Source organism: Grus americana, chromosome 2 (assembly GCF_028858705.1).
Source record: "Grus americana isolate bGruAme1 chromosome 2, bGruAme1.mat, whole genome shotgun sequence".
Lineage (NCBI taxonomy): Eukaryota > Metazoa > Chordata > Aves > Gruiformes > Gruidae > Grus > Grus americana.
In genome coordinates, this window is record NC_072853.1 from 157,932,539 (window position 1) to 158,076,717 (window position 144,179).

Consider the following 144,179-nt stretch of genomic DNA (forward strand, 5'->3'; position numbering starts at 1 on the left):
GAGGGGGGGGAAGGTTGAAGCCGGGAGTGAAGTTGAGCCCGGGAAGATGGGAGGGGTGGGGGAAAGTGTTTTAAGAGTTGATTTTATTTTCTCATTCCTCTACTCTGTTTTGCCTAGTAATAAATTAGATGAATTCCCTCTCTAAGTTTGGTCTGTTTTGCTCATGCTGATAATTAGTGAGTGATCTCTCCCTGTCCTTATCTCGACCTGCAAGCATTTCGTTATGCCTTTTCTCCCCTGCCTTACTGAAGAGGGGAGTGATAGAGCGGCTCTGGTGGGCACCTGGCCCCCAGCCAGGCTCAACCCACCACAGAAGTGAAAGGTCTAAGTATTTTATAAATAGTATTGATGGGGTTTTGCATCCAAGAAAGATCATGATGTTACATATATTAGGTCTTTACGTTCACTAATGCATGTGATTAGACTCAAATATCTGCTTGTAACGGAAACTTACTGGAGAGCTGGGAAAGTGTGTTTGTTTGTCTGGATGTACAACAGTTTAAATAATTCAAGGACAGAGGAAAATGTAGTTACTTGAATAATAGATAAATCAGCAGACTGTGAGGAAGAGATCTAAAATAAAACTAGTTATCTGAAAACCCCTGTTCAGTGAGTGACAGGGGAGATAGTTTTGATGACTCAGAGGTTGTCTATCTTCAGAAACGAAGTGAAATAGCTGTCTCAGAAAATAGTGGCCATTTGAGGATTGACAATGAAACAATTATTCTGGCTATTTCACCACATTTTCAAATGCAAACAGGTCTTGACTGCTGATGTATTTATGAGTTTCGCTGCTGGTGTTTATTTTAAGTTGATGTTTGCAAAAGTTGGATGACTTAAATGATTAATAGTAGAGTCCGAGATTAGTAACTACAGCCATCCCAAATGTTTCTGTGTAGTCCATTTACCTTATTAGCACTGTGCTTTCCACAGTTGAGGTGTCGGCATGGGAAACTAGACAGAAAAAATATTCTTGTTATAAAGAAGGTAAAAGAAAATAATTACCTTTTTCTGTCATAGACATTACTAGCAGAAGGCTAATCATGCATGTTAACACAGCTGAATAAAGTTGCCACTATATATCAACCTACTTGATAATAGAGAAGGATTTTGTGTACTCTTCAGTGCTAGATACGAGCCTACAGCGCTGGGCTGTCTGTTATGCTGCTACTTAGTGTGGTTGATATTAAGGGAAATACTGGGAAACGTAGGTCTGAACGTCAGAAAATTGGGAGTGAAGGATTTTTGGATTCTCTGTCCAATAAAACTAAGTCCCAGTTCTTAGAGCTTTTATCCTAATTCTACTAGGAAAGATGCAAAATTCGACTCATCTGCAAAAAAGCTTCCTCTGAGAGGTAAAAGCCCAAAGTGTTTGGGTTGTGAAGGCTGGAAAATTTGGTCGTGTATTTTCATGAGCACCTCCAAACCCCCGTTCCCCCCTCACAGCAATTAGTACGATGATATATAAGTTATTTTCTACTTTAGAGAAGCAGTCCAAATTATTCTCTCTTCTAGGGGTATCTTGCATAACTCATTATTCTTGATAGAATTTTGTAGATATATTTACACAAACTTTAAACAGGTAACCCAATACTGATTCCTGTGGGACATCACCAGCCAATTTCTCTGTCCTTAATGAATTATTTATAATTTTCCATTGTCAGTAGCTCACAAGCCAGCTTTTGATTGGACTAATTGTATTGTTGTCTAAGCCAAATTGATTTAATTTTCTCCCTAGACTATCGTATGTTTCCTTATCAAATGCCTGTCTAAAATCCAAGTATATCCATGGCACTCCCTCACTTTGGTTTTCTGCCTAAAAACTATCAAGCTTGCCTGGGCAGCTTTATTTTTAGTATTTCCATGTAGTTTTGTTTCCATGACAACAGTCCCATCTATGGACTAGATAGTGACAGCCTGTCATCTGTCACACCAGGACTACAAGGGCTCTGGGACACCTCGTGACATTTCTGAGCCTCACCCAGATGTTCATCCAGACCATGAGAGTGGGCTCAAGAACTGCTCTCCCCAAAGTCCTCTGAAAGAGAAGGGCCAAGAATAAACAAATAGCAGTGTTGGCTATGGCCCACGCTCCACCTATCAAGCCTAAATAGACAGTAAATGGTTCCACTGAAACAGGCACAAGAAGACATTCTCACCAAACACGGGGAAAGCAGTGAGAGAATTAGGACTGGGAGTATCAGACGCACAATGTACCCACCTGGCACATACCACCCAGCACATTGCTGCTGTCAGGAGCCAAGGGATCCCATGGGGATAGGACGCAACCCATAGCAAGGCAAGTTGTGCTATTTCTGCTGCAATCCAAAGCAACGTCACCATGCGGTGTTTGCTTCAAAATGATCTGAAACTACCTGAAACACAGGATGCATGATGAGGCTGGATGACAGGACAAGGGGTAATGGCCTTAAGCTGAAGGAGGATACATATAGATTAGGTATAAGGAAGAAATTCTTCTCTATGAGGGTGGTGACGCACTGGAACAAGTTGCCCAGAGAAGCTGTGGATGCCCCATCCCTGGAAGTGTTCAAGGCCAGGCTGGATGGGGCTTTGGGCAACCTGGTCTAGTGGAGGGTGTCCCTGCCCATGGCGGAGGGGGTTGGAACTAGATGGTCTTTAAGGTCCCTTCCAACCCAAACCATTCTATGATTCTATGATTCTTACCATGGATTAGGGAAATATGCTTTTCTCTTGAGCACAGGCCTGTAGTGCCCAACTCTAGCCATATGAGCATGTACAATTACATTTTAGTGCTTTTTAAAAAGTTGTTGAGGCCTTGAAGGAATTTTAGATGCAATGTTGAATTTAATTTGAGTATTCACAGTCATATGCCACGTGGTATGCAATAAGGCCAGCTCTACTAGTGTAGTAGACAAAGTAGCTTTCCTGTTCACTGAAAGGACAAATCATAAGAGGAAAAAAAGTTTGGGCCCGGTACAGTCTCTTAAACATTTAGTGGCAACAGCAGTGTAAAGTGGAGAAGGAAAAAGTCCCAGGAGGGCAAAAGCAGTGAGATCAGTGTTTTTTAACCCAAAGTGAAGCAGAAACCTACTCCTGTGTCTTCTGGCACGCATACGTGTCTTGACATTCAGTGGCTTTCAAGTCCTCTCTGACCAGCTGTCATCTAGGTGTTTTACATAAGAACAGTTTCAGTGGGACCGAATCAAATATATCAGTGTTTATGGTACACATCTGCAAGGTGGGAGATGTTGGTTCAAGTCTCTATTCCAGCCCAGTGAAGGGAGACAGCTAGCTCAGGTTTCCAGTTTCTAGACAGAGTATCTGTCCCACTGTGCCAGCCTCATCATCAGGTGACTGACTGTATTCCGAGAACGAAAGGACTGAACAGATACAAATGGTTAATTGCAGGAGACAGATGCTGGCTGTGAACCCCAAAGTAGCTGTGATGCTTCACACTGTTGGGGAACAGCACAGATCAACTGTTGCACAGAGGAGCTTTATCTGTGCATTGTATAGGGGATCCGAAATTTTGAATTCCCCTGTAATCAGGGTCCTCCCAAGATTAATTCTCTGTCCTTTGTCATAGCTGAATAATGGATCAACAAGTAACATCAGTTTTGTTACCTCCATGCTGTATCTCATCATACACTTCCGTACGGCTGTTTATACAACTCTACTTCATCATCCTTATGTGTTAGAAGACAATGTTTGTACTAGAAGAGATACTTTCTCAGATATGTCCAAGCAGTAATACTGAGCATTCTTACATGACTACCAGTAGGTTTCTTTGGCTGGACTACTGGTTTCTGCTGGCTTCCAGTCAATGGGAGGGTCTGCTCTCTTGACATTTCATCTATTTCATTACTTTGTTCCAAGGCTGTAATATTTGAACATTAAAGGCAAAGGTGAATCACATTAAATTTCTTATCTTCCACAGAGACACTTGAGATACATCAGACTTTTATGCAAATGAAATATTTGATGTGCAGTATAGTCTAGCAAGAGTTAACTTATATATGTTTACAAGAATTATTTCCTCTGAAGAGTAATCAGGTACGCTCTCATAAATCTCCTCTAACTCAGCTTCACAACAAATCTGTTGTGTCCAAGTTGTGTCCTTTTATCTGTACTTGCTGCTATTAGCTCTGCTATGACTTCTACCTTTTTATTATGTTTTTTCAGACCACTAGTTAGAAGCCATGGGTCAGACACATTTATATACAAAACCACCACATGTGGGATGGATAATGGCAATGAAATTACCATGAAAATCATTTAGTCTGAAAGAGTGAAATTACATCTATTGTGCTCCCAAGGAGACAATACATGAAGTGCTAAGGGAAGGGGTATAATCAGATACTTTGATTAAGCTTATCAAGAGAAACACAAAAAGCTGCTATTATGATTACCCATTCCCACAGTCATTGGCAATTTTCATATTTAAGTTTTCAAACAAACAAACCAACCAACCAAAACAGCATCACCCCAATTCCTCCTCTAAATTATGAGAACAAGTAGTACCAGTTTAGGTCAAAGATAATGTTTGTTTCCAATACTCGTAGTGTTAGATAGCAAAATTTTGGCTGTTAATTTTGGCTTAGACTAAGCATCCAAAATCTCTGTGGCTTTACTGAACTTCTTCAATCTTTAACGTAGATCTGGAAAGACTGAAAGAAAAGGAAGGTATTAATGGTTTCCTTTTTTTCAGACCTGCAATTCTGTCTCTCTATTGTCAAATTCAGAATGTATCTATGTCAAATAGATTTACCTAACTCTTTGGCTATCCATACCTTTTTCTTTTTTGTTTTGATGTGAAAGACCTTCTTATTCTCCAAAGTGGCACTGAGTTACTTCAAAAACAAAACCTATTTTTCCTGAAAACTATTTTCTCCCAAGAAGTATGAAGCTCTGTTGTCTCTTTGGCCCATTAAATCTCTTTCTGGATGAAAGCTCAGGAATTAAGTCAAGACATACTTTTGTGTCCTCTACCTTTTTTCAACATGTCCAGAGAATGAGTGCAGCTTTATGGTCCCCGTGAAAGTAGCAGCACTCATTTCTGGAGCACAGCAGGCTCTCTTCGGAATATTGTGGGACATAGGAAACCTCTGCTTTGCACAGAAAAATCAAATTTACCTTGGAATTCAAAAGTTGGAGCTAAGCAGCCACGACCAAAGGGGGAGTTGCACGCTGAATTCTTTAGTTTTAAGACTTACCGGACCGGTATTGCATTTCCCTTCTAAATTCTACTTTGGTGTCTGACTACTAAATAAACATCTATGTAATTTGTCTGAAAATCCAGCCTTAAAATTCCCCCTAGTTTGGAAAAGTCAAGTCCCCAGGTAAGCTGTCTTGAAGATAAAGTGAGAAAGCACAAACTTCCTCATAACTGCTAATGTTGTATTTTAATGCTATTTTTGTATAGCTCAGAAAAAGTGAACTTTTCTGCTTCTGTGTTACATAGAATAAACCCACTTGCTAGTTTATTGCAGGTCCAATTCTAACCTAGTCTGTAATTAGCATTTTTAAATTATTTTATTTCTCCTATGTATAATACCCAGCTGATCTCAGTAAAGTTGTTTTCCATGTAATTCAAACAAAATGTAGTCCCCCTTGTTGTGCCTTTTAGAAGAACGAACCTATCTGAGCAACAGTAAGGTGTAATTACATTGAACAGGTTGATTACAGAGAGACTGTCAGTCCACAGCTGTCTGTTTTGTGAGACCTCTTATTGCTGGGAGCCTACAACCAAATTTACATGTTTAAAATGTTGGGTAAGGACCAGATGAAATGTCAGCAATCATGGGCTCGTCCTTCCTTTGCAGGTCCTTCCACTTTACAACTGGAAAAGTCACATTAGCCATATATAGATAACTTTCTTACATACATTATGCTAAAACTATGGCCTGCTTGGCTCAAATGTTTGATGCAATATAGTAATTTGGCTTAATATAGAACTAATCAAGGCTCCGTCCTGACGTGACCCAAGAAAATAGCTATCTTCTAACAATCAGCTCCACTGGCAGTAGACAATTATGCTTTCTCTCTTTGCAAAAATGTGTATTTATAGTGTAGTAGATAACTGCACTGGATATATTCTTGGAAGCCAAGATAAAGTCCTTACTTTTCTACACAAATAATCTGGTTTTGAAATGCATTCCGATATAAAAATGGTGTTAATAAGTATGCTGCAGTAACCTCCAGTGGCAATACCATTGCAATTTATAAAGTAGGAGTTTAAAGGCCTACATCTTAATTTTTGTCATTTTCAAAAGGTCCATTCTGACCTCAAAGTGTTACTTGACTAAGATAACAACCTATCCTAGAGTTTTGCTGAGTCTTCAGAAACTGATGAAAATTTTCATCTGAACTGAGACAGCCTTCTCAACTCATGCAACTGGTTTGTCTGTCCATTCCCTATAAACAGATAATCTCCTGCAAATGCAGTTCATCATCTAGACTGGAAACTGAAGTGTCCATAGGGTCTGTAGTTGTTCATCTCACCTGCCAGGAGATCAAAAGAACTGAAATGTTTGCTGCCTGAGAGTTTTATTCCTTCTGAGACTTCTGTAAAGAATAAACTCTTACAAAATCTCCTTGCTGGCAGAAAAAAATGTTTAACCTATGAAGGTATTTTTCATACTGTATTACAATGCTGTGACATTCAAGAGCTAACTATGGCCATATATGCTACTAAGCTCTCATTCATATGAACAATACAGTATTCAAAATTATAAAATAATTGAAAATAACATGGTTATGGCAATGCCTTTGTTTTTCTTTCTGACAGTATGTGCTGGTTTTAGCTGGGATAGAGTTAATTTTCTTTATAGTAGCTAGTATGGGGCTGTGGTTTGGATTTGTGCTGCAACCAGTGTTGATGACCCAGGGATGTTTTCGTTCCTGCTGAGCAGTGCTCACACAGAGCCAAGGCCTTTTCTGCTTCTCACCTCACTCCACCAGCCAGTGGCTGGGGGTGCACAAGGAGTTGGGAGGGGACACAGCCGGGACAGCTGACCCCAGCTGACCAAAGGGATATCCCATACCATATGATGTCATGCTCAGCATATAAAGCTGGGGGAAGAAGGAGGAAGGGGGGGATGTTCAGAGTGATGGCGTTTGTCTTCCCAAGTCACCATTACGTGTGATGGAGCCCTGCTGTCCTGGGGATGGCTGAACACCTGCCTGCCATGGGAAGTGGTAAATTAATTCTTTATTTTGCTTTGCTTGTGCGTGCGGCTTTTGCTTTACCTATTAAACTGTCTTTATCTCAACACACGAGTTTTCTCACTTTTACTCTTCCGATTCTCTCCCCCATCCCACCGTGGCGGGAGTGAGCAAGCGGCTGCGTGGGGCTGAGCTGCCGGCTGGGGTTAAACCACCACACAGTGGTACTATTCTTTGCTTAAAAGCTTTACTTTCTTATGCAGGAGGGAATTTCTCCAGGGAAAATCACACACATTAGTTAGAGGGAAGGAAAAATTTGTACTCATAAATTTTAATGTGTAATTTATTTGCTTGTTTCTGTGGATTAGTCTGAAGAAAAATGTGAAGGGCAAAAGCCAGCATGGCTTGATTAATGGTCCAAAAGGCCTTTCAGGGATTAGGAATCTGGACAAATTGTATAAAAGCATCTAGAGTTTTAAGAAGTCCCTTCCAAATGTTTTAACTTAAAACAACACCTTTCTAAATTGCATAATAATAATTCTTACCATATGGTGAACATAACTGTTTTTAAAAGGCCTCATTCCAATCTCACTTGCTCTGGTTTAACACTCTATTCAATACATGGCGGTATTTTCTTTTCATGTACAGCAGTAGATGAAGTACAAATTGGTCACTAGATATGAGAAACAAAACCATGTGCTACTATAGTTCATATCAACAATACAGTACTAAAAAAAAGTTATAAAATAGTTGAAACGAACATGGTTATGGTAATGGCACCTCTGCTGTCTACCTCTGCTTATAACAATTAGCTAGGTCCCTAAGAGGTCACTAGCTAGAAGGAAAGTAAAATGTACATCTAAATTAAAATCAAAGATTTTAGTTATAGAATTGGCAGCACTGGTTACTCCTACCATATAGAGATTAAAATTGATATTGCAGGCATAAGCACAACTGCATAGAGTGAGAATATGCAGCGAGGCTCTATTGGAAACAAACCTCGGATACCTGGTACGCCTAACCAGACATGCCACCTCTTACCAGCTCATAGTATTGTGATATGAGGACCTCCTGATTACAAAAATTATGGTTTTTCCCGTTATATTTAAAAAAATGCTATAGATAAATAAACATGCACTGTCAAGGACATTGTGACAGAATAATTAATTTAAAGAAATATTTGCTGACTGACTGTGTCTCATTCCATTCCTGTAATAGTATCTAAATCTGAATCTAACTGTGGGGAGCTTTCTTTAGGTTAGAAAACAAATTAACAAAGAAATAAATAAAAAGAAAGAAAAGAAACTGAACTAAACAAAAAATCTAGGCAAGAACTTTTCCTGTTTTCACATAAACTTCAACCCCACCTTATTTAGATAAGTCTACAGCAAAAAGGTTAATAAGAAACTTCAGACCCAGTGGCTGGGAAAACAACTCGGAATAAATGTACAAATATAGCATGAGTTTCCAAACTAGAATGATGCATAGATGACTGAATTGTTTCTGGCACAGGAGCTCATGAATTATATTTCCTCATGAAGAAATCCATGAAGTAATTTGGAATTCTCCCAACAGAGCTATCAGGTACCATATATGTATTGGAAAAAACTTACATGAATAACTGGATATACCACGATGCTAATCCTCAGAACCAAAGATTACAAACTATAAGTGATAAGAAAGCAGATGAAACATAAGAAAACAAACCTCTGAAAAATAACAGAGAAAGTTGACCGCAATGGACTAAGAGTAGTGCTGTTTACAGCAGCATTTTCAAACTGAAGTAAAGATTTCACATGCAGCAAGGCTTGACTCATCGCAGGGCATCAATACTGAGATCTTGAAGCTCTTTTTATATGAGAGTATCATAAATTCTGGAAAAAATACAGTTTCCAGAGAAGCAATCCTTCAGAAAGGGTAAAGGACAAAATACAGAGCTCTGTCAACAAAAGGAAATCAGCCAAAATAAACTTTTTCAAAAAACATTTTCAAAAATGCCAACAAGCCCACAACTCTTCCATGTGAAGCAAAATCAATAAAAATCACATCAATAAAAGCAGTACAGAAAAATTCAAGAGAATTTACATGAATAGTAAGGAAATTGATACAAATGTTGAAAGGATGGTAGTAAATCACAGGGCCTACTACATCCATCTATAATACTCTTAAGTTACAAGGGCTAAATAAATTATGAAGCTCAACCTAAGAAAAGTTCAACAATGGAATTAATAAGCCAAATATGCTAAAAAAGCATCTTAAAGAGAATAAAGACAAAGCTTAGCAAGGTAGATCTTAACCTGTCTTCAACCACATTTTCAGCCATAGAAGACTATATCAAAGATGCATCAAACAACAACAAATACTTAAAATATGCACTTAAGAAAGTATTTGATAGCCTCCTTCTTGGAATACTATATTAGTGAAAAGAAAATAAATTTGATATGATGGTTTTATATCAGGGTATAGCTTGCACTGAGGAAGTGCAATGACCGACAACAGCATTGATGTCAGAGAGGTTCTCTCAACATGGTGTTTGGCACTGAATTTATAACTTTTTACGATGGGGTTAGGCAGATAAAGTAAGAACAGAGTGATCCGACAGCACGACATTACTTAGATTTTGCTAATGATACAGCTCTTACATAAGACAATCAGCTAACAGGCAAGCAAAACAGAACACTGTAAAAAAAGATAGGCTAATAAGCAGTCATAAAAACGATACAGAGCACCAAATATTTTTTTATTTTGGCATTGTATTAGAGGGCAATTAGCACTAGGAAATTTGCTGTCATGTAGATCTGGGAAATAATCAGATGGAAACTATTATGAATTGGGAAATCAGTTGTATCATTCATTAAATCAAATGAAATATGGTCACTGCAAATTTAGAAACTCAAGACCAAACTGATCTCGGTTTCAAATACAATCTGCAAATTCACATCTGGATGTCTCCATAATTTTAAAAGCAAGTGCTTTGGAAAAATAGTAAATATTGAGCACAGATTAATTTATAACAAATTCATAGGTTTATCCTTAAATTCAATAATTCCAGTATGTGCTAAGAATGAAGCTATGGGGCGTATCACTGCCTGACAGGAAAACGTGGAAAAGGGCCAATGAAAATAACTTGCGGTGCAACAAGGTTCAGGGAAACTTAGAGAACATAAATGGGATGAAGAAATGGGAATAGAAAAGGTTTTTTTCCCTACCTCTTGTTTGACTGCATGGGAGAATCCAGATTCAGACAAAACCCAAACTGTTGACTATTTTGACACTCAGATCTCCGCACTGTTATTGTTACCTTTCATACCTTGGGGAAGACTCATTTTTGAAAGAAGCTGTTACCTCTCACAAGATCCCTCATTACAGCTCCAAAGTTATTGCTGATTTTCAAGAATGCAGATTCCTTTCACTTTTATAACTGAGAAATATTGACCTTGGGTATTTTGAACCTGCATTTATAAAGCTGATGATGCTGATGGAATGAATCATACATGCTTGCATTTCCATTTCATTCATATGTCTTTTGAATTGGGTCTTTTTTACACATCATATCCTGAATTTAGACCTTGGAAAATTGAATTGCTAGTTGAATTATAGTGCTAAGTGGCACTTTGGAATGCCTATTGAAAGTTCTTAGTTTTTTCTATTCGCCATATGCAGTACTAATTTTTGAAAGATATTAGGGTTAGATTATCCTTCTGAAGAACTATTTTTGGAAACGAAGAACTCATCCTCCCTCCTCTCTCCCTGCGTGCAGCCCAGAAGAGTTGTTTTCTCTGGTGAAACGATAGATGCCGAGCACGTGAGGGTCTGAGCCCCGCAGTGACGCTCAGCTGGTGGACGGGATCAGTCAGGGAACGCAGACCAGTTCATTGCAGAATTGGCCTTGCAGGTAACCTGCCAGGCAGGGTAATTTCTAGGCGCAGGTGAGGCAAGCAGTTCTCTAAAGCCAGTGTGGGCCCACAACTTCTTGCTGTTGTCTTTGAGCCCTCAGAAGCTACAGTCATTGCTCTCACAGGAAACCACTGGGTACATGGCAGAAGGAAGGGGTGCTGGTAAGCCCTTCTCCTTCCACCAGAAGGAGAGCCAATGCTCCCACCTTCTCTTGCTGGCATGGAGCTCTTTGTGGCTGTTCTTTAGCTCGCCCCTGATCTCTGGCTTGGATTTTATCATGCTTCCTTCCTTTTTTTTTTTTTTTTTTGGGGTGTGTGTGTGTGTGCAGGAATGGACAGGTCAGAGTTCTGATTCCTCAGTCTTGGAGCAGGAAAATGAAAATGAAATGGTGCCTACCCTGCTGAGAGGCCCTGAGCTGGCCCTGTGGACTGAGAGTATGTCCGTGCATGTAACGCAGATGAGCCAAGACCTGGCTTTGGTCAGTATGGGCCAGCCATACTAAATGCCTGCTGGAGTATGCCCTCCTAAAATGATTTCCAGCGTGGAAGAAGCTTATGTCCAGCCAGGTGAGTGAAGCATGTCCAGCTTAAGAAAGTCTATACCAGCACGCTGCTATATGATGAAATAATTGTATTGCATTTCTCACAAAGTAGATTAGCACAAGCCTGCTTTTAATTATGTCGGAGTAAGGCCACAGCCTCTTCTGAAGGCACTCAAGCGTTATGCCTGTATAAGACCTGGACCTACAGCTGGAGTTGAATCACTTGAGCATGCTGACTAGAAAGCCAGAGAGCTGGTTACTACTTTCTTTTGGGACTTTCTGTCTCTACATTACTGCTGCCAGCCGTAAGTGCATCAGTTCTTCCTTTGCTAATAAAGAAAGTAGTCCAGTGTTTCACTTACTACTGGAAAAGTCTATGGAATATCTATAAATATATATACCCTGCTCCAGTGCTAAGTCCCTTCTGAATGTGATCAGTCTTGAAAGATGTGGAAATTCCCAGTGCTTTTCGACCATAAATCGTTCAGGATGCGTCCTTTTTTTCACTTTGTGCTATATGGCTTGAATATGAAAGGATTATTTTCTTCATTCTGCCTTTTTCCAATCTGGAAAGACATGATATGTGTTTGTTCGTTTATTTATTTATTTATTTATTTGAGTGAAAATTCATTTTCCCATTCTTGATATTACCACATTTGTTTTATGATTGAGGTCATCGTAAAGGGCATCTTTGAAATGTTTTTATTTCTTCCTAATAGCTTTTTTGATTTTTTTCTTCCCCCTGTGAAAATACTGCTTTTTAGTTGAGTGAATTCTGTTATTTCTATTGTCTTTTCCATTAGGCTGCCTTAAAGTGAAGTGAGGGAGAAGGAATTGGAAAGAAACAGCAGTTCAGCCAGCAAAAAATTTTCAGCAGCATCACTGAGCTATCATGACTGTATATACCATATTTCTATTGTAATCTGTTTATAATTTCCTTATCAGCCTGTGTGGTTCTCTGACGATTGTGGCCTTAAAGGGTACGATCTGGGTCAGGTATGGTCCTCAGAGATAAACAAGTCAATCTCTTTCCCTCAGCTGCAACCTGTTCATTCTGTTTGTTCGTGTATTAATTCAGATATTATAGATTAGAAGATGGAGAAAGGAGATAGCTTGCTTCAGAGAAATTACTTTTAAGGGCAGATCTTAAGTTATAATTCCAGGAATAAAACCACTTTTTTTTTTTTTTTTTTTTACTTTAGAACAGGTATTCTAGATGTGTATGAGGGAATTAAAATAAGGTCTTATATTTCTTATATTTTAAATGAGCTTAACCAATACTAGAATATCTCATCCAAAACTTTGTTACATGCTCCACAACTGAAGGTTCACAGAAGATCAGAAACAAATTTGTGTTCATGCTGCTTTGCAATATCAAGTCATGTAGCTTTGGGCCATTTCTAATGTCCACCATACGAAGCTTCCTTTTTAGCAAAACATCTGCAAAAGGATTTTGTCATACAAATTAACATCCTAGGCTTTCTGAAAACAAAAAGCTTTTTTCTTAATTTTTTTTTTTTAAAATAGCATCTAAATCAAATCCAGACAAAAGAAAGTATGTGTATGTAATAGATTATTTGCACAATATTTTTATGCATAGACTTTAGTGCACAGGACAAAGGAATCGTGAAGACATTTGGAACCATCTACTCAGCTAGGGAAATCAGTGAGATCCCAGTCAACAAAGCACACCATGCTGGTGGGATGTCATGAGTTGATATAGGATCTCCTTGTGCAGTTCTCTGGAGGAAGTGGACCATAATAAGTATGTGATGAAGTTCAGGGTAGTTCTCACATCCAAGCGAAGAACAAATATTCAGGACAAAAAAAAATAAATCAGTGTAACAAGTACCTGCTTCCTAAATTGCTGGGTAGATACACTTTATACATATTCTCATATCAATCTTCTGTTTTGGTGGGAAGACTAGCCCATCTCCTGTGTAATATGATTTTGAGAATAATAGGTGAGACTAAACAATAACAAAAGAAACAGGGAAGTAAATATTTTCAGATGTGCCAGCTCTGGAGCCAGTGTGGAGCATTTGTTGTGATGAATTGGTTACACAGGCACAAAAAAAGCAACTAAACAAGCTAAAGTTAGTAATAGAAGTGACTGGTTTTTTTTTCCTTATATTAAATTATTTTTGTTACAAAAATTGAGTTCTGAGATCTGAAATTTTCTGAATCTCTCCCCCTCTCTCCCCTCCTCCCCCCCACCCCCGAAAAAGTAGGCTAAATCTTTGTCATCAGAAGTTCTATGTGATTTTGATATCGGTCAGAATACTACCTAGAATGACGTGGTATTCACCATTTAAAATGCAGGCATGACATCCAAGCACCCTCCACCTCAGTGATGGGACAAAGGCACCTCCAGAAGAGAACAGACATCCCAGACAGTTGGGATGAATCGCTTCTTCCCAAGTGCCTCTTTCTATAATTTGCTGGTAGAAGGTGACCAGTAGTTTCACTCAAATACGGTCCTCTTAGGTGAAGTGAATCCCATCTAAGATTAATAAATTTAGAGAAATACTGGAGGGGAAAAAAACCCCCCCAAACCAGATGTTCTGCAATACAGAGCATTCGTGTGCCTTCCCACAAGTAAAATTACGCTTTGGGTTATAAATGTGCCTATAAATATCAGGTAGCTATGGGAATTTTTAAAGATTGTATGTCACTGGAAGAATAAATAGAGACTGGCTGCCAGTGCTAGCAGGATGGTAATCCTTCTCTCAACAAAAACTTGTAAGCTGCTATTCACACGTGAAACATTGTACAGGACAACATTTAAGAATCAAATATAATAGAAACTGAATTAAAGTGATATGCTTACCACACTGGGTAGATTTCAGTAGTGAACAAAAAGCGGAGGCCACCAGACCCTGGGAATTCCTGAATGTTCTGTAATAAAGTTTATTTTCACCACAGAGCAAATTATTGCAACCTTAAAACGAAATTTAATTTTTATCTCAGTCTCAAATGACCAGTGTGCAGAAAGCAGGTGATCAGGTAATACTATATACTTTTATTTGCTCAAATTATATACCTGGAAAAAGTAACAAACTTTGGGGTTCAAGATGGCTTCATCAACGACACCAAGACGGGGGCGGGGGGGGGGGAAAGGGCAATTGTAGTAAGATTAAATTAAGCACACTTATGTTTCACTTGTTTTGATACGGTTTAACCATCTTGGAACTCTTGCCTTTTTTGCTAACAAGAAACCTTTTCCCTAAACTTGTTTGCTTTCCCACCTGTATTAACTTGTCTCATTGAAGACTACTGCATCTGCTTCCAAACCTTGTCTTTGGTATCTTCAGTACACTTAGGGCAAAAGGAAGGCAAAGTTATTTGAGCTACAAATTGCACCGAAGCAGCTCTGTAACCACAGGGGTGACGTGTGTGGTCTGGCCCTGCCTGCCAGGAGTGTGTATGTATTAAAAGATATAGGTTGATAAGATAGAGCCATATAAGATATTTTACATCAAAAGATATAGATAAAAGGTATTTATAGCAACACTTAAACTTATATGTTATGTTACTATTCTGGAGCCATGGTGAACCTTGCATCCCATTTAATCAATCTGTAATCAATACTTTGTTACTACAAGACTGAGAAAATATCATCAGATGTTAAGGAATCCCCTCCACAATTACTTATTGATATTGTTATCACTGTCCTTTGTCCAAAGTGACTTAGAAGTCCTTATGCCAAGTGATGTTACCTCTTTCCTTACCAGAAAACTGTATTTTTGCAGAGGAAAGCAAAGACAAATAGCATTTTCCCTCCCCTTCCTTTGGGAGCATGAAGCTTATCAAGGGATCAGAGGAAATATTAAAAGCAGACTATTGTGCCAGCATTTGCTGTGTGTTATTGATAGCTAAATGTGGGGAACAGGAATAACCTATAAATTCAGAAAAAAACCCACTGCTTTGACATTCTACTCTCTCAAGCCATATATTCAAGAGGATTGCTTCTCTCCAAGAAAGATTACATTTTTTCCATTCATATTTCCTGATTGCTAAGAGTTGCTCATGTGAGGGCTCTAGTGAGACATCTCAGCCCCTGAGGGCAAGCTCTCATCAGTGAGATGATTTCTTTTTTCCCTCCCTCTGATCTATGACATGGAAGTGCCATACCAAGTATATGGCTCTAAATTTTCAGTTTCACAAAATCAGTCTGCATACCTGCAGCCAAGAATCATGGTATCAGCAGCATGAATACACCAGCGACTTCTGGCATCCAATATTTAAGTTTTGCAGAGTAAGAGTGTAGTCTTCGCTGACAGCTTAATAAAAGAAAAAAATATATGCCAAATGTAAAACTCAAGTTGTTTTGGAGCAAAGTATATTTTTTTTACAGAGTGAATTGCCCTATCAAATTCATAAGCAACTTCAAAATCTACCAAATAAATTCTCTTCAGGCACAAACGAAGAATGAACAGCAGCAAAAAAAAAAACCAAAAAAAACCCTGCCCCTAAAAAGCCTGGGAAAACAAAGGTCCCTGATGTTACCTTAAATATAGTGAATACTAATAGGAACCTGCTACAATAAGCTGCCTATATAATCCGGTCAATCACATCAATGATTTGTGCAAATGGCAAATGGTGTTTGATGAATGGACAATTTAGGCTCCATTTTCTTGAGTGAGTCAAGCAGGAGCTGATCCTCAGTTGACATTCACTTGGATTCTGCCACTCTCTTGCCAATATATGATCCCACAGAACCATGAATGTCAGTACGCTAATGACTTTTACTGTAAAGACTTTACAGTAAAGAAGACTAGTTATATTTCTAGATAGTTACGGTCTACAGTTTGAACAGATGTTATTGGTGATCTTTTTTTAGCTTACAGATTGGGGCTTTTGGAGAGGTCTACTTTCAAATGTCTGCACAAATTAATTTGTGTACTAGCACCAGAGTCTGCAATGAACAATACTAGTTTGTGCATTATGAGATCACATAGATGATTGGAGAAATTTTGTTTCGCTCTTGCCCTCTTTAATTCTTTATCCTAGAAATGAGTTCACTGTTTTCTCCATGGTCTTCTGTGCCACAATTGCTTCTGAGCCTGCCATTCCTGTCTGCAGGAATTCCCCTAACACGCAGCTGGGCCATGGTCATGTAGTGTTGCAAAAAAAAAAAAAAAAGCATATCCATTTCAGCCAGAAAGGAGTGGGATAAGTGCAGCCAAAGATCTAAAGCTAGAGTGTTCTTTTTTCGATCACAAATTATTAAACTGAGCTCTTCAGCGCAACAAGTAGGAGGATGTCAGACTTCACCTGTTTTTCAAAATCCTTGAGTTGGGGATGAGTTTCCTTCCCAGCCTTTCGCTAGTTGTACACCCGTAGTGACTATAGATGTGACTGCTATCCTGAGCTCTGCAGACTCTGCCTATGTCAGGCTTCATTACAGTTTAAACCAATTTCTAATCAGAGTACAACTGATGTATTTAAATGTGAATCACGACATTTGGGCAGAACAAGCATGGAAATCAGTTCATTTACATTTTCCAGGCTACGCAAAAGTCAGTAGACAAGAACACTATTTGTGTAGAGATTCTTGAATTAAATGAATGTGTTAGTCAGCATGTTCCTTAACATGGCATTCAAAAAGTTACTTCTTAGACTGTCTTCCAGCTGTTGTATAATATTCTGATTTCATTTATAATATGTACAGTCACACAAATTCTGTTGACGTCAGTTGTAGTTCACTCCTTATAATTAGTGCATAATACTCTTCTCATGTTTAACACAGGGAAGTGGAGGAACTATTAATTTTTCTAAAATAATTAAGTTGTCATCAAAATATAATGAAGATAAGAAAATTAAACAAACTCTCTAATGAGTCTAAATGAAATTTAAACTGAAAAAAATAGACAACTATCTACATCTGGGTTTTTTCCCAAAAGTAAATAACCTTATTTAAAAAAAAAGACAATTCAGCTGGTGCATTGACAAGTGTGTACATCTGTCACATTAAGAGCAACCCCCAAAAACTTAAATAAATGAATAATTAAGGATATCATAAATCTTATGCCACCCACATAATTATGTCACTTTAGTAATATATCACTGCATAAAACAATAGACTTGGAATGGATTCCTCTGGTGCAGAGTAACAGTGCTGACATCCAGCTTAAAGCTACCTTTGTCCTTCATCAAACCTTCTCCTGAGCCCAAAAATCCATGAAATTCACATTGAAATCAATGGAAAAACTCTCACTAATGCTAAAAAGCCTCAAAATAGTGCAGATCTCTTCATAGATGAAAGACAGGATCTAGCCTATTATTCATGCCTATTCTAAGCTTGAAGTAGTAATTTTAATGTCTCGATTAAAAACAAAACAAAAATCTAGTGTGTTAGATTGCTATTACAGTAAAAAATGAAATTAAGCCTGGAAAAAAGAAGGTATGAAGGTAGTTAATGAATTAATTCTCAAGACCCAGATCGGAAACTGTACGATCAATGCATCCCTTATCGTGCAAAAGCTTCCACTGGTCATTCATGCAAACCTTTTGCAAAACTGCTTTGATAAAACCGGGCTTTAGGAAGAAATTTAAGTGCTCATGACAAGACTAAACCACAGACACTTCTTTTTATTCAAGGCTACTGGAGGACTGAAGAATTTCTATTTTGCAGAAGAGAATGTGAAAAAGTTTTCTTCAGAATATATTTCTTCTTCCTCCAATTTTTTTTTTTTTTAAAAGACTACTTTTCATTGTTGCAGAAGACCAAATTTCTGTCTTTTGGTATGACCACAGGGATGGTTACATCTTGCAGATAACATGTCTGAGAGCTGCCAAACCTTGTAAGGACAGAAAACGCAATGACTAGAAGAATTATTTGTTTGACTGACTTTGAAGAACTCAATGATCCGTGAGGAGGCAGAAACAAAAGACTCATTTGCAAGGTACAGCCTTGGGTATGTGGGGCTCTTCTGTGCACTTAGTTTCAGGCCCAGTTAGCCCGGCATATACAGCTGAGAAATTGCAGCCTATTTTCCAACTTCTAAACAGGGGAAGACTTGGGACCTGACCCAAATCTCAGTGAAGTCAATGGGCATCTTTCCACAGACTCCAATGGACTTTGAACCGGGCTCTTTGTTCTGAACACTGCTAGTAAGCAAAGCTGTGAGAAAGTATGAGGAGTGGTTGCTCTACTGAGCCTCTTTAGGAAAAAAACTCGTCTGTGAGATGTGGCTATGCACATGTGAGTCTGTGGGTGTGTATACAATTTATATACAAACAGGAAAAAAACATTTTCATAAGCAAACTGCTTTCCTTACATGACTCCCTCCTGTCCCAGCTATTTTTGACTGAAAGTACTATAAACAGAGCAGGACAGATATTTGTATCATTCAGACAAGGATTTCTCTTGGGTCAGTGTAAGAGCAAACAGAATTAAGTCTCCTCTTGAGTGAGGCACGGGATATGTCTTGGTCTCTTCATACGCACATGTAACCTAAGCTTTCCATGACCCCCTTTTTTTTGTTGTCATCTTTTCACAACTACTTGACATCACCCACACTGGCCTTATATTCCCTCCCCACCTCCAAAAGGCTGGTGGCTCCTTGCCATTCCTCCCTTCTACACTACTGCACCCAAATCCCGCCTATCCTTTGGAAAATCCTGCCTGTATCCTGAACAAACTGTCTCTGTTTCTCCAAGGCAATTCCTAATGACTCAGAAGGAGAAAGTAAAAAAAAAAAAGTAAAAAAAAAAAAAAAGTAAAAAAAAAAAAGTAAAAAAAAAAAAGCCAATGGGATTTTTCCATTAATTCTCAATGAATTTCCATTGAACCTGCCCATCTCTCCCTTCCAGACTCCAACTCACTCTCCTTCTATCTGCAATGAAGATCTTTGCAAATGCAGATTTAACCTATTTACTCTTTCTTTCACTGTCAGGCTCCCTTGATTCTCATACAGTCTAATTAATTTTTGCTCAACATATTCATACGATGCAAAGGGACGGTTTGAGGACTTTGCATCAACTTAGCTCAGGAAATCATTTTACTGTGCCATAAACAAAAAACCCCCAACATTATCCACACGGGTGCTCTGTAAAGAGAGCAGATCCCCAAATCTGCTGCTGAAGAAAACAGTTCTAACCTCCTTGTGTTTGTCTTGCAGAGCTAGTTGGTAGCTTCAGTGTTAGCTGCAAATACGGAAGTTCTGAGTTGTAACCTAAAAGACGCTTTTGCTTCAGCCTGAGTTTTGGCTGTAGGAAATTGTGCAGTGCACTCCACCAAGTATCTTGTAATTCATCCTGAAATCCCCCAAATCCATCAGCTTCACTGCTGTTTCCCATTCTGTCCTTTTGTTGCAGAGCTACAGACTGTGCCCCTACTGTTAATAGTCCAGTTCTTCCTAATCACTTGTAGATATGTGATTGAAGGTGATGGGTATGACTACAATGCAGGCTGCTCCTCCATAAGATAAATCAGTCTTTGTTAATGTCTTCCATACCAGAGTTAATTCAGTTGAGGGTACCACAACGCTATTAAGTAGGCAGCAACACCTCCTGCTCAAAACTTTTTCGTTTTGCTCATTTTTGTATAGGATTCAGGGATTTGGGTTGATTGTCAGGTTGGGGGGAGTGCTGGACTCTCCTTATAATCACGTCATTGCTGCAAATTTCTGTAATGTAAGTTCTGCTTGTTCTCTAAGGGCATGTCAGATCAGATCTTGACAGATTTTTTGATTTCAAGATCTTTCTTGACAAAATTATCTGAAAGAAACCTGGATCCAGCTAAAGTCAATGGTAGTTTTGCCACTCAATTTACTGAGATCAGTGGTGCACCTTGAGGACTGTAGATATCTTACAACCCTGTTGGATCTGTTCCTTGTTAAATCTGATCAGAAATTTAGCCATACTGGATCCTCTCCAGTATCAATTCCGTTTTAGCTTCCAAGCAAGGCATGAAATACAAAAATGAGCAGCACTCTTCTCACCTTCTGGACAGCCATCTGTCTGAAAAGCCACTATGCAGAAGCTTGAAAAATGTCTTTTTTTTTTTCTTTTTTTTTTCTTTTTTTTTTTTTTTCTTTCCCCACAGGTAGCTTTGCTTACAGCCTGAAAAGCAAGTTTCATTTGTTGAGTGGAACCACAATATTGAGACTTTCCACAGTGACTTCCCCTGTTTTGGGGCAAGACTTTTGTTACACTAAGGCTGAAAAGAATATTCAACACTCTAAACCTTAGGCATGCAGCAGGTGCCTAAATCAGGAGCCCAAATCCAATGTGTCATCTCTGATGGCTCTAGAAGAGGGTGCAATGCGCATAAGTTAGGCACCGACCTCTCCTCACTGTCTGTAAAATCTACTATGTTCAGAGAGAACGGTAAAATTTACTTCCATACAGGCAACCCAAACAAGAAATAAATCTTGATCTCCTAACAGTGATATTAAATACAGATTGTGATCAGTAAATCATTAACTGTTGAAAAAGGTCAGGCCTGAGAACCACCCAAAAGTCTGAATAGTTCTCAAAGCTATTCAAATCCCTTTTATCTGCTAAATTGGGTTGGACAGTCTTGTGAGAACTGTTTTTTTATGAGTTTTTTTAGTTCTTTCTGGTTCTGGATAAGCTGTAAATAGCCTGAGAAAAGGCTTTCTCATAGTATTTTGGCTATTCCCATTCTAGTCCCAAGAGACCTGGGGCAGTGTTAAAACAAAGATGGAAAATAATTTTTAAGATTGCCTAAAAGCTTGAACTTGAAAGAGAGGTGCATGATAAGAGAGTTGAGGAGAGAGAAGTAAGGTAGATGATGAGGCCAGTTTTTGATCTGAGATGACTCCCCTAATAGAAGAAGTTAGGATGACAGTTGACAAGACCATAAAAAAGCAAGAACAGCTCTACCCAGACCAAAGATTTGTGTAGCCTGGTATCGGATCGGCAGCAGATGCCAAGTTAAAAGTACGAGAACGGGACAAGTGCATATTCATACCTCCCTGGGGCTGCTCCCAGTGGCTTGTGTTTTATGGCTTTCTTGAGCCGGTGACAGCATCCCAGCGCCGAGCACTGCTTATTCAGGAGACAGGATATGGAGCCCCCTCCCACAGGATGCAGGGAGACTGTAGTTCCTGCACATCTTTATACCTCCAAATTCACCCCCCACCTACCAACAGCTTTCTTCAGGAGGCACAAACCACCCCCATTCTCTGAGCTGATCTTTCCCTCTACAGCAGATGGTTCACAGGGTGTGAGCATCTTACCAACAAAGAATATTGGGAGAAGATTTGTCTTATTTATACCAGCCTAGAAAGCAACTCAAAACCACTGTGGGAAATGAGGGAGGGGTAGAGGGAAAGATGGGAGATGTACCTCCCTCCTGTTGACTGCTACTGTCAACAACAGCTAATTTCTCCCTGTATTCCAGTCCTGGCTTGTGCGAACAAAAGCAGAAGGAGAGCTCTGTCTCCCAGGAGACAGGCATCAACACAGAGGGAGGAAGCTATGGCAATCAGGAGGCAGAATTACCTGTCAGGAAAGTATTCAGTCAGGCACACATGCGTGTGTTTCCTGTGAACACACTGGTCCCATAACATCCATCAGCACAGCTCACCCCAGCCCTACAGCCATCGCTCACTGCTCCCTGGGAGTGGAAGTGCCAGCCTGAGGACAGCAGAGCATCCCTGCCTGGGGCTGTGGGAGACATGGGAAGTGGAAAATTGCATGGAGCATTGTGCTAACAGCAAATCCCGATGTCATAAGAAGCAATTACAGTCTTTTAAATCAGGATTAAGCTTCATGAGGCAGAGAAGAAGGGAGGAGAGTGGCTGATCTTAATCCAAAGTTTTTATTACTGAAACCTGTTTATTACTGTGTAATATATCTGCATATTATAGCAGATTATATTACTACTAAAAGATAAATCGCGAAAAGTCCTGTCAGTAAAAAGAAGGAACATTTAACTCACTTGTGCTACAAGTGTACTTTCTATCCCAGTATGTCAGGGGGCCCCTTGTAGAGAACGGGGTGGGAAAGGACTCCCTTAGCTGCACGAAGTGTTAAAGTGGATGAAGGAGAGTATCTAGCCATAAGAGGTACGACCGCTATCCTTGCATAGATGACTCAAGAAGGTAAGGCTAGAAGTATTAAGAAACTGAATAAACCCCATGGCATTTATAAAATCCATCTCAGCAACACAGCTGGGTGTAGGAATATTCTCCTTACAGACAAATTGTCCTTCCTTTAATGGCTAGGCAGCTGGCCAGCAGGGATTACTAACCTCATTAATATCTCATGTTTAGTTCTGGCTTATAAATAGAGCTGCAATTATGCATGTACATGGTCTATACAACTAAGTGTTCTTATCACTGTTTCCCTCCTGTCCCCTTCTGCAGTCTCTCCATTTATTTTGTTTATTGTGTCTGAATTTAGACTGTTAGCTTTACAGATCAGAAACATTTGTTTGTACAGTTAGCGTGATGAGATGGTCTTGTTCTGATGGGGGCTGTTGTAATACAAATATAATACAAATGCTGCTAATTTGTTAATGTTGTTAATCTGTATGACAAAACCCTTTTGCAGATATTTTCCTAACAAAGGACTAAGCACTCTGGTGAGCAGTACCTGGATTAGAGCACTGGAGACTCAGGCCAGAAGCTACAGCGTACGCTCACCTTTTCCTCCTACCTTCCTTAGATGATTTACACTGCAATCTCAGCTGTCCTTGTGACTGTCTCTCATTTCCTTGTGATCTTGGACTACAGGCAATTCCTGTTCCTGAAACCAGCTCTCTTTATGATTATTTCCCCTGCTGTTGTCTGTTGGGGAACACAACAACAATATAAATGCTTACTGTGAACATAATACTTTTTTTGGTAGATGTCCCATAATTTAACAATCATTTGGGGAAAAATAATGCAGAAAGTTATGTTTTTTCCTTCTTTAATATGAAAAATGTAAATTAAATGTTTTCAGCTGTCCATCAACAAAATGTTTCATTTGAATATCAGGCATCGCCCTCAACTGTGAAGCAATGAAAAGATGAGAGTGACTTTAACCTCTGTAAAACTGGGGATAGGTCATTGCACTTGGTTAAAGCCCTTAGGTCGACTTTGCTCTTTTTAAAAGGTCCCCACATTCCCCACCATGTTCTTGTCCTGCTCTGTATTAAGTATAAAATACCAATATGGTCACTGAGACAAAGAGTGACTTTATAGGACAGCTGTTGCCTCTTCCTGTGTGTAGTTGTGCTTCAGTGATTAGTAGATTAGTAGATTTCTGTGATTAGTATTTTAGAGTTAGTGCTGGACTATCAACAAGGGAGTGACATCCTTGGAAAGTGGGAGTGGTGGATGCAGATCTCTTAAGGAGAAAGGGGAATTTGATGCATCTTTGCCATTCCTTGCGTAAAAGCCCGACTGCTGTATCAAAGGATACAATCTCTTCCAGCATTTTGTGAATCCAACTAGTGACTTCTCTTTCACTGTTTTGATCAGGTTAGCTCTAAAATAAATAGAAAATAAGTTATTAATAACTTTTTATAATATGCAATAAGTGTATAATAATTTTCATTAACAACTTTTCTCTGAATTCAATCTGCAATTACAAGTGGTTTGGGGTTGTTCAAAAGCATATTTTCTAGTTAATAAATGGCTCATGGAAAAAAACATCCAATGATAACATTAGCTACAGACGAACATAATTCTCACTTAACTAAGATGTTTTCAGACTGTTGTTGGACTCTTCATGAGTTCATGTTGCAGATGAAACATGATGATGACTGTGCTGCAGAAAAGTAGTTAAACAAACATCTTGTAGCTGTGAATTTACACAGGAGAGTAAAGCTCAGCTTCATTGACTTCTTTTATAGTATCACAGTGCAACCCTGAGATTTTGCAGAAGTTTCTTGAAATAGTCCACATTAATACTTCAGAGCATCCGAACATGTTTTTTACTCTATACAAAATGCCAGTCAAGACATAGTATGCAACTAATGAAACACCAACCAATAACATCTAGCAGTCAGCAAGACAGCAAATCAGTTATTTTCTTTATTTGCTTTTTTTTTTTTTTAAAGAAAGATTACTATAGCCTGAAGCTGTGAAAATGAGTCCTGCAACAAAACCTTCCCATATTACTTCAGGATATCTATTTAATCCCCCTTTTGCCAGCTTGTCTTCTTTCCACACCTCTTCTTTTGATTTCAGATAGGCTGTGTGAGCAAAATTTTAGGGCCAGCTAACAGATGTTTTCATATAAACCTTCACTTAGGGAAAAAAACCAAAACACATTGGCTGTGTCCATACAAATAGCTTGGCCCATTCTTGAACTCCAGAAAGTGCTTTAAAATGATTTGCAGTCTTTTACAGAAGTCATCAGTTCACTCAAAACTTGAATCCACCACTTGAGGTCTGCTTTTTGGTATTACTGGGCCAATGATGAAGACTGAAGTCTTGGCTTGCCATCTGGACATAAAAAGCAGTCTAGATGCTGGCTTTCATGGGAAGAATCCACTTCTCATTGACACTGTGTACACATAGTCCTGCTCCTCTCCATCCTCCTCCTCTTCCATTCCTGACTGGACTCTCACCCCAGGACTCAGGACTGGGACACGTAGTGAGAGAAAGTGCTTCAAGTCCTGGTGGTTTGCACCTGGAGCTGGAGAAAGTGCTGCTCCATCGTGCTTATAAATAGCACCATTTCTTATTTATTGCATCTCTGTTCTGCCACAACACTGCAGACACATTTTTTTTCTTCTGTATATATTTATAAATATTCCATCAGCTTAAAATAAATAATCAAAACTATCCATCAGGCATACATATGTACTCGGGGTTAATGTAGAGGTGGAAAGGCTAAAGGAAGGGGATTACTAACTGCAGAATACCGTTGGCCAGACTGTTAGTCTTATAGTGAGTGCTGAGTTAGAAATGTATGGTTCCTCCATAAGAATGTGCCTCCAGTCAGTCATTTAAGGCCATGGTTTTGTAGGTTTAACTATAGCTTAAAAAGAATTTTTACTTCCTCAAAGTAAATTTAACAAGAAATTTGTAGGAATTAGCACAACAACCTTTATGGAAAGATTCCATGGAATTTAATTACAATTTAAAAAATAGGAGGGGGGGTTATGTGAATTAAATAGGTTTATAAAACAAATTTTAAATTATAGAATTTGAAATGAATAAAATAATTGTGCATAATTTCAAGCTTTTGCAAAATTAATTAGATAATCGTATCTCTAGAGTTCTCTGGGAAGTTTTAAATAAATTTAGAAAGATTATTATTCTCTGTTGATAAAGGACAGAACTATTCAGTACGGATGTTTTTACTGACAAAAAATGTTGTCTGTTTGGCAACCTCACTGAGTTCATTGACACTGCACAGATTTGATGACAACGGTTTGAGACCCAGAAATATCAGCTAGAGATTAAACCAGAACAGAGCGAAACCAAAGGAGAGCTCTCTGTGCAATACCCTTGAAACAGTAAAATGCCTGCCTTCTGGAAGGCTTCAGTGATGTTGGTTTTCCAGATTCAATACAGAAAACCTTATTTTACTCCTATATAGAGCTGCCATCTAATCTGGGTTCACCACTGCAGTCTTCGGAAGGCATTGAGCATGTTTAATCATTCATGGAATAAATTTATGCATAATTGTAAAGCTCTTAACATCTAGAGTGCAATTGTTTTTGTTGTTTCATTTAATTCTTCCTCAAAAAGGTACTTACCGTTTCCAGTTCTCTGTAACTCAACTTCAAATGAAACAAGAGTACATAGAAAGTAGATAAAACTCACTCGATATTGTTTTGTAACACTCTAGGAAACCGTTCTAGCGCTTTGTGTCATACTCATCCATAATTACTATTTAATAAAAAGTACAAATACACTGCAATTGAACTGGTTTGCTTCCTAAAATTCCATCAGTGTCATGATGATAAGGCTAAAGTAGCGTTACTAAACATTTTCTCTGTATAGCTATTCTGGCAGAAATTAATGTAGTTGGAGTTCATTAATGTTGACTAGCATTTTCCATTTAAGACTCTGTTTGAGGTTGCCTACAGAATCCCAGAATGGTAGGGGTTGGAAGGCACCTCTGGAGATCATCTAGTCCAACCCCCCTGCTAAAGCAGGATCACCTAGAGCAGGTTGCACAGGATCGCGTCCAGGCAGGTTTTGAATCTCTCCAGAGAAGGAGACTCCACAACCTCTCTGGGCAGCCTGTTCCAGTGCTTGGTCACCCTCAGAGTGAAGAAGTTTTTCCTCATGTTCAGATGGAACTTCCTGTGTTCCAGTTTGTGCCCGTTGCCCCTTGTCCTGTCACTGGGCACCACTGAGAAGAGTCTGGCCCCTTCCTCTAGACATCCACCCTTTAGATATTTCTAAGCATTGATAAAATCCCCTCTCAGTCTTCTACAGACTAAACAGACCCAGCTCTCTCAGCCTTTCTTCATAAGAGAGATGCTCCAGTCCCCTCATCATCCTTGTAGCCCTACAATGTTTTCAGAACAGAACAGGAGTAGAACAGAACAGGAGTAGAATAGAACAGAACAGAACAGAACAGGACTAATTTCAGTTGGAAGGGACCTATAATGATCATCTAGTCCAGCTGCCTGACCACTTCAGGGCTGACCACAAGCTAAAGCACGTTGTTAAGGGCATTGTCCAAATGCCTCTGAAACCCTGACAGGCATGGCGGGGGCAGTGTGTGGGCATGTTGCTTCTAACAGTTGCACATTAAAACAATCATTCCACTGAGAAATTAGGAGACCTCTGTGGTTTGGAGGATTGTCCTGGCTTTATTCCTAAGTAAAACTTCCAAAATTTGGGTATGTTGCAAAGTTCTGAAAAATCATTCAGCAACAGAAATGTGCTAGTATTTAATAGCTAGGTAACTCTCCTGAGATTTTATTTGTACTCAGTACGCTGCAATCCACGCCTGCACAGTTTGAGCTGTTCTTTCTGTGCAATTGCTCTTTTGTCTTGATGGTGCCAAAAACATTAAGAAGGTTTCACTGTTCTTTCAATATACTTATTGTATGGAACAAAAAGTAATGGCATGGGAGAGAGGGGGAGACAGAGTCTGCATGAAGCACAGAAGAAGGAAACAGAAGAAACAGGGAAAAAAATTCAGGGCATAATATAAAAACAATGCATAGTTAGCAAACCCTGGAATCCTGAACACATGCCACAAGAGCATGCTGAAATCCGTAAGAAACAATCCAGTGATATCAAGAGGATATCTACCTGTAGGATATATACTGATAGTATTTTACTGTTTTCACACATTGAAATGACATCCAAAATTAACTTAAGTAATGTAATGGTTGAAACCAGAGCCATGTAAGCTGAATGATGAGGACAATCAAGAGTTTGTGTGTTTGCAACAACCTGGTGGGCAAGGGTGCCAGCAGTGAAAAGGCTGCTGCACGCTGGAGGTGTGGGTGTGCTGTAGTGTGCTTGGTATTTTCCTATTTGATAGTGGGTTGCCTTGTCTTCTTCTACACGGTTCAGTTTCATGGGAGGAAACAAGCCATTGTTTTGGGCTGAAGACCGAACTACAAGGAAAGGGAGGCTTGAGCCAGGACTTCGTGGTTGTGTTTTGTTGCCTTAGGTAACAGAGGAAAGTGGCTTCCTGATAGCAGCGAAGCATCAATTAATATTTAAAGACGGTTAGGAGGGTTTCTTTTCTACAGTCACCGGCGACTGAGGAGATCAGAAGTATTCTGTCCCAGCTAGTGTTTATCTCCCAGATACACCCCCCACATACATAATAACCCATGGAAGGTTGCCTGACTGCTGTCACCAAGGGACCATGCGAGGTGCTCACGTGTTTTGTTGGCTTTAGCCAGGCATGGAGGCTTCCTGCAGGAGGTGGCATCCAGTCCCTAGAAGATGACATACATGGGTCATGTTGGTAGGCTTGGCCTGAAGGCCTGGGATGTCAGAGGAGTTGTCCCCATGGTGTCCTTCAAAAGAGCTGAGGCCATGAAGGAAAAGGCTTGTCACCCTCTTGCTAGTAGTCTGTAGGGGCAGGCAGGCCCTTGGAGGTACAGTGGAGATAAGTAGCATCACCGAGGCTGAACTTCAGTCTGGCTTCCCTCTCTCTGCTACAGAAGTCTGGCTGAACCTGTGAAGGGCGGGAGGCTGCGCCTGCTATGCCAGGCTGCATGGCAGGTCGCAGGGTGTGCAGTGTGGAGATGAGAGGGGCAAGTGCTGGAAAGCCCCTGCTGAGGATGGCAGAAAGGTTGTGGGACAGACGTCTTTCTGCGAGCATCTGTCTGGTGTTCAATGTTGATTTCACTGTCTGAAGGACTCTCACCAAAATTTGTTAAAATTGCGGTTTGTAGGTTGCTAGAAATTACTGTAGGAAGTCCTAAGCAATTAGGCTCCAGACGTTTTGGCTTGCAACACAAAATTAGGTAGTTAGCTTTTGACCTTCATCTCTAGGTCCCTACAAAGGGCTAATAATAACGTAGCACCTCAGCTGGGTGCTGTGAAAATTAATCCATTACATTTGTGAAACATCCAAATACTCTGAAACTGAGCACATCAGAACAGCCATTGAGAAAACTGACAAATCTCTGTTCTGTGGAGGGTTTGGATAGCATGAATTAAGTAAGATCTCTAAGGTCACATACTGAATAAAAATAAAAGGAAATATTATATATCCATGCACTGAATGAAGCAGAGATACTGGGGGAAAAATATGATCATGTAATGAAGGTCTGAATTGTAATGCACATGCCAGAAGGCCAAAAGAAAGTTACAGGCAACCTTAAGTCTTCTCTTCTGAAACTTTTGAATGCTTGGCTTTGTGGCTTTGGTGCATCATTTGTTTTGATCTATCTTCCTGCCTCCTCTCCCCGCCTCGTGCCCACTCGTGGGGTACATCAGCAGGCACGGCCACAGGCTGGCTCCAGGCTCTCTGCCAGGCAGCCCCGCGGGCAGGAGACAAAGCACGCTTCGTGCACAGTCACTTCAGGGACTACTGCTTCTGAGCAGCAAAACCACAGCCCCACTACCCAGCCTCTACCCTCAGTATTAACAGATGTATCTAGAGAATGTCCACTTGCTGTGCGATCGTGGAGAAATCACTTCATTTCTTTTTGCCCGCAGCTCTTGAAAATACGTGTCTGAACAGTGCCCAACAGCATGGAGCCCAGGGCAAGGGCTATCACAGGAGGTTTCTAGGTGCTACAGCAACACACAATTTGCTGTTAACTTCAGAGCTCTGCTGAACCTTTCTGCAAATGTTTGGCAGCATTTGCAAACCACTAGTAATGCTTCCTAAATGTTTAAGGCTTCTGTGTCACAGCAAATGAAGCACCACACACCAAAAAAGCTGATGAGAGCTCAGCAGTTCTGAAAATCTGGGTGTTCATTTTCAACACATGAAGTAGGAGGCTGCCTGGAATAGTCAACAGGCTAGAGTGAGCAGATTTTTAATTCTACTTCATGCTAGGTCCTTGCTCAGGGCTTCAGAGAGGTGTCTCTCTTAAGATAGAAATAGTCTGGATAGTTACCTGGTGTGCCAAAACTCTTTAAAAATTGTTTGGGCAATATGAATGATTTTCACAGCTGTTACCGTGCTCATTGCTAGTGTTATCTCTGAGATCCAGATTTAGTTCCTTCCTCTGCTATATCTCTCGCATCTCTGGAAGTGCCCTAATTAGCAACTCTCAGCTATTGTATGGCCTGGGAATTCTTCGTCCCCGTAGTGAAGCTCTACTGCTTCACATAAAGCAAGGATTCAGGGAGTGAGAGACAAAGTCCCTAAATGACAGTCTGCCATGGCAGGCTGACAGCTGGGGGGAAGGAGTCCCGCGTTTCAGCCACTGCCCTGAGCACTGCTCATGCATCTGAGCTGAGAGCTGTTTAGGTAAAATACATAAGCGGTGTTCAGGCAAAATGGATAAGCAGCATTTTTGGACTCAGGACTGTCTTTCAAAAATGCTAAGCTGCTGAATAAAAGGGGCAGCTTCCACCTGTGCTTTAAAAGAAAGAGCAGTCGAAATTGATTCATTTACTGGTTTGGGTTTTGTTGGGTTTTTTTGTTTTTTTTTCAGTTCCCAAACACAGGGATGACAGATGAAGATATGTCTAATTCATGAATCTGGAATGGCCTTTGGGACAATCCCTCTACAAGCTACTTAACTCTGTTAAGACCTCAGATGCTATGGGACATTTGCGGAAGCAAAGCAGCAGGGAAGCTCATAATCAAGAATGCAGAATCTGTGAGGTTTTGACCCCTCCAACAGTAAGCAATGGCAGAATCAGAGTTTTGGGGATGACACTTTTGTACCTACCCTCTATTTTCTGCACAATGGCTTTTCCTTTTTATCATTATTTTACTACTTTATTCGTTGTTTTATCTGTTTGTGTCTCAGTCTCTCATCTATGCAACCAGGGGGATGGGACTACCTGAGCTCTGAAAGCAAAGGCTATACAGATTTTGAGTCATTATCGTTGTCATTAGGATCGTACAGCTAAGGTAGATGCTTAAAATAAAGCTAAAGGTGAAGATGTGCATTCTTACAGCAGTATAAGTCAATTCTCTAACTTAAAAAGGTGATACCTAGAAAAATATTTTTGGTTAATTCCATTTTTTTCTTTGTTTAGAGTGGACTTTTATATGCAGTATATGTATACTGAAGACAGAGATTTTTACATTCAAGTACAAACTCCCCAAACCCATGCCACCTTAGGTACTATGGAAAGATAGATACTAAGTTGCCAGAAATTTTATGAAAATAGTTGAATCAAAAAGGGAAGAATTCCATCAGTCTATAAATCCCCACATAGGAGAAGAATGCAGTAGTAGTTCAGGCCTTGCTACAAAGAAGAGAATTAATGGAAGACAGAAATGTTAGAAATGTTCTAACCATGAGAAAAATGTCAGTGGGAACTTTGCCTTATTAGGCACTGATGAACGCACTCCTCCCTCAAGATTTTTCTTCCATGTGAGTTCCCTGCACTAGTGTTCTCACTTAAAGATAAACACAAATCCTTAAAAATCTGTTCTCTTCCATTGGTCCTGCAATAACTCTTTTTGTGGTTGATTCTATTTAGATTTTAAAATTCTAGGAGCCTATATTTTTCTCTAGAATGTAAGTTTTGTAGTTTGGAAAATCTGGTTGCTGGTTTCAGTAGCAAGTTTTTAAGCAATCTAATCAATTACATTCAATGCTTATGGGAAAACCTCAGCTCTTCCCGTGTGATTTGCTCTGCTAGATAACACAAGCTAAAAGTTTCCTCTTTCTATAGTATATGGGGTTTAATGGGGTTGCAACCAAAAAAAAAAAAAAAGTTATATCCCTTTTATTCTAATATGGGCAGACTCTAAAGTCTGTCTGGAAAGATTAGTAGAATATGACATATCCTAAATCAGAAGTGACATCCCAAAACCAAAGGCAGTGAAACTGGAGCTATTCAGCATAGAAGGGATTTTCTCTCGTGCTAATGAAAATGTTCCGGGTTTTCACGGCTCTTTATTATTCGTTACTTACTTCAGGAACTGAACTAACCCTTTTAAAAAATATTCGGCATTCATCACATTTGAAAAAAGATATTAACAGATTACAACAAACATTTTTATTTTCTCAAAATAATGATCCAACAAAAGAAGACAAGAATTGATATTTACGTTTTTTTACGTTACAGGAGAAGAAAAATCCAAACCAAACAAAATGCCCAATCAATCTTCTACTCAAATCTCCATTTTTTACAAACGGCAGGTAGCAGATACATATCAGCAGTGTGATCACAAAAGCCTCACAGGCTTAGGAAACCAGATACATTTTTTTACATATTACCTTTAAGAAAGGACTTCAAATTTGCAGCCAAGTATCTCCAGTAAACCCCTTAATTTTAAATCTTAGTATGGGACTCCGTAAGAGATGAGTAGTTTTCTTACTGAAAAGGCTGAGACCTCAGATGATACATGGTTACAGGCTATTACTGAACAAATGTTTCCCTCCATATTCAGCAAAAGTATTATAAAGAAATGTGTATATGACTGTGAGTCTAAAAGGAAATTTCAGGGTAATACTCTAGAAATTGGAACTATGAAAACAATTTTTATTACTATTTTGAGGTCAGCTGATGTGAAACTGAAATAACCTTAATCAAAATTATGTTGACACAGTATTTCTACAAGTTTATACCATCTTTTTCATCTAGTTATTTTAATACAGCTTGTTTTCATATCTTTATGCATTTTGGGGCAGGAAGTGGTGGAAGGTATTTTACTAGCTGGGGTGGGAAGCGGAAGACATCTTACGTACCAAGCTCATTCACATGTGCGCCTATTCATATGCAATGAAGTTAAGAAATAAAAGGCAGTAAATGAGAGATACTACAATCTCATTTTGGAAACTGCTAAAAGAAAATTTACTTTTTGTTTAATTAGCTATTGGAATATACACAAAAGAGAGAAGCACTGCATATTTGCTGCCCTGCTGGTTTGTTTGGGAACGTGGTAACTATATTGGTTCAGGCCTTCCTCAGTATTTTGAGCAGATGCCTCAATTTAATCTCAAGGAAATTTTAAGAAGAGAATCTCTTCATTTTCCAGGAGACTAAATGCTGCCTTCAGGCTCAGGAGAGTGGAATTCAGCCCCTGGCCCATGGACTGACCTCAGGAAAGCCACATCATCTCTCTGAGAAACTTCAGGTTCACTGCTTGTTTGTGCTGGCTGGGGTCTTGTGAATGCCATGCACAGAGGTACAACATCAACATGAGAAATGACAGGCGCTCCCTGGCAGAACAAACTTTTTCTGAGCGATGGGCTAAAGCCCCATTAGGTAAAGAAGAACTCTGCTGCCCTGCACACTGATTGGATACTCTTAATTGCAAGGCTCTGGAGCAAAATGATAATTTTTCCTCTCAGTGGACTCTACCCAAGGGAGGTCCAAGCGATGAAGTGCCTGCCAGAGACCCTGAGCTCCAGTGCACATGCTAGAGCGACAGAGAAGTCTTAGGTCACGAATCTCTCTTCAGTGTTTTCTAGAGGTTCATTTGGGCTGTCCCCCCTCAGTGCTGGCTGCTGCAGTTCTTCTGAGATGTGACAATTCCCCACATTGACTTCATAGGCACCAGGGGGAGACTGTTATTCCTTCATAATACTCCTGATTAATGGATAGGGACAGGAAAAAACAATGCACAAGCATCTGAGAAACCACCAGAGAGATGTTTGTAAGTGGGGACAGAGAGAACTAATGCGGCAGGCACGGTTTGACTCAGGATGAGTAGGAACGACTAGAAGAAGAAAGAGCTTTACAGAGCTCTGGAAGTGAATTTGATGTAATAGAAATTGCTTTGGAGGTATTTAGAAATAACAATGACTTGATCAAAACTTTTGGCATGGCAGAAGTCCATGCATAGGTATACAGACTGGGGAGAGGCCAAGAAGAAAACCAAACAGCTAAAGAGAAGGATCAGAGACCAAAGTAAAAAAGAAAAATTCTCCTAGGACTGCTATCTTCTACACTGGCAGGCACTCCCTGCAGAGTGTTCAGTGTATTCAGTACCAATTTGGAGGCACTTCTTAAACTTATGAGACATATTGCACTTAGAAGCACAAAAGAGAACCTGGACTTTGTCACTTTATCGTCACACTTATTTTTAGACAAATAAACTGTTCTAAAGGGGTGCTTTTTTTTATATGAATTAAATAGTCGGAGCACTGTGAGCAAATTGCTAAAATGAAAATTTCACAATACTCATTCTGTCATAACTTGATTTGAAGTAGCTGAGTGCAGATCAAGTAGAAAGGCATGAAAGCCACCCAGTGGTTAATATTTGGTCCCATAATTGAGCATCGGCACCAAAGCCTTCAAAGAGAGTATCTGGGCTATTTCACTTCATCTGGAATGAGGAATTGGAAACAAAGACCTGTGGAAGCATTCAGGAATGTATTTAATTTTCTCTGACCTGATACCCAATTATATGTTTTAAAATCTGGGGGATAAATTCTCTGTCTTCTGTTTGTGGATGGAACTGGTTTATAGCTGTTTATCTGATTTGTTTATAATTCAGTAGGAAGGATTTGGAAATTAGATTTATCTTTCACAGAAAGTTATTATGGAGGAATGAAGCAGTTTGGAACAGAAATAATAAACAAGGATATGTATTCATCTTAGCAATACTGACCTTGCAGGAATTAATTTATATTTCTCTTTCTGGGTAATTCCAGTGAAAACTTTACTAAATAATACACAGCTTGTTACTGAAATACATTTTATAAGTATAAATATTTGGAGTTAACTAAACAGTTTGAGCATTTGTATTGGGACCCAATCCAGCTTTGTGGTGTTAAGGCTGCTTAGGCTTTACCTAGCAGCACGTTTTTAGTATGGGATCCTAAACTCATAGCCAAAGTCTAGAAACACACTGACAGATGCTTTTGGAAATCACAGTCTTCCAGGAACATGAACAGGAGCCGGAAACTATTCTCATCTGGGAAGTCTGCAAGTACCAGGACTGAGCCCAGAATTTTCTGAAATACATTTTTCTTTTGTCAGCTAGCAATTAGTGTTGGGGCTTATAGAACTGTTGCCTTTTAAAACTTTCCTTTTAGCCATTCTTAGGCCAATATTTTTTAAACTTAGCCTCTGCCAGATTTTTCTTGATTTAAAAAAAGAAAATTAACTGTGAGACAGATCTGGATAGTCTTTAGAAATAACACAATCAAAGTCAGCCATGCTGTCATAATGAAGATTAAATAAATGACCATTAAACAACATCCTATCATGTATCTTAAGATGGCCCTGACATACAAACACTGTATGTCAGGAATTAGCTACATACTACAGGAATTAGCTACATACTGCAGGAATTAGCGCCATATCCATATATGCCTAATGAGATTCAAGGAAGTAAACAGTTCTTTCTGTGTGCACAGTGTTTTTTCCAAAGCACCCCATACCTACTTTGCTGCAGTAGCCGTACCAGCTCAAACTTGTGAGCAATGTTAAAGTCTGTGAGGAAGCATCCCACATTCCCTTACAAATATGGAAACAATTCTTTCTATCAAGTTATTTATCGATCATTGTAGAAAACTACATGTTCCCAAATAACTAATCGGTGTTACTACATCGGTTACTTCCCATTTATTGGTAAGAGCAACAAGAAGCTTTCTGAGGATGATGTTCACAGGCTATTCCAAATCACTGATGACATTCATATGAGGATAGCTCCCCTTCAGGAGACAATGTCTGTGGATATGTATATATACATACAAAATATGCATATATGTATGTATATGTATGTATACACACGAAAGCTCTTGAGCCAGAGGCTTTCCAGTCCTAACAGTACCTGAAAAGACGTTCCTCCTTTGTGTGCTCTATATTTGAGCTGGGAGGAAACCTGTTTCTCCTAAGTGTGTTTTTGCCTGTAGCGTTACACCTCAGAATATCATTCTTTTCTTCCTCATGTACATTTATTATTCTTTCCCTCTGTCCCTTTGCAAAACTTTGGTTTTCCTTTAGAGAGGTATATTGTCTTTTCCTTTACATACTGACTACTTTTTGTTCCATCACTTTGTAATGTTCAGCTTGTGTAAGGGATTGTGTTAAATGGATATTCCTTGCATTTGTTTGGCTTAGCAAAACATGATATACCACAGGAATATCTATATTTATTTATAATATTTATGCTGCCAAGAGCTAATAAAGAGCATCTTGGAAGATCTTTCAGTTCTACCTCTGACACAGGCAAACCATGCTGCAGACAGTAACTGATTGCTAATGAAAATTTTGGTTTGGAAATAGTGAAATACTGTTGCAAGTCTTTGGAGCTCCTGTTGTGAATATTATTTTAAACTTCAAAGATGAGGGGACTCCTAGACTGAATGAAGCATGTTGTACCTGATCAATTTATGGAATAAGTGGTGTAAGAATCAATTTATTTGCCAAATAAAATATCAATCTAAATGGATCTTTCTGTGCTTGCTAGTTTGGGAACACAGTGTACCACGGACTTAGCTAATACATATTGCTAGTTGCTGTTTCTGCCCTTTAATAAAACCTTTTGAGGTTGATATGATTTCAGCTTTCCATTTCCTTACAATTAAGTGGACACCACAAAGTCCTTAAGCAAACTTAAAACGGCAAGTATATTCTCATAAAAAATTAGTAATAATCTCGCCTGCCAGCAATAAGTGTGTACTTTAAACTAGTAAACAATGTGTTTACTACTGTGTATACACTTACACAAAGTGTATGCAAATCCAAAGAGCAAATTAAAACTATAACTAACGTGGAAGAAAAAAGGACCTAAAAGGCAGAGTTTTGATGCTGCCTGCCCTTCTCCTGTTCTTTGTTTCTTTATCTTTCAGTTTCTTCTCTCACATTTTGGGTAGAGCTATAGAAGAGTTCAATAAACAGGGATTATTTGCCTCATTTGTTCATCTCCCACAGAATTGCTTCTAATCCCAGATCCTGCACAGCTGCAGGTTACTGAGGATGATTCTGGAGAAGAAATTTCCTCTCTTCCTGTTAACTACTTGCAGAACAACCAGCATAGGTACATTTGCTTATTGAAACTAACACCATCAGAACTTCCATACTAATCCAATATCTTGTCATGACAGCAATAAACAGCAAATACGTAGAGAATAGTGTAAAAACAGGACAAAGACAGTTGGTCTTTCATAAATATTCTCCCAGAATCCCGTGATTTGCATTTGAAGTGTTTCCTAAGCTAGCAATAATATCTTTGTATTTATCCCTCTGTGGGTTTTTCTTCCATCAATTTGTTCAATGTCTAACTTGTACAAGCTTTTAGGAACCCTAGCATCCTCTGGAAAGCTCTATGCATTGTCTGTGCATTGTGTAAAAAGAGTAGCTTGGTAGTTTAATGTCATGTCCTAACTAGTCTTTCATTAATCTTTCATTTTTCATCGTCATGCAATCCAAACATGTCCTCTGGAACACCATTTAAAAATTTGTATCATATTAACTCACTGCCAATCTTCAGCACCAAAGATTTAAGTGAGAAATTGCACGCTATTCTTAGCAGCTCAGTTCTTTTACTCGGGAATTCTTTTAGGATCCTTTGGGAATATTGTCAGACCTGGCAGTTACTGTTCTTTTCACCTGTTTGTTCCGTAACTTCTACCAAAAGACTAGAGACTGATTTTCCTGAAATATCACTTATAAGCAAGGCTCTGCCAAGGTGAGCCCTCTAGACTCCTTCACTATGATCACAGATGCAAAGACTCCACCTTGTTTTTCTTCTATGGCTTACGTTTTTTAAAATGTTGATGTACCTTGATCTTCTATTGGCTGTACTGACGCTCCAGCAGACTTGCTGCTTCTGATGTGTTTGAGAAAGACTTTACGATCAGTATTGATGCCGTTTGGAAGCTCATCTCCTGTCCTACTCTGCTTTTTCACATGTAATATGTGGATTTCTATGATTTTTCTGGTTTTCCTCATTTGGGCACATTTTCAGCTTTTGAAAAGTTCGTTCTTTCTTCTGATAACCTCCCCTACCCTTCTGTTAAGCCATGCTGGACTTCTTTTAGTTTTTCTAAAATGAGATGCACTTGCCCTGAATTCCTATATGGTGTCTTTGAATAGCCTCCTTGGTGCTTGCCAGAGTTTTACCCTTTGACTATCCCTTTTATTGAGCTTCCTCCTCTGTATGTGATTCTCCTTTTTGAAAATAAGAGGAGTGGCATTCTTGTTTATGTATCTCCTGCCACAATCAAAAATTAAACTAGTATCTAGGCCTTACCCAGAGACATTAATTACCCTTTATCCCAAGAGGCTCAGAGGCATCATACTCCACAGAAAGTGACAGACTGTTGAGTACCCTCCTATAGACCTTTCTATACTTCATCATTCCATGAAGATCTATTGCATTTCATCATTCTATGAACAACCATCTATTTCTTCAACTTTGTGCTACCTCTTTGAATTTGATTCTTCCCTTATGCATCTTTTCTGCAGTGTCATGTCTGCATCTTTCTTCCCATCAGCATTAACATAATCAATGCACTCAGCCCTTGGCAGAATGGCAAGTCCTTCATACTTCAGAGCAGCTACAAGAAAACAGAAAAACATACCATTCATTTTCAGAAACACATAATTCTTTCCAGAAATAACAGAAAGGCTCTTAGTTTCAAATTCAGTCAGGTAAGTGACCTATATAAGCAATGAAGTAGTAATGAAGTTGCTGTGGCTACTGTGGTCAAAATCATAGCCGATGGATATTTGGAAATCCAAATATTGACGAAACATTGCACACCTCAGGTAAGCTAGTATCATGGCATGACAGGTGGGAGTTGGCAAATGACCTCAAGAAGCTGATGAGGAAAAAAAGAGTGAAATTTCTACCATATGCTATATAGTGTCCAGCTAGCAAAAGGTGGATTGACAGCAGTGCAGAAAGGCCAGATGACAAAACAATTAACATTGAGAACACGAGTAGATGACACTTTGAATCTGAGCCCTGTAATTCATCATCATACTACAACCAAAATTCAAATCAGCCGCATAGGGTGATGACTAGCAGTTAAGGGACAGAACTGCAGCAAAGACTTACAGGATGTGTGAGTTGAGGGCTGCTTCAGATATAGAGAAGTAAATGAGTAACATCAACAAGTAAGTTTAGTATTGCATGAAAGCTGGTGTTAGCATTTGATCTTACAGTCTTTCATGTCTTCCTGTGCCACTATGGACTGAGATACTTCTAGTGAGTAGGCGCAGTTAGTTCAAGCATAATGTAATTTAGAGCTCATTTACTTTAGAGCAGTCCATGCAATCAAAGCTCTGTGATGAAAGCTGTTTTTCAAATAAAAACCATCAACATTAAAGGTTTGTTACCAATTGGCATACGCAAATGCGTTAAGAAAAAGGAGGAAAAAGTGGAATGACTAGAACGGGAAAGCATGCACTGTGTGCTCTTGCTATGTGCTATTTGGACAGACCTTCAACATTTCAATCCAGGCTTAAAAAAAAAAAGAAAAAAGTAAACCTTAAAATCTCTACAGACAATTGCTCGTAATCATCTTCTAGGACATTCTGAGCTTGTTCCTTTGGTTTTGGTTCTTGTCTTGTTTTAACTGCTTTGTGCCCTGTGTCATCGCTAACAACTGTGGGAGGAATATGTAAAATACCATCAAATTTGGAAAAACAGTACATTACATCCACTCCAGTCATTTTGCTCCAATGTAAATCACTACATAAGGTGCAAAGCAATAAAAACTGAGCACCATTGTATTTCTATAGCCTGACCTTAATATTAAATCCTATGACTGGTGAGTCAGTTTCTGTCTGGCATTTTGACATTTGCCTCTCACTAATCATTCTGCACAATTCCATTTAAAACAGTATATATTAAAGCAGGGAAATTGCATCTCTTAGGATTAATTTCTAAGTTTCCAACCCAAAATAGCATTGTGACTGGGGAAAAGTTGAACAGGCATTTCAGTCTGGGAGATGTGGCTAGCTAATTGCTGGCATATCATTAGTGCATATCATTCCTCAACGTATGAGGTGTCCCACACTATATAGCTGCTATAAGATACTTAAAAAAGGAGGAGACTGTGCCATCATTTCTCTGATGATCATAAGCCCAGCCACCTATGGGCTTGCCTCAAAAAGAGCAGTGTGATTTATAGGAATTTTAGGTTTGAGCAGTATTTACATGGTTTCACAGCCAAGTGCTTGATTGTGCTCCCAGCTGAAGCCAATGGGACTGTTGTCATTGATCTCAAGGTGAACAGGGTTGGGCTACAAATGCAAGATTAAGGCTAACAAGGCAATACTAAGTTTCTCCTGAGGGTTCGATGATTCCAGTCTGAGCTTGTTTTGTCAACATGTATTTCTTTTACCCTCCTGTTACAAGAAAATTCTTCATACAAACTTCAGTAATCCATTCCTGGTTAGATTGTCATTCGGATCACATTACACTGGACGATTAGGCTTCACTTACTACCTTATGCTGTTGAATTTTTCCCTTAATGGAGACAGCAATTTTAGAATGTTTAAAAGTTTGATTAAAGATGAAGTTTCTCCTTTCATTTCTCCTGGGTAGACTTGAGCTAAGTAATAGAAATCCAGCCCCATATTGATAACTACACTGAAATCTCATCTCTCTCCTTTCTAAAATTCTTACTTTATGTATATCCCATTAGGCTGATGGTTATTCAAAGTTTTTGACAGAATGATGTTCTGAATTTCTAAAGTATGCCGAGCTTCAGTCTTCTTCCTGAAGTGTCAAAAAACCCAAACCATCATGTAAACAATATTCTATCCTAAAGACACAAAAACTTAGCCATCAAAACAACCTCAAGCTGTAACTTACTCTGACTAAAAATGCACTATATATTTACTTGGCTCTATCCCAAGATTTAAAATCATGCAAAATTAGCACTCAATCTTTTGACAATATTAATGCAATTGCTCCCCCTCTCCCCTTACCAAGACTAGGAGTGGCCTGGATTTTTCATTTCTTTTTTAATCATCCTTTAGTGCAAGTCTTAATGCTTCATTTTCCCCTGTTTCTGGAGAAGAGGCCAGTACAGAGTTCCTGACACAAATACTCCCAGATCACCAAAAACTGAAGATCCAGATCCAGCTTTTGTAAATAGGCCTAAAATGTGCTTTGTTAACAAGAAAAGGTTTCACTGAACAAAAAATCTTCAGAAAGTAGAGCCTCGTAGAGACTTTTTTTTTCCCTCTAGCAAAATTTATGTTTTGAAAACCCCCAAATGGAGAAATTTATCCAAAAGCTAAATATTTGTATTTCTGCCAAAAATAGTCATATTTTTGATGGAAAATAGAATTTTTCCATAAAGGTGGGCATTTTGTATAAAAAACTACTTTCTATGTATAAAAAGACAAAAAGTCCAGCAACTAGTTTTCTGTGGAACAGTGATTTTGATGGAGAAGTTTGGAGAGGGACTATTTACCATAAAGTAGGATAGGGGTTTGGAAAAGACCTCGAGAAAAGCCTGGTCTACTCTTCATGCACAGAGCCACAGAACAAAATTCTTTTCACTGGCTGATCAAGTTCTATTTGAAAAGCAATCTCTTTCTTTGCTCTGCTAAAATATTTGTCCAGAACGGCCACCTGGATATCAATCTATGCATTTACTCTCACCTAGGTCAATCCACCTCTTTTTCTGCCAAATTTCCTTTAATCTACATAGTTCCTTTCCTGGCGACTTATTTCATCTCAGTTTATATTTTAGCAGGCTATTGAACCAAGCATTCTCTAAAAACCTCAGGTCTTCATTTATTTGCTGTGCACCTGCTGAATTCATCTCTCTCGACTGCAAATTGCTAAATTTATATACAACACTCCAGATAAGATCTGACCAATCCTTTGCGTGTTACCTAGCCTCATTACTTTTATAACTCTACAGCAAGTGTCTCTCCCATATGTCCTAAGATCACATGTATTTTTCACAGCCATGTCACATTAATACTCATATTTGCCACACACTGACTTGTACACACAGGACTTTCTGCTATTGCCCCTCAGCTTATGGTGTAAACACTTATTTCTTGTTCTTTAGCACATGACCTTCCGTTTTGCTTTATTAAATTTCCAACTTTTTTCTAGTACTTCATTTCCAGTCCTGTAAGATATCCAGCTACTGCTTACTACTGACAACAGCTTTAATCCTTAGCAAATTTTGTTTTGTCAAAAATGAAAATCATTACAGAAAATAATAAAACAGGACCCTAGTCTGATGTCTGAGCAACTTCATTGTTATTTCCTTTTATCCTCCTATTTATACATCAGCATTATTTGTCAGGTTCACTTAACCACATTTTGGCCAAATAAATTTTTCATTAAGCTCCATCATCTCACTTTTAACTAGCAATTTCTATGGCACTGTATCAAATGCTTCACTGACAGCTATCTAGAATAAATCTAATGTCTTCTTTGTGCAGAAAATATGCTTTAGTAAACAAAAGTATTGGATTTAGCAGTACTGACTCCTCTTGATAAGTACTTTTATTCTATTTTTCATTTGTCTTTCCTTCTGCACTTACTCTTCTCTACTTTTCTAAAGCTTTGCCTGCCACTCTTATCTGTTCATTTTTTCTGCAGTTTTTGAGTTTTGCCTCTGGAGTTTTGTGGCAAAATCTACCCTTTATGTTAAATTGCACCAAAAAAAATCATTATAATAACTAACCATTACGAAACCCCTAAAACTAATGGGGACAATTTTCCTCTCATTGTATCAATAAAAAAATACTTCAAATTTTCAGAATAAAAAGATTTAATTTCTTCATGTCCAGTAAAAGACTCAAAAATCACTAACCAAACCTGGTGCTTTGTAGCAAACCAGAGCTAAAATGATACTACCCAAGTATTTTCCATTATGCCAGATATCCAAATTATTTTATATTTAATCTATACATTTAAAAGATCAGATTCTACTTCATCGGCACATATGAATGTAACAGAATACCTATTATTTTAATACATTCAATAAGTATTAATGAAAGGACTTGCCTATAATGCAAATATGAAAAATAGAATACCCTGGCCAAGAAATTGGAATGGTTCATAATATTGAAGGGACTTCTCTCACTCTTTTGAAATTACAAGACCTGGGAGTCTTAGAAATTTGAGGGAAAGAGGACAAAATTGCATACTTTACACTAAGTATTATGGACTACCCTCTGTGTCTTTGGTGAACAATGTCCCTGTGCCATACCCTAGCAGAAGACTTCACAGTTACAGACATCTCCTTAAACAAATAATTTAAAAGTTTGTGACTCCTGAGCTTAACATACTAAAAAGTCTCTTTGTTTTCATAGAATTTCTTGGTGTTTCTAATCTGCAGAAACATATTTTTGAGTAGCCAAGTTACCTGAGCGTTATAGAATGACCACTCTGAAGAGTTCTTCACATCACCGTGTTGTTGGTTAGGAATATGTGCTGTTTGGATGCATTTGGTATGCTGATGTTGGTAAACTGCCATTTTGCAGGCCACTGCAAAAAGCAGTTTGTGGAGCAGTTCGAGCATCATCACTGTAAGATACAATCTCAGCTACAGCCTGAAGCTACGCTTCATGCCTAGAGACAGCAGGGCACTGTTAAGGATGTTGAAATGGAAGAGAAAGAAAAAGCTGAGGTGACACTTAAGGACAGCCTTTCCTTAGAAAACTCTCCCTCTGCATGGTATTGCTTCTCTGTCTAAGAAACAACCATAGGGTTCGAGAGATTATGTAGACATGATGACCAGTAACGACAGCAAAAGTTCAAAATAACTAGGAGGGCTTTCTGAACACCTGCTGGAGCTGCAGATAAAATACATTGACGAGTTTCTATTGTTGACTCAGAGAATCTGCATTTCACCTTCCCATCTTACTGCAGCTGCTACCACATTTGGTGCAGGAGGGTCAACTGTTGGACAGTAACAACACTGTGCTGCCTCTCAAAGGATGGTGCTATAGCTGTATGTTCCCTGGTGCCTGCCCAAGATCTGAATTCCCATTGTCCCTAGCACAACACATATCGTTTGCCCTACTCCGGCCCAGCCCCTTCTTTGTTGTGTTTCCGTCTGATCATTGATGGAGGCTCAGTAAGATCATCTATGTTAATAGCTACTGATGCTAAAATTTTGAGGAACTTTAATCTTCTCCAATATAAAAGGTCCAAACAGCACATACATTAAAGTCAGAACTCCTTTTTCTTGGAAGCCCTCTCTAATGTCTGTTTCCATGGCTGATGAAATCTCCCCTTAAGTATTTGGACTGCAGAAAAAAACAAAAGCCTAACAAAATGCAGGATGACAGTAGAGTGCCTTTGGGAGATTGAGGAATATCTGATGAAGACCTTGTGTCTTTGCTAAGTGTGAAGTCTTAGGAAGAGCATCCCTTTTGCAGTGAGACTTAGTACAGCGTGCCAGATAACATGAAAGCAAAAAATCTTCCTGTGGTTTAGAAAGCAGGACTCAAACCATGTGAAATAGCTTGAGCAGCTACTGGAAGAGGCACATTGTCCAAAATAGCTTGTACACATGCTTTGAGGGAAATTCTTCTAAGTTTTTCATGCAGTTCAGGTATTTCTGGCAACTGTGTGTTATGCATTCTGTAAACAATAATTGTTAGATGATCGAACAAAAGAAAAATCTCCTTTTAAACAATGAAAGCAATGGTTTTTTAGTCTTTCTACATGACAAGAACATGATTTGTGGATAGAATACAAATTGTCAAAACATCTTGAACTCACAAACAATTTAAATAAGGATTCAGCTCAAAGGGGATTGATGTCATTGCTTCAGTATGGAAAACTGTCAGCTGCTTGTCCATGGGCCTGACCAAAATCACATCAGCTACTTATTGCCAACACTGTGTATTAGAGGACTCTGAAGAGACAGATGGCCAGGCAGAAGGTACTTCTTACTTAGAACCCTACCAGCATGTACATTTCTGACCTGGTTGTGGCTGGGATAGAGTTAATTTTCTTCCTAGCAGCAGGTACAGTGTTGTGTTTTGGATTCAGGATGAGAATAATGATAACATACTGATGTTTTAGTTGTTGCTAAGCAGCGCTTACACTACATCAAGGACTTTTCAGTTTCTTATACTGCCCTGCCAGCGAGGATGCTGGGGGTGCACAAGGAGTTGGGATGGGACACAGCTGGGACAGCTGACCCAAACTGGCCACAGGGATATTGCATACCGTATGATGTCATGCTCAGCATATAAACTAGGGGGAAAGCTGGCCGGGGGGGCCGCTGCTTGGGAACTGGCTGTGCATCAGTCAGCGGGTGGTGAGCAATTGTGTTGTGCATCACTTGTTTTGTATATTATTACTACTATTATTATTACTTATTATTATTACTAATACTATTATCCCTTCCTTTTTTATCCTATTAAACTGTCTTTATCTCAATTTCTTCCCAATTCTCTCCCCTATCCCACTGGGGAGGCGGAGTGAGCGAACGGCTGCGTGGTGTTTAGCTGCCTGAGGGGTTAAACCACATTTTCCTTGGTAGGCAGACTTTTCCAACAAAAATTCGAGCAAACCTTTTGGCTCCTGCATGTGCTGTGGCAGTAGAGAGCTTGCAGTACCTTGGCACTGCTTGCCACTAGGTCTATCACCTGCCGCTGAACTTTTCCATTTCCACTTTTACTGCCCTCTCTGTAACACTCAGGCTCTGCTGATTCAAAATAATATCTACTTCAACCAAACTGCATTTACTTTTCCACCACCTCTATTTTGGAGAGAGGATGAATTTCCCTCCTTGTCTGGACTCCATCCTTTTCCTCTGTGTCCATGCAGTCCTTCTACACCTCATGTACACCTCCACAAAATCTCTCTGTTCTTTCCTTTGAATTTGACAGGCACTCTTGGAAATGGCATCAAGTCTCACTGACTGTCTACATTTCTATGACTCCTTGGTTCCTTCATAATCCTATCCGTTCTTGGCTGCATAAGAGGATCAGTCTCACTCATATACATCTCTATATATCAACAGCTCTTTTAGTTCCATTTTTCTTTTTTTCCTCTCTACAGCTGCTACAACAGGGCACTGAACTGTGCCCACGCTTAAGCAAAAAGAACTTGAACCACGTTTTCTGAGCTTCATCCATCAATAATCTGTATTCTTTTCAGGTTAAAAAAAAAATCACTTAGCTATATCTAAACAAAAATATTGGTATTTGAGACATCTCTTTCATCTGTTGTCTCCTTCATGTCAAAGAGTCATTGGGAATAGTGACAGAAGAAGTGGTTGGGAAGTAACTTATTATTTTTCTTTTCACCTTAAAATTCTGATTTGTTGAAAACAAAACATCATAAAAATCTGACTCTGGCCAATCTTCTGATAGAACAGATGCAAGTTTCAAAACTTCTTTGCTAGTTCTGGGACATGCAGACTGCCTGCTACCCAAGATACCAGTTTCTGTCATTCCACAGAAGGAATAATGATGACAGTTCCCAAGACTGTTTCTACACAGAATGTTAACACCAATTTGTTAATTGGTTTTCCAGGCTACTCCGCTTCAACAGCCTAATGAATCATTTGCTCGAAGAATCAAACACTGGGTTTTGGTGTCTGGCAACTCTTGTGTCCTCAGCTGCTGGGGCAGTCGAGCTGGTGGACAGTCTGCCTGACAGCTCCTCTACGCAAAGACTGCTGTTGGGCTTACTGCTGAAGTACCTGAAGAGCCTTGACATGGACAAATTTCACTCATTAGAGTGACTGGATTTAAAGACTGCTTTCTTAGCAGGATGCCAGTCATCATAAAGTGCAAGAAATAACTTCGAAAAGAGAGATAAGACAGAAGTGATTTTTCCAAAGCCTTGCAATAATGAGAAGACATTGGATTCCTGTAAAATATAAGATTAGAGATATAGTTTTGAGATTGTTATTTTGGAAAGACTGACAGCTCTTAAGAAATTGCTAAGAGTACCCCCAGACTGCATGTGTCAATAACCAAGAGCCCAAAGAGGAACCCTGGACATTGGTCTTGGGAATCAGGGGAGTTGCACTCTGCAATTCTCCATTTCCAAGAGGTCTGGCATGAGAGTCTGCCTGGGATTCTCACAGCTAGCAGCGTAACCAGGTTCTTCTCCAACCCAGTTGTTCTAGAAGTAGGTGCAATTTTGCGTTTCAGTCCACCTGTCACATACAGATCAAAGTCAATCCAAAGGGGTACTATTTTCTGTTACAATTAAAATATTTTCATTACTTGATCATATCCCATCCTACAAGAAGTTTTGCTTTCTACATTAATGTTTCTCTCCACTCTCAACATGCAGGTTATAACACTGCTCATTACGGTTTGTGGTATTTCTTTTTAATGATAATCGGGTATTTCTTCTCAATGTATTAAAAGAATTTTTTGCAAATGCATTAAAAAATATGAAAATTCTCTTCAGATTTTTCCTAGAAATGTCCCTGGTTTTGCTTATAGCTAGTTATTTTGGGTGGCTTAAGGCTATTTAGGAGAGTCTTATGTTGCCCACTCAGTTCCTTTTAATATATAGTGCTTAAATTACAGCACAGTGTAAAGATGACTCTAATTTATTCTCATTCTCAGCTAAAAGCCAGCATATAAGCTCTGCTTTTTCTATAACAAAAAGCATGGGCTAACATGAATCTCACATAATTATATATTTTACATGCCTTGTGAGGCTTGCCTGGTGTAAACTGCCAGGCAATAATAAGCAGTTGCCTTAAACTGTTGGTCCTCTATTGAGACCTAGAAAAAAACGCACTTTGGGGGGGGAGAAAGATTTTGCAATACAGTTGCTGATCTGCCCAGTGATGAGACTGACCCTGCCAGGGTTCGCTTCACTTACCCCACATCTGTCTGGCTTAGGGTGACCGTGCCCGATCACCTTAATGGTTTCAAGGGCAAAAGGGATCCCAGTGCTGCTAGCACTGGCGCCTCGGTACGCTGTTGGGGATGGGCACCCAGCCCCCCTGATGTGTCTGCATGAGAAGAGGAGGCTTCTCTGGCACCTCGGGGCAGGCAGAAAGGGGTAAATGCCGCCTGTAACCCGGCAGTGGCCCGGGATGGCGGGGGAGCACCTGCGGGGCGCCGGGATGGGCGGGGGGCGTCCTGGCTGAGCAGAACGACTCGCACCTCTTATGGGGGGAGCAACCGCGGCAGGGAGAGGGAGGAGGAGAAAAGGAAGCTGAGGAGAGGGGCTGAGGAGAAGCGGGAGGGAAGCGAGCGGGGTCTAGAGGAGGAGCTGAGCGCAGAGAGGCGGCGGCGGGCAGGGACTCAGTCGGGCCAGGAGCTGACGGCCGCCGGAGCGGTGGGCAGGCAAGCGGGAGGCAGCCGGGGGCAGGTGCGGGAGCCGCCTACAGCCGCAGGGCGGCGGCCGCCCGCGGGGCGGGGGGCTCGGCTCGGCGCCCCAGCAGCGCGGCGGCGGCGGCCCCCGGGCCCTATGGTGCCGCGGCGGGACGCGGCTCCTGCTCGCCGCCTTCGACAGGGGCCCGCGGAGCGGCGCGGGGCAGCGGAGCCCGCCGGCCCCGGCTCTCGGCTGGCATGAGGAACCTGCCGATCCTCCTCCTCTCCCTCTGCTGGAGCCTGGGGCGGGTAAGTCACCCCCCGCTCACCCCTGGCCCCGGCCGCGCCGCCGGGAGAAGGGTAAAACTCGCCCCTCCAGACGGCGGACCGGGTGACCCCTACGGCTCTTCCCGTCGCCCCCGTCGCTTAGGTGCCTGTGCGGAATCCGCCGGGCCGGCCGTTCCCCCACAGCTTCCCCCGTTCCCCGGAGCGGGGGGCTAAGCGGTAGCCACAGCCGCAGCAGGTGCGGAGACTTCGGCCCCGCCGCACTCACTTCGGGAGACGAGTGGCTCCCGCCGCTCGCGCTTACCGGGTGTTCCCGGGCGGGGATCTCGCAGGGGAGGGGGTCCTGCCCTCACCGGGACCCCCAGCCTGTCTCCCCTCCGGGGGCCGGCTCCCTGGCCGCACAGGCAGCGCCGGGCCGGAGGCGCAGGCGGCGGGGGGCACCGCCCCGCACCCCCTAGCGCTCCTCAGGGGCCCGGACGGCTCCGCCCCGGCGAGGCAGCGCGGGCCGGGCCCGATCCCCATCCCCGGCGGAGCGGCGCTGGGAGGGCCGGCGCCGAGTCACTTGTTCCCCGCTGTTTCGGCTTTCCCCGGCAGCCGGTGGCCACCACTAGTTTCCGAAGAGTTTTCACACAGCGTTGCCCTGGCGCGGTCTGGAGGGTCGCTGGCAATCATCACGTGGGGAAAAAATACTGCATGAATAATTTCTCTTTAATACATGCAACTGGATAACAGCGTACAAAGCACTCAGAATGTTAAAGTCTTCAAATTTAGGGCGTCTGCTTTTAATATCTTTATATTTTTAAGCGTTTCTTCAGCTGTTTGTAGAAGTCTGTAACGTTGCTGGAAACATGATTTACAAAAAATAAACAAAACCAGCCCTCTAAATCTTTCAATTTTTTGTTACTGTAAATTCAAAATAACAGATCATTTCCACCAAAAGTCGGGATACCATGCTGAAGGTAAATGTAAGCTATTTGTCAGAAGAAATGCTTTTCCAGTCAAATTGCTGTTCTGGATGCCTTAAAAATTGTTCAGCCAGTAAAGACGCAGAGAGACTCCTCAGCTGGGTTTCCAGCTAACTGTGTACCTTTACAGTGCGCAACACGGCGCACACGGTTCTGTGCTCAGTGCTTATAAAGGATAACCTACACTTGGTAAAGCAGGTGGAAAGATGGATGAGCATCAGCCCTGAAAGGTGGTGAGTGCCCTCAAAATCCATTTTGGGGTTCTTGATGTGTTTTGAGATGTGGTCAGTGCCATGTAGTCTTGAGCCCTAAATCTCTGTAGCTTGGTGAAGTACATCTGAATTAAACTGTTGTATGCATTAGAACAAAGTATATTACAGTTTGGCGTGCGTCCCAGGTTTGAAAAGTAATGTGTTACTTTTGGGTACTGAGAAATTTACGTTCTCAAAGTAACCTTCACTATTAGATCACTGATACAGGGAAACTTTCAGTTCTTTTGTAAGTATGAGAGAGAAGACACTTATTCGGCAGGTTTCTTAATTGCAGTAGATGCTTTGATTTACCCCTCATTTAGTTAACATTGCCATTTGCTGAAACCTGCCTTTCCAAGATCTACTCTCAGTTACCAAATGTTTGCGATTGGAAAAAAAATAAAATTCAAAATCTGTTATGTGAAAGGAAAATGCAATTAAAAAGATTATGTATACATGGGACTTTATTTTACATGGGAGCTATCTGGAAAGCAGATAATACATAACAAAACACCAATATTTTCAGTATAATGCAGAATTTTCTATTATAAGTGCTAGAAATTCTAATTTATGTTAAGGATCTGTACAAATTCACTTTAAAAAGAAAAAAAAATCTGCCCTGAAAACATATAATTTCAGTAGTCAATATAGAGAAAAGATGGGGAAAAGGAAGTAAGGTTCTGTTGTAGATGTTGAAATGAGGCATTTGGAGAAGAGGCAGATTTTTGTGAGTTTTCATAACAGCTCCTGCTCTTATGCTTATGGCTATTACGCTGTATTTTTAAAAGCTCCGCAAGTGGCTTGCCCAAAAGGAGACTGCAGAATAACCAGGTTCTCAGTCCTAACTCTGGGTCCTAGGTTCTGGGTACATGATCACAGCTTAATTAATTAAGTATTGCCATTTAAATGAAATATTGTCTCATGAATCAGAGATTATTACCAGATTCTGTTATTAAATGTCTTCTAAAAAAAGAGAGAGAAAAGAGAGAGAAACTTGGAGAGAGACTACCTTTTTCTTGGTAACTACAAGCGCGAGGATGACTGAAGTACTGCATATTCACGTTTTGTTTCATTATGATGTTATTTCATTTGAGCAAATCTCACTGTCCTTCAGCTCCAGCGACGTTTCCTAGTTTCCCATTTGTCACCTATTACAGTCATTTCTCCCACGCAGTCTCTTATGGACTCTGCATGTTCTTCTATTAGGCTCTGTCTGCCTCTGTGAATCCAACTGACTTCAGTACAACTTCCCAGTGTCTTGTTTCCCTCCCCGATACTACTACCTACATCCCTGTCTCTTCCCATGGACATAAATAAGCCTTTCTGAAAACCAGGGAACTGAGGGCAGGGCTATAAATGAGTGAAGGCAACAGCGCTTTCATTTTTAAAGGAATGGGGTTTTCTTCCTGTGTGGCACTTGCTTGTGTCAAATAGTCATACTCTGGGGCCTTCAGGAGACAAAATATACGTGGGGAAAAGGGAAGAAAAGCAAAAGTTACCATGTCAAAGAGAATACAGTTTGATAGATTTTCATGTTCTGTGATTCATATTAAACTTTCAGCTTCATAACTTACTACAAAAGCAAAAAAAGCAAATGTGTTTACTTTGCTGTTTCAGTTTAACTCAGTTTTTTTCTGGAGGAAACAATATTGATGAATGCAGTAGAAAGTTAAGTATTTTCTTGTAAATGACAATTTGCCTTGAAATGTTACAGGAAGGAGCCAGTGAATGCTCTAGTGCATTATTTTAACATTTTGTTTTGAAAAGTCAATGTGTGAGAAGCTAAAATAGGCAACAACTGTGTCTGTGAAATGATTAGCACATACTTGGGCACAACCAGTGCCAGTTAAAATCATGCATTTCATTATTGGTAGTTGCATCCTTCATAAAACATTTTAATTTGTGTCTCAAGACCCTGGCCTGTTTATTAATTTGACACAGGTGAATGGTGTCCATCCAGAATGCAGATTTCAGCTGGAGATTCACAAGGAGGAAACAAGATGCATGGAACTTCTAAAGAATGCAAAGCCGGTGGACTACAAAGGTAAGAAAAGATAAGATGTAATGTAGAGACGACTGGAACATTCAGGATTTTCTCCCTTTATCTTCTTTGCTGTTGCAGTTGCTGTATTTGTCTGTACTGTGCTTATAATTGTACGTATTTTAGAATTATGTAGATTTTGCATTAAAGGTGCAGCTGCAGCAAGCATGTTGTGAGAGGTGTGCCAGGTGCTAGGCACACATTGGGTGAGATGCTAGATGGGATCAAATGCAATCTCATGTTTTAAGCTGTTGTTGCTAGTATTTTCTGACTGGCGGAGAAGCTGCAGGCTGGTGATGACAGGACCAGCAGAAAGAACAAGTTGGAGGAAAAGTTGAAAGTCTTGGATCCAAGCATCTCTCTCCTGCTGTGGCTGAAAGTCAGGTACTAGTGGCAGGAATGATCTCTGGGTTTCCCAGGCAGAAGATGTTTCAGACAGAAGATCAGATTAACACACAGAGTACTACAGTGTCATGCAAAGGAAAAACTGGGCAGTAGTGTTACATTCAAAACCAAATTCTCTCTGTTAATTTATTGGTTTTATTTTCTCTCTACATAGAAAGATAAATATATAGATACAGATAGGGCTAATTGTAATTTAATAGAAGAAAGAAAGAAGAGGAGATGTAGTTTATTATTTTTTTAATTTTAGATTTTACTAGATTTCCTTGCTTGAAAAATGTTTTCATGTGAATAGAACATAAGATTATGAAAAAAATGACATTTTTCTTGTAAGCTGGAGCAGCTGATAAAACCATTTGTTCAGCAAGCAAAATACAAAGGTGACAGATAAATCCAGCCAGCCAAATGAAAAGCAAATCTGTAACATTAAAGTAGCTAGGGCAGAACTTGGTTAAAAGTTTGGGGCTTTTTAGGAAAGTTGGAAGTGTGTATTTATTAATTATTTTTTTTTTATGACAAAGGTAGTAAAGTTTTATGATTAGTTATCTTTTGTAAACCGTATGCCAGAACTTGTGAGCAGAAAGCAGTCTCTACGCATCTACTGGTGAAAAGGTAAAAGTACTTCTTGTAGTGCTTCGTTTGCATACGTTACCTGCCCAGCACTCCTCTGGAAACATGTAAAATATTGAAGGGAAGGGTGGGCTTTCAGTGAGATTTAGGAAAAGGGGAAAGAAAATTTAGATGTAAAAGTAACTGAAAGTTTTTCAGTTCAAAATACAATTTTGGTTTTTACGAAGTAATGCCACATCTAAAACTAATCATTAAGTTTATGTTAAATGATCTTTAAGTGGCTGGAAGTATTTAATTTCAAGTTAGTTGTACAAAGCCGTAAGCCTCATCAGTGTCTTGCCTTTTGATATGGTAGCCCAGCTATGTATCATCTCAGAATAACTGGGCTCCTTGGAATACTACAGCTCTTGCCGTGCAGTTGTTTTCCTTCGGCTGAACTAGGTGATACATAGTGTATTTGTTTTTTCATATTCAGTCTTTTTTGAATGCACCGTGAAGATGATTATGATACCGCAGGGACCTGCCATCTGCAGTGCCCTGTGAGCGTAAACATGAGCCTCAATGCATGATGCTTTTTCCACCTCTCTTCTTGATTTGAACATGTAACTCCCTCAGTACATACTCTAATATCCATTTGTATACAATAAAATAATTAAAAGGATCATCAACAGTTTGTATTTCACTATAATTTTTTCCTTTTGATTAATCCAGATCAGTAATTAGAAAAATTATAACAGTGCATAATTTACATGGATATCTCTTCCAAGCAAAATCTTACTGGAATAACTGATCTACATTTAGATTTTTTTATTTATATGAGTGGTGAAGAGATGGATGTTACATAAATAACACTAGTGTGAAGCCAGATGGAGAAATAATTACTAGCACAGCTTAATGAATTAAATCTTGAATTAATAAATTCAGTATTAGCTATTATACAGTTTTGAAAGTCAAGCTCTCTTCAAGATCCACTTTTGTGATCCAGATGCTGGGCTGCTTCAAGGGTATCCTTGTGATACACCCCAGTTTTATTTTGGGTTCTCTAGGGGAAGAAAGAAGTTTTCAGTCAATGTTTTCTTCACAGCCTTTTCTCACTGGAAGAGGGATGCCTCTTGAAGGCAAACTGCTGTCTAAGAACTTCATGTCTTGCAAGGAGACAGTATGTCTGATGGTGTTGATTCAGCCCTGCAGGTAGTGATAAAACAGCAGTGGAAGGATTTATATATTTAATTGAGTGCCCGGCTGAAACTAAGGGAATATTCAATTTTTAGGAGACTGGAATAAAGCCCCTGTGGTAATGAACCCTTAAAAACTATATGTTTAATGTTATAGGAGAATTTATGCTGTGCTTCATGTTATAGACACCTTTACCAAGAACCTGTTCAGAAGAGCCTATGTTAAATATATGTGTTTGCATTTCCGAAAATATCCATTCTCTATGTGTCCTTATTTTCCTAATAAACTCTCTGTAATCATACAAAGATGTAAGGAGTATTTTGAACAGACATGCAGATTGTCACACTGATACTTTGATTGCCGATAAAGAAGAATTACTAATGAGAATTGGCAAGCTGGAACTAGTCCAAGTCCTAGTTCCGCACCTATAACTTGTAGTACACTTCAAACATAATTCATTACAATAAAATCTCAAAACCTATTTCACTTTTTCCTGAATGGGAAAGATGGTTATACAGCCCTTGTCATGCTTTTCTAACTTTAGTATGTGCTACCTGCCTCACAAAAGCTATAATGAAAGCTAGGGGAAGGTCCTGTCTGAATTTGGAAATAAAGGTTCACTGGGATTTTCCACGGGAGTCTTGGGCATCAATTATCGAAATCAGTGGGAATTTTTTCATTAACTTCTTGGGCACTTGAGAAGCCTTCACACCTCTGTGTAACATGCTCCACAATTTGGCTGGCATGCACAGCTCCTGAATTTTGGAGGATCCAAATTTTATGGGACAGGCAGTTTCTCCTTTGGCCTAGATGGCAATTGTGTATGGAATACCTTATCAAATACTTCCCAGCTCCCAGTTAGGGAGGCATAAAGGAAAGATTTAAAGGTGGTTGTGGGTTTTTTCCTTTTTTTTACATAATAAAATGATGTTATAGTCATCTTACCTGAGCTGCCTCATAACATGGGCTGAAGAATTTCACTGAGTAATTTTTGTAGTGCACCTAAATCTTTGACTATGAAATCTATGAAGGACTTGCTTACTCCATGGCTTAATAAAGCAATAGTGTGATTTGCAAGGAAACAGTGTATAAATACAATGCTAATGATATCTTAAAACCACAGCACCCAATTTGTCTAAATTCTGCTCATTTGCCAACATCAAACTGTTAGACATCTGGACCTCCTGCTTTGCACCCTTTGGGGGATTTTCAGGCATTAGCACATACTCTTCCATTAGTAGGAGCATTACACTCCATTTAGGGAAGAAAGTCACTCTCCAAAGATCTATGGCAGTGCCTTCCTCTCTGTAGTGCCTTCCAGCTAATCTAGTTGTTTATTTTATGAAGACTGCATTAGCTTCCATCCACATTTGTTCTCTTCTTTCCTCCTATAATTTGAGACCCGAGGTATGGATGCACCTTAGCTGGAAGCCTAGGAGAGGATTTATTTTTTTTTGCACTCTTATTTTTGGAGGACAGATTAATACCATTCTAAATAGCTCATAATAGCTACAGGTTTTGAGGTCCATACCAGAAAACACTAATTTATCTTTTACCTACTACCCATGGCTTGTCTTCTTAAAAAAATAGAAAGCTCCCAATAGTAGTCATTGAAAATACATAAAAAAATAGCCAACCGCAAATTTCTGTCTTTTTTTGGTATTTAGGATTTTACCTTATAAAGTAATTGATTCATTTCCATTCACCTTTAAATGAAAAGGGAAATCTTATGGTCAAAAATGTTAAAACTCAGTCAGTAGACTGTATAACAGGGTTCTACAACCAGAAGTCTGGGGTTTTGGGGTTTTTTGTGTGCATGTTTGTTTTTGACTGAGTGGCTGCACAGTTAAATGAGCCTTTTTGGCTCTTGCTTTCCAAAATGTGTTTTTGTGAGACTCATATGCCAGACAACATTTTTAATTTTAGATATGGCATCTTAACTTTGAGGAAAGGATGTAGATGGAAAGAGAAATGACTTTGGAAAGAATTTCATAAACCTTTCAAAGAGAGCCTTCATAATGCAGCTAGCAAAGGGAAATGAAAACAGACAGGACTACCAAAATGATACTCTCACTTGTTCATAAATTTAAAGAAAGAGGGACCAATGTCACTATGTAATCTAATCTTGCAAATTATACTGCCAGTAGAATTTCACTCGGTGATTCCAGCTCATGATCTTGTGGATGAAACAACACATCTTTCTGAAAGCTCTTCAGAACGGTGGGATGAATATTCAAATGTTGGACCCATGGCAAGTTGTCCAAAAGTTAGTGTATCCAACTAACCTCTGCTGTTAAGGTCATTTCTTCATTAAGAAAGGTGCCTATTTTGTGTTCCAAACCCACCCACCCACCTACACACACACATTTCTCTGTATCGTGCAGAAGAAGAACTGACTGTGAGCATAACTAAGCCAACCTGACAATCACTCTCTCCTCCGCATCAGTAAATATGAGACTTACATGAAGCCAGATGAGGCCTTTCTTTTGCTATGTGAAAAGAAATCTTCTCAAGATTCTCCCTTTCTTAATCCTCCCAATCTCTTCAAGGTCTTCCATCAGTTTTTGTTTGGTTTTCTGCAGCTATTTTCTCTGCAGAATGAGTCAGTAGTTCAGACTGCACTGTTGCTTAGAGTTACCCACGATAGCATTAAAGGTAGAATTAAATGAGATAGTGGGATCATGGAACTTCCTTTCATGCAGCACCAGTAGCTCTTGGCAGGACAACTTTAAGTTTCTTGAATCTCTGTGCTGCTGCTTTTTTAGCTGCAGTACAGACATGCTGCTACTTTTTGGTTCACACGTTTTTTTGTGAGGAGAGCTGAAATGGCTGCTATGAATGTTTGTCTGTTTTGGCTTCCATTAATTGAAGTGTCATCGTTAATGACACCACATAAAACTGATCATCATTATGGTGTTGACAATGTCTGGGGTTTGTGGAAGCTATACTTAATTATTTGAGGGCAGAAGAGAGGCAGAGCTGGCTCATCTTTTGGCGGTAGGTGAGAAAGAACCTTGAGTGAAAGGAGTTGCCTACTAAAAAATAACCAACAGGAAGTAAGCAGTGAAGACCAAGAAAATGTCCTGATTAACCAAATTCAGAAATCTCACTAAGGGTGGCAATAACAAACTGTTTTGGAAAGAAGAGAGGCAACGTGGCCACAGATACATTCTACAATTTTGAAAGTCTGAAATTTCTACACACACCCCCTCCCAAATGTAAATAGAAATTCAGAAGTAGACATTAATAAATGGCATTTGGAGCCCTGAAAAAGGAAAGTGCATAGCAATAAGTGAATTTATTGTGTTTTTTAGAAGATTCTGAAAGAAATACTGCCCCACATAGTTTTGTGCTTGAGTCCTGATAAAGACAGCTGTGGCCATGGCAGTGTACTCTCCATGACATCCAAAGTTCAAATACCACAAGGAAGCAATCCTGAATACCAAAGCAGTAAAAAAAAAGCTCCAACTAATACAACAAATAGCAAATGGTCCCAATACTTTACAAAGACTTTAATTTTGCGGTAGGGTTTATATGAACAGGAGGCTGATATTTAATGATATTTTTTGAAGAATGTACAGCAGGTCTAAATTGGGGCAACACAAGGATGAAGGTATCACTTACAGCTTTGGCTGTACATCCATGAATGTCTTTCCAGTGTAATAGAAAATAGTGTTCTTATGGTAAGATTAGAGTGCTGTCCAGTCATACGAAAATAAATGCTGTTGTCTCCAAAGAACATTTTGAGAAATTAGAAAGCAGGATTTACTTGGTAAAAAATTTGGATGGAAATGTGTTTTCTTTTTCAGAGGCGTTTTTTTCCAAAGTTTTTAGCTGGCAACTTCCATATTTCCTTACCGTACCCTAAAAATATGTAAATTACATTAAAAACTAAAATTTACATATATATTTTTGATTCTCTGATGGGAAATCTTCAGAAAGGAAATAAGGCATTTCTGCTGAAACGTTTCATTTAGTGAGAAGCCAGTAATGCCCTAGAAATCTCAGTAGCAGTGTTTTTGGCATTCCTGGTAATAGGACTGGATTTTGAAAACCTATAAACTGCAAACATTTTAGGTGAATATGAGATACACTCTATTGGTTTTGTCATTCTGTTTGATTAGTTAAATCTGATGTATAGTGTAGACTTTCAAAATTCTACTTGCTGTGCTTGAGTAGTTTTTGTTGACCAGCAATTAAAAAAGTTTACATTCGCATTTCCTCAGTATTTCTGAGTCATCAGAGCTTGTATGCACTCTGTACAATTTCGTAACAGTGCTTTAGTTCAACATAGGCATATTGGAGCTGATTCTTGACCGTCCTGCAGCCACCGTTTTTGTTTTCACAGGATGGCAGGCCGGCAGCTCCTTGTGGAGGAGGGTTGGGAGTCCCTGGGCAGGTAGGGCCGGGCAGGCAGAGCCCATCCCACCCTCTGGTAAGGCAGCCGGTGAGGGGCAGCCCCAGCCTGGGGCCTCAGGCACCTCCCTGGGGTAGGGAGAGCTGAGGACATTAACCTGAGGGTGGGGAGTGAGGATCCGGCCTGGTGCGGGCAGCCAGGGTCGGGCACAGCCCTGGGATGGCCGGGCAGGGCCATAGTGGCAGGCAGGGTCCAGGCAGAGGCAGGCGCAGGCACTGCTGCGAGGAAGCTGAAGTCAGGTGCACCCACAACATCGCTGGAGGCTTAGAGGGCACCCTGGGCAGGGGCGTGAGGCTCATCAGGGCCGTGAAAGCCTGTTGGTGCACTTGGGGCCTCGACAGAAGTAGATGGCAAATAACTCTAGCAAAGCAGCTTGGAGCAGCAATATTTTTGCTACTATCTTCCTATTACTGCTTTAAGCAGTTCTGCTGTGTGTTTGCTTTGCTCGCTATTTCTCTAGCACCTCATTTTCCTTTCTTTCTTACTGTGTGAACATGCAGAAAGTATTTCAATCCGCATATGTTCATCAGTTCTCATGCAGCCTAAACATGCTGGGGCGTTCAGACCTACAGTCTAGAAAGCATTGCCCGTAAGAGGTGAGATTGCTTCTGCGTTGTCAAGTTAACTACAAAAATCAAAAAGTTTCCCTGTTCAAAAAATAAACCCTGGACTAGCTGACAACTTTCTGTCTGATTTTCAAAGCACTTTCTCTTTGTTTCATGTATCTTGCATGCCTAGACAGTTCAAAAAAATGCTAAACTTCCCTTTGAATTGGCAATTTTTTAAATCCAAATGCAAAGTGCCACCTAGTGGTTAATATATGGATAAAATGTATATATATAAACAAAACTTTCCAGTACAAACTCAGTGTTACACATTTTTATAGATGAGCAAGCACATGCAGGTAAGCCAACTTGTTGTTCAGAGACTGGATCTCAGATAGCAGGATGAGGAATGTGGTGGCAATACTTACATAAGCTGAAAAAATGAGAAACAAAATGTAGTTTATAGTCTGTTACATTTCCTTACATTATAAAGTGTCTGCAAATGCATCACAAGTATTAAAGACCAAACATTCAAATAAAGTGAGTGATCTCATTGAAACTAAGAATAGCATCTGTGGTATCATCTGGAGGAACAGGACGAGAGAGCAGTAGAGGAGTGACACCGTGGCCACACTTTTCAGCGAGTCATTGAGCAAAGGTTTTCTGGGAAGATTGATTGTTTCCTTGCATATGCTGTGAGTGACACACCAGAGAAATAAATGATGGAAATGAAGACATTGACAAGAGATTGTTTTATGTAGGATGCAGGGGATTTCTTCTCGACACCACAGAAATAGAGATGAAGAACCTATTGTTTTTCTTTGCTGGCTTTATTGATAGGTAAAGAAGGAGGTAAAGAGTATGGTAGTAGAGATACACAGGAGAAGTTGGGGAACTAAGACAGGTCAAGAGCTGGACTGTTTTTATATGCGTACATATCCAGATGAAAGGACAAAAACAGTCAAGGCTTGAGAATTTATTGAATCTGGAGGCAGATACTAAATCAATGAATGAACATAAAAGGATATAAATGTACATTAAAATACTTTTGGGTAATTAATTTTTTTTAAAAAAAATTGATAAAGAAAATTGCAGACATGAAAATAAGCATTGGAGCAATTTAAGTTTTATTTAAAATGTGAGATATTTTCTATAGAATTATTGGTAGAATTGTTACTAGAACTAAAACTTTATACCTTATTTAAAGCTACAAATAAATATGTTTTGTATCTTAATTGATTGATATCCTTTGGACATAGTAGGAAACAGGCATATATATGCAGGAGATGGGTAAAACTTCCACAGAATAAGAGTGTACATAATGATTTTATCAAATGCGGCAGTGATGGATGACAGTCCAGAAGTCATAACACTGAATGAATTAATGGCTGGATAGAGAGTAGTAGAGAGTGAGTAGGGAGTAGAATATCAGGCTTGATCAAGCTAGATATTCTGTGTGTAGAAAGAGACACATTTAACATAGCGTTTATCACACCTTCATTGTCCAACAGTGTAGGCATTTACAGCACTGCAGGCTGCTCTGTAGTCACTGGGGAGAAACAGGCAATTGTTGGGAGCAATTAATCTGGCCTGTTTTCATGTGTTTTAGGATGAAGTGAGTCATGCTCTGTCACACTCTGACAATATTGCATATGTCATCGTTGTTGTAAAAGGATACTGTGGTGGGTAACGAGCAATATCCACTTGAAGACCTGTGAAACTCACCAAGGTCTCCATCTGCCACGCAAACCCAACACAGTGCCATATCTTGAATTTCCAACATCAGTGGGAAATTAAATGCTAGTTTCAGTTGTGCACAATTAAGCTCATGCAGTACAATAGAAATATGTTGTTGGAAGAGACAAATTGATGCAAATGTAGTAAGAATGGAGTTGTTAATTGTATCCCATCTCTGCCTAAGGGTGTGTTTTGCTAAAAGAAAAAGATATATGACTGCAATATTGTCAAAAATCTGTAGTAATAAGAGGAGGGGGAAATGAGGAAAGGTGTGAGTTGAAAGCCCAGAAAAATGTATATTGTTTAACAGTTGTACTTCTAACAGGCCCTCGCAGCGTACCAGTAACACCATTATTTCAGCATTCAGCACAATTTTCAGAAGCACACTGTAGTCATTCAGTGACTATAAATGCCTCCAGGACACTTCAGCAGTTTTCTCAGATTTCCTGTACCATAATAAATAAGGCTGTAAATATACAGAGATTGAGGCTTAATGTTTTCTTGGAATTCTGATGATGGCCACTCAAGTTTCATTCTCATGATTGTTGATGCATCTGAATGTAGTCTAGATGTAGGAAATAAATACATCTTTTGTGTTGTTTCATTATTTGATTAAAGGAGTCTGAAAAAAGTATTATTCTCTCCTGTGCTGTAGATGCCTGTAAGGTCCTAAAATGCGGAGGAAAAACGGAGGTAAAAAATATATTCTTCACAAACCATTAGTGACTGGTGATGTTTCGAATGTCAAAAACTTGTATACTGATTTCCTTCATGAAAGCTAGCTTCGAGATCCAATACAAATTACGTTGATTAATTTTGGTGGGAACAGGACTTGGACTTCTGTTTTTCTGTATAATATTTGATGTAAGTGGAGCTTGAATAAGAGTTTTGTGGGGTTTTGTGGAAAAGGTACTAATGGTGCTCTGAATTCCATGCTGTTCAGCTGCTGTTCTAGCAAAACCTTATCCTAGTCCATATAGCTGTGTAGCAAAAATTTATAAAAGCCTCTGAACTGTTTGCAGATTGTTGTGGCAAATCCACCATTTTACAGAGAGTATACTGAACAAAAGGGAAAATTTGTGAAAGCCATCAGCTTTTATGGGTGTGCATGAACACTGCCATGGCTCATCTCAGCTCTCACTTGTTAGTGGAAATGAGGATGAACTAAAAAGGTCTGAAGTCGCTCAAGATGCTAATTTTTCTTGTGCACTCCAGGGCTTGTTTATCCTGGCGCAGGCAGTACATCCATCAAAGCCAAAAGAGTTGCATTTTGTCACTTTAGTTCTCAGTGCTGGCAGATGAAGAAAATAGTTTCTTTGTCTTTCTTGTGTGTCACATTGTTGATGTTGTTTCTGGCTTAAAATCAGTTGGGAAGGAAGCATGACTTGAATTGGCTGAAGTAAATATTCTTTTATTTCGCATAAGCCCTGGTCTTGCATCATAGAGATGTAGGACTTGAATTTAATCCAGTACTGCAACTCAGGAAGCATCAAAGCATGTTTAAGTTCTATTGACTTCAAAGGGTAAGAAGATGACTTCTCAGATGTAAACCTCTTAAATTATATACACATGGCCAGGTCAATATCACCTCAGAAATACAATTACTAATGCTAAAAGCCACAAGTGCCGGCGGGAGTAGAAGATGGTCAGGTAAAACAGAACATGACCTAATTCTTAATGAAATGTATGAACCAACTGTAGGGGCACATACACCAGAAAGGACAAACTCTGCATGATCATCAGGAAAAAAGGAATAATTATGGAGTTCAAACAGTATTACATTCTGAGTCAGTTGCTAAAAACACTCATTCCAGAGGTAAGGACCAGAAACCTGAAAAGAGTGAATTGTCAATGGGAACAGGAACTTCTCAGCCAACTGTGGAATACAAATAAAAAGAATGCCACTCTCACAGTTCCTCATCCTAAGTAAATCTCCCTTACCCTAAGGTAAGGCTAAAAGAAGTAATCAGATATATTCGTGTAGGAGTCAAAGTTACTAAAGGAACCAGAACAGTTAGTCCTCTTCAGGTAACCGGAGAACTTGACAGGCTGAGATTAGTCACGCAGTATTAAGCAAAAAGGGTGGAATCGATTAAAGACAGGTACCTAGAGTCTAGATTCTGCAACCGAATTAGCAACTTCAGGCTCTCTTGGGAAGAAATAAGTATTTTTTAGGATGAAATTCTTCTGACCCATTTTAAGTGTTTGCTTTAGAAATATGTTAATTTAAACATGAGTCAGCAGTGCACCCTTACGGAGATGCAGTTTAACCATATACTGTGCTACGTTAGCAAACTGGTAGATTAAGAGAAGCAATTGTCTGTCTCTATTTGTCTCTGGTGAGACTGCATCTCAGCAGAGTACTGTGTCCAGTTTTGGGCTCCCGTGTACAGGAGAGGCATTAATCAGCTCAGCAGAGCTGAGCATGGAGATGGCACTAGAATATGCAGCATATAACGGTTGACTGAAAGCTGGGTTTGATCACCTTGGAGAAAAGTGATCTGATTGCTGTCTTCATCTACCTAATGGCCTTACAGAGAAGATGAAGCCAGATTCTTCTCAGATGTGAACAGGGTAAAAAAACCCAACAAACAGACAACAGGAAGTAATGGAAGCATCCTGCAGCAAGGGAAATCCTAATTAGATGCATGGCAAAATTCTTCATGGAGGAAGTTGTGTGTGTGCAGGTTGCCCAGAGAGCTTGTGATAGATTGGAGATCTCTGGAGATTTTTGGTGCTTGACTGGAAAAGTCATTGAAGTGAGTATGAGTGAGTGTGTGAGGTAATGAACAAGAATACATTTGTTTTACACCTCTTCGGTGGTTGATACAGTGTACAAAGCAGTGGAGAATAAGGCATTGCATGTTATCTACCCACACAGATAAACTTTGTGAAGTGTTCCCATTAGTAATCTCTTATTTTTGGCATTGTCTTTCTGAATATAGAACAGATGATGCATTTAGAGCTGTATAATCCTACGAGGAGTGAAGAAAGACCTAGTCCTCATGAGCAAGTGACGACTCTGGAGAATAGCATTTCCTTGGGAAACTGTACAAAGATGACTCTACGGAATTGGTGACCAACTGCAGAATTTAGCCCATAAATCTCCTCTCATTTTTTCATTTCCAAACCCTATTCTTGGTATGGCACAGAGGCTGCCTCCCAACTATCACGCTTAGATGTCTTCCAAAGGAAAGCAAGGCCCATGGGAATGCTATGCCACTGGCTCTCCTTCAAGCTGCAGCTAGGGCATACCCCCAAGGGTGAATCCAACTGCTGGTTCTGTAACACACTCTTGGGTTCCCTAGTTTACATGTACTTTGAAAGTAATTTAGACTTAAAGGCTGATGATGTTTTCTACCTGGACTTTCATAAAGCCTTTGACATCGTTTCCCATAGCATTCTCCTGGAGAAACTGGCTGCTCATGGCTTGGATGGGCTTACGCTTCGCTGGGAAAAAAAGCTGGCTGGCTGGCCAAGCCTGAAGGGTTGTGGTGAATGGAGTGCAATCCGGTTGGCAGCTGGTCACAAGTGGTGTTCCCCAGGGCTCAGTACTGGGGCCAGTTCTCTTTAATATCTTCATCAGTGATCTGGATGAGGGGATCGAGTGCACTCTCAGTAAGTTTGCAGACAACACCAAGTTGGGCAGGAGTGTTGATCTGCTTGAGGGTAGGAAGTTTCTGCAGACGGATTTGGACAGGCTGGATTGATGGGCCAACACCAACTGTATGAGGTTCAACAAGGCTCAGTGCCAGGTCCTGTACTTGGGTCACAACAACCCCAGGCAATGCTACAGGCTTGGGGAAGAGTGGCTGGAAAGCTGCCTGGCAGAAAAGGACCTAGGGGTGTTGGTCGATATCCGGCTGAATATGAGCCAGCAGTGTGCCCAGGTGGCCAAGGCGGCCAACACCATCCTGGCTTGTATCAGAAATAGTGTGGGCAGCAGGAGCAGGGAAGTGATTGTTCCCCTGCACTTGGCACTGGTGAGGCTGCACCTCAAGTACTGTGTTCAGTTTGGGGCCTCTCACTACAAGAGACATTGAGGTGCTGGAGCATGTCCAAAGAAGAGGAACAAAGCTGGTGAAGGGGCTAGAGCACAAGTCTGATGAGGAGCAGCTGAGGGAACTGGGGTTGGTTAACCTGGAGAAAAGGAGGCTGAGGGGAGACCTTATCGCTCTCTACAACTACCTGAAAGGAGGTTGTAGCCAGGTGGGTGTTGGTCTCTCCTCCCAAGTCACAAGCAATAGGACAAGAGGAAACGGCCTCAAGTTCTGCCAGAGGAGGTTTAGATTCGATATTAGGAAAAAATTTTTCACCGAAAGGATTGTCAATCATTGGAACAGGCTGCCCAGGGAAGTGGTTGATTCGCCATCCCTGGAGGTATTTAAAAGAGGTGTACATGTGGTGCTTAGAGACATAATTTAGTGGTGGACTTGGCAGTGCTAGGTTAACAGTTGGACTTGATGATCTGAAAGGTCTTTTCCAATCTAAACGATTCTGTGATTCTGTGAACTTTGAAAGTAGGATGCTAGACACTTTATGTGAACACCAGCTGTCCAAGTTTAATTGCACTAAGATGGTTTAACACAAATACTTTTAAATGTTCCTTTTCCAGCTTCATTTAACTCAGGGGGCTTGATTTTGGGCATGACCTCACTAGCACAGAGTAAATGAATAGTGAATTGCTAATACTATAAATATTCTGAAGAATAGTATAATATATGGATGTGAGTAGCTCCTAATCCAAGTTTCACATTCTCTACTGAAGAGAACAAACTTTCCCTTATACTTTCTATAATCTTATGGAGATAATACTGGTAGGATAAAGTTTTGTTTCTCTCTTTAGCATTAATTACAAATCGAAATTGTTGATTGTCACTTGCCTTATTTGAAGACATAAATGCCCAGAATTTTGCACATGGTCTTTTTTTTTTTGGAGAGAACTTGAACTGAGATAATACAAATAACATTTCCTTACTTCTTTGTACTCATAATTCTTCATAAGGCTTACACTCAGAAGCCTTCCTAACTCTTGACTTAGAAGGCATGCATTATAAGTAGTCACCTTTAAACAAATAGAGCATACTTGATCCAAGTGCCTGTAGTGGGCTATAGGAAGATTTATGCTCATCCACAAGATACTGCCTTTGAGCCACATTTATAGAGACATCAGCATGGGCAAAACCATAACAAGTAGTTACTAACTACTAGTCACAACTTGTTACTAGTACTACTATAAAACATGCCTATAACATTTTATGACAGCCCTTCCTGAAATAAATATACAGAAGCATTCTTTGTTCAAATCTCTGTTATTTAGTTGAGGAGAGATGATTTTGTTAGTCCATGCCTGTTGTTCCAAAAATTCTTCAGTCATGGTGCACTCCCATTGTATTTGTGATGCTGAGTCCAATGAACTACTTCTACTTTTTTAACATTTTCTTACCTTTATTTAGCATGATCCCATCAAAATGACATAGTTTTAATGAGACATTTTGCAAACAAGGTACTAACTGACCGAAAAGTAAACTGGTTAATCAACAGACTCTTATGATTCCCTTAACATTTTAATACAAAATACCATCTTTGCAACTTTCTTGAAAGAGTCTAATCTTTCTTGAACTATTCATCCAAAGCTTCCACCAAGTCTTTTTAAGGTAAATACAGTAGGGTGATTTGGACCAGACTGAGTTTTCAAGTCTGTTACTGCTGGTTTTGTTTCAGGATGTGTTGGAGTTTGGGATAACATCACCTGTTGGCGTCCTGCGAAGATTGGAGAGACTGTCACTGTCCCTTGTCCAAAAGTATTTAGCCTTTATTCTGGCAAATCAGGTATTTAATTTTAAGGTGTATTTTTGCTGGCTTCTCTTTGGTATTTTATAATATGCTAAAAATGGGGGAGGTTTGCAGTATAAAGTTTTTATTTTCTTTTTAAAGAGTTAAAATAATAGATTCTTAACAGAGCTGTTCATGATACATCATGAAAAGACTGAATAATTGTCTTTGTGGTCCATTTGCTGTTTGTTGAGTCAGATACTAAATAGATATTCTGATACAGTGACACTCATCAAGGCTGAAGACAGTGCTTGCTCTATTTGACCTATTTATGTTAATTGTTAAGGCAGCTGAGCCTGACTGACATCTTTAACAGTTGCTAGCAGGTCACATGCAAGTTGTTCCTTCTGTGCTTAGGAGGGGAGCTCTGCCTTGCCTTCATGAGAATAATGAACCAACATTAACATGTAATACCTAAAAATTATCACTAATGCAATTTAAGGTAATTATTATGAAACCTTTTATTCTGCTTTTTAATGGAACTTGAAAAGAGCTCATCAGTGTCTCAGAGCGCTGAAACATTTAACTGTTTTAAGTCTACTGTCTTCTGTGTCATCTTGTCAATATATCATCATACTGTGGTTTAATTTTGCACTTTGGCTTGTTAGTGGGGTTTTAAAAATGGGTGATGCACACATAGCATTTCACATATGTATCTCAAAATGCAGCAGGAAAAATCTTATGCCCATTGCTCAGGTGAGAAACCTTTGTCATGAAGAGCTAGTGAAAGATGCAAAACTTAGCACAGTGATGTAATTCTGCTTTTGAGGTCTCTATGGAGAGCTTTTTAACAATACTGCTTTTAACATAGAGGCTAACTTGAGGTATGACTAAAATACCTTTATTCTCAAAACTGTTGATAACGTCTGTTTGAGTAAAAAATAGATAACTAAAACAATCTACAGATAAGCAAAGGTTTTCATTCCTGGAGCTGATGAATCTTCATTAGTTTATCATGGATAGTCTAAACAGTTTATAAAGGGGAAAGTATGTGTAATCTTCACTAAATCTTGTGAAATCTATAAAAGTATTCAAATGACTCAAATGAAGACGTTAAGGTGTTGTCATGAGACAAGGCAAACTAATAAATACAAAAAATTCAAAATCTGAATTAAATCACACTGCTTCTGTCTATTTTCCAGAAGCTAGAGCATGTACACTTTCTCTGGAGTTTAGATGTTTGATATTTAACAACTGTTAACATCTTGTATTACAATAACATTTTAATTTTCCTATAAAGCAACTTCAATAACTATTTAAGTCTGAAACCATCACAATGTGTTACAACTCTATCTTGCTTGGGCATGGTGTCATCAAGACTGAAAGATCACTTCCTTTCTGTAGTTTGCTATAATTTTCCCATGTACAGCTTTTTTCATAGCTACCTGTTTACTTCTTGCTTGTGGAACTAACAGGGTAGTTTTTTAGCGGATTTTTTTAAATTTTGGCTTTCTATAATTTCAGAGAAGGAAGACAGCAAACATCTTGCATGGTTGATTCTATTAAGATCTAAGTATCTCAGCACCTTTATAATTTGATTATGCTCAGGAATATATAACTTATTTAATTCATACACAGTGCATTTCAAATTCACTTGATTCTTAGGGCAGGAAATTATAAAAATATATTTAAATAAAAAATCTAACTCCTTCTGTTTAGCCAGATTTGTGAGATGTATGTTTTAGATTTTTCAGGGTTTAAGAGGAATTACAATTCTACAAGATGATCTAGACTACCTTACTTTTTATGGAAGTATTCCAAATCATAAGTAGACTTTTAAATACCATCAATTCCTTAAAGGATTTCTTAATTTAAATTGTGAATTAAAAAAAGTAGTTGTCTTCTCATCTTTACAACTTCTGGAGAACTGGCTCTTAATTTCTTCTGCGATGGTCAAGGTTATAGTTTAAGCGTGCCACATAATTAATTCTTTATTGAATATTAGTAACTTTATATTAAATGACTTTTTACTGTAAAAGCAATAATTATATTATCAATCATATTATCCTATAATGTTTTTTCTCTGCTGTACATGACAACGTAAGTATATGAGTATTGGAAAGTTAATTCTGTGAATTTTTTATTCAAATGTATGTGTCAAATTATGAGGTTTTAAATGAGGTTGCCATCTGAAATATTTAATTGTGTGGAACGATGGTGTAGAAATAAACAGTGTCTTCCATAGAACATTGCCTAACTGTCTTTAAGTTAGAAGGCCTTACAGTACTTACAGTAGAAAATACTTCAGCATCTTGAGTACATAGAGTGTTCTTGCAAAACTGGCTTTGACGTAATTTGTGGTTCTGTTAACACATTCCTCTGCTCTGCCTAGTCAGAGAATCTTGATGTACTTTTAAAGTGAAGACTCTTCAGAGTGTATAAATAGGTTACATTTTCTTTAAAAAATGCCATGTCTATGCCAAGTGGCAGAAGTGGTCCTGTTGTTTGAGTAGACACTGTGGTTTGAGGTCAAGGTCGTGTTATAAGCTAGAAAGATTTGGTTGTTGGTTGATCAACCATTTGTAGGGTATTTACAACGTTCCAGTGAAGACTTTATACAAAGAAGAAATTCCAGTAACCAATCAGCAAGATAAAAATCACAAAAGCTTTAGCTTGGAGTGTGTATAAACACGTTTGGTTATTCTTGGCCAAAGTTGATCTGTGACGCTTAAATTTGTTATTGTGTAGTAAAAACCAGACATTTTAAGTCAGTTAAAGACCAGTGGTAAACTCCAAACCAAAGCAGTATGTTATTATAGATTTCAAGTATCATGGATATAAAACTCACTGTAACAAACATGAGGGGAACTTGCCTATTATTTAACATCATAAGTTACAATAATTTTAATGACTATTCTTTATTGTGATATCACACTCTTCAATTTTCTCCTATGGAAGCTGTTCCATACTGTATGAACATTGGTTCATATTAATCGGCGTAAGGAGCAGAATCATGGGTTGCCCCCATCTCATCTGTGTGACTTCATCTGGGAAAAGAGTCAACTTCTTCTCTCACTTTCATCCAAAAAATCCTTTCTGAAATTAACAGGTGTTCAAAATTCCTTTCCAACTATACTTGCACATCTCCCATACGTTCCTTGGACTACATTGTTTCAGTGATTGGTTCAGAGAGTGAGATTCAGCATGCGTATTTATTGCCTTGTTCTTCAACCTGTAACATAATTTGGCCTTTAAAGTGCATCACCAATCCTACGAACATTTGCTGTAGCAGCAATTCATCACATAAGAGCTTTTATAACTCTTCAGTAGATCGCTTGGTATTACCTTCTCAGAAAAGCTTAAATAGGAGGTTAGAGCAACTCTCACTTAAGTTACTTTTCTATCATATTACTTTACCTACAAATTACCCCCTTAATAGCGTGAACTGAAAGACTCCCTCAGAATACTTTAGATAAAATAGCAAAATATTTCAGGCTTTTGCATATATAACAGAAATAGCTGTTATACCAAAGCAGAAGCCTCATCTAGCTTGGAATTACTTTTGTTTTTCTTTCATGCAAAGGCAACGCAGAGCAAAAGTAAAAGCCAAAGTAATATGAATGAAGAGCACGTGAAAGGAAATGGCTGGGTTGCTTTAACAGGAGTGCTAGGAAATATAGCATGTTAACCCATGTTGCCCAAGGCAGGGGGGTTGGAACTAGATGATCTTTGAGGTCCCTTCCAACCCAAACCATTCTATGATTCTATTCTATGATTTAACAGAGGATGACACAGTTAGGTTGTCCAAAGATTCATTGATGATGAGAGTTTTGTATCTTTCTGATTTCAATCTCAAATTTTTCTTTACAGGAAATATTAGCAAAAATTGTACAAGTAATGGATGGTCAGATATTTTTCCTGACATCTTAAGTACGTGTGGATACAATGACTATGAGGATGATTATAAGGTAGGAAAAAGACTTTTTCTATTCATTTAGATGTCAGTGTTCAATACAGTTATCAGACATATTCCGCTTCTAAATAGTTCCCATTTTACTCTATCAGACTTAATGGAAATCTGTAGTAATTTTTGGTAGCATTTATTGCCATATGTTTGGATGTAAATGCAATATAAGATAAGATCAGAAATGTGGAATTCAGTAACTGTTTGAAACTCAAGGCTATAAACACTTGGTAGTTGCAGTAATGCATCTGTATTTCTAATATTGCAGTATTACTGGGCTTATGCGCAATATGTTTTTCATTGTATATTTCTAGAAGTTTCTATTATAACAAATCCTAATACTGTAATAATCTGTTAATAATACATGCACTACTTGATTGCTGGTATGTGTTTAAGTTATAAGTAAAATAAAACGAATTTAGGTCATTGGAATTATTGCAAATTTATATCTGACTTTAAATTGCCTTGGCAGTTAGAAGTGGTTCAAAAAGCTATCAAGGTATCTTAAATACAGTATAAATGGGAAAACAAATTTGTTCACTTTGCAGAACCTATTTCTTGTTCTTTTTGTTGAGGGAAGTACTTTTTCCATCACGTATTTTACCTATTTTCTATCTGTTATTCTGCTGAGACTAACAGTGCAAGATTTTGTTTACAAGGAGGAGCTCATAGTGTCAGTAAAACTCTTGTTATCAAGAACAGATGAAGTCCTCTCATGAATTAAGATACTTGGCTGGTTGGGTTTTTCTGGATTTTAGTATGTGTGGAATAGATCTAGCAGACCTGTTCTGTCTGGCTTGCAGAGAAGTTCTGGCATGCTAGCTAAGACATGCAGTTCTTGCTATCTCTTTCTGTATTTAAAAGCCCAGCCATTACTGTAGTTGAAAACAGATAATAAAGAAAACGGATGGAGTATGGTGTTTTCTGAAGTTTTCTGATGATACATTTTAAAACACTGGTATCTGACAATTTGGGGACACACACACATTACTGCTACAAAACCCGTTTTAAAACAGTCATTCAAAACCAGTCATTCAACCCAGACATTGTCATGTGGAGTGAAAATGGGTCAAGACTTAAAAATTCAAATGAACAAAAGATAGCATTTCAAGTAGTGAGAAATACTTAATTAGCGGATGAACTACTATAATAGAAAAGCAGTTCTTGGTTGACATGTTCATTAATACTTTGAAGGAGAAAAATGAAATGCAAGTTCAATATATTTGCAGAAATGAACCTAGAGAAACTGGAAATAGGAAACAGTAGCAACATTTACAAAAGCCTGGAAAAGAGCAAATAATAAATCAGTGAGGATAAAAATCAGAAGAGAGATGTGGAAGGCAGGTAGTGAAAAAATGATTAACAAAAGTACAATAGATAGATAGAATATCGTAGATATCTAACATAGATAGTATCCAGAATACATACATAGAGGGATTCCAGAGAGGGAAAGGGAAATGCAAGCACTGACTGCATTTCAAGCAACATGACCCGAGGGCCCTGTGCTTTTCTCTCAAGTACCAGTGTCATTGCTCAGGAAATATTCTTTGCCTGAAGATCATAAACTGGTTATTTCAGTGGGGCAAGACAATAATTCTTTTCTAACCTTCAAGTTGACAAGTCAAAAAGTGGATATAATGGTGCTGGCTTGTCAGAAGTTAAGCTGTTCCTGTGCAAATATAATATATTTTGTAGTGAAAGAAAGGACAAAAATTACCAGAATAAAATCTGAAAATAGGAGACAGGAAAGCGTATGTTTAAATCCATCTCTTCGTGTGAAACAGTATAAAAATGCAAGTATCATGCAGCTGTGAGATTTCAGGAGACATTTAAGGTTCTGCATCAGCCAACAGAAAGAAGATGTTTTCATAAATTCTGATCTTAGCGCACAGTGGTAGCACCTCAAAACAAAAAATATTTACACAATGTAAATCAGTATAGTTCATTTTTATTTGACCTAGAATTTCAACAAAAAGGACTAAAAATGAAATCCTAAGTATTTGGATGCAAAATATTTTGGACACAAAAATATCATGCAACAATATGCTTTGCGGGTGATCTGTGAGGTTGCTCTCAAAGATACAGAAACTAAAGAGATCGTATTTTAGGGAAGGTGGCAAAATACTTTTCTTATGGTAAGTCTTAAATTTTCTTCTTTCCTTTTATATTTTTGTTGAAGTCATGGCAGCACAATGGGAGAACGAATAGCTTGATTTGACCATGCTAGAAACACAGGTCGAGGTGTGTTAACCCAATCCAAGCCTCACTGTAATCTTTCCTTTCATGTGGACATATTTTGAGATCTTCTGTCTAGACTAAACAAGCTAGAGATGCGTCCTAGCTGTCCTCAGAGGGTATTAAACTCTCTGTCAATATTATTAATATATGGCAAGATGCCTGGTGAATGTAAAGGACTGAAATGTGTCCACTGACTTAAAATAATGGCTGGGTCAGTTAATACAGTGTCGTCTAATCTTAGTGTGAATTGGCCCGAGGTTTATTAAATCAGGCAAAACACCAGTATATGCAAGTTACAGGCTATGTGATTTGAATGCATAGAGTCATACAAAGACAAATTCATGGAAAGATCCTCAGGGCTGTTAAATGTGGTGATAGTGTTGCAGCTTGTGCATAAATAGAAGCATCATCTATGGAAGATGATTTCCCCTGTTTGGCCAGTTTCCTGAAGCACTCACTCATAGGCTGCTGTCAGAGATAGCATCCTGGGCGTGCTACCCACTACCCAATACAGATAACTCGAGACAAGTGGAGTCAAGGCAGTGAGGTCAGGACTGACACAAACACTGCCTTTAATGTCTGTAGCTACCTTCAGAAAACAGATGCATTACTTCTGTCTGTGAAGTGGATCATTGCACTGGACTAATGGATTGTTTGTATTGAGTCTACGTTGAATCCTTCCCTCTCAATAAAATGTCATGCAGGGCAGCCATGTACCAATGCTTTGTCTGTGTGCCTGTAAGTCATGCTGTATTTATTTACATTACATTCTGCATTTTTCATTACTTAATGATGCTACTATTATTAAGAGATACTTAAGGCAATACTGGTCTCATCTTTTTGGGGTGATGTTTAGGCTAAGGTGAATTGAAAGAGAAACATGTCAGAAAAGAGATATTAATTACTTGCATAAAGATTATTAAATACCATGAGGAATACTGATTTTACTCCATATATTTTCAGTAAATTCTGTTTTGCTCTGCACCATTTAAAAAAGTGTAGAAGTGCCTGATAAGAAAAAAGTAAATAGTCTGCAACATGTAATCCATCTCTTTATCTCAGCCTATATTTATTCTAAGTACTACAAGATTTTAGAAATGGCTACTGTGTTGTTGAAGTTCATTTTGCAAAAGGAAAGAACTAGGGTTCTTTATTCCACATCTATTTGCATTTGCTTGTTTCAGTGTTTCTAAAGCACTGAACTCATTTGCTAGGCCCAGTTCTGATTTTACAGTGTTTATACAGTTTTAAGATTTTCTGATATGTTCTCCTAGTATGAATATTTGACTATTATGGAATGTACTCTGACACGTGTCATAAAAATATAAGACCATGAATTTTAATATGCTTGTAAGTAATCATATCTGTGAATACTAGATTGTTTTACATACAATATTACAGGAATATACTAGCCCACAGAATAAACGAAATAGAGTCACTTGGGATGATAATAATCGTAAATACTTTAGTAGTGATCAGTTATATTTTTGATTAAATGAATAAACAGGTGTGAGGTTTTCTTTTACATTAAGAGTGACATCTGGTCAATAGTAAAACTCCTTTGGACGAACAATCAAGCCCTCAAGTTTCTTCAGAGTGTTTTGTCCTTCAGCACTGAATTACCCTCTCACCCCTAGAGGTCCTTCCAAAGCAAGGCTGAGGTTGAAAGATCCACTGGGTAACTTTGCCTAGGAAGCTTCTGTGCTATGTCTATTCTGTAAATAAACGGAAGACTTCTGTCTCCTGAACTTAGTAAAAATAGCATGAAACTAACTTTAGAGGAAACATTAGCAGAAAAAGGTGTCTGTTCTAAGAAAACAAAACACAAGTGCGTAAGAATAGATTTTACAAAAAAAGTGCATTGAAGGTAACACTAATTACAAGAACTTGTACTAATCCAATTTATTTTTATAAGTGTGCTTTTCTGTACTATTTTAAAACCTGTTAACATTAGGTAGCCACAAAAAAAGAGGAATCGTCTTAGGATTCCAACTCTGTAGTCTAGAAAGCAGTTTCAGATTCTCTAAATGTTTCCATAAAATCGTTCTGAAAATCATAAGGCACTGATTTTTTGCTGTGTCTAACTACCTATTGAGTTTAGTTTACTGACTGTAATTTGAGTATTTTCCTCAAAAGTTTAAAAGTAAATTGATGGATTTCAGTTTTGGAATCAGCATTGCTCAGATAATGATGTGAATACTTTGCAGAGGCCAGCTGTTCTTACTACTGTTGCAAAAGTACTATTTTTTTAGATATGCAGAAAATTTCATGGCATTTCAATTTCACGATGGCATTTCAATTTCAGATGCATGACTCAAATCAGTTCATGCTTTGCATACAGTTACAAAATCTAAATGGGTTGTGATATTTATTCTGTGTTAAAAACTTTTAAAAATGTAATTTAGTTTTAAATTCTGTTTTGGTCAATCCATACATTCTTTGCACTTATTTTACTCCTGCTAATCTTGCAGATTTTTTATTAAGTTCAGAGGTTAAAGCTAAAGTTTAATTGAGAACTGGCTAATTATGGTTCACACAGAATAGTAAAGAAGAAATAAGATATGGCCATCTTGCATAAAAGACATAGATTTTTATGTGCTATGAGTTTTGGTATTGCTTTGCCTGTTTCTTTTGCAGCAATGCAATATAAAGAGTTTGTTTCTAAATGGTACTATGTAAGATAGAGAGTAGTGACAAGTATTTGATAGCTATAACTAAGTCCATATTAATCTAAAGTAATTTTCCTGGTTTTCAACTACCACAACACAATGCAGAATTTAATTCTTTGTCTTTATGGGGGGTAGTGTGTATATTTAATAAACATTGAATTTCAGAACACCATTTGCCAATTTTTTGTTGAGTCACTAGCAGTTATAGAGGTCTTACAGGCAAATTAAGACACTTCTGCTTACACTCATGCAGGAAATTTAAGTAGCAGCATGATTGCATCCTCTTTGATGCTGAGTCTGATAAAGTGCTTCATGCTAATCATTTAAAATTTTTGCTCGTTTTTGAAAATCATAACACCTGAATTTAAATAATTATGATTTTTGATATAATGGATTCAAAATGTAGTAATGTTTACTTAGCTTCACAATAGTTTGAGAAGCAGGGTTAATTTTTGATCAGTAGAAAATTTTATAACATTTACAATTTCTACCCATTATAATACTAGACCAGTAAAATGGTCTGAAAGAAGGAAATGTGCTCATTACCCACAATTTCAAGTGTAGAACAGAGAATAATTAAAAATCTGTGTCATATGAGAAAATAATTTCAATTGTGTAATTATTTTTTATTTGCTTGTACATAGCTTGAACAAAATGACCATGGTCAGTATTAAGGTAATGTCAAAGTACTCTTGGCTGATTAGCTTCAATCCTGACGTATACCTCCATGTAGCTATTTCATGTTCGTCCAGTTGGCAGATGAATGGCCAGCAGATAGATTCAGTCCTGCTGACACTGACAGCTATTGTGCTGGACTCAAAGTACACAGGATTCTTGTTTTGATTTTAGTCAGACTATTTGTTGTAGGGGTCATGCATGTGTACAGAATGCCAGAAACATTATTTTAAATCATGTGTTTTTTCTGGAGGAAGACAACCTCTTCTCCCTAGTGGGTAAAAGTGATGGAAGTCATTTTACATCCAGGCTGCCTGACAGTTACTGTCAAGCTCAGAGTACGTAGCTAGAGGCTAAATTGGAGGTGCAGTTAGATCAGTGTGGCTGGACAACTGATGCTTTATTAGAAAGTTCATGCAGGGTTTCACCTTTTTTTCCTTCATTTAAGAATTCTGAAATCAGATACAAGTAAGATGAGTCGCATTTCAAAAGATACAGTCAATGGAGTTTTTCTGAAATCAAATCTAGACAGATTTTTCAAGATGGTACGGAATGATCATAGAATCATGGACTCATAGAATCATAGGATGGTTTGGGTTGGAAGGTACCTTAAACATCATCTAGTTCCAACCCCCTTGCCATGGGCAGGGACACCCTCCACCAGATCATGTTGCTCAAAATTATTAAAAAAAAATGATAAAAAAATGAAACAAGTCCAACTTTTTTGTTGGGCATGTTTCAATCGACCCGATGCAATTTGAAGCACAGCTACTTTTTTTTATGCCAAAGTAGTAAACATTCTCTTATTATATAGTCTAATGGCTGAAAAATATTTTCAGTAATATTTTCCATTCTGTAATACCAACACCTGCCATGCAAGTTTGTTTATAGACAGCAACAATTTTGGTAAGTTTATGCAGTTGATTGCAATTTATGCATCTACATCCACAGCTGGAGTTATTAGACAATAGTCCAGCTCCCAACTTGAATAATGGGGTTTTATGATGCCTTCAAAAATTGACAAGGTGAAGGACCTTTCGACTTTCAATTCTATGAACATAGCGAATATAGCTGGTATAGTTCCATCTACTTCAAGAGGTGACACACGGCTTATATAAAGAGGGCATGACTCTTGGGAGAATGTAAATATAATGACTCCTGCATTTCTTGCCAGTGCTATAGAATTGGCCATTAATGCTTTCTAAGGACTGAGATCATCTCAGTTGCCAGTCGATAATAGCTGAAGCATGAGAGAACTGGAGTAAAGGATGCCTCTAGTGGGAATCCTTTATTGCCTTCAGGGGATTTCTGGACCATTCACCATTCCCTTTAGCAAGTGCTTTTACTACTGACTTTAGGAATTTACTCCTTACACACAAAAAAAATCTCAGAAATGCTGTGAGATAAATTTGTGTTGAATTTTGAGACTGCCTGCAAATCAATTTAAGCTGCTTTCCTTCTCTTTGAATGTTTATGAACAATTTTTTGAAATAACATCCTTCATTCTTTTCTTTGTATGTTATTTCTTTTGTCTCTTTATTTGATGCCTTTGCAAACTGACAGCCTCCAAAGTTGGTTAACTTGGCAGCATGATGGCAGATCATAGTCTAGCTAGGCCAGTCAAGAGCAGACCTGAAAGGAACAATTTGTCCACTTAACCATGAACACCGAGGGGTTATGAATTAGATATAAACTGTCCAGGACATTGTGGAGGCGTTATTACAGACAGGTCAGTCAAGAACTTTGTGCATATACCTTATTGGTAAAAACAGCGGATAGTATTTTATTCATAGGGGAAGGAGTCCATCAGGCAAAAAATACCTTTCAATGATCTTGTTCTCTCTCCCTCTACCTATTTGACTGTAGATTCCCATCTCAGGACATAGAAGGTACAAGTCAAAAAGGCAAGTTATACGGTGAGGTATTAAGAGGAGACAGCTCTAACAAATTGATTGTAAGATAAAAAATGTGTTAGATAACTCTTAATGTTTTGCTGAAACTTCTCAAACAAATGCAACATAGGGATGCTATTGAAAACCAGCAAATTTGAAATGGACATCTTGGTTTTCTTTAATATACTGTAAAATCATTCTGCAGTACTGTCTTCTGCAAGATATCCTTTAAGGGAAAAGTACAGGATATTTTGAACAAAAATAACACCTGCAGTTTACAGCAGCTAGAATTGGAGCTGTGCTTAGTACCTGCTCTGTGCTCATTTTAGATCTAGTGAGAATGACAGCTCCTTTTGACTGGTGTCTTGCTTTGAATGAATGTAAATTAAAACCAGAAAAAATGAATTAAAAACACTAAGGCTCAAATTCTGGCTAACCAAAAACCTTAATCAGTTTAACTATGTGGTTTTGAAGTAAGCTGAATTGAGGAACATTGTATTTAATTTTATTTAAATTAGATTTACTTGAATTACTTTAATTTCTAACTGACTTATAAAGTATACATCATCTGTGTGCATACATATCTGTACATACATATTAAAGCCCCTATCATGAGAATGGTGCAACACAAGATTAAAATCCATTATTTTTTATATATTTCCATGGGAAAACAGTATTTAAAGCATAGCTTAATCAGTAGCTTCTGACACCTGACCTTTTAGTAAATTACCCTTCAAAAATGCCTCCTCCCTCACTTGCCTGTAATTTCTCTGTACCAAGCACTATTGGTTTCTTCTTCATTAGTCTATAGCAACTTTGAGATACATGCTCATTACGTTACGTGCTGGCATCAGTAGGACTGTGTGCAGTTACCACTAATAGTATGATGGCTGCTACTGTAAAGAAACATCACAAAACTGAGATTCTTGAACAGTAAGCAAAAAAATGTGTATTTTTGCATGACTAGAATTGCAAGTCAAATTTCATCTGACTAGATTGTACAATGTACTCATCTGCATTTAGTCCAGACAGTCTATGCCTTCTCTACAGTCAAAGGAGATCTAGTCTTTGCAGGCTGGATGGAAATCATATCATCTTAATTTCTTTGATTTGCTACGACCACAATGAAGCACATGAATCATAGCGTAGAAGAGTCTGTTCTTCTCCATTGACTCCCCCCTCTTGGGAGACAATGACTAATTCTGTTGAGTTGCCTACCTTTTAGAAAGATTATATCCCACCGTTACATGTATTAAGCTAAATGAGTCTTGCCTTACTCTTTTCACCTAGTCACCAGTAGTTATTTGAAAGGTTTTAAAAGTATATGTTACTTTTTTTTCATAATATTGTTACCGAGAAGACAGACTTGTGGTATCAGAAATCCCATGAGACTTGGACGCCAGTTGGAAAAATTCCAAATAAAAGCAAAAACAAATACTAGACTTCAAATGCTGGCCTTCAAAACAAGATGGAAAAAAAGAATAAAGGAAAAAAATCTCAACGGACATAAAAACCAAAGTTTTGTAATGCTTTTGCTGCCTGATGGAAAGCTGACCAAATCAGTGGAGAAACTCCTGGGACAGAGTCATGTTGTCTAATTTTAGACATCTGTCATTTGCATCTGCACTAGTCTCTCTAGGTTCCATTCATAGTTAATGAAGAAAAAGTGGGTGTTTTTACTTCACTATCCTTCTAAATTATTTTAGGTGCCTGTCTTAGGATGACATGAAAAGCACTCTGCTACTGCCATTTGTTGGTTACAAAGAGGATCTTGATACTTAGCTCAGATAGACTCAACCCTGCAAAATTCAGTGGCTATTAGATCATCTGTTTCTTTAGTATACTGTCCCACACTTTATTCTAACTTGTTTTGAGGAAGTAAACAGGAACTCTGCATTCCTGGGCATGGAAAACATTTACAGAAGGCAAAATTACTTATCCTAAAATCAACTTTATAGAGATCTCCAAAAAACTTATTCCACAAAAAATGGAAAAAATATTCAATTGAATTACATAAACCAGATAAATTTCAGTGTTGTTAGTGTAATGGATTCCAAGAAAAGGGGAAGTAAAAGATAGATTGAGTTCAAATTGTTCTTGACTTGAAGCAATGCAGAACATATAAGCAGAATCAAGGCTTTCCCATGGGAACACTGGTCTGACTCCAATTTCCCAATAATGACTTCTGGTCCAGAATCATTCCTATAAACATCTTAGTGCATGCCATCTAAAGACTATAGTGACCGTGGATCGTTAAGAGTCTGTAAATCAATTGATTCTGTGTTTTTAATTTATGAAAGTATAATAGGTGCTTTGTCTAGGACAGGAATTAGGGGAGGAAAAGAATGTAGGAGCAGCGCAATTCATTCTGAAATGAAGATGGGCAAAAATATGGAAAAAGTGAGCAAAGGCAATGCAGACTAAATATAGGTACAAATTTTATATACTTGGCACCAAAGAATTTACATATATCCTAAACAAAAACTTCCAAGGCAAGACAAAAATTAAGGAGAGCATACAGTCTCTCTCTAGATCTGGTATGCATGGGCCTTTTAAAGGATTATTAACATCATAAAAATACAATAAATAGATGAGAGAATTATATGTTAACACAAGTGGTGACTGCATAAGCAGCAAACTTGTTGAATTGCAAATAATTGTATCAGAAGAAGTGATCAGAGGACAAGAGATTCGTTCTTACAAACAGATTCAGAGTAGAAGCCAAATGTGAAACCTCTCACCTTACGTGACAGGTTTTCTTATCTGGTGGGCACGGACTCAACTGTGTTCAGAAAGTCAGAGCATGTGCTGGAACAAATTTCTTGGGTTTCTCTGTCATGTCTGTGCCAACAGTCAACCACATCAAATTCTTTCAAGCCATTTACATTCACATACTTACCACATATTTTAAAACCTGGAAGGCTGAAATTCAACTTGCAAATCAAAATTTGTAACGTTAGATATTTACTTGAGATGTAGGTGTCTAATCACTAGTTAGTGGAAATAGGGCTTGGCGTGACTGCCTAAATAGAGCTATCTAGTGCCATTTGCCTCACCACTGCCATTCCAGCAAAGAGGTCCTTTGTCACATCTGCCATACAGGTGTCTTAGATACCCTAGGATATCTCAAGTAGGCAAGTAGGTACAGTTTGTTCATTATGTCAGTGGAACTTATGTTGATCACAAAGTGATATCTGAATCTCTATTTGGTTTTTCTTTATGTATTTGAAAGGAGAGAATGACTATCAATGAGTTGAGGTATTTTATACTGATGAGCAGAATGCACACTTTTGACTGACTGTGATTTAAGACATTTAAGACGTTAAATGTAAAGGTGCTGATATAGCTTAAACGACTCATTATATATGATAGTAAGATGTGTAGTATGTTTGCGTTTGTGTATGTGGTACAGCCTGGATTAGTCACTCAGAACGATAAGGACATATACCCATAGTACAGTCTTTGAAATCCCCTCCCTGCAGTAGATACAGAAACCCTTGGGATGAATTAATAGTAGAGGATGTTATGCCTCATTTTTGAGAAACTAATGTTATATTCACTGTCAGGTAGAAGCCAAGGACTTGAGTAATGAGTTCTCAAAAATGTCAAACATGTTCAAGAATAGCTACTTTCTATTGTTGAAAGGAAATGTGCGAGTTGAAATAACTTCTTATAGTTGCCAGACTCTTTGATCTCTCATATAAATATGGGATAACTAGTCACTAGCAATAGAATTATATAATCAAAATTGCTAATATCTTTATTGTAAGCCAAATGTATTTTATTAATTCAAATATTTTTAAAGATCACTGCAAGAAAATAACAATATTTCTACTACTGTCAGCTTCTTCATAATTCCAGTGTATCATACGTGTGCAGAGTTCTTTACAAGATCTGCAGAAAAAGGGGTTCAAGGCTGTTATGGCTTAACCCCGGCCAGCAGCTCAGTCCCACACAGCTGCTCACTCCCCCCCGCCCCGCCCCGCCACGGGGATGGGGGGAGAATCAGAAGGGTAAAAATGAGAAAACTCATGGGTTGAGATAAAAACAGTTTAATAGGTAAAGCAAAAGCTGTGCACAAGCAAAGTAAAACAAGGAATTAATTCACTACTTCCCATCAGCAGGTGGGTGTTCAGCCATCTCCAGGACAGCAGGGCTCCATCACACGTAACAGTGACTTGGGAAAACAAATGCCATGACTCCCAATGTCCCCCTTCCTCCTCCTTCCCCCAGCTTTATGCAGTGAGCATGACATCATATGGTATGGAATATCCCTTTGGTCAGTTTGGGTCAGCTGCCCCAACTGTGTCCCCTCCCAACTCCTTGTGCACCCCCAGCCTACTCGCTGGTGGGGCAGCATGAAAAGCGGAGGAGGTCTTGACTCTGTGTAAGCACTGCTCAGCAGTAACTAACACATCCCTGTGTTATCAACACTGTTTGCAGCATAAATCCTACGACCTGCTATGAAGAAAATCAACTCTTCCAGCCAAACCCAGTACAAAGACCTAACCCAAATATGTTAGCAGTGAGAATGTCAGCACAAGAGAGTTTTTGATTGAAGCAAGAAGATGACCGGAGAAAGTTTAATGTCCAGCCAGAGGGAACTAATCTTAAGTCTGGAGTCTAGAGACTGTGGTACTTACAGGAAAGTATGCAGTTGTGTCAGTTTAGTCATCTATTTAACAGCAAATGCACGAGTTGGCGTGTGTGAAACACCCATTTCTTGTCTCAGAGTTATTTCTGCTCCTTAGGCAAACCTAAGACTGTCTTTGGAGCAGATCTTATAACTAACTCATAGCACAGTTTGGCTGCTTGGCAGAAGAAAGGGACCTTACAACTGCTTTTAGATTTTCTATCACAATGAGAAACCTGAATAGGAGGGAAGAAGTAATTTCTGCTGGGCACTGTGAAGGGCCAGGACACAATTTGCATCAGAAGTCCTTGTTTAATTGCTTTCCTTTTGAAGGCTATTAACAAAGACAAATTACAGGAGGCCAGTGGTTACTTTAACATGTTAGGATTTGTTAAGCTACTTGGTAGTTCCCAGGATAAGAAGATGAGTGGTGCAAAGTTGTCCCTACGTGCACTCTTACTGGCTGTTGTGTGCATGGCTTTGGGATACCTGAGGAGACCCCTGTCCCTGCTCTGCAGTAATGGGATGTTGAACATCACTGTTAGAATTAAAAGTGTATCTCTGCCAATCAATTTTTTCCATGAAAGTGGACAAGAAATCTTCCACTTGGTATTTAAACAGCACAGATTTATTGCCATTGCAACTTCTTTTGCAAATGACATTTATCTCCCTCAAATTTACAATATTTACATGGTGGATGTTAAGAATTCTTGATTTAGAGACCGTTCAGGCTTCTATTTGTACACTCGGTAGAAATGTACTCAGTAGAAATGGGGTCTGCAAATGCCAACAGATGATAACAAATAGAACATATTGTGGAACTGCTGTGCATGATTTCTAAGCTTTACACTATATTTGCAACTCCTGATGTGCACAAGGTCAGGAAATAAAATTCCTTTTCTTTTTTCTTTCAAAAACTGTTGATGGTGACATGATGTTGCCAGATTGTTAAGTCATTTATCAGATCATCCTTTTTCCATAATTTTGCAGAGCAGGTCAGCTTGAATAAATGAAGGAGGGTGCCCAAAGTATTTGCAGTGTTCCTGGTGCCATGGGTTGTTGTAATTGCTGCTGAGAAACTGTTTATCACTCTATTCCCAGAAAATTGGCTGGAGACTGGCTGATGTTCCTTTTGCTATGACAGAAGCCAAATTAAAGAAGTATAGGGGTGGTCTACAGTGCTTGTCTGTAGGCATAGTTTTTAGAGCTGTCCAAAAATGAGCTGAACTGGGGAGTATAATTCTGCCATTCTAGCAGGGAATTGAAGGGTAGTTCTTCAGAAATGATTTTGTCTGAAATTATGTTAATTTTGAAAAAAAAAAATTGTATTCGAAAACAATTTTAGAAACATTGTTCAAGAAACATTGGACTACTTAGAGTCCTATTTAGCAAACACAAGATTCATGTGGAAAACCAGGATCTTCTTGGAGCATCCATCTAAGTGCAACAAGCATTTCTACACTCTGGGTAGCTGCATTTAAATTAGTCATTGTGGGGCCTCTTCATTGTCTGTAGAAATATATCCAATCAAGTCCATGTTGACTGCTTGCATACATACAAGAAGTGTAGAAGTGTAAAGGACCCTACATTGTCTTAGATGTTTATATTTGCCATGTAGACACCTAATGCCAGGTGAAATAGAGCCTATGATTTATGCCCACAGAGAGTCCCTAGGAATGCAGTGGGGCTGTGCAAATATACCACAGACTCTATAGCAAGCAATAAAGTAATATTTTAGGTTTTACTATTTTAACCACTCAGGGACACCAATTAAAAAAAAAAAAAAAAAGAAAACCCAACAATATTTATTCAGAATTTTAACTGAGGAACTTTCTTATGGTCATTCTAATGGCACTGGAAAGTTCATAAAGTCCATATTTTCCTTCACCTCTGCAGTAAATGAATATTATGTAAAGCAAACAAAACATTAAAATGTCAGGACTGTTGTCAAAAAGGCCATCACAGCTTACTTTTTGTTGTGGTTTTACCCCAGCCAACAGCTGAGCCCCACGCAGCTCGCTCGCTCACTCCCCCACATCGGGATGGGGGAGAGAATTGGAAGACTGAAAGTGAGAAAACTCGTGGGTTGAGATAAAAACAGTTTAATAGGTAAAGCCAAAGCCACGTGCACAAGCAAAGCAAACCCAGGAATTCATTCCCCACTTCCCATGGCAGGCAGGGGTTCAGCCATCCCCAGGACAGCAGGGCTCCATCACACATAACGGTGACTTGGGAAAACAAATGCCATCGCTCTGAACGCCAGCCCACCCCCCTTTCTCTTCCCCAAACCCCTTATAAACTGACCATGACGTCATATGGTATGGGATATCCCTGTGGTCAGTTGGGGTCAGCTGTCCCAGCTGTGTCCCCTCCCAACTCCTTGTGCACCCCCAGCCACTCACTGGTGGGATGGGGTGAGAAGCAGAAAAGGCCTTGGCTCTGTGTGAGCACTGCTCAGCCACAACAAAAATGTGTCTGTATAACAAAAACATCTCTGCCTTATCAACACTGTTTCCAGCACCAATCCAAAACGCAGCCCCATATCAGCTACTATGAAGAAAATGAACTCTCTCAGCTGAAACCAGGACATTCTCTAATTAAAAAAAAGAGATTTCTGTTTCCCGTGACACTTCGTATACCACTTCTAGCTCCTGACAAACATGGTACTTGCTATGAAAACACTTAAGATCTATGGCAGTTGTGTTGCCCTTATTTTCCCCTTTTACCATGTCTACAATAGTGCAGTTTCAACATTTTTCATTTCATTTAACATTCTATTTAGTCTTTTCCATATCTGTATAATATTTGCTAAGTGAAAGTCTAGCTAATTTCATCATGAATTGAGATTGCTAAAGTTACCTCTTTACTTGACCTTTTAAATGCTATAAAAATAAATATATTAAGTGATTTTCTTTTCCTTTTGCTTCTTAGTTTATTTAAAAGTATCACTTCATGTTACTTTTTTCAAATATCATTCAAGAAGGTGTGATATAACCATGTGCACTAAATATTGAAATTCTGTCTGTTATACGTAGCACATTCTACACCGCTATTAAAACCTTTGATTTCGTAACAGTAAAAAACTTCATAATTTTAATATTTTATCTATCTTCAGTGGAAAATAATGTCTGTCTAATGACTTTGTTGTAGGCATAAATGAAGAAGCAGCTTAATTCTGAGAGTATTTAGCATTATTTTTCTTGATGTCATTCAGAGTGGGATTTAATGCAATATGTAGCTGGTAAATTTACAGATAACTGCAGTTAATCAGCGGACTGTGCACACGTCAGTCTGCTTTTCTCTGTTGAAAAATTTTCTTTCCAAGTTTTAGCAAATAACTTTACTAAAGAGAGAAAGGATTGTTTGGGTCACGATTTAATGAAGTATTTGAACATTTAGATTGGGAAATTAATCAGACTTAAACATGTCTTTAAAATTAAACTCATGTATAAATGCATTATGAAGGACACTGGAGAGGAAGGACTGAGAGAGATTCTCTCTTTCAGAGATAATCCAGTCTCAAACTGTGGCTCACTCTTCCCAGCTTAATTGTGTTTATGGAAGTTGATGAATCTGATATTTTCTTTGACCTCATTGACATGGAATAATCAATTGAAATTATACTAGCTTGTGTGTCTAAGTAAGTTTTGAGTTCCTGATGCTGAATTTTCTACTGAGGTCAATTGGCTTGAGATGTTGGCATTGCAAGAATATGTTGGAGTAAAGATAGAACATTCTCATCATGTACTGTAGAGCAAAGAGTGAAAATAATGGTATTTATTTAGCTTTCAGAGCTATTTAATGGAAAATTATATAATTTCACAGTTAATTTTACATATCAGTAAGTGGTTTCTCCATATATATTTTTCTGTGCAGGTCAACTTCTATGTAAGGGTGAAGGCAATTTATACCCTTGGACACAGCGTATCTCTGATTGCTCTTACAACAGGAAGTATAATTCTTTGCCTTTTCAGGTATGTATTTTTCATGAGTAAATATAAACAATGATAAGACGGTTTTAAGTGTTGTCTGATTGCTCAGGCATTTAGAAAATGCATCGGTGCTCAGGTATTTAAAAAATGCATAGGTTTTACACTTGTCTCTGTAAAAGAGCTGACAATAATGTAATGCTAACTTGATTTTTGCTAGCACTAGTCATATTAAAAAATTTCAAAGCACATGACAAATTCACAGACATTACAGCCCATGTAAGAAAAAACAGTCATTTAGGAATGGATTATATAAAACATTTTCTATTTGATTACTAAAATCGACACCTTGAACTGCTCTTGAAAATTATGCTGGTCCCAACACTGGACAAGTGGGCAGCCATATTTTGCAGAAGCTTCTGAGTGGTCTCCAGGGGTACTGTAATCAAAGGTAATCATCAGTTTCTCCAAGTGGGGTTGTAAAGGTATGAATAGTTGTGCTGAAGGATAGTGCTGGGTTTGCAATGTTTTTGTTATGCAGTGTTAGGAAAGGCAGTACTGTCTGTTGGTTTTGCCTAATTTCTGGGAGTTCTCCGAGACTGAAAGAAATCTCCCACAGGTAGAAGAAATTGCAAAATGGTATTATCAGTATCATAGCTTTTCTCAGTCTCTCCACCTTCGTGCCTTTATATATCACTTCTACCTGTCTAATAGAATAGCCTTTATATTCTCCATTATAAACTTCACACAACTTTTCCATTCCACTCTGCACCAAGAAAAACAAGAAAATTTGGTAGAAAAGAAGTACAGATAATATGTAGAGGACAAAATGTTGTTTGTCAGAGCCTCATTCCTCTGGCGAATTCTGTAAACCTTTCAGTCTGACATCAAATTTTCTCGATATTTAAATATTCATAGATTATTCAGAACAGGTGCATAACCCATAACTTGGAACATCTTTGCAAAAAAAATGAATAGAGTCATTCATGGTTATCTTCTTTCTACTCTCAAATGCTACAGGCAGATTGTGCATTTTCAAAACTGCTAAAACTGAATAATGCATTTAAGAGAGTGTGTTATAGACATCTGAATGTTGTCCTTCACCAGAAGTCAGTTATAACAAACAGATCAAAATTTCAGAGGTGTACTCAAAACCTTCAACTTCAGTTTATAGATCCAAGTTGAGAACTCCCCAGTCTCTCTGTTGAGTCAGTGAAAAGACCCGGGCTTTTTTTTTAGGAGGGAACATAGGCTCTTCGAAGTCTCCCCCTAAAGAAGCCCATTTCTCTGTTATCTACAGGGAGTGTAGGGGGCTCCTAACATAGTAAGTTGAATTAGAAACCCAAATAAATTGTAGAAATACTCTGTTCAGTATATTGTTTCCCAGGCACATAGCAAGCAACCAGTTATTATGGGAGGCTGCAGCTGAAGCAGTTGTAAATTACCAATAGTAGAAGTGAATGCAAATGGCTATGTGTGTGTGTATGTCTCTCAGAAGTGTTCTAGGGCACCCCAATCATTATGGTCCTTTTTAAGGACAGAGTTTGGAAAATAAGTATGTTTCTGTAATTTTTAACTTTTCGCTACTCAGCTGGTAACACCTCCTATCCAAGAAACATACTTTGCCCTGAAAGGTCCCAGGGTTCTTTATAGAGAATGTCAATATACTGCTTATAAAGATCAGTCATTCACCCCTGAAACATATTCACCTTAGAATGTAACCAGCAAACTTTCACCTTGCTGCGTTTAAAAAGGTGAGCAAAGAACAACTCTTCTAAGTGACACTATCTAAAGGACAGTTGGTAGTTAACTAGTGAGTTAAAAATCAGAAGTTACTAATGCAGTATGGTTGTCAAAATCCTGACTTTGTCCAGCAGGATTAGGATTTGAACTCTGGAATATTAGTAACATAAGAGATTATTAAAATTATGCATTGCTGGATTTGTACATCTATGCTTCAAATTATACTGCATTTAATCCTGAATACGTACAGTATTTTTAATGAAAGAAAACATAAAACAATGTGGAGTTTAATTTAATTGTAGGTAACATGTTCATGACAAGGAAGTGGAAATTCTTTTTTAAGTATTCCAGCTTGACTTCTGCGGTCCATTATGTATTGTTATGTACTGTCTGACAGAACAGATAGAGCCTCAGGGCTTTGTAGTTGTTCGCACTGTCAGCTATAAGCACACTGAAAGGCAGAACTGTTGGGTGGGGAAAGGAGAGTTGTGTCTGAAAGTTTGCATGACGTTACAATGTTCTGTTTTGCATTTCTTCCAAAGAACTGGATTTGATTTTCATCTTTACAGAAACATTATATGGGTTATTAATATCTGTAAAGGACACATTTAGAAGTATTGTAAAAGGAAAGGATTTTATGTCTGGCTAATCTTTTAATCTCAAAACAAAGACATAAAATGTGAATATCTGCAAATGCCTTGCCAGACTAAGCTGACAGCATTTTTCAAGTTACTATGGTGCCACTCCCCAGATAATACTCTATGTACTTATAATTAAAGCTAATTGGTAACTTTCTAACACGATATTTTCCTGTTGGAGGTTGCCAATTTGTCAGGCACATTCTTGCTTCTGCAAACTTAACTTATAAACAGTAAAGCTAATAATTCTGATTTAGTCAAAAGAAGTTGCTTTACCCTTCTTAGAATGCAAGTTTCTATTTCTTCATTTTGAATATCTAAGTTTTAATATATCATAAAGTTTTAGAAAAGTGGAAATCAAAATGATTGAAAATAAATAGTATTTTTCAGATATTTTAAAAAGGTTGATTTGTTCCAACTCAGAGTGAAAATAAATTGTAGAATAGCATATTCTACATAACACTGACATTCTAGATCTTACTATAGATGTTACTATACTTCCTTTGGGGTTAATCCTATATAACAAAACCTTCCAAATATGTAAATTTCTCTGATATGTGTTTCTTACCAAGCAGAAGAAGGTGAATTTCCGTCATTTCTATGATATGCTCTCATGGGCATCAGCTGTCAGTAAACGTTCATCACATGGTAGTTTAGTATCATGAGGTAGTCATATCAAAGGAGTAAGCATGATAGCTTTTGTTTAATTGTTAAAGAATGGCATTTCTGTTATTCTGAATCATCATACACATCCCAAACAACTTGCCCACTACTTCCAAAATGTTGGTTTGATGGCCTTGTATATATCCAACATTTATTATTTCAGGTACTTAATGGGATGAAGAACTAATCATCTAAATTAGTTACTCAAGAAAAATATTTTCCTCCCATTTCCAGCTTGCATGTATCTCTGAATTCCACAGGAACTTATGATGCAGTCCAACGTAATAGTGGTATTTTAGGTTTTATCAGAACCTGTTTCAGCAAAGGACATGCATAGCCACAGAAATCACCGGATTTTTGACAACTGTTCAGCCTGGTCTTATGTCCTTTGCCAAACTGGGGGCTAGCAAGATGGATCTGTTATTTGTTTCCACACACTCACTGTAGCTATCCTTGCTTTAGTAGTTTCAGAATGGATTATTTAGTATTCTTCAGTAAAAATCAAAAAGTGAAAACTACTTGGAAGCTGCCACTGCACACCACCATAACATCCTATCGCGTCTTCATTCTTTCATTGCTCATACTTGCTAAAATGCCCTGGTTTCTGGCTTATTTCCAGGTGCAGTTCAAGGTGCTGGTTTTGACAAAAAAAACCTCTTAGCAGTTTAGTTTCTGGGGTTTTGCTGTAAAAAAATTTTGTTCAATGGAAAGATCTTGAAGGGAATGTCTTTTAAGTGAAAAGCCCTCAACTTATGACTTGCTTCCCCTGAGCACCCATTCACTTACTTGGTATATTTAATTTGTCATTTGTTTGTCAGGCTTTCATGTGGCTGCTGGACTAAAGAAGAGAAGTTTTACATCTCACTGGATAGAAAGGATAGGCAATCTAATGTTCTAATGCATTTTTTAATTGTTCCTGCATACACCCACATCATAGGATGAAAAGCCATTATACAGAAAAATGCAGGAGTTAGTTAAATAAAAAATTAAACAAAAAAAATAGGTGAGAGCATGTCTGAAATATATACAGGAAAATCAAAGTTTTATTTGCAATAAAAACACTGAGATGAGTGCACACGCAGAAAGAGATAATAATCAATGTTTATTGTCAGCTTATTTTAAAGTGTGGGAGATATACCACTGGGATCTTTTGGTCTGTGATACTGGAAAGGAGTAAGAGGTACTTTATTTGTATATTTTGGACAGTCTGTAATAATGATGATGATGATGATGATAAAACAGCAAGGCAGCACTGACAATATGACAGAGGAGGAAAGGGGAAAGGGAAGGCTCTTACTCAAGGTTCATATTACTAACAAACAACCAGAGAGTGATAAAAGTCTTTTCAAGAGCTGTCCGTCTCAAAATCTAAAATGCCTGTTTTTAAATCTCTTCTTAGAAAACTTCATTGTACTCGGAACTACATCCATCTGAACCTGTTCCTCTCTTTCATTCTAAGAGCAATCTCTGTTTTGGTCAAGGATGACATTCTCTATTCCAGCTCCAACACAGCTCACTGTCCAGAGGATCAAACCTCATGGGTAATGAACCTCATTTGCTACCTGGTATAGTATTGTTGTGTCACTAAATTTTCCTCCCTGGTCCTTTTAAATATTTAGGAATACCAAGCTGCCACTGTAGACAATTCTGTAGAGAATATAATGACTAGCAAAATGGTGTATTAGAAGTAGCCAGAGAAAGAAGATTGCAGCAGAAGTAAGAGAAGTTAATGTTGTTTTGCATGTCCATGAAGGGATAATATGTCATCTGCCAAAACAAATCATGACCAGCTATAGCTCAGAATAAATATGGCCACTGCATTAATCAGCTGGGAGAGTTTAAGACAAACAGGAGTGCCATCAGCTGGGAACAATTAAAAGCAGCTTGTCTGGAAATGTTCCAGCAGCTTTATCAGGGGTCCAGGAATTGGATAGGTATAAATGGAGGGAAAGAAATTAGTCAGGGAATTAAATATTTGCAGGAATTGTCTTTATTAACTCCTCTGTAGTCTCTAGCTATGACAGAAGTGTCATCTGCATTCTTGGCAAGCTAATATGTATACTGCATTTTCATGCACAGGGGTTAAAAAAATCTCAAGTCTTGCTGTTAAAAGACTGGCCAATGTATGATATTCCCCATTCTCTGCCTCTGTTGTTTCAGTCAAAAGTGCTGCAGAAGAACCCTACAAATATTGCTGAGTACCTTCTGAATTTAATTTATTACAGTTTAAGCTTGTGAGAAAAAGATGGAAGGAAGATATTTTTATATTGATGAAGCCATATTGTCCTAAAGCATAAAGTTCTTAGCAGTGACTACCAAGCTTTATGTATGAATTTGTAATCTGAGATATTTCTAATGATGACAAATAGGCTCTAAGTTAGTAGACCCAAAGCAGGCAAAGAAATTAATAGGCAGACTGCCAGGGGTAATCAAAAGTTCTTAGGTCCTTGAAAAATTAGTCAATGGACTGTCAAAATATTACTTGATTTCGGCAATTTCTTTTATTCTCCAGTTATTCTTGGCTGCAAAGCCTCATACTTTTCTATTTAAATACATCCAGTTTTGTGGACAGTTAAGTAATTTCTGTTCCATTATATGTGGGATGATCTGACACCAGCTTGGCAAGGCTGTTTTGTCTTGCATTGGTATGATGCTGCCTTTCTTATGTAACAGCATGTGGCGTTTACCCCTTTTGTCACGTGCATGTGATGTTCCACAGTTCTGCTGCACACACAGATGTCTAAAAGCACACAGTTCAAAATGCAGTGTGACTAGGTATTGGATCTGAATGACACAGAACCATAATTTTGGCTGACTCTTTACTGACAGATACCTTCACTGTTCAGCGTCTGGAAATACACCTGATACGGGATTAGCTGCAGGAGGAAGGGAAAATGTTTTGATGTGGGGTTCTGGTATGTAAATCAAGACTATAATACAAGGGAGTATTGGAATTTGACAAAGATTACAAAAATTTTAGACTTTGAGTGCTAATCTGGTTGTAAGTAGTCATAAACATGAAAGCAAATTTCAAGTTGGATTTTGAAATGTTTAATTTTCTCTGTGTTAAATTTTCTGGCCCATTACTGGTCTGCAATGGATAACCCTTCAGTGGATATGAAGTCCAGAGGTAAGATTAGTCTTACCAAACAAGATGACTGAACTAAGCTGTTTCTCTGGGCTTTTGTCTTTCTCACTGGACAGTTTATTTCATCTGCTTTAAGACTTTCTCTGGACATGCCTGTCTATCTTCATGAGCTCTATAAGGAGCCAATTGGCTAGTAGGTGGCTAGCTTTCACCAGAAACCTTGCTTCTAAAGGCAGCTAAAATTAGGTGAAATGAATTCAAGCCTTTAGGCCCTTACTTAATTGTCTATATAAGCATGTACACAGGCCTAAATATAGGCATGTGTGTTACTTGGGATGCACTGAGATATCTGAGACACCACAAGGGGCTGATGGATACTAAGAAATATCTCTAGGAGGTCTGTGCCCTTCTGGCTTAGCAGCGGATGACTGGGGTCCCTGAAGGCATCTCACTTCATAATACACACCTATGTTTGGACAGAGGAATAAATCACTAAATGAGTAAGTTACCTATTTAGGTATTTGTTATACTTGGAATTTTAACAGAAACAGTGAAGGTATGAAGGGTATTTAAAATGGGGGAGTAAAACGGGCAGAAACTAGAAGTTTTATTTAGTCCATTTTGTTTAGTCTGTTACATTCACCATATCATCACATTTCTCAGCTCAGTCTCAGCAGAAACATTCTTATGTTCAGTTCTCGCATCCCAGATTGCTGCTGGGAAGTACCAAAGTAGCAGCCGCCAGCACTGTGGAACATGAGCAGCACAGACATCTGAAAATTAATTCTGAAGAGCAGCACACAGACTATAAGTATATTGGGACTTCATTTTATGATACATGCTTATGTGTTTTGTTAATTAAGAAACACTAAAGCATTTTCTAAAGGGAAGACATAATTTTTAAAAGTCCACTCAACTTTTTCTTCTAAGTCTACTTAGAGTATTCATCATGTAAAGTTATATTTTTCACTCAGTTTCCCATTTAGCCTTGAAAAATTCATAAAGCAGTTTCTTTGTTAATTTTTACTATGTTAGGAAGCCAGCTGGGATTTTAATATATTTATTAGCCAGCTAGTAGATGATCATTTAATCTAATAGCCATTCATTAACTATTGCAAATGTGTGCATTTATTGATAACCACCACCTTTTGCAACATTTATGCTATGAAGTTTCAAAAATTTCTGAGTGAATTTGGCATGAGAGCCATCTACATAATTTTTTAATAATTCATTTTCTTTTTATATATACAGTAACATTACAATGTCTCAATTCGCTTGAATGAAGAAAAGAAATTTCTACTGGACCTGGGTTAATAGTATTACATGGGGAGTTAAGACCTGTAGGTTGTATTAATAACAGAATAATACAGCATCTTTCCTGCAATGACTTTGACCCCTATTCTCGTATTTCAGGTGGGCTGCAAGGCTATTTTGGTGTTTTTTCAGTATGGTGTTATGGCAAACTTTTACTGGCTCTTAGTTGAAGGACTTTACCTCCACATCCTCCTAGTGCTAATATTCTCCCCCAACAGACACTTCACAATTTACCTGCTGATTGGATGGGGTAAGAACTTAAACATCTTCCAGTAATATTCTTTTTTCTGTATGCATGTATTAGGTTCAATATTTCATACCAAGGTAGTCGTGCCCTTTCTGTTGGATGACTCCTCGGACTCACTAGTTCCTCAGTTCAGCCCCGGCATCAGTTACAGCCTGTGTAACGTGGGAGAGAGCGGGCACAAAACTGCCGAAGCATAACTGCTAGCTTGCTCCTTGGCGTGACTCTGGCCTGTGCCAATCTGCACAACGCACGTGGTTGTTCAGGATATAGGATGATGCAAGGACTGCCACCGCAAAACGTATGATTCGAGCTGTCCTAATTTGGGAGGAAGAAGAAAGTTTAGCTGCATAGCCACTGGCTATGCCATACTATTTGTCTTTTTGACAAGCCCAATAATATTGTTCATTTGGTTTTAAATACATGTATTCCCTTCATTTCCAGAAAGTGGAATGATATTTATACAAAGCACTCTAAAGCTTCCAGTAATAGGTGGTCATAAAACATTTAGGTGTTTCTGGGAAATGGGAATAAACCAGTGTGTGGGAATCGTTCCTTGTGAAATGATTTACATCTCAGTTTTATATTGTAGTCCTTGGAAGTGCATTGGGAATGCATAACTTGTACCTGTCTCCCTGTAGGTCACTCTGACAGCTTAAAAGAAACCTAAGCAAGCCATATTCTTTGAGTGTTAGTAATTATGGCTGCAATTTCATAAGAAATAAACTCATTTCCCTCCAGTCTTTGTTTGTAGTACATTGCTTACTTCACATAGCTCATCAGATGGGCTTCTCCCTCCATTCACTAAACTGTCTACTATATGCTGTATATTTGGGAAATAATTGGTTACTAGCAGGCTGCACTAGGGTGGTTTTTTTATTATTTTGTGGATTTATATTTTTGTGATCATCCTGTAAACTTCTTTGTGATTTTTCAGGAATTCCTACCATATTCATTATTACGTGGACAGTGACACGGATCATTTTAGAGGACACTGGGTAAGTGTGTGAGGGAGAGAAAGTTTAAAGCCTCCAACTGTGCCAATACAATCCTTGCCTTGGATATGGTGGTGTTCACACAAATGTTGTTTGCTGTTCTGAAGGGGACGAGCACAGAACTGAAATTTCAGATATGGCAATAAAGGAACAGATATTTAGGAGCTCTTCAGCATACTGATTATGCTTGCTGTTTATTTGAAAAACTCTAAGGGCAGGAGAGGGCAGAGGTAGGTTATGACTAACGTTACCCCTTGAGATCCACATTTAGAGCTATCTGCTTTGGAAGTCAAAATAATACTTAAAATAGCAGTGGAAGTTTTTGTGTTCAGTGCTGCAATACAGTTCAGTAAGATGCTGGGCATTCTAATTTGCTAACTAGCAACTCAAAAGATTGAAATCTAGATAACTTTGGGTATATCTAAATTACCTTCCCAGAAGTGAAGAAGTGTGATGTGAACATATGCAAGATGCATGTAGTCAGGTAAAACTATGACTGACTAGAGCTAGGCCTGGCTCCTGGCATGGGAAGGGAAACTGAGATAAGAATTTTGTAGGTGGATCAGACTTCTTGCTCCTGCTGCCCCCAGGAATGGGAGAGCATTCCTAGCTAGTGAGACAGTTTTCACACTCTTTTTTTTCAACCTGACTAATATTTTTCAATTGGTTCTGTAATTAAACCGAAAAATCATGTCCTACATAATTTCTAAGTTTTCATTGCAAGACCTCTAACATGTAAACCGAAGGCTAACTCCTTTTTCCTTTGTCATTATGATCACAGTTAGAGGAACTCTGAAGGGTATTGCCCTTGCTTAAGATTAATCTTTCAGAGCACTTACTCTCAGATTATTTGCACCAAAAGTGCTGAGCGCACAGTGAAAATTAAATTTTCAGTTTTTCAGACAAAGTTTCAGGTTCAGTCTCACATTTTCCTAAACCAGTTCCAGCCATCTGTAACCTAAATATCCCAGAAGGAATTATGTCATTTCAATTGTATCTGTCAGTTGCCTTAGATCTTCCTGCTACCCAGAGGCTGGTGCTAAGTGCTTATTGGAAATGTGTCCTTACACAAAGTGAAACTAAGCTTGGTTTCCCTAAAGGCCAACATCCTCCGTGATGTCTAATGGCACAGTCAAGTGTGCCTGATGTTTTAGCTGATTTGGATCATGAAATACTAGGTTGGAAGGGACCTCAAGGATCATCTGGTCCAACCTTTCGTGGCAAAAGCTCTGTCTGGACAAAAGCACCATTTAGACAAGATGGCCCAGCACCCCGTCCAGCTGAATCTTTAAAGTGTCCAATGTTGGGGAACCCGCCACTTCCCTGGGGAGATTATTCCAGTTGCTGATTGTTCTCATTGTGAAAAAGTTTCCTCTAGAGTGCAGTCAGAATATCCCCAGGAGTAACTTGCACCCATTACCCTCATCTTTTCCATGTGACTCCTTGTAAAAAGGGAGTCTCCATCTTCTTTGTAGCCACTCTTTAAGTACTGGAACATGGTGATGAGGTCTCCCCTAAGCCTTCTTTTCTCAAGGCTGAACAAACCCAATTCTCTCAGCCTTTCCTCATATGGCAGGCTTCCCAGTCCTTGGATCAGCCCGGTGGCCCTTCTCTGGACCCTCTCCAGCCTGTCCACATCTTTTTGGTATAGTGGGGACCAAAACTGAACACAGCATTCCAGGCGTGGCCTGACAAGCGCTGAGTAGAGTGGGATAATGACTTCTTTATGCCTGCTGGTGATGCCCTTCTTGATGCCACCCAGAATCCTGCTGGCTTTCTTTGCTGCTGCAGCACACTATTCACTCATACTGAGCTTGATGTCCACCAGGACCCCCAGCTCCCTCTCCACAGAGCTGCTCTCCAGGCAGGTGGATCCCATCCTGTGCTGCAGTCCTGGATTATGTTTTCCCAGGTGCAAGACCTTACACTTGTCCTTGTTGAACTTCATAAGGTTCTTGTTAGCCCACTCTTCCAGCCTATCCAGGTCTTCCTGCAAGGTGGCTCTCCCTTCTGAAGCATCTACTTCACCACTCAGTTTGCTATCATCTGCAAACTTCATCGGGGTGCATCATCCAGCTCACTTATGAAGATAATAAACAGCGTTGGGCCCAATATCGATCCCTGGGGCACCCCACTTGTGACAGATTGCCAGTTTGAAAAGATCTATTTACCACCACCCTCTGAGTGTGGCCTGTCAGCCAGTTCCCCACCCACCGCACGGACCACTTGTCTAGACCATAACGCATCAGTTTCTCTAGGAGGAGGCTGTGGGGAACAGTATTTGAAAGCCTTGGAGAAATGCAGGTAGACATTGTCCGCTGCTCACCCCACATCAACCAAGCAGGTTACTTTGTCGTAGAACATGCATATTAAAACCAGGGAAATAAAATTAAAAGCAGAAAAAGATTAAATGCCAAATTCTAGGCTAGAACAGGCATTATTTTAGTGTGCTTTGACTTGTATATAAGAAATACTTTTCCTCATAGGTCTTGCTTGCCAGATGATATTAATGTCAACGTCATTTTCCCTCTTTTTTTTTTATAGTTGCTGGGATACAAATGAGCATGGTGGTCCCTGGTGGGTTATACGAATACCAATTTTAATTTCTATTATAGTAAGTAAACTTTGAAGCATGAATTATAGATCAGTTCAGCATTGTGCAGTGCATATACCCATTATTCTTTACTGCTAGTTACAGATAGGCAAGAATTCTGTTTTAATGAAAAGAAATTGTGCTGTAGGAGAAATGTTAAACAGATGCCAAGGCTGTTAAAATTTGTTGCCTTCAAAATTTATCTGCCTCCTATTAAATGAGCAGTTGCTTTTATTTGTATGTTGTTTTTTCTTTAATATCGCTCCTGTTTATGAGCCTGGGGGAAGCAAAAATCTAATTATACTTCTCAATGAATTGCAGATTTGATTTTGCGTGTAAATAGATAGCCCTGCTATTGAGAATCTTATATTATTGCAGCCATAAAAAACTATGGCTGTATATATCTTTCTTCAATTAGTAGCCTACTGAAATATATATTGAACATGAAGTATTTGCAAAAGAACACCATTTGAGAATGTTTCATGGGACTTTTCCAATGTGGAACTCATTAGAATTACTGGAGTAGCATAATAAAATTCCCATTCACTGTGATGATTGTGTAATTAACTTTGAGGAAAACATACTATGGTTATATGTCCATTTCTGAAAACAATCACAGTACAAATTAATACATTTCAGATACACTTACTTTATTTTTAACGTTTTAGTCAGAAAAACTAGGGCATTATTAGATTATACAAGGTTTCAAGAGTCCACATTACGCTTGGACTTGCTTTTCAATCTGTGCCTAGTGAAAATCATTTTGAGAGAACGTCTTACCATCTTCATTGGAGTGAATTCTACAGTGTTTAAAGAGAGAGCAGAGTACGCATATGTGTGAAATGACGTAAGGTAAGGGCTCACAGAAAAGGTGTTTTATGATATGAAGAAATGGGCATGCAACAGAACTACAGCAGGAAGAGAATACGTGTACCTCAAAGGAGCTGTGAAGGAGGGATGGTCCAGACTGAAGAAAATATGCTGAAAGATAAAAGCAAAACGAACCACCTGGTGTTTACAGAAAGATGAAAGTCTATTCTCTGGATGTTCAATTTAAACAGCTATCTGGTAGACAGCTGAGACCTCATGTGCCAGAAAGCAGTGCTTCTCCAAAGAAGTCCTAGACCTGGAAACGGAAGTTACCAAGTGCTCATTGGCAGACTTGAATTGCAGCTGGATCTTAGCAAGGACTGGGAAATCAGGTGTCAGTTAAGAAAACAGTACTAGTCAGTCTGCAAAAGTCCAGTATATCATACAATGTGGACCAGAATCACTCTTTGGGGAAAAGGAACAGTCGTCTCCTTTATTTTTTTAGTGGTTCTATTACTGATTTGACACAAAGGGATTGTGAGACATAGGGAAACATTTTGCAAATGACCTTTTTTGGCTTGCTAGGTGCACGTATTTAGGATCAGCTGTCTCCTCCTAGATATGTTTCTTCTCTTAAACAGCATGTTTTAGGGATGAGAACTAAAGATGGCCAGGTGATTCTGCAGTGCATACTGTGTGAAGCCACTTCTCTGATTAGATGATTCTTCAGCTATTTGGTCAACTACATTTTGCCTTTGGGAAGTTAAGCTGTGAAAGGAGAATTCAGGAGTACAGGTACTTACAAAAACAGTGATACTCACCCTTTCCTGCCAGATCAGTACTCTGTCTTGTTGGAGCATTGAACTACAACCAGCACATTCATTGTGACAGCTAGGATGCTACGCAAACTTACTGCTGTGCAAAGTAGAGTGTGCATTCATGGAGCAAGACTAGCTGATGAAATGTCATGTAAAATTGGTCATCGATGACTGAATAATGCTACATGCATGAGAAAATAATTTTCAATATACATACACTGAGATAAGCTCAACGTTTTCGTTAATCTTCTAGAAAAAATAAAATTTGAAGATTGAAATCTTTGAATAGTGAGGTCAGTGCTGCCTGCCATTCAACAATGAAAACAGATCACTGCCAAGTTCTTTGGATAGGTGTTGTGAAAGAGTCATAATGTTTCTCAGTAGAAGTGTGGTGTACTTACGTCATGCTCACACAGTGCCTTCAGTCTGTTCTCGAGAATGTAAGACTGGAAAAGTTACAGAGAATGGTGACAAGGATGATCAGCAGTAAAAACTGGCTGCAGTAGTAGGAAGGACTTCTGTGTAAGTAGTGCATGAGGTGAACACAGGAAATCTCTAAAAGAAGCTGCATTTCAGGAAAATAAAGGAGAACTGAGAACTGTCATCGACTGTCTAATAGCATGAAAGAAAGCCCAGAGTATGGCTGATGTTGAAAATCTTTCAGAAGAGGAAGAAGAGTGAAGAAAAGAAGAGTAAATAGAACCTGATTGTGAGCATGATGCCAAAAATATAATGTTGAAAGGAGGGAATCAAGCACAGGTTTTAAGGAACAATGGTTTAACCGCATTAGATTTGACAGAAAGTCTGCTCAGTCTTCGTGCTATGTTTGCTCTCTTCTGTCAATTTCTGTGTTAACTCCAAACATTTTTCCTGCTTAGAAGATTATATTTTCTGTAAGTTTATTGCCCAACAGCAAATAGTATTGAAAGAGCAAGTTCTGAAGTCACTTCTCAAAGTGTGAATGGCTTCAGTTAATTCAGTGTGTCAGAAGCCTTCCCTGGCATCTACTCCTGACTGTTTTGGCTTGAGAAAAGTTATTTGGCAGGCTTCCACACTTCATGCTGTACACATTTCAGAGTTGTTTAATTAGGGGTGACTATTCCAAACCATTAATTTGGTGTACCACCCATCTTCTCCATTTGCCAAATGCCTTCTCCATACTTCCACTTGCATAAACTGCTCTCACTGGGGAAGGAGTGGTGTTCAGGTGCAAACAGTACTTCTGTCACATCAAAGTAACTGAGAAATGTTTATCGTGTTATCTCACATTGCAGGTAGTGTAAGGGACTAAATAGCAAGAAAGAAGCAACCTGAAGACAGTTTAAAGGATACATGCTCAGGCAATGTGTTTAGACTCAAAAACTTACCTTCGTAAGAAGTCAGCCAGCAGAGAAGGGTATCAGCAGCACCTTGCTGTTACTCCACTGAAGAGGCATCATTTGTCATCACTCTTTTGCAGTTTCTCTGCATTCACATTATTTTCTCCTTTTACCATTCTTAGATATTCATTCAACAATATACATATTCTATTCTATTTAAAGACATTATGCTCAAATGATTTTTTGGGACTGAAAAGCTACAATACTAAAAGTAAAATTCCAGGGCACTACTTGTTTCATATTTTATTGAAACATACTATTCTAAATCAGGTATATACTTTTTAATAAATGATCAATTCAGTAATAATCTTACAGAAATTAATTTGCTCCACTGTAGTAAGTCAATGGCGGTTGCCACCTTTAGATCCTAATACCCAGTTTCCGCTGGCTGAATCTACAAGCTCCCTAGTGCAAGAACTGTTACAGACTCCAAAGAATGTATGTTTTTCATTAATTCAAGATTGTGTTTACAGACAGAAAGAGATGAGTTTGAAAACAGACTTAAAAGTAGTACATGAATATCAGTCAAGAATGTGAGTCACCTAAGTGTAGTTTTGCAGATTATTTGGTGCCTCAGAAATGAAATGCATGGCAGTTTATCCTGTTACAGTAGAAACTAGGGGGATGCCTGTGAAGAACAAGAAGTTATTCTGCCAATCCCTTTGCAAATACAGAATAAAGATTTTAACTTCTCCTATTTTGTGGCTAACAAATATACAATGAGATGGAAGCTCTCTCCTCATCCAGTAATACTAGTTCCAGTGCGTATGGCAAAGTAGATGTATATCCCTTGGTCTGTATGCTCTGCTGTGGTAAGTCTGCAGATATAATCAGCAAGAATACTGGCTTCTGCCTGTTGCTTGTATAGGAGACTTGCATCAAGGAAAACTTCAAATTCATCATCTGCTTGAAAAATCTATATTTACTTCAGTAAAGACCTATATTTTTTAACATTTCTTTTTTATTCTTTATTCAAAAATACTAGATTTAATTATTTTCCTGATTTTTTAGTTAATCCCTGCCAGTTCCTGTCACTTCCCTTCACCTGTCATTTCAAATGAAATATTAAATACAGAGAGGCATGTAGGCGTTATCATCATAGTTTATTTATTAACATTACGAATTGTACTGGGTATTTCAGAGAAGACACGGAAATTCATTGAACTTGAAAAGCTTAGAGCCAAATTGTTAAGACTGGAAAAGAGTTCCAGCTATACATCAAGGCAGAGAGAGACTGAAGGTTTATAGCCATGAGGCAGGCGCTATCTGGCACCCAGCCTCCTGATTTTGGACTTTGGGATGGGTTTAGTTAAAAACAATAAAATGCTCATTTTCACAGTGATAGAAATTTTTCTCTAGGTTGCTTTCTTCTAAAATGTGTGCATTTGATGCAGCTGTTTATGTAGCTGTAGTTTTTAGCTCCCATCATTGCTGTGAAGATGTGAATTCAAATTGTTCCCTCACTTCAGTACAGGCCTGCCGTATTTAATGTGCAGTTTTCTAGACCGCACCAAACAATCCAGCACCGCTAACAGCTGGTGAACACAAGATGCCAAAAGCCAAGGAGGAAGAAATAATGGGTTGAGATTTAGGATCTACTGAGTTTTATACTTCAGTTTTCTAGATTGGTCGAGGTATGAACTTCTTTTTATGGAAGTGCCTCCGTTCCCTTTCTATGAAATGAGATAATGCTACTGTTATATCTCAGAGGGCTGTTGCAAGAATAAAATCTTAGACTGCAAGGATTCAGTTGCGTTAGTGATAAAGCCAATACCTAAGACAGTCAGAGAGATAGCTGTGAGAGGCCCGTTCCATGCTCGATGGGAGTGGACAGATCACCTGTGCAACAATCTTCTTTTCCCCTAATTCAGACAGAAAATATTAAAACTCAAGGCGAGAGGTAAGAGAGGGTCAAAACTGTGTATGGGACTCCCATTTTCCTTTGGGCTTCCAGTCATGAATCCACACAACAATTTAGGACAATGCTTGATTGCAACCAAATCACATCCAGTGTCCCATACTGCTAGGAAACCTGTCTTCAGCTGAGGTTTTGGAAGAAGGACATTGCTGACAACTGGAGCTTTCAAAGGCTTTTGCCAGCCAGACTAGAACTGGTGGCCATGCAGAGGTGCACTGGACAGAACAAACCTAGTGAGGCAGAAAACACACAATAGGTTTGTCAGTGTAGAGCTTGATGTGTTCTGGCAGGAAGTACACAACACCTACTGCTGACTTGATAAGCATTTCTTTGTGCTGCGTATTGAGTGGAGAAGTCAGAAATCACCATTATATTTGTTTTCTTCGCAGGTGAATTTTATACTTTTCATTAGTATTATAAGAATCTTACTGCAGAAGTTAAGATCTCCAGATGTTGGAGGAAATGACCAGTCACAGTACAAGTGAGTCATATTTTTAGATATTATATACAGAACCAAAATAATGTCTGTAAGATTTCCTCTGCTGAAACCTGCTACCAGTAATTTCTGTGATATTATATTTACATTTAATTCAGAAGTACTTTTAGATGTGGTTTAATAAACATGACTATGCTGAAATAGAGATGAACATAATTTTTTTTGTCAAACACTAAATTCAATAAAGAATATGCAATTTCGTAAAGACCAACAAGCAATTCTTTAATTTGACTTTCATCCATGAATTCATATGCTGATACAAAAAATATGGAGAGTAATATCTTTCTTTTAATGCATAAATATTTCCTTTTGACATAAAACCATCAAGATCAAAACACCTCGCTTCAACCTCCTTAAAAATTTTTTTTGTTAAATTTTTCATTTCTAAAATACTTTTTGTTGTAATATTTACATATATTTTAAGAGCTGGAAAGAAGTTATGATAGAATCATCATAGAATCCTAGAATGGCTTGGGATGGAAAGGACCTTGAAGATCATCTAGTTCCAACCCCCCTGCTGCAGGCAGGGACACCCTCCACTAGACCAGGTTGCCCAAAGCCCCATCCAACCTGGCCTTGAACACTTCCAGGGAGGGGGCATCCACAGCTTCTCTGGGCAACCTGTTCTAGTGCCTCACCATCCTCATGGTAAAGAATTTCTTCCTAACATTTAATCTAAGTCGACCCTCCTTCAGCTTAAGGCCATTCCCCCTTGTCCTGACACTCCATGCCCTTGTAAACAGTCCCTCTCCAAATTTCTTGTAGGCCCCTTTAGGTACTGGCAGGCTTCTCTGAGGTCTCCCCGGAGCCGCCTTTTCTCCAGGCTGAACAACCCCAACTCTCTCAGCCTGTCCTCATGGGAGAGGTGCTCCAGCCCTCTGATGAGCTTCGTGGGCTTCTCTGGCTTTGCTCCTTCTTATGTTGGGGACCACAGAGTTGAATGCAATTATGTTGTTCCCAAAAAGTAAAAAATGAAATACAATGTTTTATGTTGATTTAAAATACCATCTTTATTTTTGTAGAGGAAAACAAACATTTCTGATTTAGATCAACTTCATTTCTGTTTACGCTTTCTTCTTTTGTGTTTTGTTTTGAACATCAAATCCTAACATCCATTGTTTCCACAGCTTTAGAACCAAGGAATATTGGGGGGTAATTTAAACACATTAATAAAATTGAATTTGTTCTTTATTATATTTCCATATCAGTTATTGTTGTTCATTATAATAGCTGCTGGATACTGTAATCCAAAATCAAGAGTCTATTATAGTAGTTCTTATTTAAAGCCCAGATACAGACACTGAGTTTGACACTTCAAGATGTTAATATGATATTTCAATGACAAAACCTAACATGAACACTGAAAATTCAGAACCATGCAAGTGGCCTAGAAAATGGGCTCCTGGATAACACCTTTTCTTCCTTTAAAAAATACTGATGTCCTGTCCTGAAAGCAGGTAAAATGTGGTGTGCTAAAGTAAAGTGTGTTTTTAAAGCCAAGAGAACTAGGACCTCATGTGTTTTGTAAACAACGTGACACATTTGATGCAAAAAGTGAAGAATTCTGATGCACCATGGAAAAGATGACACAACTGGATCGACATAAGGCTATGCTTCATGGACCTACAAGAGTCCTTTTTTGTGTTTGCTTCTTAAATTAACTAAACGTGTGGGAGAAGCAAATTAACCTAAATGCAATTATGCAGTTGCCACTTTATTGTTTAGCACAATGACCTGACCTATGGGCAGGAAATCCCCTCAAGTTTACTTCCTGTGACAGGAACTTTTCTTCGTTTCCATGTGGTATTTATGTATTTTATGAAAATGAGACATTCCCTTCCTATCAGTCCCATAATTTTCCACAGTTTACCATAGCATTTCACAGTATAAAATGTTCATTAATAGCAACCTCGTCCTTCATTATTCAGCCCTGTGAATTCTCTGCTTTTAACATTTGATTGCTTGATTAAGTTTGGATTAGATGGTCTTTAGCCAATACCCATAGGAACAGTAGATTAACCTCCTCAATAAATACTGCATCTACAGACTGAATTAAAGGTCTGGAAGGCTTGTTTTTCAAAATGCAAATGCATTTTCTAAAATACAGAGAAGAATAAGGCTATTTTGTCTGTCCTTTCCTTCACTAAAATGTAAGTGCAGTATAGAGAAAGTAACATCAGCTAGACAAAAATTATTAAAACAAGAATTGAATGAAAGCAAAATATGAGTCTAAAATTAATACTACTCATGCAAGTCACCATTTCCCCCCCCCCTTCCTCTGTCCCACTTGCTTGTACCTGTTTCCATCCTTTTTGTTGCTCATTTTACTTTTGCAGTGGGTAAGGTAAGTTGAAATCAAATCAGTTTTCCATTTCACTTGGCAAACCAGGAAATTTGCTGCCATCATCATCTCCTCCAGTTGTAAATTAATTTCTTCTGCCAAGGAAATCTTATTTGTCCCACTTTAGTGGTATCACCTTTAGATGTGAGGGTGTTGCTATTCTTGAGAAACTTTGCTGTCAGAACTGATTATTGCCACATAAACAGATGCAGCCTCTGGGACATTACGAACAAAGGAAGGCCATGAAGACTGACACGGGGAAAAAAAAAGAACTGCTTGAAATACCTTGACTTTTCTGTTAAAATAGGTGAATTCACAACAGCATCCTTTCATTGTTGAATCAAGTTATATTCATCAGGACAGTGATGAATTATGGGACTCAACATTATAACTTCTTGAGTGTTATCTGATACCAGACATCCATAATCGTGCATGACTGGCCTTATGTAATATATAGACCTGATGTTATTAGACTGAAATAAGTGACAGATAAGGGATAATTAGCAATTCATCATTTGACTGGTTTCACAGGCAGTTTGTCAGAGCTGCTCTGCTTAATAATTTAAAGTTCTCCTTCCTTAACTTCAGTAGCATCTCATGCTAAAATGTATTATGTAATTGACAACATAAAAATTAGTTAATGGTATATGCTTAATACATCAGCATAGTGACAAGATTTTAGGATTTGGGAGTAAATCTGAAATTGCTGATGAAAATCTCACAGTTGAGATTATTCTGGATTTAATTTCCAAGGTGCTGTTTGCATACTGTGTATGTGCAATGTACAGACTAACCATGCAGTTGCACATTTAAAGGAAATTAAGGTCAACGTATTAATTTCAAGAGAGATGTTTTATCTTCCTTATAAGAGGATCTGTCAGTATGACTTTGCAAGAAGGCATTGTTCCTTTCCACCCTGAACCTTTTACGCCAGGTAAAAAATATCTTGAGAGACCTGATCGCAGCTCGTGATACTTTGTCGAATGTGGTCCTGTGGAATAATGCAGTAAACCCCCACCCCCAAAACCCAGGCCATGGAACCAGGCTGGGAACTGGGTTTCTGTCAAAGAGCCAAAGCAGAAGGCAGGTCTGACGCCCTGCCGCTGTCCAGAGGGTAACTAAAAAGGGGTCTTTTGGTTTAGAGAGGCCCTGCAGCCTTTTGCCAGGTTTTGGAGGAGTGCAAGGTCAGCAAAATCAAGCATAACATGGAACTGCACATGCTAATTTATGAGGTTACTATGTGGCTAATCTCATAACCAGCCTGAAAGGAAAACAATTTGCAATAAATGACTCTTACTAAGACTTTATAAATCTGAAGTCATACAAGGTTTGTGTAAATGGCATTGCATCAGGTTCTTAGTAAAACAAGACCTTCTCATTAAACTCCAGTTTTTTCTCTTTTATTTACCCAGGAGACTTGCAAAATCCACATTGTTGCTTATTCCGTTATTTGGAGTTCACTACACAGTGTTTGCTCTATTTCCTGACCGCAGTTCCAATAATTATAAAATAATCTTTGAGTTGTGTTTGGGATCTTTTCAGGTAAATTTTAAAGTTTTTATTCAAAAGAAGTTTTATTGACTTCGGTTGGTGCTTCCTACTAACTAAGGAATATTGTCTCTTTCCAGGGGTTGATTGTTGCAGTCCTGTATTGTTTTCTGAACAGTGAAGTAAGTCTCACCTTTCCTACTGAGGGTGTTAAGTATCATTTTCAGTAAATGTAGAAGTGCCCCTATAATTCTGCTCTGATACATGATGCTGTTTTAGAAGATGTTTGCATTCCTATTTGTAGAATATATATGTGGCAGTTTCTATGCAACAGGAGAAATTAGTGCATTCGAGTGAGGACTTAAGAGCTGTTTGAAATCTAATTCCTTGCAAACTGAGATGTTAGTAAGCGTTTCTTCTGTTATTTAACATGATCTAATTCTAGCTATGTTACACGCAATGTGGATTGTGCAAGTGAGGTGCAACAGGTATAGAAATTTATCCAAAACTTGAAACACCATTTAGTAAGTATTTTGGGGCAATCTTCTGAGAGAATCAAACCCCCAGAACAGCACCAGATTTTCAGAAGTGCTCAGCATGTAGCAGCTTTCCTAATCTCGACTGAGAAAGATGCAAGGAATTCCTGTTGGTGTCAGCCACTTTTTAAGGCTGAATACACATTAAACAGCATGCACTGTCTGACAGGAGGAATCTGTTGGAAGAAGACACCTGCTTGCACAGGGAATTGACATTCAGGTCTCCCGCGTGCTATTCTGGTCTTTAGTATTCATGAGATGCCTGATTTTGGGCTAATCATTCGATTCTATGCTTTAAGTAGGTGTGATTAATAGCTAGATACCAAAAGCTACTGTTGCAACACAAGCGTTACAAAACTGATTTTGAAAGTGGCCTTGGGGCATCGCCTCACAGACAGTATAGACACAGTCTTCACCTCAGTTTTGTAATCTTTATAAAAACTGATTTGATATGCTAGAGGGAAGGGATGCCATCCAGAGGGACCTTGACAGGCTTGAGGAGCGGTCCCATGTGAACTTCATGGGCAAGAGCAATGTCCTGCACCTGGGTCGGGGCAATCCAGCTGGGGGATAAATGGGTTGAGAAGCCCTGCAAAGAAGGACTTGGGGATACTGGTGGATGAAAAGCTGCACATGAGCTGGCAATGTGGGCTTCTAGCTGAGAAAGCCAATCATGTCCTGTATCAAAGGAAGTGTGGCTGGCAAGTCAATGGATATGACTGTCCTCAGTACAAGATGGACATGGACCTGTTAGAGCGAGTCCAAAGGAGGGCCACAGAAATAGTCAGAAGGCTGGAACACCTCTCCTATGAAGACAGGCTGAGAGAGTTGGGATTGTTCAGCCTAGAGAAGAGAAGGCTCCCAGAGAGACCTTATCAATACCTCAGCCTCTCAATACTTAAAGGGGACTTATAAGACAGAAATCACTTCTAAGCAGGGCTGGTAGTGACAGGACAAGGGTAACAGTTTTAAGCTGAAAGAGGGTAGATTTAGAATGGATGTAAAGAAGAAATTTTTTATGTTAATGGTGGTGAGACACAGTAAGAGGTTGCCCAGAGAAGCTGTGGATGCCCCATCCCTGGAAGTGTTCAAGGCCAGGTTGGATGGGGCTTTGGGCAACCTGGTCTAGTGGAGGGTGTCCCTGCAGGGGACTGGAACTAGACAATCCTTAAGGTCCCTTCCAACCCAAACCATTCTATGATTGTATTCCTAGAGGTCCCCGTTTGACAGCCAATAAACATGGAAAAGTTCTTCATGTGTAAAGAACATTTTCAGCTCGTCTTGTGCATTTTCTTTTCAACACAGGTGCAAGGGGAGCTGAAAAGAAAATGGCGGAGTTTGTGCTGGAAGCAGACAGCAGGCAGAGATTACAGACTCCACAGCTCTTCGATTTCTCGAAATGGATCAGAAAGCGTTTCGCATCTCCACCAGAATTCAGGGGCTCAGTCATTTATGCAGACAGAGACCACCATGATATAAATCAGCTAGATCCCCCCAAACATGAAAAACTGTGGGATATATCATTCATTATGCAGCTTAATGTGATATTTTATAAAATGTACAGTTTAGTGCTTTGCTTTTCTACATGTTGGTATTTGGGAAATTGGTTTGTGCAGCAAACCAGATAATAAGAGAGACACCTGCCCCATGGATGTTTTCGGGATTTTTAATGGCATTCATATTAATTCTGATGTTCTCTTGCTGTTTACTGTCTGTAACTATTCAAAAACTCATTTACTGTAATGGCCCCTTTATCCTCCAACATGTCTACAAGATAGATGTATGGTGTCCTCTTCAGTGCAGACTGTTTTGGTACATGTTAAGCTGGTAAGCAAGAAAATTTCTTACACTTTATTTATACTTAAGGAAATATTTCTTTCCTTAAGGGTTAGGAAAATCTTTCCTAATTGGGAAAAGCAAAATATACATAAAGACATGTAAGACTATAATTAACTGCACTGGGAGTTTAGTGCGCTAATCCAGGAAATCATTAACATTATTTATACAGAGGGAAAAAGGTAGTGCTTCTTGGCTAGTTGAATAAATTTCAGAGATTACTTTCTACAGAATTTGATTCAAATCCTGTTGTTCCCTTCAAAAGTGCCTGGGTTTTATGTTTTGCTGCAGAACCTTTGCAGGACCTTTGCAGTCCATATCAAAAAAGCTACTGTAATAGTTCTGATTAAAACATCAGCATTCGTCAATAGTGCTATTGCGATCAGCAGGTGTTCTCTTCTGTTTAAAATCAGAGATTTGTGGTGATCTTTTATTAAACAATTTTATGAAGAGGTGCTTTATTGTTAGAGCAGTCTGGCATAGGATAAACAGCCTTGGATAGTATATTACCTAGTGAAAATACATTTGTATATAATATTTTAATCAAAATATGTCTCGAGAACTACATACTTGGCAGCTAAAACAAGGAATATTGAAATAAAGTTACAACTCCCATTTAAGGAATAATGTAAATTCTCTTAGCTTAGTTCTATTCTATATCTCTCTGAGCTGATTTAAAATTTGGTCCTTACCATGACTCCAGAAAAAAAAAAAATTAGACAGAATCCTTAAAAATTACCATAAAAGGCATTAATTGAAGGAATTCTCAACAACGCCAAGCCTCTTGTATAGCCACTTTGTAAAAAAAAGACATAGAACTGACGGATTCTTATAAACATACACAGAACTTTTGCACTCTTTGAAACAAATAAACCTAGTGATGTTTACTTCTCATGTCACGTTTGACCATGTCCACCCTAAATAGCAAGTGGGAATAACATACATTTGCATGAGTACCTCTGATCCATAAAATCAATTGCCCTGATGTTTCAGATAACAGATTGTGTGGAGCTAACAGAATCCAAGGTCCGTAATATTGCCAGGGAAGGGGAAGAATGGCAGCGAGGGCATGTCTTGGCAGGCACACATGTACGTTCTTGAAAACATCATCAGTACTGGGAATATTGTTGGCAGCCGTCAAAGTGTCCATACACCTCCTGGTCTGATTTAATTTAGCTATTTCTCAGTCAAACACCGTTTATTTTAATGGGATTACCCTGGAGTAGTACAAAGTTATGTCAGACCAAAGATGAAAAAGGCCCCATAGTTCACCTGTGTGCTGCAGAACAGGTCACTGTGAATCTTACACGACACTGACCTTTACACACTAAGTATCGCATTAAACAATAATCACTTGATGACCTGTTTCTTTGCCAAATTTACTTTAAAGAAGCCATTGATCACCTGCCGTCGTTCAGAGTGTTTTCTGCTGTCGCGTGGTGAAGTCACTGAGATTCTGGAGTGGAGCAGGCTGCCCTGGGACAGTCTAAGGAGACGCCCCTACGCCTGTATTTAAACTCTATATATATTCCCAAAGGCTTTAGACTCAGAAACTTTAGTATTTCTCCTTGATCTCTGAATAACCTAATCAACAAACTCTTAACTGCAAATATATGCAGACACACCGGATCTTCGGGGGCTGCTGCTATACCTAAATTAAACGCATTTGTGCACTTTAGGCTTCTTTAAATAGAATTAGGACTGCTCAGCTCCCTGATATTTGACATACAGGATGCACTTTTTTCCCCAGAATTTCTAGGGTAGAAAGGCACACTTGACAAGAATTCAAACTTACTCATCTTTGTGTTCAAAGGAGGTTCTTTGCATGAGTTGGCACAGAAAGAGAATGATGGTATAGAAATACAGATTTTGACTAGCGAATTCCATCAGTCTGTTCTGCATGATGCATCGCCAGTTATACAGGTTTATAATTCGTTGTATCCTAGAGAAAACTATCTTTGTTCTAAGTCGGTGAGCATGGAGAAAATCTGCATTTTAATGATTTCTGGATTGTAAGACAGTAAAGCTTAAATAAGAAAATACATTTTAGGTTGCAACAAAACAACATGATTCCCTTTAACAGGGCCCAGATGCACTTGGACCTGATTCTGCTTTTCACGTAGGGAGGAACATCATATGGGACAATGAAGTTGCACCAGGGGGAGAACATACATGCTATTGCTAAGTTCATAAAAGACCATGTGGGCATGTGAAGAATGGCACGCAAGAGAAAAAGGTGCTGCATATATTTTTCTTTCAAACCAGTGAAAAGTGGACCACTTTGTAGAACCCCATCCCTCTATTAAAAATCATAGACTAAATAGAGAAAACATGTTTTCTGTGAGACAGTTTAACTTCGTAATGCTTTGTCCAAGCATTTACATGTCAGAAAAGGCCCAGAGGGCATTATGGTCATTTTTTTCTCTCCCAGAAAATTCTGATTTCCAGATAATTTCATGCAAAGTTACGGCATCAACCCCATCATCACGGGACCTGTTTGACTTTCAGCCGCCTTTTCACCCACAGATACACGTCATATTAAAATGTATGCAAAAGCTGCAATTCAGTTTGACAAATCTAGTACTTGATCAATGTTTTGCATCTTTACGACACACAGGAACAAGATTGCTTCTCATGGCTTTGTCTTTCATCGCGTTTTGCACAGCACTGTGGAGGTAAGAGGGCCCACTCTGTGCTGTGGTGACTAAGACTCAAAAGGACAATGCAAGAAAATTCTTTGGCTGCCTGCCATCCCTAAAGCGAGTTCTCACTCAGTCCGAGCAGTGTCAGGGGAGGAGGTAGAGGCAGCAAGAGAAGCGTATGCTTTCCTGGCACAGCCTTGTCATGCAGTGGCCCTCCCTTTCTTCATGTCTTTACTGCCTTTCTCTCTTTGGTTGCATCAGAGTCTAATCTGAGTTGTAAAGTTTTCAGAGCACGAAACCTGTTTTGCTGTTCTGACTGAAAAGCCGGTAGCACATCACGTGTGCTGTAACGTTCCTGAACACGAACAGTCACACAATTCCTTCTCATACTGCAGTTAATTGTTGTACAACCATGATCAACGTCATGGTTCAGCGTTGACTTAAATTTTCCACTGCAGAGTTGATTTCAGCTAGGTGCTCGATAAACTCAGGTGAAATTCATCTGTTTCGGTATCTAAAGCTAGATGCCTGTTTCTGAGCTAAAGACTCTTTCTAAGTACCTTCCATAGTCATCACAGAGAAACAGGCACTAGTTGAAGATGGTTCATCCCATGCTCAGCTGGGCAGCTAAGGCAGGGAAGCTGAATCAGCTTTTCCTCTAACTTACTATAAAATGAGCCCAGGGTAGCTGGCTAGTACTCTAAATTTCTGACTTTACATCTCAAGTTAGATAAGATGAACCTTTCCAGAAGAGGCCATTCAGTTATCTGGTTAAGAGATGATGCCCAGGTATTCCTTTTTAAGCCAACTAATTAAAATTTTGGGTTGGCTGAAGTTATCCTCCAAAAAACGTGCAGTTCAGGCAATGGAGGAGCCCTCAGTTCCTTCGACAGGGTGCCCTGTGGTTGACTGCCTTCTGTGATAAAGCCAATAGCCTCATGTTCTGTTTTAATTTGCCTGGCTTCAGCTTTCAACAGTTGTTTTGGGTTGGGTGTTTGGCTTTTTGTCTTCTGTAGAGGGGCCATATGCTAAAACAAAGTGCTCTAGAATATCAGAAATTTTCTTTATGTGAAGGCTCTTGAAAACCACTGTTGAAGTAAATGTCTTAATTTCTTCTCTGAGAAACCGAACATGTCAAATCTCTCAAATTCTGACAGCAAGGCATTTCTGAAATAATTTTCTGATTCTTTTCTGTGCCCTATTCCACTTGTAATAGCAATTAATTTGTAAAGTATTTCAGGATCTCCTCCTTCAGGAGTGCACACATCATTGACCGTATTTCTTATTCCCACTTGCAGCTCACCTGGTCATACCTTTGAAAGCTTTGATTTGCATTGTCATTTTAACTGCTGACCAGGAACCGGCTGATGACATGTGATGCGATTATTGCTGTCATGCTTTTTAAATATGTTGGCCTTGGAGTCTGGGCCAGGTGCATTAATGTGCTTTGCAAAGTAACCTTGGGAATATGGAGAGAACCCTTTTAGCTGCTGAAAGCAGTGCTGGCTTTCATGAAATGTTAAGAATTTGACATGTATTTAAGCAAGTACTCCGTGCTCTCCATGTGTTGGAATTGTACTGTTGTGGCAACAACTCATAGATGGCAAAAGATGACAAAAAGCATTACAAAAAGCCTCCTAGAGTCAAGCTGGAGGCAGCTCGCCCCACTCTGTAGCATCTGCTTCATGTCCTGATGCCCCCCAGGCAGGCTTCCCTCTGCCTTTAACAGGATGAAGAGGAAAGCAAGAGGCAGGGAGCCTCAGCACCAGGGAATCTGGCTGGGACCACGTAGGAAAGAAGGTACCGCCAAGCACATGTGTCTCACATTCCATGCATAAGGACTAAAGTGAGTCATTTGCCTTATTTGTCTCCTATTTTTGTGAGTTCTGAAAAACTTTTTCTGTTAACTGTGAATTTGTCCATTTCAGCAAAGCAATTGTGAATGAAGTCCAAATTCACTTTATACAGAATTTTTCAGACACCTCTAATGAAAAACAAGTTTTAAATATGTCTAATAAAAAGGTAGAAGCAGCAGGCAACCTTCAGAGAAAGCTGCTATGTATATAAGGGTTACTGTCTGAGGAATTACTGTCTGTGCATAGGGATACAGGAAATACTTGTGCTGACAAAAGTACCTTCACGTTGCCACGAGTGCCTATATAAGCTGTGGGCTGTACTACTCTGACATAACCAAATAGCAGAAGTTAGTATGCAGTGCTATTCTGTTGAAGAAAAATAAAATAATAATAATTTGTTCTAACATGTATGTTATGAGAGCAGATCATGGTAACATTTAAAAGGAGCATACGGTTTCACCACTCTGTTGAACCTGCTTCTGCCCAGTGATAACAGTACGTTGTTAAATCTAAGTCAGGAACATTTCCATGGTCAGCTAAACCAGTGACAGAAATGTCCCAACCTCCTTTATTTCCCAAAGCACTGTAATACATTTATGATAACTGCAGCTTTTTTTTTTCCCCCAGCACATTAGTATGAGTATTGTTTTGAAATTCTCTTTTGTCATCTTTATCAATAACTTTTTATCTGTCAAGTACAGTAAAAATTAAAGATTATGTAAATGAATGTGATTATTTTTTACAAAATGTACAGACTATGATGTTGTATAGATTAATGTGTGTAAATAGATTTCATTTTCATACCGTGTAATTCACTATATGTTTCTTCTGGTTTTGCTCTTTTGTTCTTTTCTGGTTTCAGTTTTTAATGTCACGTACCTAACAGCCTTTTCTGAGATACGTCATATATAAAGCTGTGAACAAATAAGCGTTTACGTCTTTATGCTATTAGACATAATAGTTAATGACATCATAATGGACTGAAGAGGAATCAGAGAATAAAAATTTTAAAAGTTTTGCACAGAACTTCTCTTATTTATGTGATTTATATATTTGACGAGGAGGTGTCTTGACCCTTTGAGAGACCTGAGCTCCCATCCTCTCCCTCCTTACGTGTGTGCCTGTCTGACCTGCGTATCAGTCTGAACCCCTTGTTGGATTCAACTGCGTGACTGCAAAGCACTGTAGTGTCCGTGCCCGCGTGCACATCCTCTCTCCCCCGCTGCTGATGGGGTGGCCTCTCAATCACATCACCTTGACGTCTGCAGGAGAGCTGCTTTAGGGCTGATGAGCCTGGAGGTGCAGGAGAGCCAGGGTGCAGGTGAGCGGGGGGGCTGGCAACGGGACTGATGCCCATCAGGGCTGGCCACAGCGCCTGCAGCTTTCCATGGCAAGCCTGAGTCCTGTCAAATGTAAAAAGTAGAGCCCTTACAAATATTCGGGATAATTTTAACACTACCAGTGCTGACAGACTCCTGTAGCTGGAGAAACGGATGTCCCAGGAATAACGGCAAAAGTCAGTGTACTGGGGAGGGGAGAGAGTAAGGGAGCCAGCGCTCAAGAAGCAGCTTAAAGAAGCACACACTTGTACTGCAACTTCTGCCTGGTTACGCCAGGCGGTATCAGCTGCGGGGGTCTCTGTACCCGTAACCGCTGGCCCACGGGCAGGCTGGAACAGCGCACAAAGCTCCCAGTTTTCTCTGGTTGTACCAAGGAGCTTCTAACTGGGACACCTGAAAAGGTAACGGAGATTGGCGCCTGGGAGGGTGGAAGAGTCAGAAAGACTGGCTGCCTTCCCCTCCCCTCCTCTGCATAAGAGAGCTGAACCAAAGAACTACAGCAGACACCAAAAGAAAAGGGAGTGTGTGTGTCTGTGTGTGTGTGTGTGTCTGTGTGTGTCTGTGTGTCTCCGTGTGCATGTCCGTGTGTCTCCGTGTGCCTGTGCCTCACCCTCATCTTTCCCTAACAACATAGGCTGGGATATATTGTGAGCTAGCTGACATGCAATTTAGGTTGAACTATTCTATCAAAGCATTTAATAAGTAAGTATATGTAGTAACAAAGTAGTTACAGATTTTTCACATAGGGAAAATAAATATTTTTCTAGCAATATCCTACAAAATATAGTCAGTGCCCTGGGATATTCAATTAAATATGGATGTTGGATTTGGAAGACAAAAGAAATCAAAATGAAAAGCTGTGCTTTATGTTGAAGCCCTTCTGTGTTTCTGAGCCAGTGCCTTTGTAATTGAGACTGCTTCTCAACACAATCCCGTTAAGCTGTGAAATTCTCTGTTCAGAAAGGCTTTATTTAGCAATAGCTCTGAGCCACTGCTTATCCCCGGTTTCCTGCTTACATTCTTCACCTGCTCTTAATTAGTGCCTTGGGCTTTGCCTGCCTGTCCCTGTAGGATATGAAAAAAATACTCAGCAAATAATGAGGGAATCAGTAAGCAAGTTTATAACAATATAATCAATAATGGATCCAGACTACTAGGGGACATTTTGTTATAGAGAGCTGTATTCATGAGAAGCAATTTGAAAATTAAAATATAGTCTGAGTAATACAGAAAATTGTGCCGTAGAGGATGATTGTGTCTTAGCCAGGTGATGAATTGGACAATTTAATCATTCCTGCAGATTTTAGCTTCTGATGTTCAGACAAGTGCCCAAACCATATGGCCTGTGTTAAAGAACACTTAACTTGACCTTATTACTCAACAATAAAAACATGAAGAAAAGTACTGTTTCCCTCAAATACACAACATCTTTAAAGAATCATTTTCATGATTCTGCCTATAAAGACCATAACATCCTGTTTCTTGGATTAGGACAATAATTTATCAATTTAGACACTTGAAAGTACCATTTTGTCTTGTAACATATGGAATTAATATTGTTAATTAATAAGGTTTTGTAAAAATCCTTTAAAAGCCCCTCATATACCTTACTCGGGGTATAGCTCTGATCACTCATCCTGATGCCCCAAATACGAGCTGACTCCAGCTTGGAAGACACAGGCGATATTGGGTTGTTGGGGGTTTTTTGTCATTTAGGCCCAGTTCATTTCTATCTAACTTTTAACATCTCAGTTAAGCGTTCTATTTATAAATCCCCTTTTTGGCTGAATGCAAAGCCAAAACTCCAGCCCGAGCACTGATTCTGACGTCCTGCCCCAAAGGGAGGGCTGCACCAAGGACCTGCGCGACGCCTGCCGGGGGCTGCAGCGGGGAGACCCGTGTCCCCGCGGTGGGTTCAGCAAGCCCCGGCAGCGCTGCTGCTCCTCACGCACACAGTTCCCTCTCTTTGGCAGGCTGACAGCGTTGTGCTAGAGATATGTTGAGGTTTTCCCATTCTTTCAGCTGCTTATGAAATCTGAATCTTAATTTAAACCCGGTGATCACTAGCTTCATTGTCCCACTCCCATGACATTCGGTAAGAAGACACTTTACAGCCCTCACTAGCTTCACTGCAGTGAAATACTGAATTTACAGCAATGCTTTGAAACAGCGTAATGAGGAGTGGGAAGGTTTTATTTAAAAGGATTAATGTTGAGTAACAACTGTTCCTGGATGCACAATCGTTAGCAGGAGTTTTTTATGGTTCTGCTGCTTATGCAAATTTCCATACAAAAGTCAAATATTGACATAAACTGAGTCTGGAAGTTAGAAAGTTGTTTGTAATCACCAGAGAAGTGAGGTGTTGAAAAAGCCTCATGGCATCTAAGGAAAATTCCACTTTTAGATTCCTGTTTATATAGGCTGAGAGGGAGGAATATGGTATGAGTCTAAACCAGCAGGGGATTAGACCTCATGACCCATGCACTTACACTTCCTACACTCCCATAAGACTATGGGATCTTAACTGCATTAATATGTCCAAAGTTTTGGAAAAAATAGGAAAAGTTAGAAAAAAGTTATAAACTTTTCCAAATCTGAGAGTTTAAACATGTAAATGAATCACAAATATCATCAGGTTTTGATTCTTTGTCAATTGCTATCATAAAACTCTCTATTAACGCTATTTCAGCTGCTTGTTTGAGCTGTAGATTCAGTCTGACAAGGTTCCTTTGTTCCTGGATGAACAGAAATTGCTGTTGACGTAGATACTTTGGAAAAAAATGTGAGTACTATAAAGAGATTTTTAGTCTAAGTTCATCCTCTCCCTCTATTGTGCTCTGCATTCATCCCTAGCCTAGAAAAGTTCTTCCAATTCCCTATTCATATACTGATCCATGAATAGTACAACTGTACTTCTATATATGTTCTCCAAATGTCTGGGCTGAATAGTTTATTTCCTCTGAGCTGTAATTATTCATCTCAGCATTTGGCAATATTTTTGAGTGGTTTTAAGTTTCCTCATGCAATGTGTCATCAGGTTTAAAAAATAGTGGTTTCTTTGGACAATCTGGATACCGAAGTATTTGGTTGGCTCGTAGGGTGGAAAGAGGCTTCTGACCTTCACAACTAACTTGCAGTCGACCGCGTTAGTACGTTTTAAAAATTCAGGTTAACTCAAAATGATAAATTAAAAGAAAAACATACAGAAAAATGATGTGAAGTTGGGAAATAAAATGGAGTCAAAGCTAGGATCTTACTTTGAGGAAATAAAATTGTACTCTAGGAAGATGGAAGAGCAAAGGGAAGCTTGGCTGGAGGGGCCACATGTGGTACGAGGTTGGCGGAAAAGGGGTTGTGATAGGAAGTCAAGTGCTTTGCTGATAATCCCATTTGAGTCTATCACTCCCTTGGGACCTTTTTCATGGGGAAGTGTGAATGGTCTTCCAAAAAACTTCCCATCATATATGTATGAAGCTAAACTAGAAGCTAAATTTTCCGAAACGTGCACTGCATATAAAACCGGAGCAGTTTTGCTCCAGTTTGCAGCTAAGTTATACAGGCTGAAAAGTTCAGGTATTCAGGTACAATCCACCTATCACCTGATGGTCTACACCTCCTGTCCTCCTAAACAGAAATTTTACATATTTTAGGTGACGTGAAGGTACTTTTTTGGCTCTCTACATGTGACAAAATGAAAACTTTTCTGAGTAAAGAATAGAATTGGGAAACACTGATTCATCTGCTAAGATAGGAAAAAGCAAAAGCCTTTCACACCACTTGACCAAGAAAGCATTTTTACACCAATGAGCAAATAAGGTAATACATTTGGGAGGCATTTAATATAAATCATGATTCTTGGTCACATTACAAAACTTAAACACTGTGGTATTAACTATGTCAGCTGATGGATTAGGTTTGCTGTGATTCCCAAAGCCAAAATCAGCAATGGAAAAATAAAATTCTCTAGGCTTTCATATGGTTTGAAGTATTTCCACTGTATCAGAGATTTTTTCCTGGATCCAGCATGGCTTTATTCTTCCATTCTCCCAAACCAAAACACAATAATTTTGGCTTTCACTCTTTCACTAGCGTCCAGTTTGTACCTGTTTAGTTGCAAATGATTCAGTAATGGCGCAATCCCAGTAGCCAGCAGGCTGCTAACCATCAATGTATAGCTCAAAACCAGCTAAGCAGAATGCCAGTTTTTGATGACTCATTAATTTGCCCTTCAGTTTTCTGCTTGCGAATAGTTAACATTTTGTTTCTTTATTAACACAACTTAAAGTTTGCCATCTGCCTTTGTAAAGCCATAAATTTCAGACATGCAGAGTCAAATTCCTGCAAAGTAACCTATTGCCTATGCCAGCCTCAACTATGTCTCTGCTGTTCCTGAGATACTCATTCTATTTGTTCTTCATGTCCTTCAGCAACAGGGACTAAACAACCTTCCCAGGGCAGAAATCCCATCAGGGAAGTTTTTTTGTCACAAGCTGTGGCTGGTGAAACACCTATGCTTTGTGTACAGCCCTTCCTCACGTGGGATCCACAGATGTCCTGGTGTCATAGTAGCTCTTTGCAGGAAAAAAATTGCTGCTCTAAAATAAGTCTTCTGCAATATGTTTTAGTTCAGCTTCTGCAATGAACAAAACCCAAAAGCAACAAAAAGCATCTGGATATCTGTTTACTCAAAAGCTTTATTGCTTTAAATATTCAAATTTTCAACTACTGCTCTACCGAATCTGCTGAGGGCATACAAGTGACAGTATGGTACCAGCCGGGAATACGTGCCCATCTCTTACAAAGGGACATTCTCCCAGGCCCATTCACATATCTAGCTGAGTACATTTCCAGCTTTAAACCTGTATTTAAGTTCTAAAACGTCAGTGGATCTTGAGGACCTGTTCTGGGGTTTTGCTGATCATAAACACAGTTTAGAGCAACAGTGCTTGTTCTTCCTCTGCTTATACTTCATGGTTTCAGTTATGTAAATTATATATGAACTTGAGAATCCTTTACCAATACTTACCCATCTTACAGCACCTGTTTGTAACTCATCTTTTGCATTTCCCCAGAAAGCAGTTTATTCTTTTGCAATGCTGCAAACGCTTTATGATGTTGTACATATCTCCCTTCAATTTATATGCACATTACTTGTTTGCTGGCATTGGTCTGCACGTTATTATTGTCTTTGGATACTTTTTCAGAATTGTTATGGCAGGAGGAGAACAAGAGCAGAGCTACAGCTGAGACGAGAGAGTCACGAGACCCCTCAGAGCGGGAAGCGAAGACTGGAACATTAAGCTAGGAGGGCGAGTGCCAAGGCAGAGAGCTGGAGGACCAAAGCCCATCAACATGCTGCAGGAAAGAGCCCTCAGCACCCACCCTGCCATGGGCAGAGCCAAGGAGATACAGCCAGAGCCTCCCACAGAGGGCTCTGAAACCCTTCCTAATGATCTTGGGGTGGACATAAATTGACACCCATTTGTAGAGCACAAGGGGAGGGCTTGGATCAGCTGCACCAGCGCTAAGGGAGCTCTGCTGAAGGCTTTAGCTGACTTATTTCAGCAGGGAACTGTAAGGGACAGCAATCTCATCTGGGGCCGTTGGACAGCAGTGCAGACAGCTCCCAACCTGCAGCATGACCTCCCAGTTGTGAGTTCCAGCGGAATCTCTGGCTCCCACATCAAAAAGTCTTGCTATCACTGCTCGAGATTTCTGTTTATTATTTCAGCTATCTTCTTGCAAATGTTTGTTTTAATTCCTGACATGGTGTATCAAGTACTGAGGCGACTGTTAATTATGGATCTGATGTATGACTTGAGAATATGATGAGAGTTACTTAAATCAAGATGGCTTTTATCATAGTTAATTGCTAAGAACTTGAGATATTTGATGTAGCCACCACTTGGAATAGATTCTACCAGGCCTGTAACTATGTTACAGTGGAAGAAGAGAGCTTGAGTATATTAAAAACAGTTTCAGATTTTGAAGATATAGGACCCACTGTGCTGTTTGTGAGATATTAAACACGACTAGCCAAGATGCAGAGGGCCAGTAGGCCAGATTTTGTTTCTTCTTTTCTTGGTGAATAATAACTCGGAGCTAGCTTCTAACTGAATTTCAGCTGACATTAAACAGTAAACACTCACACAAGTCCATCTAGGTCCCAGTATCACTGTTCTTTGAAAGTCAGCCATTGTAATGTAGATGAGGAATTAAAACAAGTGGAGAGATGAGCCCACTAGATTTTCCTTCTAACCTCCAATGCTATCTTATTCTTAAAACTGTTGTGTGTTCTGGATGGATAATAAGAATAGTAGTCTCTGTCACTACTTGTAGAGCTGAGTAATTTTGAATGACATTTACAGTAATTCCTGCTTCTTCCTACACCTTGTTTCTCACACTTAGTTTCTTTCATCTTTTGTCCCCTACACAGCAATAATGTTTGTGATTTATCACATGCTGGTTTAGTACCAAATTAACAAACCCCAGAGATGATGACTGGACACTGAAACAAAAATAGGACGTAAATCCCTGACATAGGACACTAAATCAGTGCAGAAGTTTCTGTGCAATTAATGATTGTACTTGAGAATGGTACAGTGCATTTACAGTACTTAAGGATCTCCACTAAGTCTCACACCAACCAAATGAGATAATTGCTGTTAAAGTCGTGTCTTTGATGGGGAACAGTAAGAAATCTAGAACTTGTGACTTTTCCCAAGTCAACAGCAGTATTGGCAACTGAAAATCAGAGGTTTGCCTACAGAAAAAATTAGTGTTCCAGGAACAGGCAACTACGTGGACTTATGAGGGCTGACTTTCTATTTGTCTGCATAGAGTCAGATTCTCATAAATGTACTTCAAAAACCATTTTACTCCATGAATCATTTAACTGAATTCTCTGAGATGTCCCTGCAAAGGAAAGTATTCAGTGTAAAACAATGATGAAGACTGCAACTGTTATAAACTGTGTTGCGTATATGTCTGTTATTTTTCAAGAGGGGTTTTGTTTGTTTGTTTACCTATTTATAAACACTTCTGAATGCATTGCTATATCGTAGATAGTACAGCGTGGCATACTAGATCAAATCAATGATCTTACAGTCACCTATACCACATGCTTCAGGAAAAACACATCTAAACACTGTTACTGAACAACCCCTGCTTGGTTTTTTTCGAACCCAAAATGTTAATGGTCTACACCCAGACACACACAACACCCAGCTCCCTGTGTTGCATTTTAACTGTTCCATAACACTCCCCCAGGACTCGTGTTTTTCCACTGCCACCCCACCGTAGACTGTCCTTTCTACAGGGTAACTTTCTCTTCAGCCATGGCTGTTGAGCTGACCATTGCAATGTTTCCGTGCTATATAATACAATAACTCCAGTAGTCTAAAGTTTCCAAACTAAGACGTTGCATTTCCGTGTTGGCTTCTAGCCTCTGGGCTCCAGCATTTCTGTGCTGCTCCATGCTGCTTTGCTGCACACCAAGAGATTCTCTTGCTATTGCTGATCACTGGAAAATATTTGTTCCTCTTCTCCAGCCCTTAAGACAGCAGTTTCCAGGCTGCTTACACAGATGAAAACACTGTGATGTACCAATGCTTTTTTTCAGGATTTCCACTCCCAGAGGAATGGAAAGCTTCATCACACATCAAATTTCTCAGACTCTACTGTTTCAAAAACCTTACGGATTTGCAAGAACAGAAAAAATTGCAAAACATCAGTAGACTGTATTTAATAATAAAAACCTTCCTTGGTTGCTTTCATCCCGGTCTCAGTGAAGGTAGAATTAACTCTGTGGTGATAAGATGAAGTTTTAAGATTGTCCAAAGCAGAAACATCCTGCCATCCCTTGCTTTTCTCCCTCTGTAAGGACAGGACCCAAGAGCCAGAATTTTCATGTGCTCACACGAGCTAGAAGGCCTTGCTGTGCCCGTTTGTCATAAAATTTTGCTGCTTTGTTTCTTGCTGAACACCTTATGATACTTCATTCTGCAATAAGGGAAATTTTCTCCTTGAAATTGTGTAATATTGCCCATTTTATACTTTTATTCACATATTTCTGCTTTCATCTGTCATGTCCTTTTGAAAATGCTCTCGTAAAACCTTTTGCATCATCATATGCATAACTTTCAAAGCACGTTTTTGCCAGATTCAAAGCTGTTTTCTCCCTGTGAGGCTGTAAAAAGATCTAAAGTTGGTATCACAGGTGGCAAAACTGGACCAAAGCTACTTAATTTGACTAATATGCCTTTCCCTAATACATAGTGTTTAGGACCCCATTCCATTCATATCCTGTTCCACTCATGAATAAATCATGGCCATATTGGCAGTACTTGTGGGTTTCAGCTCTCAGTATTTATTTCCGAGGGTGACATCCAGAATTTAAATAATACAGGGGACCCCAGGTATTGCCACCTCCAAGTGATTTTGTGTAAGGAAGTGCAACTTACTTCTGTACAGAGCTGGAAAGAGGAATTGAACTGGTTTTCCTGGGAAGGAGCAAGACTGTGATCAGGCAGTTCATTAAGCAATCAAAGTGTTTTGTTTATGATACTGCAGGGGCTGTCGAGCCGCATTATTTGTTAGATTAGTTTCACTGGAGTGGAGATGAGATCTAAGGGGTTGGTTTCTGTCTCTGTCCTGGAAACCAGCAGCGATAGCTGGTGCAGAGCAATCTTCGAGTTCCTGGTCCAGCAGGCAAGGGAAGGGAATTGCAGGAGTTACAATATTTTAGCACAGACATGAGGTATGCTGCTAATCAATCTGACCTCTCTCTGAAACCTTGGCAAAGGCATGATTCTGTCTCTGTGCATAGCTATCCCAAAAAGAAAATCACCCTGCAAAATATGGTTATTTTTAACTTAGAGCAGTTCCCAGCTCAGTTTCACCATGCTGCCTGGAAAATGGTTGATTTGGCACGCTGAGAGCTGCTGTAGGCAAAGGAACGGGGGTGGGAGAAGGGGGTCAGAGGCTGCTTAAACCAGAAAGAAAGGCTGGTACCCTGTGCCCCTGGGTGCGGATAGTATAAGATCCTACTTGTGGCCTTTCAGAGGAGCTACAAGTTGAGTTTTCTTAGAGCAGGAGCAATTAGTAAAGTATAAATGTGTGGAATTTTTAGTAGCTTGAAGAGAAGGGACTGAAGAATGAATGATAAAGAGAGAAATCAAAGAAAATTAATTTTATTAAGTGAAAGATAAGGTTATGCCAATATTTCATGTTTAAAATCTGAAGTGCATGAATGATTTCCTACCAAGAAAAAGAATAAGTTCCCAGGTGTAGACACCCTGTAATGCACAGTGGTGAAATATAATTTATATTAATCTTTTGCAGCTCTATACTGTCTCAAACGAATGTGTTGAGGTGCTTGAAAAATATCAGCTAATAAATTCTCCCAGTTTATTAGCTTGCTAGAACCAATCACATTTTTTCTAGGAGGAAAACTGAGTATTTCAGATACGCTTAGTTCATACAGGAAATGTGTGGCAGTCCAGGATATAGTCCAGACCTTCTGAATCCCAGCCCTGCTATTTAGCTATGAATTCAGCTTTCCTTAGACTTCACTTGTTTTGAGTCACATCTTGTACTCTGAAATAGCCTCCTCCTCTGCCAAAGTTTTAATTCAAAAAGGATTAAGGGTACGATTTTGGGGTAGATTTAGGAACCTGTGGTGAAAATATGCATGGAGACAAACCTCAAATTTACCAACAGACAGGCTGGCTTGACACCGATAAGGAAGAGAGAACACAGAAACTTCAAGAATAGACATTTTTGAAAGTTTTAAATTGACATGTTGCAGGGTTGCATGTAAAGTGTACTACGATTGTCATTAACACCATCTCTTCCTTTTCTGGATGACAACAAGGTCAAATCAGGCATTTGTCTGCCAATTTTCTCCTTTCAAGATATATATATGCAAGTTTACTAAAACCTTTGTAGACTGCCCTGGGCTGTTCTTGTGAAATCATTCTGGAGGAAATAGATAGTCTGTGCAACGTGGTTTTTTTGAGAGCTGAAAATTCTTACTCCCTGTTCCCTCCTCACCTGCTATCAGAGTATCAGCATGATGGAGTCTCTCATATCCTACGTTATTCAGAGCTTTGGAAAACATGACCACAACATTGCGATGTATCCTGCAGTCCAGGCTGCAGCCACCCCAGAATCCCCTCTATATTAGGTTTCTTGATCTTTTACTTCTAATTCTGTCTTATTTTTTCAAATGTTATTCCAATCTGTTTCTCAGAAACATGTATGGCTACATGCTGGTAACTATTTAAATTACTAAAATGCATTTGTGTTTCTCTTCTGGCCAGAAAGAGGACTCTTTTAAGGCTCTAGCTCCAAATTCTTGTTTATAGAAACGAGCGGAGATGTCCCTGAAATGTCCGCTATTGTAAATGAGGGCAGAGTTGGTTTACCAGTTCCCATGCATGGCCACGGGAGCATTTTGATGGAATACTTGAAGTGTGGCAATGCTTCTGACCCTGTGAACTGCACACCAGATATTTCATGTGGTCAGGAGCCATGAGTGATGTTCCACATATGCTAAACAACTAAAAAGAAGGGGATCTCAAAAATTATATGAATGGTTCAGGTGATAACAGCTTCCATGGCTTCCCCTATTTCCATCCTGTTCCTATGCAACACCATGACTAGGCCCACTAGCTGTGGGACTTTTTCTACCCAAAAGCCACTCAGTCCTGGCATGCAAGCACGCTCAAATGATTTGCTGGCTGAGTGCAGCTTGAGAACAGTAATCTTTTTTGAAAGTTCAGGTTACCATTTTAAAAGTGAATTGAAATAATATTTGAATGTCAACTTGTCCTCCTTTTCTGCTTGCTTCGACTGGAAAATATACCAAGCTCTACCTGTCTCCAAAAGGAGCAAAGTCAAAGGCATGTATAACTGGAAGTATACCTGGAAGTATGCACCTAGCACGATTCTCCATGACGGTGCAGCTTTGCAAGGCAGAGTGGGAGAAATTGCAGGACAGCACAATCTCAGCTGGTGTCTGAGCTCATCAAGGTACCCTTCATGCATGTCCCAGAACCCCCTCTGCCTTTCTTGTCTGAGTGTCTTTTCTCTGCTGGTCATAGCTGACTTTCTTAGTCGTGCTAAACTGAAAGCAAGGTGCAGAGGTCTTGGCAAGCTGTCTGTGAAAGCAATGTCTTCCAGCCTGAGGGAAGCAGGAGTTTGTCATTAAAGACTTGGTAAATAATGACCTGCTCATAAAGAACAAAAATGGCAGTAGAACAGCTAGGAAACTCATGAGCATTTTGAAATGGCAGGAGCCATGTTACCCAGCATCTGAAATACATTTAAATTACTTTAAATGTTGTGGATCAATGATCACTAAACTGCATATTGGAAGGAAACTGGTGATATAAAAAGTAATGAGAAAAGCCAGAACTGAACATTAGTAATTTTCTTCATAAAAAGCAAGTTTCCATGACTCATTCATATACTATCAATTACATGTGTTTAGAGGCTGAATTTTAAGATTAAAATAGTCAACTAAATTTAACTGTGCCATTATCTTTATGTTCTTGCAGAAATGTTTTGCCCTGGCAATTGCAGAGAACAGCAAAGTGATTGTGAGCATAGGTTATGATAACATCCGCCCATAAACTGCATTTACTGCTTATATAAATGTGTGGATAACATTGAGGGTTTTTTCCATTCTTCTAAATATTTGCTTGCCAAGGTGACACTGTTTAATTCACACCTCCAAAGAGCTTCATTTTTACAGATGCATTTTTAGTGTTTTCAGAAAGATGTTATTTATGTGCAATGTGAACTGAACTTCCTAATGTCCTGGACCGTGATGTTTAGAGATTGCTGCAGCCATACCGGCTCACATTAGACATGATTATTTTCACTTCCTCAGTCCTGGTTTGTGTTCACCTGTGAATAACTTCTTTGAGAATAAGAACATAAATGCCATACTATACCAATCCAGAGATAAGCCTAGGTGATTACTCTGTTTCTGGCAGGAATTTGAGGTGGATACCGGCAGAAAAGTGATGGAAGGAAAACTATGGATAACATGATTCTTTCCTGCACATGTTCTCCCAGTTTGCAACTTACAGTAGTCTGGGAATATCTTGAATCAAACTTGCATCAAGCAACTGCTTCCAACTCAATATTCACTGTTAGGTTTGTCCTCCATGAATTGGACTGACCACAATTACATCTTATTGACCGCCATATTGTCCTCAAAGTCTGAGTACTACAATTTCACTTTGCATTGTCTGAAAAAGTAATTATTTTTATTTTAACACTGTAACCTAATAATTTAATTAGGTGTCCCATAAGTTTTATATTATGAGAAGTTGTGACTAATGCTTCCCTTGTTGCCTCATTTGTGAGTTGACTCTAGGGTACCTCTATGCAGTCATCACTTTTCTAAACTAGGAAGTGCTAGGATATTGTCCTGGCTTTGGCTGCAATAGAGTTGATTTTCTTCATAGCAATCCATAGGGCTTGTGACCAAAACAGTGTTGATAACCCGGGAATGTTTTTGTTACTGCTGAGCAGTGCTCACACAGAGCCAAGGCCTTTTCTGCTTCTCACCCCACCCCACCAGCCAGTAGCTGGGGGTGCACAAGGAGCTGGGAGGGGACACAGCCGGGACAGCTGACCCCAATGACCACAGGGATATTCCATACCATATGATGTCATGCTCAGCAGATAAAGCTGGGGGGAAAGGAAGAAGGAGGACGTTCAGAGTGATGGCCTTTGTCTTCCCATGTCACTGTTACGTGTGATGGAGCCCTGCTGTCCTGGGGATGGCTGAACATCTGCCCGCCATGGGAAGTGGTGAATCAATTTCTTGTTTTGCTTTACTTGTGTGCATGGCTTTTACTACACCTATTAAACTGTCTTTATCTCAACCCATGAGTTTTCTCACTTTTACACTTCTGTTTCTCTCCCCCTTCCCACTGGGGGAGAGTGAGTGAGCGGCTGTGTGGGGCTGAGCTGCCTGTCAGGGTTAACCCACAACAGCTATTTAATCTGTCCTGATATGATGGATGCTCAGGACCTCTGATCGTGCTCTTCTTCCTCCTTTGTATCATCTCCAGCTTTGCTGTACCCCTTTTGCAACAGGAATCAGAGCTGCACACAGCAATAAAGTGCATGCACCATTGATTGCTATAACAACTTAGAACCATAGAATCACAGAATGATTTGGGTTGGAAGGGACCTTAAAGATCATCTAGTTCCAACCCCCCTGCCATGGACAGGGACACCCTCCACTAGACCAGGTTGCCCAAAGCCCCATCCAGCCTGGCCTTGAACACTTCCAGGGAGGGGGCAGCCACAACTTCTCTGGGCAACCTGTGCCAGTGCCTCACCATCCTCATAGTGAAGAATTTCTTCCTCATATCTAATCTAAATCTCCCCTCCTTCAGCTTAAGGCCATTACCCCTTGTCCTGTCACTGCACTCCCTGATAAACAGTCCCTCTCCATCTTTCCTGTAGGCCCCTTCAGGTACTGGTAAGCCACAATTAGATCTCCCCAGAGCTGCCTTTTCTCCAGGCTGAACAACCCCAACTCTCTCAGCCTGTCCTCACAGGAGAGGTGCTCCAGCCCTCTGATCAGCTTCGTGGCCCTCCTCTGGACTCGCTCCAACAGCTCCATGTCTCTCTCTTGTACTGGGGCCCCCAGAGCTGGACGCAGTACTCCAGGTGGGGTCTCACAAGAGCGGAGGGGCAGGATCACCTCCCTCGACCTGCTGGTCACACCTCTTTTGATGCAGCCCAGGACATGGTTGGCTTTCTGGGCTGCAAGCGCACACTGCTGGCTCATGTCAAGCTTCTCATCAATCAATACCCCCAAGTCCTTCTCCTCAGGGCTGCTTTCAATCCATTCCCTGCCCAGCCTGTGGTAGTATTTGGGATTGTGCCGACCCACGTGCAGGACCTTGCACTTGGCCTTGTTGAACTTCATGCGGTTCTCATGGGCCCACCTCTCCAGCCTGTCAAGGTCCCTCTGGATGGCATCCCTTCCCTCCAGCGTGTCAACCCCACCACACAGCTTGGTGTCGTCGGCAAACTTGCTGAGGGTGCACTCGATCCCACTGTCCATGTTGCCGACAAAGATGTTAAACAGTGCCAGTCCCAGTACCAAAACTTAGTGATGACTTCTCTTTGGTAGGAAATATATATTAAAGGATCTTAATTAAAAAGATCCTCACTTTTGATATTCTCTTTGAGTTTTGACTACCACTGAGCAGCAAGACAGCATTTTTCACATTTTCTAAAGGCACCTTTCTGAGTGGCTATAGTTCATGTATATGTGTCTGTAGACATACATACATACAGCTAAGGAATTTATTCCCCATTCTTTTATCATGAGTAGCTTCCAGAATAAAACTGAATTAAAGCAAAATGAACCTCGGAAAAGAATACATTAGAAATTTCTGAACACCATCCATAACGTATTAAATTTCTTCTTTTCAGAATGCCCTACCTTGAAAGCCTTACAGCACAGAAGTCCTATGGATATACAATGAAATATTCGAGCAAAAAAGAATTGTTGAACATGAATCTGAGTCCTTTTAATAGCAGAGTATTCTTTCTGTAATGTTTGGTCTCTCTTTCTATTATATGGCATAGCAAGAGTATTTTGAGTTGATTGAAAAGCAATTTACAATCAGTGGAAAACAGAACATAAAAAGCTGAATTTAATATCCATTTCTTTTCACATCCATCTCCTGATGAGCCTCTCACTTTTTCCCCACATGATTTTGCCCTGTCTTAGGAAATACTGCAATTACAGTCAAGTAAAATCAATGCAGCCCTTAATTAGAATAATTTGATTCCTAAAGAAAAAAAAAAGAAAAAGAAAAAAAGGAAAAAAAAGAAACCCAATAACTAAACCCAGTTGCTTCAGCTACAGATTTTTGATATGGCTGTGTTTGAAGAGCTTGTAACAGAATGCCTCTTCCTTCAATAGAAATGGTTTTATCTAAATGAACAAAAAGAAGAAAGTCTAATTCTCAAATGTTAGCTATAAGTCCTTTTCATTAACAGTCACGATCAGAAATGGTTGAGAGATGGTGAGAGGGGTTAAAACCAAATCATTCCTATTAGTTTATCAGGGATTATCAAAACAGTTTACAAAATGGGAAAATATGAACAAGTGAATAATCTCATGGCATTTCTGTTAATTAAATTGAGTGAATAAAAATAATCTAATGAAGGACTTTTCTAGAGAGACACAGATTAATGGGTGTTAGGTGTTCTAAACCTACCAGAATTCCTGCTATTTTTCTCTTTGCAAATATGTAGTTATCAATAATAGATAATAAGATAAGGCTATGTCTTATCTTCAGGAACATCTGAGAGCCTAAAGCAAGGCTTTCCAAGTCATTTTAACTGAATGACAGGATCAGTTTGAAAAATATTATGGTACATGAGTGTCTGTGGTTGCTTCCCCTCTCTGCCAAGTCTTGACGTGTCTTGAGCAACAGCTACCTTTGGAGCCACTGAACTGCAGGAGCCAGCACTGATGCGGGTGAGGAGACACCTTTTGAATCACTGTTATTTTGACTAGCCAGTATCCATCTTGCCAAATCCTGCCAAAGTCTGGTTTAATAATAAAAATAGTGTTTTTTCCATTCTGTTTCTGTCTTCACCCTTTCTTCCATGTTCCAGATTCTTTCCTTGCTCTTTGTTTTTTTTCCTATATCTAATACTGATTTGATGGTCATTCCAACAAGCAATTCCTATAGCTATTCTGACTTTGGTTTTTTTTTCATAATTGCAGTGCATGTACAATTATGATACTTCATAATTTAAGAACCTGTGAAAAACAAACCTGTGGTGATGGAAAGGTCATTTTTCTGCAGGAGCATTGAGGGGAAGGAATACAGCCTTTAATTTCACCTTTTTATATAGATGGCTTAGCAGTTCATATAGTTTTATTTGAGGACACTTCAGTGATTTGTTGCTTTTATTTAACTGTTTGTTGCTTATTTTGCCATTGCACCTGTAACAATTCAACTTTTAACAAGACCAGATTTTAGTACCGTACACTCAAGTGACTTTAAATTCTCTGACACAAACCATTCTATTTCTTCTTCTGTGCTCTTGCAATACATATTTCTTTCAAAACCCACACTTTAAGGAGATAATGGCTTATTTTTACTGTATTCCCCAGTACGGGGATAAGAAGCATGGCACTCAGAGCAGCATTTTGCAGAGGAAGTGTGTCTTCCTTGCGGTCCCTGAAGGACCTGACTTCATACCACACTATTGCCATGGAAGTGTTTTGTCATCAGGCTCATCTCAGACACAAGTGATTTGCTGCTATCCATGAAGCTGGGTTATGATTTTCCCCACTCTAAATGATTTTACACTGCCTTCGCCATTGTGATGAAAATCCTCGAAGCAACATTAGACCGGCAATTTTAATTTATCTGTTAGTCACTTGAATCTCTGAGGGACTTCTTTCGTTTCTGTGGGGTTTAGCGGCAGTTGAGTTATTTGTGAAATGAATCCGAATGCTATACTGATGTCTTAAATAAAATCTGGATTTCCTCTGGTGCTCTTAGTCTTTTTCATGCTTAATTCTTAAATCTTTAAAGTCTTTAAATCTTCAGAAATATCACTGAAAACCACTGTTTCTTCCTACCTGCCCCTGTGGGCCCGGCAGCTCCCTGGGGAGGGATTTGGGGTCCAGAGGAGCCCCAGGGCAGACAGGGCAGGCAGGGCAGGCAGGGTCCATCCCACCCCCATCCAGAAAAGATGGGGGGGCAGCAGGGGCAGCCCCAGCCCCGGACATCTGGCACCTCCCTGGGGACAGGGATGGCCAGGAGCCTCTTCCCGCAGCCCAGGGACAGGGACACCCATAGCCCTGGGCAGCAGCAGTAAAACCCCTGACACGGGGCCGCTCTCAGAGCCATGACAGCCTGCTTCTTCTGGATTTAGTAAGGATTACTCATGAACAATGCCAGATAATAAATTTCCCTCTTAATATAAATTATTTGTAGCGTTCTTCATGAAGAACCACTCACAGCGTTCAAGGCCCATTCTCACTTGCCCATTAATCATCTATTATGCACATAGCAAGTTCCCGGGCGTGGGTTTGCTTGATGAAGGTTTCCATCAAAATGCAACATGTTTGTGAACGTATTCTCAGCAGATATTTATCTATGAATATTAGCACGTGGTTACTCCAAAATAAATCTATGAAATGCCTCATTTGCTAAGTACTTCGGTGAACTGAGTCAAGGCATAAATTGTCAAACTAAATAAATCCGTTCACATAAGTCCAAATCTGCCTGCTCTGACAATTTTTAAACAAAGCCTGTATTTGTGCAGTGTCTTGCAGTCTGCAGTTGTGCTTGTCATGTGCCATTTGTAGACCAGGTAATTAAATTCCTTCATGGATAGTCTCGAAATTTGCTCAATGAGTTTAAAACAAATCTTGGGTTTTTGATTGTTTCATACCTGAGGATTAGTAAGATTATTGTGAGATCAAATATCCAGGCAAGAAAAATCATAATTAATTTTTAAAAATTATTTCATTAGCTGCTAAGGAAAACAAGTGGAATAGATGGATTGTTAATCTCACATTCAGTAGCTCATACTTAGACTGATGCATCCTCAGCAATAAAGGTCCCAATAAAATAAATCAGTTTGCATAGACACCAGGGATAACTGATGATGAAGATCTATGCAACCCAGCTGAGTTGCTGCTGGGTTGCTACAAAGCTATTTAAGTTAATTTAATGGCACAATATCCCTGGTTCAGTGTATTCAGTGAATTAGTATTGAATTAGTTCAAGTTACAAGGAAGTGCCTCGGAAGCCAAGCAGCATTAGATAATTATCATTATGTGCTGACAGGATAATCTCATTTTTTTCATAGACCTTGACTAAGCAAATCACTTATGTGCTTATTTCCCTGGCAAAACATTTATATTTGATTAAGAATCCCATACACATGAAGCATATGCCTGAAATACATTATGACCAGTCATCACCTGATTTTCAAGAGATTTAAATAGACTTTGGCTCAAGTTCCAGACTGCAGTGGTCTAGTTCCTTACAACACTCTCTTAACTGATCAGAACCTGAAAAGGTCCTGGAACTTTTTTTTATAAGAGCTATGTAACTCAACAGAGTGAAGAGAGGGCATACAACACCCCGTAAAGTTAAATATGTGTGCTACTTCCTGGTCCTGCAAAATATTATTACATATTGCTAAAAATATTATCTTCCATTGCTTCTATTTTCTAATTCTTTGCGCTCATGGTTTGGTACTAAAAGCAACACTCAAGAAGAGGCCGAAGTGTTCTTTGGGCACAAATGTTCAGTGTACGTGCCACTCAAGCTGGGATTCTTTCAAGCAGACTATAGCAGTCAGCTCACAGCTACAATACATGCTTTGTGTGTGCGAGCGCACAGTTTACATGTGCAAATAGCGGCTTGCATAGTTTACATGACTCAAGGTTGAAGGCATTTCGAAATGTCACCTTCGTAGAACCTAAAATGACAGAAGAATCGGAGAAAGTTGCAGAATGACATCAAGAGCTTTCCAGTAATAGCAACTGTGGTATTGCATTTCTACCGTAGTTGAATAACAAATGCAAGAGAGATTTCCTTTGTTATCCTTCATGTGAGATATGTTGCTAACACAATACTGAGTGTACGTGTGAAACAAATCAAGTCATTTCACACACAGCAGTCATTTAAGTGTCCATTTATTTGATCGCGGTAAGAAGTATAACCCACATCCTTATGCTACTGAATTCAATTGATTTCATTTGTCTGTTCCTCTTGCTGCTTTTATGTCTGAGAATTTTGACATCCACAGAAATGGATGTCTTTAGGCAAGATGCGCCGTTTAGTGTTCTGTAATGAAATAGCGCTGACCTACATATATGCCAGCGATAGCGTAAGGAACACTGTACAAAGAATATCAGAAGTTAATTTCCTCCAAATTTTGTTAATGAATTCCTTGAAAATGTTTAATATATTGTTGGTAAAGGCTAACATGATGTGAAATGCTTCTTTAGTCAGTTCTGGTCTTTTTGATGCACCTTGTGAGGCTGTCTGTCAGCTCTTAGTAACATCTGCACTAAAGGTTTTGTATGTCCTAGTTTGAAGTATAAATTACAGGGAAAATGGACCTTTGACATTTGTTTCTGCAGAAGGGACTATAACCAAACAAGATGGGCAGTATGGTTTAATGCAATCTAGCTATACCCAGGATGAAATGACTTTTAGTTAATATGCTAACCAGCACTCCGTGCAGTCTTAGAACAGTGACAGAGATAAGCAACTTGTATCCATAGCAGCAATTCAGAGTAACCAGTCTCTATTTCTACTTACTGTCTATTGTAAGGAAAGTGTATAAAATGTTCTGCTCAGCAGGGAGGAGAGAAGCTAGTATCTCACTTGCTGCTTTTGTTAATAGGACAGTGGAGTGATTAATCATTAAGGAACAAAATGTAATATATTTTGTGGGAACAATGATGCTATCAGTAAGAGCAACACAAAGGGCAGCTACACAAGTAGCAAATCCGTGTTAACAATGTGGGGGATTATGGCATTTTGGATAAAAATCAAGACTGAATTCCTAACAGTTTTCAAATCTGTGAATGTTTTTCATTTTTCTAACTTCTCTGTAAGTGTCTTGAGGTACAAAGAACATCTTCTACCACCTCTAAAACCAAACTCTCAAACATTTTTAGTGATACTCATTCCCTCTTTAAAAGAGTGGGTTTACCCGGCAAAGTGACAATGTTCAAATGAACTTATTCAGCTTGCCATTTTACTCAGCTGTTCAATCCCAGAAGCATATTTCAATACCATACTGTTAATGTGGCCTTTGGGGTTGTCTTTTCATTATTTCTTTCAATTAGCTAGAGTGTTTTATGATTACTTCTACAGTGGCAGACCAAACACAGAAAAACCACAGGCACTTAGAGGAGAAGCAGAAGATATGCCGAGACAGTAGCTTTAGTGCAAGAATCCAGGTCGTTAATCTAGTTCTGGTTGGAATCATGAAGATAGGCCAATGTTCCCTTATTCTTTAACCTAAACTGGAGACTGGAATGTGAATCACCTTCTGAAAATCTTTTTTCAAACAGCCATCTAGAGAGAGGGAGAGGCTTCTTTTCTCATTCTCTGCAAGAGAATTTCTTCATTTCCTTTTGCAAGGTACAAAGGCAAATAGAGAATATAAGATAGAGACTGATGTTTTAGAAGTTATTGGGGCTCCAGTCCTGACTCCTACTGCTGCTCATGTTCTTTGTACTAAAGACCATTGACTAAAATACATAGGTGACTGGGTGCCGCCATACCCCAAGCCCTTTCTCCCAGAAAGACCACTCATCAACAAGCAGCACATTAGTTCCTGTTTTCTGACTCTCCCTTTCCATTTCAGTTTAATGGCTTCATTAGGAAGCCACCCCTTCCACTAGGAGGGATGAAGGGCTGCCACATTTTATAATCTGATGTTGGTCTTTAAGCAAGAGAATGATAGCGCTTATGTATGTGACTGAGTTGTCTGAATACTTGTTTAATTAAAATCAAGCCAGTGCTGTACAAAATAGGTTCCCAGGGTTACAGTTACAGCTCCCTCTGCAGTTGGCCAGGGACAGGAATGACAGGAAGATTGTGACTCTAGGACTGTCTCCTTTCTGTTGTCTCATGAAAACAGGAATCCCTGGTCCCATCTTTTTCTTCTTGGGGCATTATAGATCTTCAAAGAAATTCTGCATTTATCAATATGCACTGGACTCATTTCCATCCTCCAATTTTACTGGGTTCTTTTGCACTCGGGACCACCATGTCCTTGAGCAATGACAACTGCAGTTGGATAGAACAAGTCACAGGCTTTAGAGCAGGTACTAGCCTGACACGTTTTCTTCCTTTCCTAGAAACCTTTGGCTTTGCAATCTCCAAAGCACGGGAAGATGTCAGGGATACGTATTCACTGTACCGATCTGGTGCATCCTTAAGAGACTGGTGTAAATTCTAGTAGCCTGGGAACTGGTCATGTTATCTATCCGAAAAGACAGAGTAGTTTCAGTAAGTTTATAATGGAACGGACATATCTTAGATGTAATATGCTCTGGGAAAGCACTTCAAAGAGCTAATTCCTGGAAGAAGAGCATGAAGTCACAGGCGATAAATCCAGCTAATGTTTATAAAATATGTTGAGTTTTGAAACTACTGAATAAAATATACTCACAGAAAATCAGACAGAAAGAAGACCTTTTGTTCTTGGCCTTATAGCTTGTTTGGCAGTCCAAATGAAATGTGGGGTGAGGGACCAAGAGCAGGAGGCAAACATTTCACTAGTGTAGGAGTGGTCTGTCCAGAGTCATGTCTAGGGTAAAGAGCAAGAAGAAGATGAGGGAATGAATAACTGTTCCTTATGCACCAGGACCTTTCTGAAGATGTAGATACTCCTAAAGGTTTTCTATTAATGAAAGTTCAGAGCAAAATTCAGTGTCCAGCTGAAGACTGAGAGGTCACTGTCTGCCCATATGCAATTGCAGACTGAGACATGGCAGGTCCAAAAGGAGTGAGAGATCACCAAAAGGTGCTGTCCAACGAGCCAAGGCTTACTGTAGACCAGAGGAAGGACAAAACAGGTTTTTTCTCCATTTTGTCCAAAATAGTCTTATACCGGATGTATGGGGCCAATACATGCTGTGCCCGTAACTGTAAGATACTGGCCATGGGAACGCTTTTCATTACAGCCTCTCATAGGGATCTTCCTTCTGAAGATCTTTTATCTGTTGCTGACTCTGAGGCTGTCTGTCTAGGCAGTGGTCAGCTTTCGAAATCACTGTTTCACCATGTTGTTTTCGTAGGTTTTTGTGGTTTTTTGCAGTTTGGGGTTTTTTAACTGTAAAAATCTTTATTCTTCATTAACAACCTGAAAATAACAATTGAGTTTGGTCACTACCAGGCAAGTCATGTCTCCTAGTGAGAAGCTGCAGCTTCTCAGCAACTTTGTTGATCAAGCCATTTGTCAAGGAGTCTGATAGTGTGACCCTGGAGAGACCTAAATATGTTATCAGATACCAGTGGATGACTGGGACCCCAGAGAAAAAACTCATCCTTCCAGATACTTGGGTACCACTGGTGACAGGAAGACACTTTAGAGAAGATGGCAGCTGAGAAGATGTGTACTGAATCACAAAGACGTTCTGATGTAACGTTAAACTTGCAACGTATCATCAATGGCTCCTGCAGAGGACTCCAACGTGTGCCAGACCAAACCCTGCCACCTCTTTCCCCCACAACACCCAACAGCCAACTCATGTGCTCTACCTGGATCAGGACACCCCATGCTCAGCAAGGATGTTGTAGCACATACTCTGTAGTGATGGGATGGAGTCTATTACCCATCAAGGCCATGCAAATTTCTGTGCATTGAAATAAAGTATCAATATCTCAAATACAATTTTCATAAACAGCTACAGAAATACCAGCCTATAAGCTCCTGATGCAGAATGCTGTTCTAATTTTATTTATATATACATTTATATTACTGTATATTCGCAATAGATACACGTAGACTCCCTTTAACAACGGAAAAACACCACCTACATGCAACAGATGGTTTCTTAATTCCTTTTTGTTTGGTAAAATATCTACTTAAATAAATAGTAAAGCCTCTTGAGTCATAATTTCTTCAAGATAAAAAAACAGATTGCAGCATAGTCTCTATTAATTAATGCAAATAATAATAAAATAATGCAGCATCTTTAATAACAGAAAATAATTGAACCTAATAATCAATTGTAATTGAATGAAGGGCCACACAGGAGATTTTGTCTTGGGAATAACTTTTACATTGAAAACAGAGAGAATAAGTCAAGAAGTCAAAAGAAAGAGAACCTCAGTACACGGGTTACAGTTCAAAAATGTTTCTGCAGTAATCAGTGATAAATGTTTCTTCGGAGATATCTGTCTCTGCAGGAGGGAAAACATCTAATGAAATATATGCTGCTGTACAGAAAATTAATGACTGAGTGAATTCATTGAGTAGAGAACATGCCATATATAAAAATGAGTCAGCATGCAGATACATCAACACCATGATATTGGCATTAGCACAAATATAGAAGAAAAGAAAGATAATTTCTCAGTGATATCCACACTGAACTTTAAAAAAAAAAAAAGCATTCCAGAAAGATGATTAGGAAATTTGTTCTAGTTCTAGAGAGTTCTGCCTTGTCATTTTTTCATCTTAATTTGTCCTACTTAATCTGACTGGGTTTGTAAATAGATCATAGAATCATGGAAAACTGAACCTTCTGTAAGAAACCTCAAGCAATCAGCTGACTTACAACCTCTGTCCTCAAGCATCAGCTGACTCTAAACCATTATTTTAGCATTGTTGTGGCATGAAGACTGAAGGATGTCTCCTGAGAAACCTTGCTAAATCATTTCTGAAGCATATTGCCTCATCTGTACTAAAAATCTTTCATTAACAGAAATTCATAAAGTCACTGGGCAACATGCTTAGCAGCCTTTTTCTTTTTATTCTGAATCGTTAGATATCTTTCAGGCTATTAGTCCCCTGATAAACTATATTCTGCTATAATGAAGATAGGAGTTTATACTCAGAAATTACTGTTTGCCATTAAATTACATTTAGGGAGTCCAGTATACCGTTCATTTATACTTCATTCTGAATTTTTATAGAAATACCATGTGGCAACTGCAATAGAGGAGACATACTGTCATGTCATAGTATTTCCCAGGACATCATAGTTCTGTTTGCTTTTTAAAATCTCAGTAGAAGAGGGGAAAAGAGAACAAATGATATAATCTTAAATTTCTCACTGGTTAATTACTTTCACTGACATTTATGTGGCGATACTTTTCATATATTTCAGTTTTCTAAATACAGGACTGTTTGAGAAAATATCTTAAATAATCATTAGGTCATTATTCCTATTCAAAGAGAAGGCATTTAAACTGTCATTGCACTGCTTATCCCATAAATAAAGCACTCAAAAACCGAGTACAGTTTTATGAGGGCCGAGCAGTATTTTGCAGTTAGTACCCTTTTCTGACAATGAAATATAAAAGGACAGCCCTATTACAGCCAGAGATATCCTCATGTTTTATAGCAATATGTTTTGTATCACTGCCATGGCTTGACTATTCTTTAATTTAAACTAAACTAGTCAGTGCCTTCTTAATGACTGTTCTCTATTTGTTATACTTTACAGCTTGCCCTTGGATGTAACAAACATATCATATATCTCCCAGAGCACTTGAAGAAATACTACACTTCCCGTGCCGTCTTCCAGAGTACACGGCTCCGCAGCCACAAGCCGAGGACATGGTTTGTCTTTTCGCTTGCTTCGCCCAGTTTTGAGGATTTCCCTTCAGAGTTCGAGCTCAGCCAGTCAGTACCACCAACGCACCCGCTGGCTTCTCGTCTGCACCAAAGATGCTCCGTCCATCTCTTGCTTGTGTAGAGATCATGTTTGCATTTCACATTGATTATCAAGTCAACAGATTATGCTGTGAGAAATTGCTCCGTTGGGTAGCATTTACCATTGTTTCAAGTAATATTAAATACTAATTCCTGCATTGTGCTCTTCCTCTGTTTTTCTGTCATATACTTAGTCAAAGAGATGGTACAAGAAATAACAGTCATTTGAGGAGATGACAGCTTCCAACGTTTTTCATGGCTGATAGTAGAAAGCAAAGAGAAATTTGCATTTGTGGGTTTTGCCTGTCAGGGAGAGCACAACGACCCACCTGCATTGCTGGGGAGAGCAGAGTTGATTTCAGCTGACTCTGTCTCCAGCCACTGACTGCTGCTGCTCCCTCTGACACAGGGTCCAGGCCGACCTTACCATGCTCCACGCTCAGGCTCACTCTCTGTGGTTGGGGTAAACTCAGCTGTGAGTATTTCCTCCCAGCTCTGACTGCAAAAGCCCAAACCCCACCAGACAAACTTAGCACGTGCAGAAGTATCCTTGTGAGTGCCCTGGGTCTCAGACTAAATCTGAACCCGAGTGCGTTTGCATGCTAATGCTGTGAACAGCAAAGGAGGCCGGGCTTTAGACAAGGCCTGGACATACATTTAACCAATGGTGTAAGTATATGGGAGAGACAGGAGAGCGCAGAGTCTGGTCTAAGTTTGAACATGAGGTCAACAAGATCCCTTCAGTTTGCAATGAGCAAGCATTAAAGAAATCTTTTCCAGACACGGAGTTACCCTCATTTCCCTCATAAGTTTTAAATTTTATTTCTCCTTCATCTACTGAGGTGATAATTACTTGGGACAGGCTACCAGAAGTTGAGCAGTGACTTTTTTGAGATAATACTCCTTTCTCTGGAGCATAGCTGCACACAGCACACTCGAGCGTCATTAAGGACAACCGGCTCAGAGAGAAATGACCGTTCTGTCTAGTAGCAAAACTTCGATTTCCTTTGGTATCCAGACAGCTTCTTTCCACTGTGGCCAAGGACTGTGTGTTCAGCCATGGACACACAGTGCAGGCCTGCAGGAAGGGGAAGATGCATAATTTATGCTGCAAGCCAGCACAGTGTCTCGCACGCTTTAAAACAAGCACTTCCTATTTCATAACTTTGGCCAATTCCACAGCTGGAGAGGGTTTCTGTCCCATTGCACATAAGCCTCCTTTGCATATTTCAAAGTCTTAGTTCTACAGCAGAATTTCTTTACTTAAAGGGAAATGAAAATTTCCCTCACGCTATCAGCACTCTCAAGCTAAATGTGTTTCTTGGCAGGCAGCTGCAGAGAATAAGTACTAGCCCAGAAAGGGAAGGATATACATCTTGTTCCAGGTACAAATTCTAATAATTGGAGAAATCTGCCTTCATCTTCAACAGCAATTAATCTTTGCAAGGACATAAGCATTTGATTTTCCTCGGTGCTTTGTTACACCAGGTGTCACTTCAGCCCCAGCCGTGGTACGTGTAACCCTTCTTGGCTGCCCAGTGAAGCCAGTACAGATGTGAGCCTGATGACCCAGCAGAAGACATTCAAGTATTAAAATGCAGACGCGTTGCATTTCAGTCTGTCTTTGCAAGGCTATGATATCTGAAAGATGCTGTCAGTATTTAAGGCAGAAAATAAATCAGGATTAAATGGTAGACAGTATAACTGAAAGACTGGTCCTTTTTCCTCAGCAGGAGCCAAATAACACCACCCAAACTTATGCCATGGAAGTTTCTTGCTGGAAGGGAACAATAAGAAGATAGAGAAGAAACAGGATAACTATTTCATTAACTGTCTTTTAAATAATAATAATATATTAAGTGGTGCTGTATTACTGGCAGTGGGTCAGTCCATGACAGATTTGCTTTGCTCTGTACTCAGTGAGAATTGTGCTAGGAATAGTTAATGGCATTTTGAGATAATTTTATTTTCAGTGCAAGTCATTCCACATTTTCATTCCCTTTATACAGCTTGATTTATTTAATGGAGAGTTGTTGCTGTAGTACAGCATTTTGCTCTGGACATTTCACTTAATGTTCTAGACAGATGAGAAACTGTTTGGAGGAGAGAAATAAGATAACAAAAACTTAGCTTCATAGAAAAAGATGGATGAATTATCTTTATTCATTCTAGAATCGAGAAGTGTCACAGAAACATAATAGTCTTCATGTACATGCAAGGATTGTTACACAGTAAGATAATCCATGTTTTCCCATTTCCACCAATGTAAAACAAGATGGAATCAGCTTCATTTGCAGTCAGAGGAGTTTGGGTTAGGAAAGCATGTGTGCTATAGGAACTGATAAATCCTACAGTAGATCACCAAGGGAGATGAAAGAATCTTCAACATGTAAATATACATTAAGATTTATGTCTTGGATTATACACTATGTGCATGTGGCTTAGACATACATCTGCCAAAGGTAGGCTGGTCTTACAGATGCAGAATGGAGTAATTAAACAGCAGGCCTTTCCCAGTCCTCCTTTCCATAATTTATTTGAATTTATAACAGGGAATCTCAGGGCAGAATCCAGCCCACTCAGCAGTTAGCAAGGCACATAAATGATTGTAAATCTTGTAGAGAAGATGTCTAGCTTTCACTCTCTAACAGTACCAATGTCTAGGCAGATGCTGAGTGACCAAGATATTAGCTTGCTTGTTTTTTAAGCAACATAAAGACATGAAAAGGTTGTCTATGCTGCACCTTCCATAACATCTACTCTAATTTAATTACTCTAATTAGTGCTGAAAAGTTAAGAAGGATGGGTTGCTTTTCCTAAGCTGAAGGGACTGATTCGTCCCTTGGTTTCCCAGCTACCAACTGGGACAGCAATGGGCATGTTGTAGAGTAGAAAACCACCCCTTGAGTAACACCTTCTCTCTAAATTGTGCCGGGTTATCTCAGAAAGTTCAAATTTACATCTTACCACCATTGAACTTGATGGGAATTTTTCTACTAGCTTCAGCAGAACCAAGGTTTTCCTCTCACGTCTGGGTTGGATACCTTCCAGAATGGAGGATGTTTAGCTGTGAACTGTCTGTGCTAACTTCATCACTTTCAGCTGTGGGAACACAACCTTGCTTTCATCTAAACGAATAATCTGAATCTCTGGAGTCTGTAAAAGCTCATCTGACCAGACTTGACAGCTGTGAAGTACTTTCATTGCTTGAGATAGGGAATACCAGGCCCATACGCTGTACCATCAGGTTCTTGTTTTGAATGTAGCCAAGCTGCCAACTTTTGTAGGCAGTGACTGCATTTGGAATAACTTCAGAAAGTCAGTGTGAGCTAAAAAGCCCTGGAGATCCTGCTTAGCTCCCTTACTGGCCCCTACCACACTCATTAAAATTACGCAGCAGCTCCATGCAGGTTTATGTACTTCTCGCATCCCCTCTCGCTTCCTAGTACCTGCAGCTCTCCACTGTGGGATCACCCGTGCCAAAGGAGCCAACCCAGGTCTCATCCACCCCTATAGAGAGCAGAGATGCATCCACTAAAACAGTGATGTGACGTACCACGCCTACCGCCACCACACATCTGTCTTCTTTATATAGGTGAACTAATGATGTGTGCATGAGGCAAAGGTAGTTTCCTTCATCAGACCTGAATTTGTTCAATCGATCCTCAGTATAAAACATGCTGCCTGGCACTAAGTGTGCCACTGGCCTTTAATTCTTTACCATGTAGTCTTTTCTTGATTTCACCCAGCATTTTCCTTTCTTGCCAATTCCGGGTGTCCCAGAGCTTGGAAACAGGTGTGATTTCCAGAATGTGCAGCTTAATCAAACTGCTTTTGAGACTGGAGAAACACCACGGTATTCACCTCGCTGACTTTCTGACTTTCTTAAACCTTCCTAAGGATCTGGCACCAGAAGACATGCATTCCCTTCAGCTGCATTCAGGCAGTCAGCAATCTCTGTCAGATCCGGTAAGTACCGGCAAGTTTTCTTCTACAGTCCTCCCCAGCATGGTATAAAAGGCAATATTTAGAAAGATTATTCCTTACTCTAAAACTCCCCAAGATGCTGTGAGGTGCTCAGAAGGCAGACTGACATTGTATTTTGCTTCCAAAATTGTCAGGAATATTTTACTGACTCATTTACACATCTAAGCTTTCTATGGTCTATACCTATCCTAACCATAATCTCTTGTACGCTGTTTGAGATCTTGATTCTGCCTAAACTGGTATGTCTGCATGCAGTGATGTAAACCTTAATGGCTCTAACTTTCCTTTTACATTACTTACCATTGTGTATTAAGATGTTCATAGCCATTGCATTATTCTCTTGAATACCTCTCCTTAAAGTCTACCTCCACTATGATTACTACAGACAATTTAACAAGTCATGTAGATGGAGTCGTCATATGGTATTTATAAATTGCTGTTCTAATAATTTCAGGTACAGACATTGTTTATGAGGTATGAGATGCTATTTTTATAATTAAATATAATAAATCTTCAAAGGTCAGCTTGGCAAAATAGTGTCGCAATGATGGAAATCACTAAAAAGAAATACATGAAATCAAGCGAAGCAAGTTAAGATAAAAA

The 144,179-nt window shown here is 39.2% G+C and overlaps 1 protein-coding gene across 2 annotated transcripts; it reads left to right on the forward strand.

Annotated features, from left to right (window-relative positions):
• The first annotated feature begins 48,187 nt into the window (after nt 1–48,187).
• VIPR2 (vasoactive intestinal peptide receptor 2) lies at nt 48,188–114,836 on the forward strand. 2 transcript variants are annotated; one of them, XM_054816290.1, is made up of 13 exons: nt 48,188–48,564; nt 51,698–51,800; nt 66,369–66,476; nt 70,290–70,387; nt 86,367–86,464; nt 90,863–91,004; nt 93,965–94,115; nt 95,047–95,107; nt 97,649–97,718; nt 103,012–103,103; nt 106,872–107,001; nt 107,088–107,129; nt 108,789–114,836. In XM_054816290.1, exons 1-13 carry the CDS (start codon nt 48,514–48,516, stop codon nt 108,960–108,962), a joined length of 1,320 nt encoding a protein of 439 aa, XP_054672265.1. In that variant the 5' UTR covers nt 48,188–48,513; the 3' UTR covers nt 108,963–114,836. The 2 variants fall into 2 exon arrangements, with proteins under 2 accessions (XP_054672265.1, XP_054672266.1); XM_054816291.1 differs by lacking the exon at nt 48,188–48,564 and adding an exon at nt 48,699–49,738.
• The last annotated feature ends 29,343 nt before the right edge of the window (nt 114,837–144,179 follow it).

Coding starts and splice junctions, on each gene's coding strand:
- VIPR2 (XM_054816290.1), top strand. CDS start 48,514: ATGAGGAACCTGCCGATCCTCCTCCTCTCCCTCTGCTGGAGCCTGGGG. Junction 48,565..51,697: donor TCTGCTGGAGCCTGGGGCGG/GTAAGTCACCCC, acceptor AATTTGACACAG/GTGAATGGTGTCCATCCAGA. Junction 91,005..93,964: donor CAGAGGATCAAACCTCATGG/GTAATGAACCTC, acceptor CTCGTATTTCAG/GTGGGCTGCAAGGCTATTTT.